Source organism: Plectropomus leopardus, chromosome 5 (assembly GCF_026936395.1).
Source record: "Plectropomus leopardus strain MGB_pleo_1.0 chromosome 5, ASM2693639v1, whole genome shotgun sequence".
Taxonomy (NCBI): domain Eukaryota; kingdom Metazoa; phylum Chordata; class Actinopteri; order Perciformes; family Serranidae; genus Plectropomus; species Plectropomus leopardus.
Window position 1 is genome coordinate 7810395 of NC_142180.1, and position 144179 is coordinate 7954573.

At 39.3% G+C, this 144179-nt stretch overlaps 2 protein-coding genes and 1 pseudogene across 2 annotated transcripts; all 3 read right to left on the minus strand.

Annotated features, from left to right (window-relative positions):
• Nucleotides 1–10001: 10001 nt before the first annotated feature.
• Nucleotides 10002–12785, minus strand: LOC148189518 (thiamine transporter 1-like). Its single transcript, XM_088077453.1, has 3 exons — nucleotides 12416–12785; nucleotides 11068–11209; nucleotides 10002–10769 (listed from the first exon to the last, which is right to left on the minus strand). Exons 1-3 carry the CDS (start codon nucleotides 12571–12573, stop codon nucleotides 10626–10628), a joined length of 444 nt encoding a protein of 147 aa, XP_087933579.1. The 5' UTR covers nucleotides 12574–12785; the 3' UTR covers nucleotides 10002–10625.
• A 7164-nt stretch (nucleotides 12786–19949) lies between these two features.
• On the minus strand, nucleotides 19950–40213 carry LOC148189519 (thiamine transporter 2-like). Its single transcript, XM_088077318.1, has 3 exons — nucleotides 40120–40213; nucleotides 24694–25052; nucleotides 19950–20711 (listed from the first exon to the last, which is right to left on the minus strand). The coding sequence occupies exons 1-3, from the start codon at nucleotides 40211–40213 to the stop codon at nucleotides 19950–19952; spliced, it is 1215 nt and encodes a 404-aa protein (XP_087933444.1).
• A 2061-nt stretch (nucleotides 40214–42274) lies between these two features.
• Nucleotides 42275–113938, minus strand: LOC148189520 (uncharacterized; annotated as a pseudogene).
• Nucleotides 113939–144179: the final 30241 nt, after the last annotated feature.

Below are 144179 nucleotides of genomic sequence, written 5' to 3' on the forward strand. Positions count from 1 at the left end.
AAAGGAAAAAAAGAAAAGAAAAAAGAAACATAACCAAAAAACTAATTTTAAAAAAAATATAGCTTAGCCAATATAGCTTAGCACTGTTGCCTCACAGCAACAGGGTCCCTGATTCGAATCCCAGTTGGAACGGGGTTCGGTCCGGGCGGGGGCCCTTCTGTGTGGAGTTTGCATGTTCTCCTCGTGTCTGTGTGGGTTCTCTCTGGGGTCTCCGGCTTCCTCCCACAGTCCAAAGACATGCAGCTCAGGTTGATTGGTGACTCTAAATCGCCCTTAGGTGTGACTGTGAGTGTGTATGGTTGTCTGTCTATATATGTCGGCCCTGCGATAGTCTGGCGACCTGTCCAGGGTGTACCCCGCCTTCCGCCCGATGACAGCTGGGATTGGCTCCAGTCCCCCCCCCCGAAAATGACTGACTGACTGACTGACCTTCCCCACTTTTTAAAGAAAATTTCAAGTCATTTTCTCATCTCAAATTTAATTTTTTTGCCAAATTGGTCACTATCTTCGGATAAATCAAACCAATTTTAAAACCAGGTTAATAAAGGATCTGGCAACTTGTGAAAGGCGTCTGCAGTACAGGGGAGTTTCAAAGGGTTAATAAAAAGTGTTATAAACTCTGTTTTACTTACAATAATTCATCTAAAGGGGACTGCACATATTCATTGCCATCAATATGATGTAATTGCTTCATATTTTCATCTGCAGTCTCTGAGGAGATATTATGTTTAAGAAACTGTCACACAGTTGGTCTGAATGCTGTTAACTGACAGATTACAAAACAAAGGTCAGTTTTTTTTATTCATCTTGGACAGCTGAGAATTGTTCTTACTGGAAGGTTATGTGTTTTTTGACTTCCAAAAATATATCCTGGCATCTTTTGACAACAACTTTCCAGCAGCCCAGGCTGTCTGGTAAATTGACTGGATACTAATTTTGGTGTCAAATCCCCTGCATCTATGTTCCAGCGCTTCCCATCATCTTCATTATAATGGCTTACACAAAAAGCCATTACCACTTACACAAGGAGGAGGCTTACAAAACTGCTCAGATGGGTTCAGGGATGTAATATTACCCCTGGTACACCTGGACATTCCAAAATTACTGTCCCCAGGTCTAAATATATTCACCCTGTTAGTCATTGTTGTTGCGTCTGGCTCCACGATGATCTCAGGCTATCAGATTTAATTTTAGGGCCTCTGTCTTAATCTCTCTTCCCATCACTCACATTGTGTTTCACACAGATGGCCTTCATTTAAACCCTTAGAATGTATACTTTAGAAGAGTTTATTCTTGCACTTAATGAGACTCACAATTCTCTAAATTGTGATTTAAAATGCTAATTATTAGTAATTCTGGTATAGAAGGGCAAACTTGCATGGCCTGGTAGATGTCTGCATTCAGATATCTGATTTACAGTTATCTGTTAAGAGAGGTAAACCGATTACGTCGTTGAGAGTATATTAGAGGTCATTTTTATGTTCAGTTCATTTCTCTTTAGTGCCCCATTATCAGGGATTTTTCCAAACGGTCTCATTAAGGTTCATAAGGACTCTTTAATGTCATTGTGTTCAGGAATACTCAACATGCTTTCCCCTTTTGCACTTTTGCTTAAGACAGTAAGCTAAGGGCCAGTTGCAGCAGCCCCACACATTTTCCTAGTATTTTAAGATTTTAGGATGTTTGTAAGATTTTAGCACAAGTCTCATTTCCAGGATGTTTCCTCGGATCATAGTTTTTTAATTTTAGGACGTTCCTAGGATTTAAGGACATTACTAGGAATTTGGTGTGTTTCTAGCTTTAAAGACATTTGCAGGATTTTAGGACATTTGTATGATTTTTGGATATTTCAAGGATTTTAGGGCATTCCTTGGATTCTAGGACATTTCCAGGACTTTACACTGTGTCCAGATTTAACTATGTTTTTAGAATTTTAGGAAAATTCTTGTTCCAGTTTTTAGGACCATGTAAATGGGAGGACCCAGGAGCGACACTCAGACAGGTTAAAGTGAACAAACAGTGGGGATTAATGAATGCCGGGGGTAGGAATTGGAATGGAGGGAAGGGGGGTTCCAGGAGTCGGTGAGGCTGGTGAGAATGGTGAAGCTGGTGGAGCTGAAGGCTGTGGAAGTCCGGAGTGGAGGAGGCGAGTGACTGGGCAATGAGGTGAGAAGCTGGGCAGGGAGGCGCTGGAGCTCGATGGAGGGAGGCACTGGAAAAACAGAAAAACCACAAGTTAGTACGCGAAACACTTTGAAAAAGAGCAAGGAATGCACACATGAAAAAACTCAGAAGAGTCAGCCGATCTACCATGTGTGAGGCAGAAAACAATCTGGCGCCAAAGAGGAGTGTAACCAGGGTATATATGCAGCAGAGGGATGATTGCAAATGATGAACAGATGAGGAAGTGTGCTGTGAGCTCAAGCACCCAGAAGCCATGGCCAGCCCCTGCAACAAAGTGGCACAGAGGGAGATGTACAAAAAAGCATGCAGGCAGAGACAGCCACAAAAGTCACATACAATCCAATTTCTTAGATTTTAGGATGTTTCTAGTAGTTTGAGATGTGTCTAGGATTTTCGTTTCTAACATTTAGGACGTTTATCGGATTTTACCAAATATCTATTTTGGAGCATGCAGGGCTTAGCTAGGACCTCTGTTGGGGTGTGCAGGAGATCCTCCACTGGTACTTTTTTTTTGAGAAACACGCTCTATTTTGATGCTGTTTTATTCACTTTAGCACCTTATGTATACCGTAAGTACAACAGCAATTCCCAGATTGTCCTCATGCTTAGTAAGTTGAGTATAACTGCTGAAAGCTTTCCAAACCCATTTCAGAGATCATGGAGTGCCAGGTGTCATGACAAACACTTGATACTGACCGTATCAGGCTATCCCAGTTGTAGTTGTAGTAGTATAACGTTAATGATGGCATGCACAGAAAGACTAATACATAACTAAAGGTTTGGGCAAATGTAGGCTACATTCAGTGTATGATGAAACAGATGGACAAACACCATCCATGACCTCCTGCAGAGAGCATAGGCAGAGATGATTTTAATGGTTATAGGATGAGAGAGGAAGAAAGCTAAATGCTCCAAGTCCTGCCATATTTGGGATTATTTTGTATGGAAGACTTAAACCCAGATGGATGTTATGTTTAGCAAAAACACCAGCGTCAAAGTTCCCTTCCTTCTGCTCTTCTCACGTACCAGTGAATCATTTGCATTAGCCCATGTGCCTGCACATGTGACACTGATGAATAACCCTTCCAATTAGTCTGGTTTCTCATGAAAGGTTCCAGCCAACAGCATTAAGGGCGTTGTGTATTAGTGTCATGCTGTGACATTATGTGGTGAGAAAAGGGAAGACCCATGTGTCCAAGTGATGCATGTAGCAGTACATGAGTAATGTAAGAAATGTGCTCACACAGTGTTAGGTTGCATTTTGATTCAAGGGTGGGAAGACTGGAAGGCTTCCCCCTGTAACACCAGCAGGTCAGCTCTGGTAACAGGTGTTTGCCGTGGGTGGGTAAGTTGATGAAGATCGAATCATTCAAACTGTGTCCAACATTAGAAATAGCAGGTGACACAGTGTGACATTTTCTTCCTGGACTCTGGTCAAAGCAGGCAAATTTCAGGCCACCGCTGAATAGATGGTAGAGTTTGCTACAAGGCTGTGTTCATAGAACTGGACTTTCAATATGAATCAGGCTATCCCTCACTGACGTGCACAGGTACTTGCTTAAGTTGCCCGAGCCACCGCCAATTTCTTGATCCATCAAAGACACATATGTTGGATCAAATCCAAGGGGAGGCCAGTTGAGTTGCTGATGTAACACTTTCTTATCACAGGGTGCTTAGTGGGAATGACATGCAACATGCTTCAACAATAAAATCATAGATAACAAGGAGCACACCTGCAGAGTTACCCAGAGTGACTCATGGCTCTAATTAGGGAAATACCCTGGCTGTCACTACTGGCCGTATGTGTAAATGCAGATACATAGTATGGGAAGTTGCCGGAACTTCTGGATTGTCCTGTTTGCTAAACAAAATTGAAGAAACTAGGGCAGATCTGCACAGCAGTTGTCGGAACTAACAGTTGGGAAATGAATAGAATTATTGTTTGTTCATCTGTTATCTCAAATTGTAAATACCTACATAAAATGAAATATTCCCAATAGCATCTGACAAGTGTGAGGAAGAGGCACCGTGGCAGCAGAAATGCTGGCTGTGTAACAGGTTTGTGTAGGAGGTACAACAGAAAATTATACAAACTGATATCTCCTGCAAGACTACAACCAAGAACCAGTGATCCCACGGTTACAGAACGGAAACAGTTCTTCCGAAGATAAAACATTTGGTGATATATTTTTAAGAAGTGAAGGCCAGAAGGAAAAAATCAACAAATGAGAGAAACTGTTTGATGCCAACTGTTATTCAATATAGTGTCATAATAGAGCCAAGTCAAGTGTTAGTTTACTAAAAGCTTAGTATTAATCATTGTAAAAAGTCTTTAATGTAAAGTTTTTTTCTAATTACTGTGAAGGACAGTATGTGCACCATTAGCTCATTTGTTTTTTCAGCCGTTATTAAAAATGACCCCATTGCAGCAGCAATTTTTCATGCATGCAAACATGTAAACCAGAGAAATGAAACCAATTCGATGTGATGTGATATTATAAATATACCAGCATCTTTCACCATCTTTAGAAGTGAAACACTGATTAAATGTGATTGTTTAACTCCCAGCTAACCTACTTTAAAGTTCTGATGACTCATTCTTAACTTAAAAATCTGAGTTGGCGTACTCATACTGTACACTATTTGCCTTGGTCCAGACCTTTGCATGTGCCAAAGTTTACTGATTCTGGTCTGAAATAATGGTTTCTTGGTTAAAATCAAGAAACAAGCAATGAACGTCTTGGGGGACCAATCAGCACCATGGCTGGGACCAATACTTTTGTCAAGCTGTGCACTGGAACCAGTGAGGAGTAATACCAACAATGGTGAGCGAGATCAGATAAACAGACGTTGAGGATGCTCAATGTCAATATGTCTTCTCAATTTTGCCTGATATTGTAGTTTTGCTTACTTTGCTCTGCTCCACTCTTAAATTCCTGACAAAACTTTGATGTTGTCATGTTGGCATGATGACACGTTAGTGGGTATGCTTGATATTAGTGCTGTTCTCACAAACTGTTCCTACATTTTGCTACAAAAACTGCTGCACCCAAATTCGTACATATTCCATGTACATGAACAATGCACTGACAGGAGTAAATAAGGAAGCATCCCGAGTGGTCTTTTAAGTTTGGGGTGGTGAATCCAGACTTTTCTCTGGAGACAAGTGAACCAGGACATGTGAACTTTGAGAGAACTTTTAGACATTTAACATTACAACTTCATTATATTTCTTTTCCTAAATCTAACCACAGTAACTTGTCAAAACCTAATTTTTAGGATGTCATATGAACTTTTGTGTGTGTATTTTCATAGGATATCATATGAACCATTCTATAATGATACCTTACTTTGCAATTTGACAAACCATTGCCTGCATGGACAACCAGTTCCAGCCTGTTCTTATTCCAAACATGTAAAATACTGCCACTTCAACAATGCTTTTGTTGCGAGATTGTGCTGCAAAAAGACATCGTTTGCGTGCCTGTGAAATGCTGTCTGTGGTTGCACAAAACCATTTCTGGTGTTATTAAATGCTGACACACAGCCGAATGGTTGAAAGGCTGCTGCCCTACTTCCCCTGAGGGACTCTGGATGGGTCCAACAAACCCCAGACTTTCATGCAGGAGTCCGGTGTTTGCTTCCCATTTAAATTTGATGTTTTCCTTCCACACCATATTAGTGCCTCCTTCACCTAAACTATTTTTGCCCTTATTTGCAGATCTTTACCATTCGTGCCAGCGTGTATGTTTGTTGACATTCCTTGTTGATTGCCATGTGATTCTGTTGTCTAAACATGACCAGATGCCGTGTCATCCCACCATGTGCTTTTGTTGACATCACAGTAGTGCTGTCCTGGCATGTAAACAGCAGACGTAAAAAGATACCGAAAATGTAATATGTGGACGCTGAAGCCAGCTGCGAAGTGGCAACATGAGACAACTTTGGATGAAAACATATTGGATGCAAACAGTATGATTTTGTGTAACCCTGCATTTGATTAATCACTTCTCTGTTTTATCAATCTCCATTGTTTGTGTTTGGCCCATGGTGACGTAAAGTGCTCTCACACTGAAATTTTGTGGCAGATCCGCTCTGCCATCTCCGGTAACTGTCAAATGGTGTTGAGGCCCCACGTACTGGGCGTGCCACAGGCGTATGCTGATGAGGTGACGGTGCAGAACCAAGTGGACCTAAAAAGACAATAGATACAGGCAGATATGTGGGTCTCTACTGACTGGTAAGAGAAAATAGAATGCCCCTCACCCACATAACACACACACACACACAATTATGTTTTCATTAATAAGAGTGCTTAGATGAAAAGCCATTATCACACTGCATAAAACCTGTGTGATGATCCACAAGGATTTTAACGAGGGTGTGCAGACTCAGGCGTCAGCCAAAGTATTATGATATGAAGGTTATTAATTATGTCTATCTTTAGTACTGGAAGTACAGGTTGGTTTCTTTTATTTCAGTGATGAGGGCAGTGGTGAGGTCAATGATGACTTTGAAACTTATTGCAAACTGCAATAAGCTGTATCATTGTTTTTTATTTACTTAACAGCTGATAGTGTGATACAAGGTGGATAATCGTATAATCCATTTCCTTGTTTTCTCTCACAGCACTGTGTATATAGACAGTGTCTTACTCTGACAGAAACCCAAATGACCACAACGGAATAAACTCCAGACAACCTTTGTGCAAGCACAAGTAGCAATCTATTCCTCGAAATGCTCCTCAAGTAAGCATCAGCTGTCGAGAGAATAATCGTCATACTCCTAAATCAAGACCTAACCAATGTCTTTGACTTTTTTTTTCCCTTCAAATTTCAGTTAGCTCGACATTAAATCCATTCCAGGAATTGATTCTAACAGTATCCCAGTAGGCCTTTTTCACAGAAAGCATTTTGACCTGTCACAGCAGGAAAAGCACAAGTCTAAATAATGATATCAATTGTGTCTGAACTGGAATTTCCGGGTCCAGCAGTTTCATAGCAGGTAAAGATCAAGATCATTAAAAAATCTTTAAAAATCCAGAGGAAGGAGATATTGTTTGGTTTAATGAGGGTACTTCTCTAGAGTGTAGGTCTGGCTAAGCTAAAATACTGCTGCCACCTTATGCTGTGATGTCATTTGGAGCCAGAGTCTGTGCAGTAGTGTTCTCTGAGGTATTAAGTTCAAATAAGTAATTACAGCCAAACTTACAAGAAAATGAACACTTGAACATATACCATTTTTTGGGAAAATGTATTTGACTTGTGTTTTGATCATTTAGTTTAGCCCATGTTGCATCCACTAACACTGAGGGGGCAGAGAGCAGGACTCAGAAGACAGATAAACAAAGCACACAGTTTTGTTTTGTCTTTTTTTTACTGATAAAAAGTACTAGGATACAAAAAGATTCAGGCAAGAAAAGTAACAAGGGGCTGGACTGAGGCTGAATCAAAATTAACAGAAATGTAGATCAGAGTCAAACAAGGCAGAAGTGAAACACTCAAGGCATGTGGCACAAAGACAAGGTTTCATGGAGCAAGCGAAAGTGGACCAGAAGAGATACTGGGGAGCTCAGGGGGAAATGAGTAACAGCAGACTGATGATTAGCAGGTGCAATGAATCGACTGACAAGAGAGCAGGCAGAGGGAGTGTCACAGAGTATTGAGATGCTTTTGGCTTCAGTTTTGGGGAGGTGCAATATCTTCTTATATTTTTATACCTTCCATGGTTGGGCCTATTCATGCATTTCAATACAGTGCTTAACACTGCCATTAAAATCTCTTATATTAACAATAGTGTGAACAAATTAAATACTGTACTCATTTTACCAATATTTATGTATTGGCAAACACAAGTGTACACACATGCATCAATCTTAACCCTTGTGTTTTCTTAAATGTATGTACTTTCTACTTGTTCTAGGGGTCAATTATGACCCAAATTGACTAAACGCCTAAAATAAAGCAGCTTGATTGAATTTCAAATCCCAAATCTATAGTGCATGAAGCAACAACCTCTAATTCATCACAAACTTTGGGAATATAAAGGTTTTTCCTGTTCACAGTGCAGAAAAAATGGATTTGGATTTAATCAGTGGAATTTATTTATTTATTTATTTTTTACAACACGTGTCATAATTATTATTATTAATATTGTTATTATTGCTTAAGGTACTGCATTGGTGTAAACAAAGTTTTAGCAAGATATATTACTTGTGTATAAGAAATTATGAGAAATGTGCAAAATGTAGTTCTGAATGCATTTTATTATAGGGAAACAATAGCAGTCTTTAGCTACATAGTATATTATACTGCACAATGAGGACAGTATGCAAATTAGCATGCATGGAATTAACAGATGTACTGGTGTGTATTGTGTGTGTGTGTGTGTGTGTGTGTGTGTGTGATTTTTTGTGGTATAAAAGAGAAGATGTTTTCCCTTTTGGTGTACTGCTTTCACGAAAACTTGAATAAAGACAATGTTTTTCTCATGTTGTGGTCATTTTTGGAAAAGTCATTGATATTCAAGTTGAAAAAAGATAGTTTTGGGTGTTTTCTTTGCCGTTGAACCTAAGTCAAGTCATTTTTGACAAATAAGACGACAAAAGAGTCAACACAATGTTATCTTCTCTAGAACTAACTGACCCTTCCTTCAACCCCACATTTGTCATCCTGATAATGTTGCAGTTAGATGATTTTAATTTTACAGCCCTAGTTTTGAGTGGCAAATAAGCTCTCCACTATACATTTAATGAGAGTCCTATTGACAATACTAGACAAAAGTAAGAGACATGTCATCCTGGAGATCGGATCAATTAGCATGTGCGACACATGCACTACGCCAGCTCATTTCAGCTAATAGCTTTCCCCGTTATCCATCTCGGAACCTTAATTATTTTACTGTTATAATTATGAATTATAGGTCAGACGTGACTGCACATATATCATCTGACCACAGGGTCATTTCCATTTGTTTCTGTCGTCCCGGCCGCTGTATGGGGTTTATGTCTGAGGACAGAAATTGCTTTTGGGCTAATATGAACATGTAGAGCAGGAGCATCAGTGTATGCACCACCTGCTGGGAATCACAGTACTGAACTGATTTGAGCAAAGTTGCTTTTCCAAAGACGACAGTGATTACAGTGCATGTTTATTTCCAGGAAGTAAAAGTAGGACTAAACATTTATGCAAACATGCCCCTACACAAATGGCTTAACACACATACAAACATCGGTAGCAAAAGCAAATTGAATTGAGGCTCTAAGCCCTAAAAAACAAGTGGGCCTGTTACCCGGCAACATGTTTGCTTAAAGATATGCTTGCCCATTGCATCTTAAAGTACCTACAACTCACCAAATATACTCCCAGCTTACTGCTGATTAAGAAAATAAAACATAAAGAGTGAGCTGAGAGGCATCTAAAGGGGTTTAGGGATACAGTGAAAAATACGGAATGGTGAACACAAATACTTACTTACAGTCCAAAAAAAAAAAAAAAAAGCAAACAATATGGCCATGCTGGATCAGGCATGTTCACACATTAGTGAACACTGCATAACAAAAACGTACATATAAACTGTGACAATTTAAATAGAAACACAACACTGGTTTTCTATCCCATTTTTCACAGGTTTAACTCTTTATTTCAAAAATATGGGAAGAGGGCAATGAGTAACATAACAAAAGTAAAGTAAAAGTAAACAAACAAACAAAAAACAACAATAACAAACAAACAAGATAATACTCAGAAAGAACAACCTTCGTTAATTGCATAATTTTAAATACATTATTTAGAGAATTATAAATACAGTTAGTTTCTGGACATTTTTCCCTCTTTTTATTTATTTATTTGTTTTTTAACGTATCTAATAATGTGTGATCAAACTGGATTTATTATCTTGGAAAAGGAGGCTCACCAACACAGATTTTAACAAATTTGTGACCAAGGTGTGACAGAAATACATCTATTGATTGCATGTAAATAAAAAAATATGTTACAAATGTTCAGTTTGTTAAGTATACATAGAAGTCTTTCCATGCTGACATTTTGAAATCTAAGACTCATAACTTAGATTGCACAAAACTGGCAATACATGGCTGACTTACTCACTGGCACACTGGTTAAACACTTCAAAAACGCACATACAGAATGATAGTCAAACATTTGTGTTCATATGAACCCACCAGCTGCTCTGTGGTAATATTTTTTTACACTGTGCAGGTAGTGCCCTCTTGTGGCCACAAACAGGTATTACACTTTCAACATGTAAGTCACAGCACATCTTTACAATCGATTGGTTATTACCTGGTGATAAATAACTCAACCGCAGTGACATTTTCAAGGATGAATATCCTGATGTATATGTATCTCCGAGCATTTTTTTCCCTGTTGCTCCAGCTATAATAATTGATGATAATAATCCTCATATTTTCTTGAGGGCGTTCACAGATGTGTGACCTCTGGCAGGCTGCTGGCTCTCTCTGTCTGGTTGTGTTCAGCAGGACATTTCGTGTAGAGCACAGTATACACACCTCTCACGATAAACAGCACAGAAATGGCAGCAAAGTACAAGGCGTAGACAAGGAACTGAAAAGAAATGAGAGGATTACTTGCACTGTTGATGTCAACATATAAATGACTTTTGTCACTGGTCGTCTGTTTTCCCCTGAATGTTTACTGAATGACCTTCAAATAGCATTAATTTTTTCTGACTCTAGTAGTTTCTCCAATTTCTAACTTATTGTAAAAGCTCTCGATATGCTACTCAATTGTCTTTTTACAATGCGTTTACAAATAAATAGCATACGCAACACGTTAAGTACATGGACATACAAGCATAAATCATCTCTTGAACTCAGTGTGCGATTTGTGAGTAGATCGGTACCTGCGAGGTGATGGTTAGCTGTATAGACTTGGTGTTGATGATGATGGCGGTGAGGACACTCTGGAGGGCGGTACCCACAAAGCTGTTAACGCCAAATACCAACCCATATCGCTCCCTCTTCAGCTTTGTGGCTATCTGAAAACTGGGATATACATATTATACATTAGATATACAAAGTAAAATTTGCTTCTTGCTTACACACTAGGATAAATTATTACTTGTATTACTATTAAGAATTTATGTTAAGGACGGGCAACAGAGGACAATCAGCTATGGAAAAAAATAAATAAGCGAAATATTCTCATCCCAACTCATCACATGATGCCGCTCTGTCAGTGGCCTTATGCATCTACTGGTTACTTGTTGTCCCAGTTATGTTCAAAATGAACCTGACTAGTGCTGATGTTCTGCCACATGCTGATGTCTAGCAGGTAGTATTAAACATAGTCACCATTTTTGTTCAGGGTGTTAGCATGCAAACACTTTCTGATTAGCATTAAACTACAACTACTACAACCATAATATCCTGGACTAAATTTCATGCCAATCCATCTATTAGATGTTACGATATTTCACTAGTACGAGGTAGTTTGTGTGGGAAAGACAATGGATCACCAAAGTCATTAGGATTCATGCTCTGGGGACATGGATATCAGTATTAAATTTCATGGAAATCCATCAAAGAGTTGTAGAGAAAATTCAATTTAAAGTAAAAATGTCAAGCTCATGGAGACACTTGAGGAAAAGCCAGGGGATCAAAAAAGTCAATGGGATTTATCCTATGGGGACCATGACAGCAATCTATTCAGTAAACTGAGTTTAACCAACCTCGTGTGGTGGCATTGCCATCCCTAAGTAAAAAAAATGTTTGTTTTTTAGTCTCAGACATGTGGACAAGGAAAACATGAGTGTCACAATATTAAAAATGTAGGGAAATAACCCACATTGGTGTAAGTGGTATTTGATATGCTCAGGGTGGAAATCTTTACACAATGTGAGTATTAAGCATGGATGGAGCCAAAATTACCCGTGATAACACAAATAAAAAGCTAGAACAATCTGCTCAAAGGGTAAGTCGAGCGATTCTGTCAACAATAGATATGGTGTATTTGAAGTTTTAGAATATTGTCCAATCAACACAGAACTACAAAAAAGCCCATTATAGCTCACGAGGCTAATTATTAAAACAAAGCATCTTTTGATGAAAGTGCAATTGTGGCATCATATATTCAAATTCTGCAGAGTAGATTCATACATGTGTTCATTCTGACACACGGTATTTGTGGATTACTCACCAGCCATCGGCATATACAGTTTTAGCCCTGACAGATCCAAAATGCATTCTTACGTGCAGATGGTGGCAAGCTGCATGTAAATTGTTTTGAAGAGGAAGAAGCACATGTAGCTGATCCAGATGTTGTCAGTCAAATCCATGAGGAATATCACCCCACTGATCACGAACGTAAAAACCCCCAGGACCAGTTCCCCCCATACGGACCACTCCATAGATACATGTCCCACAACAAAAGTGCCTGCAGCTCCTAATGGAGAACAAAATCACTCTGTGAGTCAGAACATCACTAAGGACTAGAATAACATGTATAATGAATAACACAATAACAATACATAAACTATTTAGCAAATATGCAACCCTGTCACCCAGGCATTACGTGTGCACGTTACTAAACTGGTTTCTTAATTATGGTCTTAATTAAGATTAGGAAAAGTTTGTAATTTGGGGTACATTTTAATAAATAAAGTAATGAAGAATGCTCTCGTCTTAGATTTAAGCATCAGAAGCAATTTGATTAATGTTCCGGAAAGATTGTGATTTACGTTAAACGTTCATTTGAAAAGGTTATAAAATTAATTGTGCTCTTGTCGCCATGAGTGATTAATGTCATTGTATTGTGAGAATGCCTATTTTGTCAGAAAATAACTGAAATACATTTTCAATAAACATTTTGCTGAATTCTGAATAAGTTCTTTGTGACTTTTTCTTTTTTAAATTTTTTCAATATTAACATTTTGAACATGCCACTTAAGTTATTAAACAAAAAAGCCTCACTAGTTTAGTCAAAAATATCATTTGACAGACATTACCTCTTTAAAGAAACCCCCAAACCACTTTTTTAGTTGACAAACAATATACAGTCATGGAAAAAATTATTAGACCACCCTTGTTTTCTTCAATTTCTTGTTAATTTTAATGCCTGGCTCAACTAAAGGTGCATTTGTTTGGACAATTATAATGATAACAACAAAAATAGCTCATGAGAGTTTAATTTAAGAACTAAGAACTATTCATTTTCCATGGTTTTCTTGATAATAACCAAAATTACTTAAATTCTTACATCAATAGCTATGGCATTGCACTGCCAAAAACACTACTTTCAAGCATTCCATGTTTTCTTTTCTGTTTGCTTTAAACACATGATACACACAAGAGTTAATACTTGATTGCATAACCATTGTTTTTGATGACTGCAGACATGCATCTTAGCATGCTCTCCACCAGCTTCTGACATTGTTCTGCTGTCACAGCAGCCCATTCCTGTTGGACAAATTCAAACAAATTTTCTTTGTTTTTGGGCTTGTGGTTCTCCATTTTGAGTTTGATGATTTTCCACAGGTTTTCAATTGGATTAAGATCTGGTGATTGAGCAGGCCAAGGCATGGTGCGAATGTTGTGGTTCTCCATCCAGGCTTTAACTGACCTTGCCGTGTGGCAAGGGGCATTGTCTTGTTGGAAAATCCAGTCATTCGAGGCAGGAAAGAGTTTTCCAGCTGATGGAAGAAGACTGTTTTCAAGGGTAGTCCTGTACATGACCTGGTTCATTCGGCCTTCACACAATTGCATTTGCCCTGTTCCACTCAGACTGAAACAACCCCAGATCATGACTGATCCACCCCCATGTTTTACTGTAGGGCAAGACAGTCTGGGTTGTAAGCTTCTCCAGGCTTCCTCCTAACCAGTAAGTTGGCTGGAGTGGGCATCAATTCAAAATTGGATTCATCACTGAAGAGAACCTTAGCCCAATCATCAACAGTCCAATCCTTGTGGTCTCGAGCAAAGAGTAACCGGGCCTTCCTCTGCCTTTCATTGATGAAGGGCTTCTTGCGTGCTCTGTGTGACTTCAAACCAGCTTCAACAAGTCGGTTTCGAACTGTCCTTGCGGAACAAGTCACATTTCTCGACAGTGCCCACTCATTTTTAAGGTCCCTGGAGGTCTGACGACGATTCCTGACACAGGAACGGATGAGTGCACGGTCATCTCGTGGGGTAGAAAGACGTTTCCTGCCACGGCCAGGTAGCAATTTGGTAGTGCCATGTTCAGCTTGTTTTTTTTTGTTGTAATGAACGGCTGTCTTGGAGATCTTCAGTTTTTTCGCTACCTGTCTCTCCAATTTGCCAATTTCCAGCAGTGCCAAGATGGCTGCCTTTGTGGCTTCACATAATTCTTTTGTTTTAGGCATTATGTGAGAGCTGACAACTTCTGAGTTGTGCTATGGCTTGAATGTAAGCAGGAAACCACTCTAGGCCTTTGCATGTGCAGTGCTGCTTGTGACATGAAATGGCCTCTTATATACCCTGGGAATCAATTAAGCTTAAGAATGTCAAATAGGACATAAAGTATTATGTGACCAGCTGCATTTTTTGTTGTGTTCATTGTATTATACGTTTAGTGGTACCAGATATTAGAATGAACAAGAAATTGAAGAAAACAAGGGTGGTCTAATAATTTTTTCCATGACTGTACATGGGTATTTTCTGGTGTTCTTGAATGATTCAGGTCCAACTCTTGACATTTGAGTGCAAAGTATTAAAGTTATACATATTGTGTATAAATATGCATAATGACTGCCCTCCAAAGGTTGAAACCTGGCTATGCAATTGAATTTTGCTGTCGGCTGATCCTGGTAGCAGGAGTCTATACTAAATCACCAACCAAGGCCAATGTCACCATCTGCCGCTGCCCTCTCACCAATCAACTAATTTGTGGGTAGGTTGGTGCCATGGATCAAGAGGTGGGCAGCACAACTGAGTGACTGGTTATGTCTTATCCCCCCTCCCAGTCTTGCCCATCTTTGATACTTATGTAACTTTCCAGGGAGGAAACATTCAAGTCAAAAGTGGGGGGTTTAGTTACTCTTGGGCACTTGGGAGAAAAATTAATATAGTCAGAGTAAAAACCAATCTCTCTCTGTTCTCTTTGTAAATCCTGAATTCAACACAATACTTCATAAGTTAGTTATAGAAATGGAAAAATAATACCAAAGAAACAAATATAATGAAAATAATAACATTACAAGAGAAAAAAATACATTAGTAATAGTGAATAATCACACACACACACACACACACACACACACACACACACACACAAAGAACATTTTGTGAGGTAGGCTATAAGATAATGGGGCAAATCTAACACTATAGATACAAAAAGATAAAGACTTTTTCAGAGGTACACTGACATGGTTCTGCTGCACACTTATTCAATTGATATACCCTTGCCCTGATGCTAAAAGTAAACAGACAACCTGGATGGATGGAAAATACAGAAAATGTACTAGCACTATGGATAAAAGGCTCTATCTGGCCTGGAGAAAACATCAACTATGAGAAAGAGCTGCAGCAATGGACACACTGATTTGATTTAAAAAGACAGATAATAGACAATTACCCGTCATCATTACATGTATCTTGATGAATGTTATTTTTTACAGGTTGTTTTTTACAACACACCATGTTTTGCTATTCACTGTCTACAAGAAAAAATAAAAGTAACACAGTTCTCAATTTAGCCACAGGGTGGCACAGTGCAGCTCTTACTCATCATAAAGCTCCTCTCACCACGTAAAAGAGTTATGTGGCCTTTATCTCTGTGAATGGTTGTAAAGCTTAATAGTCAAGATACTTCAGAAGACTGGTTATTTTAGTACACTCTCCGCTTGCTCTACATCTTGTCCTCTCACACCACTTCCTCTCACTAACATATTCATCACGTTCTACGTATAACCACAGCTGACCTGTCAAACCTTTCCTATAATTGCTGAAGGTTGAATAAAGACTCGACCTGGATTGTATTCAGTAATCTGAGTGTAAACAGGGTTAATCTCCAGGGACATGGATTTATTCACCCAGAGTTTTCTATCCACTAGAATAAAAAGATAGGCTTAGTATAATTGCTTTACTTATTTAAAATGTGTACATTTCCTTTGAGTCCTTCTCCATCTGTGGTCAATCAGGGCTAATAGTCCAACATGGACAGGACCCAGGCCTGTGTGTATTTAAGATGTACTTAATCAATCCCCCTGGCTCTGATTAGCAGAGGGGGGTCAAACGGAGGCTGAATAATTAGACCAGTTTCCACAGCAGAGTCAGATAGAAGCATAGAAGGGTCAGCAGAAGCCAGCTGTACTGCTTCATAGAGATGGATCAATAATGCAGCCGGGCTCTACAGTATGTTCAAAGAGCAGCAGTTCATGCTAAATACCAAATTGGTGCTTATATCTCAGTCTAATTGGATAAGTGTGCTTATTCTATCATTTAACTCATTTTATATCTGATGGCAAGAGATCCTTACGCCTGAGATAGATTTGCATTTTAAAAACCAGCTGCATTATGAATAGAATTGTTTACACACTTGCTTATGCATCACACATGTTTGGTGCACTGGTCCCATGATTGCCACCTTCCAAAATATGTGGGTTATGCACAGCTTACTGACTCATAATTACGTAGAATATTTACAAATTTGGAAGAATTACTTTTGGTAGAAAAATGTACAAACAGTACATGAGAACAGCCTTGCACTATACTGCCCCTACCATTCATGTGCATATTGCATCTTGCATGAAAGTATAACATTGATTTCTGAGGACATGCACAGCCAACGCTCAAAAGAGACACAGGATTCTTGAGGCAGGGGTTAATGAGCACAGGAATACAACACTGAAAGCATGTACATTTCCATATTTATAGAGCATCAACAGAGTTATCTGGTCCAGATATTTATATCTGGACCAGAACAGTGGACAGACCCAGTGAAATGGCCATCTATAGATCCATGTGGACACTGCATTCTATATTCCATGATGCAACGCTTTTTAGATGTGCCCCTAAATATTTACATCTTTTAAATGCCATGCCCCCAGTTTGTGAAAAAAGGCTTTCAGTTAAAACAGTGTAGTCTTCAAGTCCAAATTGAGTTAACCCCGTTGACATTATTAGCTTCACTGTGACCACATCAGTCTTGGTGTGAGCATAGTTTTCAAGGTTCAAAAACAGACTGCATGCAGGGCACAGTACTTATGAAGCCTTTTCTAATGTGTGTGGCATAGATGAGGAAAAATATGTGACCTCATGCTGTGTTTGGCTTTTCATGCTGATTAGATAACATCATACTCTCTGTGAGAGTGTGTGTGTGCGTGGGGAAGTAAAATTTGAATTTGCACACTTTGAGCTTCAGTGTGTGGCCTGAATCTAAAAGGAAATATATTCAGCTTGAAGCTTTGTGGCAAATTAAATGGAGAACCTTGGACATCCCTGACTGGGGGAAGGGAATGTCCTGACTGAAACTATGTTTTGAATACATTATCTATAAACTCAAATGTGTGTTTGAAGTGTAAATTATATGTAATTACTGCTTGAGACCAAAGACAAATCAATGGGTGAGGCGCCCTGAAAAACCATGCTGTATAAAACAATAAGACTGAACACAACTCTGTTTGTTCTGCACAAACATTTTGTTTTATCTTAATACTAATGAGCAACAAAAAAAACAGTTTTTTCGAAGCTCCAGGACATACAGTTATAAATAAGCTGAATATGAAAATAGTAAATTATGTTGTGCTTTTCTGCCATATTTTATCATGCTGGTAATCCATATTCATATTTTCCCTATCATTTTCCACCAGGTTTGTTCCTTAGGGATGTTTTCTAAGTGTGGAACAGTGGAGAATACAGCAACAATCTTTGGGGAAATATCAGACATAGGGCCCTACAGCTTGACTGCATGTTGGGCAGAACCATTTACAAGTGAAAGGCATACAGCTGGATGTGGTTTACACAGAGTAATTGCCTTTGGCTTCTGGGGAATACAGGAATGTATCAGTACTATAATCAATAAAAGTGTACTGGCTGGATGGCAGCAGCTGCTCTACCCATCTGGGGATGAGAGCAGGCAATTAAATAGTCTAATTAATGCTGCTCTTATTGTCTGCTGCACTTTGGGGGTTGTGAAATACTGATAATATAACGGGATTGTATTTTCTCTCTCTTTATTCAACTATTTTTTGTAGGCGAATGTGTATAACAACCAGAAGCTTTCATAACAATTTTGGATTTTGCACAGCAATTTGGAGTGACAGGGCAGAATCAAACTGTCAAGCATGTCAAATGTGGGAGGGGGCAAAGTTTCCCCTGTTAATTTTTCTTTACAAAAGAAAAACTAAATGACGAAGATAATCAGTGGTGTATTCAGATCCCAGTGTCCTTGATTTTTGGGTGCATTCCTTTTTGTAGGAAAATGTACAAACTAGTGCTGGGCATAGATTAATTTTTTTAATCTAGATTAATCTCACTGCAATCCTGTAGTTAATCTAGATTAATCTAGATTAAAATTATAGATTTGAATTTTGCCAAAGACATTCAAAATAATATCTATCTATCTAAATGATGAAAATGCATCACAAACTGCTTGAGAAAGATGTTCTACTATAATATTTGGTAAAGAAAAATAATGTTCCATAAGATTTACTTTGGTGTTTAACTTTTTTTTATTTTGTTAAACACAGACATTTAGGAACACAGGTTCTGTCTCCATATGGAAAAAGCTTTTTCCTGCTAACTGGAATGAACAGCAGAGAGCGCAGCCTCTGATAACATGACCCTAACTGAACTGTGGGCCTACATTAGAGGTCATGAAGAAGACCATTAACAGTCAGTAGCTTTGTGACACGGCTCAGGCAGACCAGCTTCCGCCTTGTTCACGCCCCCTCCGCGTAATTCGACCAGGTATACATCCGCGCTACAGTGAAATTGGTGCCTTGCTCACTGTATAGACCCAACTTAATGAATAGTTTATCGCGCGATAAGAATCCTGCGTTAACGCAGCACATTAACGCCGTTAACGGCCCAGCACTAGTACAAACAGTCAATGAGAAGAGCCTCAATCAAGAAGATTGACAAAACTTCTAGTCAACCAGTTCTCATTGCCAGGGCAGCATGGTCAGCAGCCTTCAGCTTCTCATAGTTCTGCACAAGGCTCCCTTCAGCATCTTTACGAGATGCATTAGGCTTTAACTAACTCCAAAGTAAACCTCCCTGCTGCAATAACGAAAACAAAGAGTGTGCAAGTCTGAGTGGGGTGTGAGGAAGGTTTGGTTAAACCCCAAGTTAACGAGTGCAAATTGACAGGTTCACTGACGTCATATACTGATGCTAGAGGGGTACCTAGAGCGTCATAGTTTGAAGCAAAAATCCACTCACCAAAGCTGTCATATTGGAGGAGCTGGGATTGAGATTGTGATGATCTGTTAAATATGTGGCTATAGTCAGTGGCCAGTTAGCTTAGTTTAACATTAAGACTGGAGACAGGAGAAAATAGCAAGTCTGGCTCTGTAAAAACATCACAAAATCCACCTGTGAGGCTCAATAATTAACAGATTGTGTCCCATTTGTTCAATACATACCAAACCTGGAGTGCAAAAATCAAATGTTGAGGCTTTATTGAGAGTTATGTGTCGGATAATTTCTTGGCCAGGCAACCACTATAGCCTGTTATTGTTAATTATTATGTGATTTAATAATTATTGATGCATTACTATGTATAATTAATGTTAAAGCAGTTTGAAGTTGCACTAATAATGATGCATTAGTTACCTGCCAATGTGCTGAAGCCGTCCACCACTCCATTGTAGGCTGTGAAGTTTTGGGGCTCCTGATCTGCCCAGAGGACCTGGACATACCCTGCAACTTGGTAAAAGCCACACTTCCCTGCAGCTGCCCATATACAGAAGAAGAATACAGCCACGGAAGAATAACATTTCTTACAGTCCAATAGGAACCCTCTGAACATCCTCTCAACACGCATGGCAACCGTCTTGATTTTCACCCACATGAAAAAGTCTTGGTTTTCTGAGTTGTGAGAGTCCTCACTGGAGCTAGGCTGTTGTTCAGAATATGTTCCCTTAAAATATAAACTAGTCTTAGGCATGGGCAGGAAAAAGGAGGTTATCAGTGCTATGGAGACAGAGGCGAGAGTCACAGCAGCTAAGCAATACAAGGACACCCCCAAAAACACCAGCAGTTGAGCCAGAAGGGCGCCCACAGCGTAGCCTATCAGTATGGCCCCTTTGACATAACTGGTCACTCTCTGATAGTAGCTGGGCTGCACCAAGCTGTAAATGTAGGAGAAGTAGCCCAAATCTGTCGCCATGGCAATGCTGTAGATGAAGAAGGCCAACTGAGCCGAGCAGACCCCCGAGCCAAGTAGTAGCAACAGCAACATTGTGACATAGCTGAGCCCCTGGAGGATGATTACAGGCTTGTACCTGAGGAAGTCTGTCACCAGGAGGACCGGGATGAGGAGAAACAGGTTGGAATAAGCCCACACAGGAAACACCTGTCGAGTCACCTGTACATGGAAGGCACAAAGAGACCTAATTTTTTTTGGGAGAAAATGATTCCTAACTGATGATTGCAGGACAATCTGTGAAATTACAGCAGCACACCAATTTCACCTTTATTGTTGATGAAAAAAAAATTCTGCTTTTACATGATGGAAGAGAAAGCAGCAGGATCGAGACTCATATGACAAGTTGATGCATTTCAATATTATGCAAATAAACACAATGGCTGCAGCTTGAAAGCCTGGTTCCTTAAAGTAAAAATGTGTCTCTTAAATTGCTGTTCCAATTAATTTTTTTTGTTGTTGTTTCATTTTGGCCTTGACTGAACTAATATTCAGAGATGGGTGTTTTTGGCAGGAGCAGGATTTCAAATCTGCAGTCTACATCTCAATCAGCTCCTGAATAACAAAACAATGTATTTGGATGGCAGCAGCCAGTTGGTGTTCCAAATGTGTGCTATTACTTATTGGGTTAGTGTTTAGGATTTAAGGGATATATGGTCAGAAACTGAATGTAGTTTATATGTTTTCTTTAGTGTATAATCACCTGAAAATAAGAATTGTTGTGTTTTTGTAACCTTATAATCAGCAGTTTATATCGTAGGCCCTGCATGTTTAGCTGAACAGCATAAGAAAAACAAAAGTTTTGCAAATGTGAAACTGCTTTATTCACTATTTTACCAATTCAAATCACCAGATCCATTTGTTTTGGAGAGGAAGATCCCTCAATGGATTACACTACTCCTAATAAAAAACCTCCTTGATGTCAGAGAAAAAAAAAAGTGAGCACACATTCGCAGGTGCTGGGCTAACTGCCTGTCTCTGAAATGCCAAACAGCGTCAGAAAATCACTGATTTGTAATGTAAAATTGCTTTATTCCGTGTTTTTACTGGTTTAACTCAACTGGTCTGTTGTTTTGGAGAGCAGGAGAACTATGTGTATACTTTGGGTCTAGGTGAAAAACCTTCTGAACAAAGAACACTGAAGGAATCCTAACCAGGTAAAGTTTCAGCTCTGCCATATTTTATTTACTGGATTGAATTTTAAATTATAATCATTAAGATCTTCATCCAACGGAACCCCATTATGATATGTTATGATTGGCATTTGTTCTTGAATAGCCAACATCTTTACATTTAGTAATTACTTTAATTTGATTTTAAATGGCAGGGTCTGCCATTCCTGCGCAATTTTAAATCTTAAGTGAATGTTAAAGATTGCAAATTGAAATAAAAATTTGAAGTCGATTCATTTGATCCTAATTACTTTGGAGCCCATCTATGATTTTCTTAGTTTTATTATGATTTCAAACCTTCCTCTTTACCTTTGGTGCACTGGCATTACTTTAGATAGTTAGTTTTGTCCTCATCAAAGCAATATAAGAAGACAGTTAATATAACTTTCTTAACAATGATTAAACACTGCCAAACCAGGTAAGTTTGGATATCAGACTTACCTGTAGAGCCACAGCTACAACTGAAGTCTGTATAGAAAAGACACTGCCTGTTTGTGATGAATAAACATAGACTGCAGAAACATTAGAGTAGCCATTCTGTGCAAAAATAAGGCACAAATTTGTTTTGATAAGTGTTTCGTCTAAATGTGCCCTTAAGTAAAAACAGAAATATATCAAGTAAGAAGTAGTCCTCCCTTAAAAACTAAAATATGTACTTAGAGCAAAAACTGTTGTTTTTATTGAGTCACTCTAGTGCCCTGTTTATTTTGTTGGAATGACTGGAACAGGAAATTGAATTTGTGGGCTCTATGCTTTGTTCACAAACTTTGTTAATCTCTACAACTTCGAATGAGATCTCAAAAGCCACTCAGGACCACAAGTTGAAAAGGTAATTTGCATCATACACGGTTGAGCATGAAATGAGTACACCTTGAGTGTACCTGCCATAATTTGTGTGAACAAAGTGGCTCCCATCCTGCCTTGTGCTATGCATCGCAAAGTGATTGTCATTGCAGAGGTGTGAAGGACCCCATTTAGTTTCTCTGTAATGCCACCATGTGAGGCGTGATACTGCAGAGCCTCTCCTGTTCTCCTCAGTCTGCACCGAAAGCTTTGAATGCACTCATGTAAACAGGACAGCTCGGCTGATGTTAGTCTAGTTGTTGGTTACATCAATTTCCTCCCGCTCTACATTATTCTTTCATGTACAGTATGGAGAGAAAATAACAGGTTGGTGAATAATGAAAAAGGCGTAATAAATATTACAACAAGAATCCCTCCTCAAAGATGAAATGTTAAATGATTAACTCAACATGTGATTGCTTTACTTCAAACTGGTGGTCTAACAACCAAGAGAATTTTACACATTTGCACCTTGGGACAAAAAGATGATGGTAGCGATGTCTGTTTGTCAGTTAGTCTTTCATTTTATTTGGTCCGTAGAGGGAAAGACCGGCTTTCTGGATTTCATTGGAATTTGACGCAGATATTCATGGTTGCAAAAGGATGGATCCTACTTACATAAGTGACCTCCTGCACCACTATCAGTTCATACATCCACCTTGACTGACATTTTTGTAAAAAAAATATCTTCTATATCTTGTAAATCAATTTAATGCTACTGTCAAAATCAAGTGCAATTTGCTATGAGTATTCATTGTCCCCAGGGGATGAATTATATACTTTATATAACTTGATCTTTCCTGTACTATTACCCTCAGTACAGAATTCACACTTTTTTTTTTATTATCTCATTAAGATTTAGGCCACAGGATTGCTGGCCCTGTGAATTTCTCTGAATATGCATGCAGATGCCTCTGTGAATTTACACAGAGAGGTGTGTTATGGGTAACTGTGAAGCTGATGAACATCAGTCTCAAATTGCTCATCCTTTTTTGATCATCATCACAAGATGCCTGATTGATCGCAGGCCCACTTCTACTAAAAATTGTTTCGTAAAAAATAATTACAATTTAACGAAAGAGCCAAGTGAACATCTTTGAAGAACCCCATACAAATTCACTCCCCTGTAGCCCAGAGAAGCATTAAGTCTATTCAGTTAGCCAAATCCCTAGAATACAGTTCATGTTGTGGCGTGCAATGAAGTAACAGATTCTGATCTCAGGTCATCAAATGCTTTCTCACAGCCTGTAGCATGTGACACTAACACAGAAGGCACCCTTTGGTGTGTCTATGAACCCTTTAGCATCTGTGTTGCACACACAACACACAGTTAACAGTGATGACACAGTTAGGTTTAGGCAACAAAACTTGATGAGGTTTAAAAAAAAATATTATTGTTTGTTTTAAAATAAGTACAAAATGACACAAGTACATGATGGGTGGACTTAAGTTACGTAACATTCCTTAAACTTTTATTTATATGCTGAGCATCATTAGTGGTCTCCTGGGTGAAAGTCTGTTTGTTTGACCCATCTACCACCCCTCTCTCTCTGCCCCTCTATATTGGTATATGATGACTTGTGAGTGATGCTTTAGACATTTGTCTCACTAATGTGCTTTTGTCCCCCCAAAGAAGGTCAACAGGACAAAAAGAAAGCTAAAAAAGCCATGACATATAGTAGGCTACATATCAAAACAAAATCTTATAAAGTTTAAATTGGTGAATTACACCACACAATGACTGACAGCTTAAAATATGCAAACACACAGCCATCTGGGTACCACTGAAGTGCTAAATTAGCAATATTATCATGCCATAGTGGCATGAATGATGGTGTTTAATTATACAGATTTTTATATTTACTTTCACATCAAATTTGCTACCAAAAATTTGTCATTTGAAACATGTTAAATAGAAGTAACTAGTTCTGAGTATACATGAACAAATGTACCATGAAACCGAGCATCCGTTATTGCAATTCATACTTTATATTCATAACTTTGTCTACATGCATTTACATTATTCATGTTTTGTATATTAAAACAAAAAACTGAGCAAATCTAATAACCCATGGCTTCCATCATTGTACGGCAGTCACATATCTCATTTCATAGCTCAGTGGCCTCACCTGCTCCGTGGTGAGATTCTTGTAAGTTCCCGTGAGGAACTCTGTCATGAAGGGTTCTATAGGCCTCATCATGGAGCAGAAACCATAGATGCAGAGCTGCACGGTGGGGCCCACCCAACCGGGCATATAATGGCCTGCCCAGCAAGGCCTGTTGCCACACTCCCCGCTCCAGCAAAAGCCCATCTTTCCTCTCTGGCTCCCCGGGGACATCTCACTGTGTCCAGCGAGAGCGCAGTCTAATTCAGGCAGTTTAATCTGTTGAGATATGGAAGCCCCAGATAAGGCCAAGGTGAGACTGACTGTGAACACCGAGTCACCTGCTTTGCCATTGTTGTTTCTCTCCTCTGAAGGTTTTCTGGCTATGGCGAGACAGCATGAAAAAAAAAAAAAGAAAAAAAAGTGAGGCTGCGAGTGAAGATACATTAAGATGAAATATGAGGTGGTGAGCCCTTGGGGCTCCAGCAGGTTATAATAAATACTGTCTCTGCCTCTGTCTTTATACAAAACACCCTCATTCCTGCAGATATTGAGGAAGGGGTTGAAGTCAAGCAGAGGAATATGTATGAGTGTGTGTCTCAGTGCAGGTGTACACACCACCTTGCTGCCCCACACACACACTGTGTACACACACCGTCTGCCTGTTTAGCATCTGCCACCATTAGCCACACGAGTCCAAAACAATATGAGTGATGCACACAATGTTTCAACTCTAAAATAATACATAACAAAAAACATCATTTTACAACATACTCAAAGCACTTTTCTCAAGGCTGCAAAAAATAAAGAATAAGAGTTATGTTCAGACTTGGACACATTCACAAATATCACTCAGCTCTAAATTAAATTTACCCAATTTCCCAGAGTAGCTCATCTGATGAGATAATGCTCAGCATATTGTCTCGTCATAAGTAACAAGTTCATAACTTTAAGGTCAGTTTTGGAGTTTGCGTGGCAGCTTGGCACTGAATTCTTAATACTTAGGGAAAGAAATAAGCAAGGCAATCATTCCCGAGATGAGAATTATTGTAGTCTGTAATTTAAAATATCCAACGGCGAATTATGACTCACCAGTGGGGTGTCAACAGAAAAGCTCTGCCTCAGCTCAAACTGTCAGCCTGTCTCCATTACTTAATTCTCAACATCAAGGTCACAGGCAAGGAAATATTATTCATATTCATATATTTGGCATTTCTAGCTTCATGTTGTCAGATTTACAGTATGCGATGTTCAGTGACTGTGGCTGGAGGAGGCAGATACAGAGACACACGATTTGACCTTTAAAGTCTCTGTCAAAGTGAAATTGTAATGTAGTTTTACTATCAGTTGGTTCACTTTTATTGTATTGAGCAATGTAAAGGCTGTTATTATTAGTACACACTGTAGAAACCGCAGAAAAGGTCACATAGATAGAAAGATAATCCCCATCATCTTCAGGCACTGGCATGCTCGTGTTCTCATTAATGTGATACTGAATCCATGATGTTGAGGTATTTAACATCATTAGACCAATTCGAAGCTCATAATAACTATGACAACGACTCACAGGATAAGTAACCATGTGTCAACATACATTGGAGTGATTAGTTGTATAACACATTATACATACACACAACAATATATCTGTTGTACATTGTAGCATCACCTGCACATTTATATGTATAACTTACATACTAGTTTTATAGGTACAGAAAGCACAATTTTAGATTTTACACGTTTTACACACTAAACACATTATTTATAATTTTATATATTCACGTAGTGCACATTGTTTATTTCTGTATTTCTTTTACATTTTAGATTTTTTAAAACTTTACATACTTAGCACATTATAGAGACTTTTTTTCAATAATTATATACTAGTGATAATTGTTTATGTAACTGTATTGCTATTTTTTAAACATTTTTTACATACTTTGTGCTGGTATTCATTTCTACTTGCTATAATTCTCTATGCTTGGCATCAGAGTGACTCTAATGAAACACAATTTACCCCCAGGGATCAATAAAGTATTTCTGATTCTGATATTATCATCAGTAGGTGTACTGACAGTGGTAGTGTAGGAGCAATATTCAGTTAATAGTGGTAATGGAGGACACTTTCTGATAAGTTCCCTTCTGCGTCATTTTTGACATTTGATTCAAATGTCTCAGCCCTTCATATGATACTTTTCTTAATAGCTTAAGAGCTCTACCATACAATAAAGAAGAAAAAATAATGCAACAATAAGGACAAGCTGGACATTAACCCAAAAACATTTTACCCAGCACTGGGTGGGTTTACCCATGATAAGATGCCACAGATAAGATTTTGGGCCTTACAAACAAACTTATTTCCTTAAAAAATTAAGTAAATATAGCAATTGATCTTGATTGGTGTTTAGTTTTTATCTTATTGTGTTTACTTAAAATTTGCATGAAGTTGTTGCAGCTTAAAAATGACAACTTTAATTAAAATAATCTGTCTAAATCTGAGCAATTTCAGTAAACCAAGTTTATTGTGCTTTACATCTGCATTGTGCTGGTTGCAAACTAGTCAGTCATATTTGTATTAGCTTCAACATGTTAACAAAACAGAACCCCAAATCCTTATTGTAATGATCAAGTTAAGTCAGACTTACTTGGCTTACTGCAGTTGCTAACACATAAGAAAAAAAAGATAATCTCACTTGTTTGTAAGTTGCACCAACTTCACAAATATGAGTAAATACAGCTAAATTTTAAGTATACATAACACTTACATATATAGTAAACAAAATTAGGTTTAGTTCTATTTATTTTTCTTTCTAAAGGTAATCCGTTTCCAAGATTATTTTAGGTCAAATCAACATGTGACACCCAGGTAGCCCTAACACACTTGGATAAACCCACTCGTGGGCAATTGGCATAGGGACCATATGTAACCTATGGACAATCCCATTTAGGGCCAATTTTCAGCCCATTTAATACCCACATGGGCCCTTTATAGATGTTATCTGTGTATTGACATATGTGTAACACAAGGCTATATTTTTTGTAATCACATACTTGCTTATGATGAGCTCAGTGTTGATTTTGTTTTTTAAGTAATGGAGGTATGTAGACTTTAAGATGAAAATGATTACATTTAACAGGCCCACTACTCTAAGCTTATACAATAAAGCTATATTCATTATGAAAAAAACTCTGGACATAAAAACTAAGATTAACACAACAGGACTGCAAGATGCTGCGCCAAGATCACAGGATCGCACACCCTCATCCTACTCGCCGGACTCATTACGCTCTTAATCATCTCTGACCTGCAGTCCTATTCCTATTAATTTACAGCGGACAGAGATGGACCTCATTCTCATTTTGAGGCGCCAGACTAACTCATTTTCTTCTCTCTTTGTAATCTTCACCAGTCTGTACTGGGACTGAAGTGATGATCAAAGGTATCTATCTTCCATTTCCTCTTCCTTCCTCTAAATTTGCGGGTAAAGATAGTGTTAGACAGCCTCATGATGACTCCAACAGAGCCCGGTCCGTAGGAGGCAATGGCAGGTAAATGTCTGAAATTGCCTGCTGTGCGCAGTAGGACCAAATGGAGCTCAGTGTGGTGAAGGACATCTAAAGGCTCATGGCACTATATTCCTGTGAGTCACCCCCAACACCCCAGAAAAAAAAGCCTCATAAGAAACTATTTGGAATTAGATTTTGGGGTTGAACATGGGCTGAGATAGACACTTTGTTGAGTAAGCTCTGAAATGCCCTGGTTGACCCTGCTGTGAACAAGGAGTTTATTCCGAGTTTAGCCCCGCAACCGACCTTTTCCGAAAAACCTCACAGTCACAGCGCAGCAAAGATAGAACATGAGAGCATGCTCGACAAGAAATACTTTTTGAAAATCTCACCTTTGTCAAAGGGGAATCTTTTGCTACATATTTTGTTCTATACAGCATTGCACTGGGGTTATTCGATTTCCTGTCTCTGCCCTCGCTTCATATTTCAATTAACCTATTTATCTTTTCTTCGTCATCGCATCTGAATTGCAGGATCTGACATAGTGAGCGTTCAAAGGCAGCCCGGATGCATTGATTCCTAACGCTTCACAGACCAAACCCATCTTTCCGCAACCTCCCTTTTTCTCTTCTTCCTCGCTGGCACATCATATGAGGCTGCTGCAGTCAGGAGCCTGACTTTGAAACAAACAGTGAGTGTGTGTTGGTGGGTGGGGTGGAGGAGGCAAGGGAGTGTTGGTGTATATTGAGGTGTTTGCGAGGCTCAGATAAGCATATGTATGCAGAGGTTTGGCTGCAAAACAGAACTCCCACTGCATCGAGCTGATAAGACGTGGAAGTTCGGTGTGTATGTGTGTTTTTCTTCTCCCTCTATTATGGTTGTTGTTGATTTCACTGGACAATGAGTTGGACTTATAACAAGGTGGCCGAAGCAAGTTTCTGGGGTACACAATGCAGACAAATACAATACCACATCACTAACACACTCTTTTTTCCCCCCTTAAAACAGGCTGACTACAACGTACATATGGTACTACTTAATTTGGACAGTGACATTTGGATATAGTTGTCAACAAAAATGAATTCTTACTAAAGTGTCATTTGCTGATTTATGGCTCAATTAATCAGTTAGGGAGTTCTGTTATAAAAATGTTCTGTCCCTACAAGGTTTCAACACTATAAAATATACATGTATTGACCAGGAAGAGATTCAAAATTTCCAAAAAGGGATGCTCAAAGGGAGGCTCAAATTAACTATAAAAAGGGGCAAAACAACCACAAAGAGAAAATGACCAAAAGGGAGACATAAAATGACTAACTAAAAGTTAGTTAAATTGACTCAAAGAGACCCAAAGACCAAAAAGAGACCCGGAATGACCAAAAAAGAGAAACAAAATGACTAACACTAACTGTATATATATTTTTGAATTACATACTGTACATTTTGTGTATATTCCCTATCTCTTCCTTTTGTAAATACAATTACATGTCTATGTCTGTCTTTTTTTCTATTTTTCTTATCCCTAACTTATTTCCCTCCCCTGTACTGTGAGCATTGCCAACCCGGAAAAAATCCCTTGTTCCTCATTTGTTGAACTTGGCCAATAAACATGATTCTGATTCTGATTCTGATTCTGATAATAAAGAAACTAAATTTCCTCTAAGTGAGACAAAATGACCAAAGAAGACACTAAATAACCTAAAAGAAATAAACCCAAAAGTACCAAAAGAAACCCCAATACAAAGAGATTCAAAACCACAATAAAAGATGGGAGGGGTTTATGTTTCGCTACCCAGGGCCTCATTGTCTGATAACCCAGCCCTGGGTAGAGCAGCCTTAGCTATGAAATAATTTAGTGTTTCACATTACCAGATAAATGTTCAGTTCAAGTTCAAGTCATGTCATACACTGTGAACCATAATGTTTTGGAGCCCAAATTGATGGGACCCTAAGACAGTTACCCATTTTCCCAGCTGGTATTTCAGCCTTTTTTCCTATAAACTGTATTTAATTCTAACCTTAACATGAACCTAAACCTAAACTGATTTTCACTACATGTCAAATACTGAAAAGCAGACCACATGTCACTGTATTATACAAAACAGAAACCTTTATAACCATGATTGTGTTTCAGTTCTGGTCTGCTTTAATGAAGTGAGTCCTTATTAAAGAGTGCATTTCCTTCCAATGCGCTGGATTGAATTGGTAAGCATCCAAATCTTTACTGCACCCACAGATTTGTGCAGTCTGGTGGTAAGATTGAGAACAGAGTGTTAAAACATCACACTGTAATCATCCAGCTAAAGTTTTTTTTTTTTTTTTTTAGGTATAAGCCTTTGGGCCAGAAGCACTAAAAGCTGCTCCTAATGAACAACACCCAACACACTAGATGGAGCTCTTGCTTCATCACATCTCCCGCAGCATCACTCCTCATCTCTGTAATGCAGGGGTGCTCATGACACATTCCTGACAATTTTGACAGTCTCAAACTTGTGAGAGCTCCGGGAAGAGCAGCACATGATTGACACACTGATGGACAGACAAACAGTGAAAACCTCAAAACCAGCTGTCCTTGCCACGCGGCCATCTGCCGCTCCCTGTCTAATTGGATGATGAGTGCTTCAATTGGAATGTGGGCTTGATTGCTGAATATTTGTCTCCATATGCTTTGAATTATCTTTAGGCTTATTGGTGTGTCTATACAGTGGCAAAATGTGTAGCAGAAATTACTAATAGCACTGGCAGTACAAGCTGGAGCAGTCAATAGATCATAGCTGTAGCTGACAGCTGCTATGATCTCTTGATGTGCTTGTACTGAAGATATAATTCAGACCATATAGAGAACTGTGATGTTGGCTTACAGCTAAGCTCCTTTGACATTTTGTTCACTCAACCATAGGGTAACATTTCCCGACACTGAGAAATATTGTAAAGATCCAGGATTTCACAGGATATGGTATTCACCTATAGTATGTGGAAAACAACCACATTATCCTCCCAACTCTGACGAGAATGTACAAAATGATGGACACCTCCAGGCTTCAGGACATTGCCGCTATGATCAATACCAGAAAAGATATGAATCGTACACTAGAACCAATTTGTCACAGGGGCAAGTTCCTGTTTTCCAGTCTACCCGTCAGGCGGATGAAAAATGAAAAATAACCTTTTTCATCATGCATTCTGGTATAGCTCTGTCTTTGGCAGCTCTGCTGAATAACTGAGATATTTTTCTTATGGCATGCATAAATGGGTGATCTCAGTTTTCACTGGAAACACTGCCATAGCAATGCTAATTACTCACTGTGGACAGCCAAACAAGTCAAGAAATATAGCAACATTATGTCCCAGTGCCTGTAGAAATCAACTCCAATGAATGAAAAAAACAGAAATCGAAAAACTTGAATTCAAATGTCACTGAATATCAATACGTCAAAAGCACTGTAACCCTCACAAGGAGCTGCTTCCGATCAACCCTTCACATTTGAGGCGAGTGGACCTATGGCTGTCAGCACTGAACCCAACCCTGTGACATTTAAAAGGGGAAACAAGGAAGGTTTTCACTGCCCCATCGCACAAAATGACAGTAATATCTCCAGGTGTGTGTGACAGAGACGATAGCTGGAATTTCTGGCATTCAGAACTCAAGTCTCTTGGCCATACTTGCTGTTCTGTTTTTCAACACAAGCTGTCTGTCCATGCAGTCATATTGTATACGAGGTGGTTTTCTTCATCATTACATATGGTGGCTAAAGCCTATGCTAGACTGCAGAAGAAGGGTGTTCCAAAGGCAAGGGAACACCTTGAAAAGCATGCAAGCCCAAACTATCAGCAGAGGTTAGCGAGTGTCCTGCGCCACAACACTGTTTTGTCTTTTTCTTAAATATATAATTGAGTCATTTTCTACATCATTGGTAGAGAGTAGGCTACAATAAAGCAGTGGTTCCAAACTAGTCCAGATTTATACTTTGTCAATAATTCAAGGTCCTAGCATTTTATAAATTATCACATACTCAATTTCATTTCACAAACTGTAAACAGCACTTTGGCTAAGAACAGAAAGACATAAAACATATTGCAAGAATAAACAGAATCGGCACATCAAAATAAAAGCTCCGTGCCAGAAATTCACTATACTTCAAAAGAAAGTGTGTTTTTTACAAACTTGACATGTTCACAAGTCCATTCTGAGTGGCCCCATGACCCACTTTTGGAATGGGACCTACTGCTTTAAAGACTACTAAAGCAATGCTTTAAAAATCAGATATGCAAAAACTTTCCATAGGATGCTAGGGACTACACTGGTATGCAAACAACACTAAGTGCCTGATCTTATACAAGGTTCAAAGTGGTACACAGCACAGCATAACTTTCATTGCTAGTTTCAGATTAGCGCCCATGTTTTTTAAACTGCAAATGTACTTTTGGCTGACGGGTGTGAACTTTGCCCACAAAAAGCTCACTGTTTATCAGTTTATGTTACATTGAATCCATGTTTCAAGAAACCAAAGACAGACATTTTTTGATGAACTGGAGTGAAAGGGTTTGCCATCAGCAAAACTATATCAATACATCAGTTTATGAACTCATCTTTGTGTGAGATGTTCAAGTGGAAGTGTTTTAAATGTCAGGTTTTAGTGAAAATGCATGTGTTTAGGAAGCACTGAGCATGTATAATTGAGACTTAAATGATACTGCACAACTTGTGTTAGAGTTTGTGCACGGGTCTTTTGTTCTAGTTTTTCCCCTCCACAGACTCCATTTACTGGAATTCATCAAGAATTTTTTTGGATTCTTTACTCACGGTGGAGGCAAACAAGAAAAATAGTTTTTTTTTCAGGAATTCATAGTAACATGCAGTGAGTATTTTCATGCTTTTCAAAGGGTACATTATTCACATAAGATGTGCCTTCATAGGTGGGTTCATAACAAGTGTATACTCTACTTGCTTACACATACACAGGGATGTGCTGATGTGTTGCAGGTGGGTCAAATAAAACATCATTAATGCGGAAAATATTAATGTCATTCTCTAAAATGTGAACATAACAGAGAGCAGAGCAGAGATGCAGTTCGACTCCACATTAGTAAATGGTTGTGCTGTTATTAAATGTAGACTGGACCCCATTAAGTGCAATTCATCGAGAATTCTTCAATTATTAGATTCTTCGTTCACCATCGAGGCATGTTAGAGAAACAGTTTCTTCATGTATTTGAGGTAAAAATGGGTGAGTAATTGATATACAAAATGATATTGTGGTAAACCTTTAAGCTGAAATTTGGCTGCAGGACATGTTGGAAAAAACAGAAAAGAGAAGCTCATAGAAAATAATGGCCTTGCTGTGCCGATTTCACAGCGTTGTTGAGCAAAGTTCCAGAGGAAGAGAGTGCTAAGACGGGTGGACACTGCGAAGGAAGTGACACATTCTGGAGCAATTTCTCCTGGTCCTTCAGAGGTCACAGATGACTTAATGTCACTTTAACACGTCCTAAACAGATAAATGAATTGGAAAAAAATGCCGCAATATAGCAATATTCACGCCAGTTAGAACATATCTATTAGAAGCTATGCATTAAACCTCATTAGAGCTTGTTTGGAAGGGATGGGAGGTCTTTGGCGCCAATCAATCAAGGTCACCACTAAGATGATGCCATGCCATAGCTGGAGGGCTCTTAGACTGATGAGTGTCAGCGGCTTCTAGTGAGCACTGGAGGGCTAATGTCCCCCTCACTGGGCTCCCCTCCTTCCCCTCCTCCCAGACGAATCCTGTTCTGACAGAGAGAGCTTCAGGAGGAGGAAGGAAATAAAAGCTGACATATCAGCACCCTCTCCACATCTTGTCAGAGTTGTCCTCTTTTGCCCCGATCCAATATCCAGAACCTCTTGTTCTCTTTTTCTGTCTTTCTGACTCTCATTCCTTATAGGCTGCTCAGGCTAGCTGTGGATAGAGTGACTTTTCATTAGCTCCCTGTGTGGGGGGTGTGTGGGAGTGCAAGCATGCGTAATGTGTGTGCATACAATATTTCACACTTTCCTTTTCCACTACTTCTTTCTTTTTAGCACCAGTCTTCCGGTTTCTGTCTCTCCACCCTTTATCATCTTAATTTCTCCCTTTTATTCTCTCCAATCTTGCTTAAAAGTAATAGAACCAGATTTGTAGGGGTAATTGTGGCAGCGGAGGAGGAGGGAGAGGAGTATAAGATGGAGGAGGAGGGGATTAACTTAACAGTTATTTGGTGTAGTGGGATTTTTTTTTTTCTGCTGCTGCTTTTTTTTTGGCTCCCTAGCACCACTCAGCTCTCCGTTTGACAGTTCTTATCCAGATCCTTCAGGGTGCTTCTTTCCGCAATCAACTAATCATATTCTGTACAGTGGTGTCTTTTGTGAGATTCTCTATTTTTGGCTCACATCCAAACAGGAAACAGAACTTTGTGTGTGTTATTTAGGGAGCGAAATCTGAGAGCCATAAAAGCTCAAGCAGGATTTGAATCCTGGTACTTAATGGCTGCAAAACAGACAAACAAACAAACTTACATGATGGGTTAAAAAAGCAACATTTAGGACAGACAGATAGATTTGACCTTTCCTTATACGTAAAGACAAAACAAATCTTAATAAAACTCGATATCTCTAGGAACACGGGTTGTTAATTTTAACCTCTAGGCAGTGTTCCCAGTAAATGTGCCGCTTTGTGTCTTTTCTATTAATCGGCAGTGCAATTTGCAGCCATTCCCATTAAGCCTTATATGTTAATGAGAGACATTAAAGAAGAAAGAGAAGAGGAAAAAGTCCAGGGGAAAATATTCAACAGTGCATTTTAGGTAGCTGACAAGAAGTTGCACTCCCTAGCTAGATTTAGGCATTAATTATTCTAATGAAAGCGGGGAATTCACTTTAAGGTCACACTGTCATGCTGTATGTTATTAATGCGTTCATCTGAGAGAGGTAGCGTGCCAAATCCTACCTCCTAATGACCTTGCCGATCAAGTTACCCTCATGTTGGTGCTCTCGCTTAATGACAGCACCTCATTATGAATAAGTGCTATATTATTGGCCATCTGAAACTAGCAAACAGTCAATTAATTCTCTGTGAACTGCAGTCGGTACTCAACACTTCACATAGATAAAGAAAATATATTGTTGAATCATAGCACCCATTTGCCATTTAAGACCAGACTAATAATTTCAGAAACATGATTTATTTTACATAAAAAACTGGTGAAACTACCAGTTTATATATCCAGTGTTTGGTTATTGAAATTTTCACTTTATACTCGTCAAAACAGTTTTCTGCAGTGATAGTGCTTCCGATATCAGTGTTCCCCTGGGGCTTGAATTTTTGGTACCCATTTACAAGGTCTGTACTCGTAATTTGATAGCTCAATATGTGTGCGTGAGCTAAAAACAGTTTGTAATATCACTTCATTACCATCACACAGACTGTTAACCAGCTTGGGGTCTGTATCTGTGATACATTTGAGCAGAGAGTTACCCCACAACTTTATCTGCAACTTTGTGTCATTATTTAACCCTTTAAAATTGAGAAACTAATTACTACAACATACAAAAAAATTACCTTAAAATTAGCTGAAAAAGAAAAAAGAAAGTTACAAGAACATCAAGGAAATGCCCCATAAAAAAGTGTTTAAAAATATAATTTTCTAAGATAATTTTAATTGATTATTAATATTATAATTATATTATTTTATTATATTATTGAATAATAACTCTTTTTTTTTTACCATAGACATTTTTCACTAGCTTGTTAAAAAATAACTCTAATGTACTCATTTCTTGCAATTTCTGGAGTATTTCTTTCCAAGTTTCTCATGGCTTTTATCCCACATAATATGTGAAAGAAAACACACCAATATGCTCATGGTTCAAAGGTTTAAATACTTGTGAAAGGCTTTTGAAAGCAGCATGAGAAAAAGTCCCTTCGGGTTTCAAAGGGTAAAAGAACAGTGTAAGCGTCATGTAATACGGAGCAGGTAGACCCAAATAGAGGAAATGGAAGGCAATAGGAACTCAAAAAGATCACTCTGTACTCCAAGGTCACAGTAACTGAACATCACACAAACACATCAAAGATGCAGCAAAGACTAAACTGAAAACCAGGACTTATATACACACTAGACTGATGAGGGAATGAAGTGCAGGTGGAGAAAAAAGGAGGAGACGCTCAGGTGAGGGGAATAAGATGATGAGGCTGAAGAACAGGCAGGGAGCTGATTGTCTGGGAGAAACTGAGGAGAAAGAAAGACTAACGAGGCTAAAACTGAACATGTGTGTAGCTGGCTAGGAAAAACTCAGGAGCAAGGAGGAACTAACGAGGCTAAAGTAAGACTGGTGTGACACAAAACAGGCAGGAAACAGAAAAAGGCATGAAGTAAATAAATCAGGGAACAGATTGACCACAATGAGTACATGAAACAAGGAAAAACACTAACAGAAAAACCTAAAACAAAATACAACAGAATATTAACAAAAATGCAGGATCATGACAATCAGTACAAAACACTGGAAAGCTAGGCCAGGATGGACCAATTGTGCTCTTGCAAAATAGTGTTGGGGGTAGCTTGTTTTGGTGTAATATTTCTGCATGGCGAGGCAAGCTCTGTCATCAAAATTCTAGGTCAAAGAAAACACAGCAAAAAACAAAAAAACAACAACAAAAACAAAAACAGTAAAGGATGTACACTATGTTGAATGTGTGACTCAACTTTTATTTAAAAAAATTACAAAAATCATTTAATAATAATATAATAAATAAAAAAATAAAATTGGTCCCCCGATAGGGGAAGCGTGACTATGCTGTAGCTCTGGAGCTCGCTGGACCCGTTAATACCACAAAAGATTTACTGGTTGTGTTTGCCTCTTGCAGAACATTTTTGCAACAATACCAAAGAAGTTCATCTGAAGTGGAACGGATTTGTACATTGTTGAAGTCATTGTCAATGGTGTATGCCACTGCCAAAGTAAAAAGATGTGGCAAATCAACTCTAACTGGCCATGTCAAAAAACAATCAACATCAGGCATGAGAGTCTTCCAAAACGGACTCTGGGCTTTCCAAAGTGTGTTCACAAGTCGTTTAACTCATTGTAGACCTTTCAAACAACTCACTGAAAGAATAAACAGATATGCCTTATTGCATGATCCAAATATTTAACAAAATTTGGCATTTTCAGATTGAAGGGCTGTTAGCTCTGAAGCTGCTGTTGTCTCCTGTATTGAACAGGATTTTAAAAAAGGTAACATGGTAGTGGAAGGGAAGGTGAATGCTGGCCAAAATAGACGGCCGATGGCAGGCTCATAGCCACAGTCTAAATCTGGTGAGTCCGTATAGGGACAGCTTAATCCATGAACAAAGCTATACAGGCTTTCTGAAAAAACGGAGAAAAAAAACACAAAAATTGAATATCAGTGTTCTTGGATATACGATTATGATGTACTCCAGTCACTAACACACCACAGAAGTTGACAGCGCATCCCCCAACTTCGCCTGCTTTCAGATGTCATCTCTACTCCAACTTTTCTCATAGCTCAGTTCCTTTCAAGAGAAGAGATACTAAGGCACAGTTTACTGTGTGTGTATGTGGCCTATACCTTCACTGCTCCATTAAAGCGACTCAACTCTCTTTCAAAATCCCCATTATGCCACGTCTGCGAGACTTCTTGACTTGTGAACACGAGCATCTGCGCTGCTGTCAACACTGAGGAGCTCCTCTGGCAAGGAGAGGAAGTAGCTATGAACTTTGTGAACTTGTAAAATGTTAGTTTGAACTTGTGCACCACTTACAGCTGCGCTAACAGCTCTGAACCAGAATACAGACCCATACCCCTGTGCACTTCCTCAGCCACCTTTTCCATCTTTTCTAATTAATTCTCTGTGGAGCTTTACACCTGCGGAGGCCGGACCAACTCTGCTCTCTTGTTTCTGGCTTCAGGAGACAGTAATAGATGTTCGCTTATACAAAAAGATCTGTCCCTGGTCACGGGGATGGAGGACAGTATAGGAAGTCTGGAGCTCACTGTAAGGCTATTTTCATTGTGGGTTTGTTTGTGTGAGTCCAGAGATCGATCGTCACCCCTACCTTTAACCCTGCTGGTCTGTTTTCTGACTTCTTTACTGTTGTTCCGCTCTGTTGGTGTCAGTAAAGGGCAGCTGTTTACCAGCATTGCCAGGAAATGAGAGTGGTGCCTCTTTTGGCAGGAGGAGCCACATGAGTAATATTGACAGGTGCACACCACCCTTGCATGGGGGATGGGGGTGGGGGGTGCACCTCTATCCAAACAGACTGCTTCAACCTGGGGAGCAGTGTCTGAGCAGATGAGTAAAGTTTTTGGATCTGCAGGGCTTCAGACTGCATCAGTGCATCTTGCAAATATTATCAATATATGAATCAGTCTAGTTTTAGTTTGTTTCCAGCTTACAATAAACGAATCCTCATGTTTAAAGGGTCCACAGTACTGATTTAACTTTTCACTACCTGCCAAAGACAACTGTTGACCAGAAACTGCAAGTTCACAGCAAAAACAATAACACTTTTGACTCGAGATGAGAGTGCTTCAAAATGAAGGAACCAGTAGTTCTGCTTTGATTCATTTAATTGTAACCAAATATAACAGTACTTATAACAGTACTTAATTTAACTTTATTATAACAGTATTTCATTAAACTTTATTCTTACAATATTTTTTTTCATTTTTATTAAAACAGTATTTTTTTTAACTTCATTAAAACAGTGCATTAGCTCAATTATATGACCGTACCTACTTTATTTAACAATATTGTAACTTCAGTTCATTGAATTAGTTTGTTTCTTTGGTAGTTTACAGGAGTTTAAAGGAGTTAGGAGTCAAAATCAAGATAAATATTGTGTATTGTAATATAGCCTAAAAACCTATTCTCTTTCCAAACTGGAGAAATACTGCTGCTTTGACGGTACTTTTGGTGCCAAAAGCCATCTTTCGCATCCATATGTAATGCCGCTGGATGGCATCAGGCAAGAATGTGGGTGTGGATGATACCTGCACATGCGCTTGTGTTGACATCATTGTAGCAGCATCCGAGAATATAAAGAGGAGATGCAGGAGGATACTTAGAGTGTAATGAGTAGACATGAAAGTCCACTGCAAAGCGGCAATATGTGACAACTTGGGATAAGAACATGTTAAAATATCGCAATGTTTTTTTCAGCCATATTGCCCAGCCCTACCATTAGCAACCAAAAGTGAATAACCAGCTTAAACTAAACATACTTTTTCCATGAAACAAACGTTTCTACAAACCTACAAAATTTAGTCCAACCATGTCTAGATGCTTGCACACACAAAAAACTTGCATAAGTAGTTAGCAGAGCATGAAAAAAAGAGAGCTTGAGACTTGTATTTTTCGGGTTGTTTGTTCCGGAAGGTGGCCAAAGATAAATTCTGACGTCCTAAAGATATGAGTTTTCAAAAAAACGTTGTCAAGTCCGTGAAGAATCAAAGAAGAACTGGGAACAAGATAGCAGTATTTGGGCACTTTGTTTTGCTTCTGAAATGCAGACATGATTTAAACTCCTGCAAAGTATAATTGGATTCTGACAGCACATGTAGCGTTCCGCACCTCGACTGGAACTAAACTTGTGCCTCCTTGTTCCAGAAAAAGCGTTTATTTTAACTAGTGTTTTAAGCAAGCCTCTCCCAGATTCAGATGAAGTTGCCAGCGTGAAAACACCCTAAATTTCATCCCCTTAAACTGTTGGATAAGGATGCCACCTTGGCTGCTCTCACTTGGCGCCCAGTTGTTTCTGATTGGAGGCCTTAAAACTGAGCCAACGAAGCGGAGCATCTCGTTTGATCTGCCAGGGCTCTGTTCCCTCTTCCAGACAGAACAGTGTGAAGCATAAAGGCAAAGCCAAAAAAGACATCTATAATTAGTTAGTCAGTTAGGCTTCACCTCTCTTCAGCGCCACTCTCAGCTCGCTGGGACCCCCCGCTATAAACACACAGTCACTCACACCCACTGTGCCCACCCCCGCTTTAAGATTCATCTCGACTCATGGCTCTGGTTTGTAATTGCCTCACAAGCCTGGTTACTGAGAGCCAGCTTATTAGGAGAGCACCAGAGTGGAACATAACATTTTCAGTTTCAATTAGGTCTGTGAGGGCATACATAATGCACGGGGGAGGCTTGGTCCCCTCTAAGTGGTGAACTGATGAACTCATGTGGGAAAATGACGCAGCAGTGGTCAAAAGAGCTGAGCTGAGCCGACTGTTTTGCGCTGCATATGGCTGTAAGATTTGTCAGCCTTAAGTGAATTAGTGTGTGCTCATTGGAATGTGGAGATAAGTTTGGAGTGAGCGTTTCTGAGTGTGTGCGTGAGAGAGCGAGGGAGAAGCAGTGAGCTATAAAAGAGAGGAAATTGCACCAGACCGAAGTAACTGAATTACACTCACACTCATGCAGCTACAATTACCTGGTGTGGATTTTAGGTAACTGAAGTGCAGGAAAGCCCACAGATTGGGACCTTTTGTCTCTCCCATTTTATAATCCATTGCTGTCTATTAAAGCATAATGATCACAAGTTAGATTATTTCATGTTATATTGTTGTATGTATTATGCCACTTGACTCCCTACGGATACATTTGTGTAGAATAATTCTGCATGAAGTACATCCAAGTTCTATCTGCTGAGTGTTGCATTCTTCATCTGTTTTCACTCCAAGGTTGTCAGTTAGTAACCTTATATTGGTACTGTCATGTAATGTGAAGCAGGTGGGACTGCAGACAACTAAAACAGATCTTTGTTCTAGGTCGGACCAGAGAAACAGAAAACAGAACATCACACAACCAAAGCAAGGATCCAACAAAGACTAAACTGAAAACCAGGACTTACGCTGCGCTGGAACGGCCACTGAAGTCGGAGCTCTGACTTGGAAAGTTGGAGAAAAAAATCTGGCCCGACTTCACCCAAAATTCGCTCATCTGACATCACACAACGATGGCAGCAATGGTACAGTAGCGTTCCTAAACTATATATATAGTAGTATATAGCTATATATAGTGCTAGTAGAAGGCAATTTGTTTGAGAATACAAATACAATGGAAAATTAAATATATAAAGGCGTTTTACCTGACACGTTGTTTCCTCTCATCTTCTTTATTTAAGTATGCCAGAAGGCTGACGTTATCACTGCACTGTAAACCCGAATAAGTTAGCAGAACTCAAAAAAAGTGAGGCAATCAGTTGCCACATTTTTTTTGAGTTCACAAACTCAAACATTTAAATATATATAAGAGCTTAAATATTTGGAGTTGATATTACATATACTTTTAAATTACTCATAAATTGTAATTACTGATTAGGCCAACTCAAAAATTGTCAGTAAATGGTACTCAAATAATTCATTCATCTTTCTCATTGCAATAACTCAAGATAACTTAATAATTTCAAGTATGAAAACTCAGGATTTCATGTTCAATGAACTTAACATTTATTAGTTTTTTCTTTCAATTTTCTGATTACACATGACTCAAAAACATTGACTTGCTTAAACTCGAAATCATTTACTTTCACACTTAAATTATTTGTGGCAACTGATTGCCTTAAACATATTAAGTACTATTAACTTAAAAGTAGTAGTGGAAAATATTCAAAATCAGGAAACTGTTAATACAAACATTACCCTTTGAGTTTAGAAGAATTATTTATCCACATCTGTGCCTTGTAGCATAAAATGAAACATAATATTTGAAAGACACAATTACAAAGGCACAATTTGGGCCATCTGGTTGTAAACTTGCAGTGCAGCAATGTTGACAGTTTACAAAACCATTCCCCAAACTACACCTTGTAAAAACAAAATTTCATATTGTAAACACTTAGCATATCGGTTCAACGACAATAAAATGTAAATTACATTAATAACTTGTGCCAGCCATTTGGCTGAAAACCAGTTGAACACTGTGGAGCAGCAACTTGAACATCAACAGTTGAAAAATAGTCACCGTGGACCATGAAATATTCTTGTTGTGGACTATGCTCCAACAGGGTGAGCCCTCAGAATCCACAACTCCTTTTCAGATCTAGAGTTACACATGTAACATGAGGTCATTTGAGAGTCTGTAGCTTTGGTGACAGTTTAGAGTTATCCAGACCAAGCAAGATTTTTCTGTGTGAACTCAAACGTGTTGGTCAGTCCCTTCGGATAGGCGAGATGTAGAGCATAAATCAGGCGAACATTACCAGAAAAGGCATCAGCGAGCCTGGGAGGTCGACCACCACATCACCCTCTAGGATGACGGAGATTTTCGCTGGGTGGTAGTGAACTGGGCTTGTGGCATCGTCACTCACGGTTGTGGAGGACCACTGACGCATCCCCAGGTCTAGCTCATCCATAGCATCCTGAAAAAATGAAAGGGACAATAAAAATATTAAAAACCAAAGAAAAAATATAATATTTAGTATTTTTGGAAAGAACAGAGGTTGACTGAAAGAGCTGTGAAAAAAAAAAATCTATCTCATACATTTTTAGAGCAGTTGTTTTGAGTGGACAAAATGTCCTCAAGGTTCTCAAAGGATGGATTTTGAAAGAGGGTTAAGGTTTCTAAACATCTTGCCAAATGTTTGCAGTTTGAACACTGGACCATTTACATAAATGTTAATGTGTGTTTTCCTTATATACATAAGTAAATGAAATGAAAATATGAGTAGGTTAATTTACAGTACAATAGGCTTGATATTTCTTAACGGGACTTACCACACATGTTCTGAAAATCCTGACACTTCCTCGCATGAATACACAGGAAGGGCATGGAGAATAGTGATACGCCTTGTGTGGACATCATGTACTTCCTAAGAAGATTAAAATAGTGTAAATACTGTGACAAGTTTACTAATCAAACCCAATACCAGTCAACGCATTTTATTAGCTACCACAATAATATCTTCCACTAATAACCTGCTGACTTATCTGATGCATTTGTCAAATTCAAACACTTATTTAAACCTTTAAATTCTCAACATTACACAAAGACTGCACCTGTGAATTGTATAATCACCTGTGTATCATGGACTTTAAAATGTCAATAGCCGCGTCTGCAGTTTTGCCCGTTCTGAAAGCTTTCTGCCCTAAACAAGGCCATTAAGCGAGGAGTGTGAAGATCAAGTTCGGCATAGAAAGTATTGGGAAGGTTCTGGTTAGTAATGCGTTGAAATACACCTGCATTGTGGAAAGGACAGGTACAGAAAGCAGAAAGAAAGAGGAAAAGACATTATTTAATCTAGGATGAATGCATGGATAACACTGCACACAATGTGATATACAGTACTGTCTGGTACAGATGAAAACAGATGAATGGTTAATCAACATTACCTCAGACTGCATACGAAGAGCAGGCCAGAGCTCCATGAGCTCTTTGACTGAGTGGGCTGGACGTCACAATAGTCTATCTGTACACTAACCACAAAGAAAAAAACAATTTTATTTAACCAGCTAATTGAACTTTTAGCTAAACACAACACGTAGTGCTACAGTTTTCTGCTGCAGAGAATAACTTTTAGCTAGACACAACACATGGTGAGCTAGCTTTCTGCTTTCACACACTGATGCAGCTTCAATACAGATTACCACACACGCACACAGCCTGGCAGTTGAACCAGAATTTGCCAACAGGTAAAAAAAAAACAAACAAAAAAAAAACGTATCACCTATCTGTGCAGTGAACCAAAACCACTCATTTGAACTGCAGAAAATGTGGCTGGTAACATTCATGAATTCTAATCTTAGTAAACACATAGAAAAAGACAATTTTATTTAACCAGCTAATTTAACTTTTTTAACTTTTAGCTAGACACAGCACATGGTGCTAGAGTTAGCTTTCTGCTTTCACACACTGGCGTAGCTTCAGCGAAGATGAAGAGTTTTAATTATGAGCAGTCACTGCATGTTTGGCATCACCAGTCTTTACAACTTCAGAACCTTCGCCATGCAACACAGCTAACGTTAACTGACCAGATGACTTTGCATGTTAGCTTGCTGCTAACCGGTTAACAATTTTACATGGCTAACGTGAGTCACTTAGTCCGTTTTAAAAACACGTTGAACCGTCTGAAACAAACATTAAAGCGAGTTTTATGTCGACTACTTACATTTAATCCAATGGCGCAGAGCTGAGTGCTAATGTTGCCGCCTGGTTGGCTGGTCTGTTGATCGCTCTCCTCCTGGAGTCCTCCGCCTCGCTGTCTGAAGAGGAAGTGCACGCAAATACTACAAAATAAAATCGTGTGAACACTTCCGGTGGAAGGTGCGCGTGTGTAACCTACACAGTACAAATCTATCTGATGCAACGGATTTATTCTTAATTGATTCTTGGTTTGATTTATTCATGTTTAATAGATACGCTTTTATTTTTTTGGAATTCTCTTTTTATTGGTTTTCTTATTACAAACAATATCACAACAGATACAAGCCCTACAATATGAGTGTAAATGTACAACCAAAAAAAAAAGGAGAAAAACGGAACTGAAACAGGTCCTACCAAGAACAAAAAAAAAATAAAAACAGATATGCTTATAAGTAACTATGAGTTAATTATTTTAAGTAGGTTACACAAATCTGCAAAAAGTTCATATTCATCAAAAATTACAAGTTTAATAAACTGAAAAGACGGACAATGCTACTGGCAATCAACATTTATAAGTAGAACTTTTGAGAAAATTTTAAGTTAACTATACTAATACCAATTAATTATTTTGAGCATTCGGATTTACAGTACAGTGTATTAAGTTGTATGTAAGCTATGTTTTTAAGTTACTCATCAAAACATATTAGTTAAAATTACTCAAAACGGAACAACATGTTAAATGAACTTGACATAATTAAGTTAATAGAACTTTTTTTTAAACTTTGAGTATGCATAACTTAATTTATTTAAGTACTTTGAACATTTGGGTTTACAGTGTGTTAAATTTTCTTGCCGCTTGCCACAAGAACATTCCCTAGTCATTGACAGCCATTTTTATGATACTTTTATGATACTTCTGACACAGTACGTCTGGAACTCTCTGAAGTCGGAGGTCGGAGTTTTCAACTCGGAAAGATCCGACTTCAGAGTTGATTGGAATGCAGCATTAAATACAAAGTAGACTGACAAGCAGATGAAGTGCAGATGGAGAAAAAGGGTGTAGAAGCTCAGGTGAGGGGAATGAAGTGATAAGGCAGAAGAACAGGCAGGGCGCTGATTGGCTGGAAGAAACTGAGGAGCAGAGAGGGAGTAACGAGGCTGATGTCAGACAGGTGTGACAGAAATAAGGCAAAGACAGGAAGTAAAAAGAGACATTACACATGAGGAGTGAATCTACAAAATAAAGCAGGAAACAGATAAAACATGAATGAAAATGAGGCAAAACAAACAGAAAACCAATGATAAGAAATTTACAGAAAATAACAGAATAGAGCAGGAAACATGATGCAACAAATAAACACTGCAAACCCAATACCTAGAGATCAAAAATCCTCATAATAAAACTTGTAATCAAAGACAGATTACTAATAAAACTTAAAGCTAAATGTCAGATTGTCTTCAACAAGTCTTAAATTCAAGTTCAGGTTTATAAACTGTCATCCCATCTGAAATAATATTTCTCAGGACCAGCTGCAAGATAAAAAACAAATAAAACAGAAAAACAGAAACAGTTAAAAGACACTGAGCAGCACTTAAAAACAGGCAAGTGCAATAGATAATAAAGCGCAATACTTGAGTGAATTAAGTGCCTGATTTAAAAAGTTAAAATGCTTCATAAATACTATTAAAAAGAGAGAAATAAAAAGTCTGAGGGCCTCTGGACACAGAGCAGGACTGTGACAGGTGCCTTGGATTAGCATTTTACTTGAAATGTTACCAGGTCTTAAGGTGGGAAATTGGCCATATAGATTTCCCTGAATATTGATCCCTGCTGCCATTGATCCCATAACTAATGTAGACCAATGATGTACTTAAAAGTGTACAATTTAATGACGATGACAAAATCCTTAGCTTTCTAATGCACAAAGGAACAATGACCTGGCTATTGTGATTTTCATTTTAGATGAATAAACAAGTTGCAGATATGATTTCTAATGATATTTATATTTTAACTATCATTTGTTTACTTGTAGATTGTTTTTTATTTCTTTGTTCATGCTCAGCATCATTGGGCTATCCCTCAATTGATTTGCCTATAGTCTTAAAAAAAGATCTGAATGAATGAAAAAAAAGGGTTACGCAAATAATGATCTCCCATGACCATGACAGGGAAATTCTAGCATAATTCCAGCAAAATACTAAGTTTGGGCTACACATAAGGTAACTTAAGGTATTGATGTGATGACCAGGAGGACAGAAGCCTTAGCTTTCTGCTGCAGAAAGAATGATCTAGCTATTATGGTTTTTATTTTAGATCTATATGAACAGAACTATTCAATGAAAGATCTCCTGCAGCGTGTGTCCATTTTTAAAGGGTTAATTCAATCAACATTACATAGTCAGCGCCCGTAAATCTTTGCACTGACCTGCATGAAATAACTTTACCTAACCTTAAGAATTTACAAGACCAAACTCTTCAGTAGTAGCATTAACAATATTAGCATTAACAACATCTTAGTTATCATGCATAAATATTGTATGATTAATTGATTAGGGGGAAAAAAAAAGTAACTGAAAGCTCAAAAGTAACTGTTGAATGTACTTGTTCAACATCAGTGCTGTGTGCTTCATGTTTCCATCAGTGTACATCTTTGCTTCCAGTTTTAATGAATGCATCCCTGAAATTAGAAGTGCTTGCATAAACTTTTATAGACTTGCAAGACAGATGCTCTGATTAAATCGGAGTGTCGAACGGCCCCTGGTGCTCAGTAGGTTTCTGCTTCCCCCCTTTGACATTGCGCACCCTCAGGCTTCCAACCTTCATATCCGTGCCATCTTCTCCGTCTGCCAGTTAACTAACTTTTCAGACTCTGAACTCCCTGGCTTTCCTTCACCTGTCAGTCCCTCGTAGCCAGCGGTCTTGTGGAGCATATCATGGTCTGTCTCCCTCACTCTCACATTTGTTCTCCCTTCTTACAAACATGATGGATCGACCTGCAGCGCTGTTGTGAACCAGTAGAACTTATCTGTAAAGTTGAAGTTGAGCCAGGGCCCATGGTGGTTCATCTGACACCTGTATGGTGTACATTTGGGACATTTCAGTATAACTCCTGGTATGGATTCAAGATGTTTCTAGATTAGTTAATATTATACTTAACATATAGCTTGATAGCAGTTGAGTAATTCACTCTATGAACAGTTACACTATATTTTCATATTTTTTGTTCCTTTTTGTTGAAAGGAAGAAATCTTTCTTTTAATTTTTAATATATATATTTGGTAGTTATTTTCTATGTTTAAATGATGACGAAATGGTTTCGTCTTTCCATTAAAATAAATGAAAATGACGTATATACAACCTGAATAAATTGGTTTTATTTTTTTCAAAAATACAGAAAAAAACATAATGAGCAACTTGGGAAGAAATTTCCCACAAACTGCAAAAATTAGCTGGAGGAGGGGTTATTAGACATTAAAACAAAACGTAATATTATATTAGTATTTTTTGGTCATCATTTTCTTTCTTTCATTTTTTTTCTGTTTCCCTTTTTCCCCTTCTAATTTTAAGGTAATTTTCTTGTAACTTTTTTATTACTTTCTTGCTATTTTTTGTTCCATTTCTGATTAAGCTGCTTGTCACCCTCTTCCCATATTTTTGACAGAAATCAAGTCAATTTGCTAAGGTATCAAAGGGTTAAGTATAAGCCTAAGGTGATTGGTTGATCATTGTGTGTTCATCTACCAATCTTACAAAATTCTTTTTCAAAATTTTACATTGTTAATTACAAATAAATCAAACATATAGGTAAACCCCAAATAAAGGTAGAAGAAAAGCATCTGTTAACACAGTATTCTCATTGTTTTAAATTGTAGTTTTTACGAAATATAGACATTTAAAGCCATTGTGTTGTCAATTGGTGCTGTAAAAACTATAAAATAAAATACATTTTCTAAGAAGTTAAAGTGTCTGTTCCTTGATGTCTTTGATCATTTGTAGTGTGTGCTAACATGTTTTTGAGGATAATATTAAGCTTTCTTTAGGTTGGTGTTTACCTCATCGCCTCCTGCAGGGCCTATCTCTCAAATGTGCACTGGGCTGTTTTTCTCTTTGTCTGTGACACATAAACAATCCCACACTTTAGGCTGCATCGTGAAGTGTGACCATCCACCGACAGCAATTGACTCTACCAGGGAATGACAACAGGCAGCAGGCCTACTCCCCGGCAACGGCGAGCTCTTTGTGTGTGTGTATTTATGTGATCGGTCAGGCCAGAGAGGCCAAGTGTGGCCGAGTGCCCGCCTCAGCCAGAGCAAACGAGACAGGACAGAACAAGCCATTTTCTCCAGCCCCCTCTGGTTAAACTCCCTATTTTCACACCAGTCGCCCTGGAATTGCTCTGTCTCTCTCTATGAGCGATATCCTGATGGCACAGTGGGCAGCAAACCCCGGCAAGCGAATAGGAGGCAGTCGGGGGTGAGGCGGCAGCGGGGAGGCGTGGGTCGACCAATTAAACGCGAGGGCCACAGAGAAGCAGCTGATAAAATCTCAAATGCTCTGTTTGGGTTTGTTTGGTTTAGTTTTGGTTGGCCCACGGACATGCCTCTCCTGGGCGGTCGGGTTCATGTTGACATCCATCTTGTTTATGTTCATCTGCTGTTGTTTACTTGAGTCAAACACGGACAGGGCCGGGTCGAACGTTGTTGTCTTGTCGGCTCTCTGAGGTGTACGTGACCTTCCCCCGACCCTCCTCTGAGCCCGGCTGGCCACAGGCTGCGCTTTAGCTCAGCAGGTCCAGCAGCTCTCGGATTCCCCCCTAGGTCCTGTTCAACAGCAGAGGATCACAGGGTCAGAGAACCTGGCTTTACTTGAAGTTCGGACTGGATGTCCCGAGGGCTAAATTGTTAAGAACACACTGTCTGGTGCATTACGCTGATTGCTGAGGAGGCTGGCCAGGTATTACAGCACAGCCAGCAGACCTTCCACTCTGTAATTTTCTAACTTATCCCTTAGAAAAATTCATATATTATTGCTGTGTGGGTTTTTGTGATGCACCAGTGGTATTTATCATGTGTTTGTTATTTGCATTATTATTTTGGTTGGCTATTTTTTGTGCCTACTCTGTAAAAAAAAATCTTCTCCTGTGGATTACACAATTGCTTAACCCTATGAAACCTGGATCAACATCACTTTTCTTGTGCTGCTTCTGAGAAAGCATCAAAACGGCAGTCCACAAATCAATGGGTGAAGTCATGGTAGCCATGGCCACTATCTGAACAGTGTATGATTACAACTGATGTTGACACTATCTGTATTTCTACAAAAACAACAACACAATTCTCTGCAGATGAACATCATGCAATATAATAGTACAGCTACTAAATGGACTGGTGTTAAAAGTGGTGTGCAAGGTCCATAAATTGTTTAGAAAAAAAGAAAATTGAACATTTCCCAGGACAACTCTGTCAGCTGAGAGAGATCACGCACTTAGATCAAAAGTTCAACGGTTGCTACTAAATTATAGCCTGACATCGCCAGAGCAATTTGCAAATACAAATGATTTTGAAACCTGCGAATCGTTTTCAATTTTCAAGGTATGTTATCAACAGCTGTAGATCGAAATGCCACTGGATGCAATTGTGTAGATCTTCAACCAATCACAGCAACAAATAATGTGTCGGACAAATGTCAACAGACAATCCTCCAGCGATGAGCAGTGATGGTGAAGCATTAGTATGTTTTTGAGCGACTGTTGCTGTATTTGCCAAAAGAATAAGATAACATTACTTCAACAGAAAGTTCCACATCAGCTGCAGCCAACTGGGTTGTTTTCAATTTGCCTAAACGGGGCTCCTCTTTACTGAGCTAGATTTGTAGCCTGATTTTTAAGAACTGCTCCCAGACCAGCACTGTAACCTGCCACCCACACATGAACAATTAGCACCGCCGACCCTTCAACACAAGAGCTACTGACCGCCCTGAAACCACATTTCCTACAATAACCATGCTCTGGTCAATTAATTCAGTTAGACAGCACATTTAAAGCGACTTAATACATGTGAAACTTGAATAGCATATTTTAAATTGAAGTTCATTCAGGAAATAAAAATTTAGACTATTGCTTGTTCTAATACTGCGCAGCCCATCTCCACTGTTAATGCACCTTTTAGTTACTCCCATGATTTAAAAGGTCCTAGCATTCCAGATTAAAACATTACATTCAATTATTATTTTCATTTTATTTTATATATACAACATCCGTGATTCAACCTGCATTTTCTTTGTTTTTACCCAGAACCAAACGCAGAAATAACACTCAGACAAAACAATGCCTGATTTCAGAATGAGAACAGGTGGGGTGCTTATTTGAATGATGAAGGATGTTGTTTGGGGATGGTGACCAGACACACCTGCCAGTGCAAATACAACACAAGCTCGAAGACTTGTCCGGTTTCCAGTCAATGGACCATGTGTGACTGTTTTCCCAAAACAAGCACACATGATTGTGTGTGTGTAGTTCTTCATTTAAGTGTGATGATTGCAAGGATTTTTAACTTAACTTAACTTTTAACCTTATGTGTTGACATCTATTTACTTTAAATGTGCACCATGACTGCCTTATCACCACAATTATGCAGTCACTATGAAACTACAAGTGAACACATCTGCTCAAGACAGGTATTAAAGATTTAGTAATTCACTGGACTACCAAGACTAAGAGGCTGCATCCAGTGAATTAAAGAATGCTGGAGCCCTCATAAATAATAGCTGTCCAACAGTCAATGGATCTTTATGCAGGCTGACTTGTGAGAGAGATAGTCTCTGCTTCTTATCCCTTTATCTCAACTGCACAGCTGAGAAAAACAGACCGTAGGAAACACTTTCAAGTCCATGGCCATTTTTTGGTACATAAATTAATTACTCTTAAGGGGGAACAAAGGCAGTTGTGTTACCGCAGGGCTGCAAACTGTTTAAGCGAGAGAGCGAGAGAGAGAGCGTGATCCCACTCTCTGTGGAATCAAACGGTTATTTGTTTGTGCTTACATGTTATAATAATTGATTCTGAGTGAGAAGGCATCTGCAATCCCCTGTAGTCCTTAACCAAAGCCGGATTTCTATCAACGCTGGCATCGATTTTTTTGTGTGTATTTGCATCAACACATGACCACGTGCAAAGTCAAGCATGCTGTAAAAAAAAAAGGCATGTAATCACACACTTAACTGTGTCCACATGCACATGATCAAATATCACAAAGTCCCATTCTGAATCTCCGTTGCAAAATCTCTGTTTTTGCTCCCACTCTCTCATTCTCCATGCATGTGCTTTCTCACACGTGCAGGGGGGGCAAATAAACATCAAATATAAATCATTAACATCACATTTGTATATACCATTTATAAATTATCCATGACTCTTCTAATAAGTTGTCAGAGCCACTTTAACTGCCTAATGAAGTGTTATTGATTAGTGTGATGTGTACATTTTTATTATTTGTATTGAATACCACGTCTGGTGAGATTAATTGCCAAGAAAGTCACAAAGAGTTCCCATGGAAATGCAGGTTTTACTCATGAACTATTTAGCCCTGCTTTCCGTGCTGTATATGCAAAGGGCAGACAGCAGTCAGATTATATGCAATAACACAATGTAATGAATAATTGATTCCTGGTTTTCTGGGTGAGAGAAGGAAGAGGTTGCCAGGACAACCAGTAAAGCACTCCTTAGTCTTTCTCAGGCACACACCTACACTTACACTTACACACACACGCACGCATGCACGCACACACACACAGACACACACAAAGTCTGTGATAAGGCTGTCTAATATGCCCCGACCTCTCTGTCTCTAGACACCGCCCCCACATGGGCCGCCTTTAATTGTTTAACTCTGAGGTTCCTCGTCTTTCTCACCTAAACACACACACACACTCACACACACACGCAGGCACACACACACAAACACACACACACGCACACACACACAGTGTTACCTCTGGTGAGGGTAATGCCATACAAGCCTGTGCATGTATATCACACATGTATATTCTCTGCTGGACATCATCACCTGTGTGAAATAATGGTAATGGTCTCATGTTCACATTTCCACCAGAGTATGATATGTTGGTAAGCATTTTAATCACAGATCCCATATTTTCATAATTACAGGGTAATTAGCTGGCAGCAGAATACAGTGTGTGAAATTATGGGCTGTTAAACTGCAGAGTGGATGGGAGCTGGGCACTGCTATCTGTAATTTTTGAGGGTCTATTTAAATCAAGATTGAACCAAATCCCTCAGTTTTAGTGGTGGATATTCACTCCAGATCAGTGACTATGTTTTGCACACTTATATTCCACCACTATTCTGAATAAGACAATATTATGAATTTAATATGGTTCATAAAGACAACATATTCCATTTAGATTTTCCATATTAACCCTGTTTGCAAAATAAAGCCATTTCTGACAGGGTTCCTACACATTTTTATGGACAAAATTTGTTAGGTGTTTTCAAACAAACTGGATTCAAACATACTGAATTCAAACTTCCTGGAAGAGAGAAAATTAAGAAACATACAAGAAGGTAAACAAAACACAACATATAAACAATAAATACATTTTAGGGTAAGCTTCAGAACATAGAATTTGCTGTCATGCTGTATTACAAGGAAGGTTATGAAAGATTACAGTAAAAATGTCATTACACAGCAAAATTCTATGACTTTTCCTAAACTTTTAAAGATTTTTACTTATTCCATGACTTTTCCAGGTTTTCCATGAACGTGGGAACCCTATGATTAAGACGTGGGATATGGGGATAGTTCTAGGGTTATAGGAGCTTTATTTTGGCATATATAAAGCGCATGTAGACTATGCATCTTAAATGGGGTTTTTATTGCAGTTTGCAACACATGGCTTCTTTCCTGTTTACGGTCATTTCTGTGCATTGTATGCAAACCAACAACCTAACAGTTTGCAGTTGGCTGGGGTAGAGATGCATGGCCAAAAGAACAAGTTTATAGTTTATAGATATGTGCAAATTGCAAGAGCAACCTTTTTAAGAAGATAGCTGAAGGTATAAAAAAGGTTTGCATGCTCAAACAAGTCCACATTTGATGGAAGAGTTTGCAAAAATCATATTTTAATGCAAAGAAGCAAAAGGACAAGCAGCTCTAGCTTTTCCACTTGTCAATATTTTGGCCCAGCAGCAATATCAGGGGCAGAAAATTACGCCAAAGTGGAATTGCTAAATACTACAGTTCATCAAAAGGCCACTTAGGGCTCGCTCCAAAATAGAGTAAATCCCCTTTGGCCTATGTTAAAATGCCCAACTCAACAGTAGAAATAAACAGTTTTACAGCCTGGAACAAAAAAAAAAAAGGTTCTGATCTCTTTACGTTTTACTAATGCCCAAAGTTACACATATTTAATTGCATTGGCACTTGAATGACAGGCTGTTTGTGAAGTGTCAGATCAATCTTTGAGTCTGATACCCCGGGCTCCACCCTCTTGTCCAAATACAGTCACTTCTGACTTCAAAAAACAAGATAGTGACAGCTAAAATGCCAAACTTGAGAACTTCACAACAGCCGTCCACAAATGGGTAATTCCACAGTAGCCACGTCCATTATTTATACAATGTACGATTTACCATGTTCAACAACATGTTAAGATATGTTAATCTGAGTATGCACGACTGCATGTAAACCGCATTATTCATTAGCTATGTGAAAAAAAGCTTATTAAGAATATAGTCGTTTTCAGAATAAGGGAAAAACCCAGAAAATTTCATGCATGTAAACACAGTGGGTGAAGTATATTGGTACTGTTAGAAAAAGTGTATTATAGTTGTGTCTGGGGGAAGTGGGTATAGGGGATTTACACTGCAGCATATAAAAAAAAGAAAAAAAATCTGATTAGGAAGTTTAGATTTATATAGCTTGCCGCCTTTGGGCCAGCACACACAAGCTGTGAAGACAGGGGCTGAAAAGTCACAGTCGCAGTTATTCTTAGAGTACAGTAATTCTCACATTCTCCTCAGAGCCTGCCAATGTTGGCGGTGGATAGTGTGTTATTAATTAGTGAGCTTAACGAAAACTTCTCGAGGAGTTGTCTCAGACTGGCTTTTGTCTCGCTTTGATCTGATGGGTATAAACGTATTGAATGGATACAGATGAGTGGCCCTATACAGAGCTCAGTTCACATTTTGCTCAGATTAAAAAGCCTTCCTCAAAGCCCAAGGTTCCTTTGATGCTGTTTAGAAAGAAAAAAAAACCCTTAGGTGTGGCTGAATGATGCAACAGTGAGCTGTTCCTGCTCCTGTCAGGAAAAGAAAAAAAACAGATGGGGGAAAAACAGGCTTTAATTCAGACAAAAGTAGACAGGGACCTTACACATTATCTATGTATATGCAGGGGGTTGAAATGGCTCAGGCTCTGGAGACTCTCTCTGTCTCTATCTTCCTATCTCCCTCCGTAGCTCCGTTCATTAATCAGCCCTTTATTAAACAAAAGCAGCTTCCAGCACTGCCTAAAAGGTGCATAGATAATCTTGACATGAAGACAGAGTATTTACCCTCCGTACCCTTTACTTCTGCACCGCATTCTGCATGGTAATGGAGGCAAAAAAAAAGCTCTTGCGGTGTATAAAGACTGATTGAAAATACCAACCTTTGTAAATATTACGTACAATTCCGTTTAATGGTCTTTGAGTTATTGTGCTTCAGAAAGCCAAACATCTGCTGCCAAGTACAGTCTGTGCCGATAGAGGTGACGTGCGTGGACAAAATGAATGGTGAGGTGAATTATCCGCTGTGGAGAGAGTCTGGAATTTAATTACTGCCGTTCGACACTGACGTTTTTAAGGACACGGGCAATTTCGAGGACCATTGTCTAAGCACTCGCAGGGAAAGCGATACAACAGAGTCGGGCAATCAAGCATCCCACAGCTCGGAAAACTGGGCCAGGATGTACTTTCTTTGAGCAACAGACAATTTAGAAGTTACAGTTTACTAGTCTATGGCAAAGGCACTCAAGAGAGGGGAAAAAAATCATAGAGTGTAAAGGTCCGATGTGTATAACAATGACAATGAGGCGTCGAACTGGAAAGGAGCCCTTAATAGGTACCTTCCTGCCCTGGGGACCACACTTGCCTCTTATTGGTCATCCATTCACAAGACAGCAGTGCATTCTCCTCGCTGCCAATCAGCCAATTACAGGCTCCATAACAGGAGGCCTGCTGGCAGAAAGGCAGCCTTTACAAGCCCTGCATCTCAGGCAGGGGAGACAACCCTGTCACAATCATAACTATGATGAATATGGCCGCGAGTTTACGGCAACACCGCTGTTTCGGGTAATGCGAGGTGGGCGTGAAACGGCCATTCATGGGGACCAGACAGTGTGACCTCCTTGGAGGCTTCGGAAAACGCTGTAAAATACTGTTAGATGATGAGAAGGGCAGGGAGAGAAGTGTTAATCCAGACGTAGTGAACATTTATTAGTGTTAGAGGGAAGGGGCAGCGCTAATGTTGCCTCTCACTCACTGGCTGCTAATGAAGCCCGTTATGAGGGAGTGTTGAGTTGAGCAGGAGGGCAGAGCAGAGGGATATTTTGTTACCTCTGCTTTAATATTCAGTTCTTTTATAGAGTAGTGCCAGTTCATTTTATCCTGCAATTATTAATCTGTCCATTTCAACGAGGTCTAAGCAGATTCTGATCAGCATTAGCTGCCTGCCTGTCTGGCTCGAGTCCACATCTCTTTGATTGCACTGGGCATCAATGACTCTACAGCACATTATCTACCCCACCAATGATGCTGATCATTCGGAGGCTCTATGCATTTTAATGTCTGAATTGCAGCCGATCCCGACCATTACAGCAGCAGTGAGCGAGAGCGGTGATAATGACATGATACAAAGGCGTGTGTTTATGTGCAAGCCTGCCTGATGCTCGGAGCTCTCGTGCTTGATCTGTACTTCGTGTTAGTGGGTGCATCAGCCAGAACTGACTGGGACTCACTTTTGCCTCCAGCACAACCCTAAACTCCTCAAGGCGTGCATTCTCAAAAATGCTGTCAATATTTCACGAGCATCACAGAGTTGACTGCAAAGCAACACTGATTCAATAGGGCTCAATCACTAGGTGCCTTATTAGCTGTAGATTTGTGGGAGTTTTGGAACACAGTCCAAAAATCAGTCAATCAGTATGGTTACATGATGTTAGAGAGTCAAGTTACTGTGTTAGTCTGACTAAGACTGTACTTTCAAAATACATGTTAGTCTTACTGAAATTGTCGAATTTCTCAAATTTGAACAAACAGACTTGGATAATTTGGTAAGGGCTCTATTTGTTCTTTCATACATACACCTTAACCTAACCCGAACTGGCCTAATCATTCTGTAGTTCCCACGTTGGGCTTTGACCTGGAAATCCAAAAGCATAAATCTGTAGATCAAAGCAAAAAAAAAAAAAAAAATTGAGAAGGAGAGAAAAAACAAAACACTTGCTAATATATTTAGTATGTGACGTAATGGGTAAACTGGAAGAAGGTTCAATAGCAACTAGCTGAGATGGGGCATATCACCAACCACCTTGGCAGAGTGGAACATACTTCTCAATAAATCGATTTTCCCTCGATGCTTGTATATTTGGACAAGGACAGTAGTCCAATTAAATGGCTATATCGGGCTATAACCGTAGCTTGACTTAACTGTGTATGTAAACGTACTGACTATTTACATGCACTTAAGTAGCCAGGTTACAGTCTGCTTTATGCATAAACCGGCTTTCTTGAACGTCATGTAAACAGCAAACATGATTTGGTTATTGCGACACAGGACTGGAGAAACCCAGCTGGATTGGTCCTGGAGGAAGCAGATTTCTTGGTCATGTATTGTATATGCATAACAGGATTTCTGTTTGGCTTTGTGCATGTATGCATGTGCCTGGCAAAGACTTCAGACTGGAAAGCTGTGACAGCAGTGCCACAGGATGAAAGGAGAGATCATTATACATACCCTTGTGCTGCATCCTTATATTCAAAATAATGCAATTCAGAGTCCAAAGAAAAGTGAAATATCAGGGGATTGGATCAAACTGTGTGTACCATCCATCTCTCTAACCAAATCACTGGAAAAAAATTAAGTCATTATTTGTCATTCTGAGCAACACAGACAGACTGATGCATGTTCTTATACATAGCAGGCTAGATTATTGTAATGCTGTTCTTTCTGGTCTACCCAGGAACACAATTCAAAATTCTGCTGCATGAGTACCAAGTAAGACCAAAAGGAAAGCACACTTTATATTTACTTAATAGTTCTTGCACTGGTTACATGTTTTACAGTTATTATATTGATTTTTAAATTATCTTATTAGTTTATATGCACTACATGTCTTTGCACCAGATTACCTATCAGAAATGCTATGCTATGCTTTTGTTGTGGTCTATGATAATGGGCAAGCCCCTTGGATCCTTTGGTTCTCCCCCTTTACCTTTTCCACAAGGCACAACAGTCTGAGCCATTACACTCCAAGCGACTGAAAAGCCTTTGAGATGATCTGAGAGGATCTTAAAATACTGATATAATCCCACTGGTTTTGTTAATCTTTTATGTCATTTTTTTTTAAATTAATTTTTTTGGTTATATTATGAAAACTTGTTACTTGTTTTTAATCAAAATTCTATTGCTGATTATGATATTTTTTCATTCAATTACATTTTATTATCATTTGACTATTTTTATTTTTTATTTTTTTGTCTTTTGCTTTGATGAACATTGATTTGTTTGAAAGGTGTTATATAAATTAAGTTTGATTAATTGATTGGTTAATGAATTTTTTATAACTACAGCACTCGAGGAGCTCTTATAGAAAACTTATTTTTAATCAACTAAACTACCAGGGATTTCTAAACTACAGCTGCTTGTGCTCAGAGATTTACAACAGAGATCTGATTTAAGTCCTTGTTTTAAGTTAAAAAAATCCAAAACGACCACTTTGTATGGCACTATCCCCGGTGGATAAAAAGCAACTAGTCACTACTAAACACGAATGTTTTGTGCTCAAAAAGCCAGCTCATATACTCAACACTTAAGCAGCACTGATAGGATAAATGTAAAATGTGCAAATATAACATGATTATGGTTGGCAGAAACTTAGAATGCCAACATTTTGTTTTTGTGACTGAACTGAGAATGATGAACTATGTACACATATCATTGTGGTCTAACATTAAAATTTTAATTTTAATTTTCTGCTGGGCTTATCCAGTCCATGGTAACTGCCTGGACCATATGGATGTGTTACTGTTCAACTGCCATGCTTTAAAGCCAAATCATGATTTTTCCTAACCATATCCAGATGTTTTTTGTGCCTAAACCTAAGTATGCGTTAACCACAATACTGAAGCATAAAGTTTTAATGTATTTACTACATAACAACGTACAAATGTAGCATATCCGTTGTTTGCAGAAACATATAAAGTCAATACTTTTCCTGGAAAATCATTTCACAGTCAGAAAACAAAGCTTAGAAGAACCACCAAGTATGACATAAACATGCACAGCAGCCAGTCTGGAAACATGGTCAATTATGAAGCAGCAGCCTACAATATAAGATGTCAAAAACAGACTAAAGACTATTCTACCAAGGAATTGCACTCGGTAGGATTTCATGTGGAAGCTTAAAATTGATTGACTGACTAGATGTTTACACTATCATCAATACAAAGTTCTAGTAGATTCCTTGCTTATTGTGCTCTTCTTATTCCCTGTGTTGTCACATGTTTGCTGGCACAGAACATAGTCAAGTAGGGAAGCACCCCACTGAGGAACATGAATGTTTCTAACTGTGCAGAAGTGAGCATCAGAAATGCACTATGTAATGTCTATACATTGGTATTCTAGGAAATAAACATTGGTAGTGAATGTAAGCTAAGATTAAAATTAGTCTTTGTACCTCCAGAAGACATTATTCAAAAGCTGAGCATGTGGATGCCTCCTTCATGAAGCCTTTGATTACAACCCATGTAAAGTAATCAGAGTCCGTAGAAAACGTGTCTTGTCCTTAGCTGTATGGTTTCATTAGTCCTTTGGAGTACACCACCCAAAGGGATCTCATTTCATTAAAGTGCTAGTTAGTTACCCAAGCTCATTTGAAAGTATTAGCCAGACGACACAGTCCTCGTAGTATCACTGTGCATGCATGTTATCAGCAATGGTACAGTCGTGCCTTTCTTCATACATAATTCAGAGCAACACGAAAGAGATATGGAACATTTTGATCTTTTTTTTCCTGTGGAATGCAAACTTTCCTGATATGTGAGTGATACATGCTGGTAAAAACACATGTCTCATATGCTTAAGGCAACTGACAACTGCATCCGTTCCTGATATTTTGCTTGAGCAGTTTTTAATACAGTTGGTGGATTGGCCAACGGAGTCGGAGAGAGATGAAGGGTGAAGATTGTTTCACTATCAGCAGAGAGCGGCTGTAGCCACTGGCTACTGTGAATAGAGCTGAGCACAGATATACTGGACCTCTGTTGACACAGGTATAGACTTCCTGTTCTTATCCTTATAGGTCGAATGGAGCAGAAGATAACAGGTATTATGCATATAACAAAAGGCTTCTGTGGACTCACTGTTCTTTACATGCATCACAATACTCACCCAGACAAAATGAACAAAAGTCTAGAGAGTATTATTTGCCATGCTATCGGCATGGATAGCAATGATGGTTGGTTGGTTGGTTTGTTTAATTTTTCCTAAAGGATAATCCTAACTGACAAATATTTGCCACACCCAAACAAATACTAATGGTATTTCTAGCAGCCACAGTTGTACTTTTGCACTTCTGTAGGTTTTGTTCTTAGATGCAAATTTTAGCATTGTAACATGCTCAACTAAGATGGCAAAGATGGGAAAACATCAGCATGTTGGCAATGTCACATGTTAGCATGCCCACCCTTGCATTTTACAAATACATCCTCACTGAACCACTGACATGGCGTTTGACTCTTGGTCTTGTTGTTATACAGATACCATTCATTTTCTCAAGACCATCTTGCAGTCAAGTGGCAACTCTGGGACTGAAATGAGTCATTTTGGAACTGCCAAAGACAGTTCAATAAATCAGCCAATTGAGGCTGGCTTCAGAAGCAAGTCAATCCCCATAGACACCCATGCTAAAATGCCCAACTTTCACATAGAAATAGGTTTACAACCTGGTGAAAAATTAATGAATAAATGAATGAATGAATAAATAAATAAATAAATAAATAAATAAATAAATAAATAAATAAATAAATAAATAAATAAATAAATAAATAAATAAATAAACTGTTTCTACTTATAACATTTTAGGTATCCTTCTGCGATACCTATTTTTCGCTGTGGGATGCCATTATCGTGATGTAACAAATACACATTGTGGGAGGATGCAACACATCGTTTTGTTAACACAGCAACCAATGCTGATCATCACAATGGGTAGGTTAGGCAAAAGAGACACATGGTAAGATGTAAAAAAAAACAAAACAAAAACAAACATCCACATGTGAAACAAAATCCAGACTCCTGTACAAAAGTCAGTTGTTTGCGGGACCCATCCACCCCCCCTTCAGCCCTATAAGCGCATTTAGACTCCTTATTGAGTGGTTACTGGCAGCATTATTACCTGACTCCACCCTTCAACGTTAAATGTACATGCAACCAGTTACATCCCACTGCATTCTCAAGTGACACTGCCCATGCACATAGCATGTGGACATGCCTAATGCCATCTTTACATCCGTCAGCAAATGATAATAGCGCTACCATTTCTGCCCAGACACGTTCTTATCTGATACTGTCCAGTCGCATTTTGGTTGAACACAGAGGGTGGCTTTTGGCATCATGCTCTTACACCAAAAGCTCTGACAGAGTGGATGTATTTTACGAGTTCGGAGTCAGAATGAGCTGTATGGACAGATAATCAGGCTCATTTATAATTTATAGCTCCAGTGGTAGCTGATAAAACATCTGACTTGGATTCCATCTGGTACCATTAATGTATTGTAATTTATGCTCTAAAATGGATGCTTTCCTCCCTTTCCACACCCTCTTGACAATTTTTCACATTTCTTCTATCATCTCTTGTCACCAGCTGACGGCGAGCAGTGCATCCTTTGCTCCATATTCATCTGGCTCTCCTTTTTCTGAGATGTGCTTCCCCTTTTGCCATCAGCCCCCCGCCCAGCTCAACCCAGCCCAAAAGCCCTTTGATGTGTCACTTCACATCACACCCTCAAAGCTGTGAAATCTCAATTTTCTGATAAGGGCAACCTCAATTTGTCAGGAGATACTATTTATAGATCTGACAGAGATAGAGCTGCTCGAGTTGCAGTAATTCTTAACAAGTACTTAGAGGCCATCGCCACTTTTGTGTGAAGTAAAAGCAGCGCTGCCCTAGTTGATCCACCTGATAAAGACGCGTCGAGGAAGTAGATTTCAGAGGACACTCGGCAGCGCTTATTTTGCCACTGTATTAGACATGGGTCCAGCGTGGCCCAGCTTCCCGTTTGAACTCGTACCTCCTAAGGGTTTGAGCTCTTTTAATATCTCAATTCAACCCACTTTGTGGATCTTAGATAGTACTGCCTCCATCCAAGCAGCAGTCAAAAGGAAAATGTAGTAGTTTTAGCAGCCTTCGGTGTCAGGTACACATGCAGTTACACATAGTGGTGTTGGGAATGCCACTGTAAAAAAGGCAGTCAGCTAACCTACTCATTACTAACAGGAAATGGTTTAAGCTACAGACAAACTAACTTTTGTCTGACAGAAAGTAAAAAATGCATCGTGCAAGTAAATTTAGTCTAAGAAGTCCTTATCCAAAAAATGTCCTGTTGGCACTAATTATAGGTACAATAAAGACTTTTGGTAAATCTGTAACTAATTGTTGTTTTTATTGTATGTTGCCTGAAACAGGTCTCTCTTGAGAATGATATGTCTCAATGAGATTACCTGTATAAATAAAGGTTAGTTAAATAAATGAAATAATTGGCTCCTTTGATTCGGATGTGTATGACCGGTTCACAATACATTCCACAAGCTGTCTTAGCTTTTTTAGCTTTAAGTGTAAAAATGAAACAACCATTTACATGCCACAATCATATCAACATAAGCAAAATAGCTGTCAAGAATGTACATTTTACAGTCTTGGTCTAATTTGGCTTGCGTTCTTAAAAGTTCATTGAAGCGCAGAGCAAAGTCCAGTTCTTCAGATCAGTACTGGATTAGCTCAGTAAACCAGTCTGTCGCTGAGTATTGGCTCTTACAGATTCTTTGTTCAGGGGGTGCTCATGAACGGCTCATTCGGCTGTATCCTCATGAATAACTCGTTCTTCAGCTCAGGGGGTGTCTGCTCCACAATACTTTATTTATCTGGTAACTTGATATTCTGCCCCAAAGACACTCAGGTCATCAATCTCTCAGTCCCTCAATCATACTAAAGGTGACCAAGTTTTTTTCTGTTGCTGCTCCCAGGCTCTGGAGTAGCCATTCCTCATTATGTCCTGTTCCAGCAGTGACCAGTTTCATTCATTAAAACCTTTTTTGCTTGCTGTAAATTCAGCCTCAAACACCCTTTGCACATGCCTAAAATTATCTAGAGATTATCTGGGAGAGCTGTGTCTAAGAACGCAAATGTTTTAATCAGGTGAATTGCACATTAAACCGGACATTATCCTGCCAGCTACGAAGAAAAATGTTTGTGTAATGTACGAGCCCATGCATGAATAGAGCAGGGGTCTCATTTACTGTGTCTGCACAACACAAGCTCTGAAAGGGGCACATGCCACTTCCCATGCTGAAGTTGCAATCTATAAAAACAAACTTGATGGAAGAATTTGCAGCCCATTTAGGAAATCTCTGACCCAAGTGCACAAACTTTTTGGAGACAAGGGAGCTTAGGGATGCAGATGGTGAGGTGATGAAATCAGATCGTAGAAATTAAATCATTTCAGGAATAATATCTCTTACACATTCAATTTTGCCTCAAGAGTTGCACTGAAAGATTTAGAGTTGGGGCTCTTGGACGTAAAGTTCTTATGCACTGTTGGGATTCTCTTTGAGAGTCTTAAAAAAAACCAAACAATTTATTACAAGTCTGACATCACTATTTTCAAATTAAATGCTTAGCTAGCGTTACCTATTGCATATTCAGTGTGCAGTAGGACAACTGTCTACCCAGAATGAACCCTTTGGAACCTGGATCCACCTGAGTTTTGTAACCTATGGAATCTGGTTTGATTTCTTCTGAAAACAGGAATAATATAATTAGCAACATGACAAGAAATGTCCAGAAAATTGAAGGGGAAAAAAGTGAAAGGTGACAAGTAAGTGATTTGAAAATAAGCAATGAGGAGGATATATGGAATTATCCCTAAAAAAGAAAAACTCCTCAGAAAACTATATTATTATATGGGCTATTTGAAATTGCCTTGCCAAAATTGTATTTGACGCATGGTTATTTTCTTTTCTGTTTTTCTGATAACTTATTATTACTTTTTTTTTTTTTGCCAATTTATTGACAATTTGTGAGGCAGCTTTTTGTTAAGTTGCCCATTGCTCTCTTCTAGTGTTAAAAGATTTCAAGCCAATTTGCTAAGGTTTTAAAGAGTTAAATGGAGTGATTCTTTCAAGATAAAATTTCTCAGAAAACCAACAACTGCTTTAAAAGTCAATGCATCAACTTGTCTGAAATAACAGAAATAACATTCTATGAACTTCATCTAGGTTTCCTAAAATTATCACCAAATCACATAGTTCTCTGCTGGCAATTATTGGGAAATAACAGACTTCTAACATAAATAAAGATACATTTAATTCAAGAACGCAATGCAGCATTGCATTATTTATGTTCCCATGAAACCAAACCACAAAGCAGTTATGGACACAATTATGTGAAGAAAAGTAATTTATACATATACAGCATATATGTGTATATATATATATATATATATATATATATATATATATATATATATATATATATATATATATATATACAGAGATAGAAAGAAAATATTGGTTGTATCTTGCATTGGAAAGGTTATAGTTTTAGGTCTCTCAAGGAGTTTTTCCTACTTTTCTAGACCCTGCAGGGGATCCGTAATGAAAGGCACAAGATGGAGACCTAACAGGTACTGCAGTGTCTTTTTGGCATCATGTTAGTGAAAGGAAGTGTATGCTGACTGAAACCACCCATAGTTTCTTTGTCTGGTCCATTCACTCAGCGTACCACACACAGAGAAGCCTGAGAATACTTTCAGAAAGCAGCAGAGTTTTCTTTAACTCGAATCACACAGATGCACACGTACCGCAGATACTTTCTTTTGACTTCAGCAATTTAATTTCATATTGGTTTTGTGATGTGAGACGGAAGTGGAAATAAATTAAACTTAAAAAAAAAGTATTTTGAAGAAATTCAGAAAAGTGGCTCTTGTGAGGGGACAAAAAAAAGAATACTTCTGCGCAATAATAGACACTCATCTGAAGTAAGATGCGCATATGAATAAGCAAGTTTGCCCGATTCATAATCACTAAAATTGAGTTTCTTTCATGAAGTTAATATTCTGATGATTTTAAATTCCAGACTTTCAAAAGCCATCAAATTAGCATGCTGATTATTCACACTCCAACACGGTTTCATTTTGGGCGAGATGTGCTCATGTAAATTAAAGTGATTTACACATATTAATGTTTTAATACAAAAATCTGTCTATTGCTGCCTCACGTTGTCCAGATGAATAGTAGCCAGATGGTGTGAAAATGAATAAAATTGTAAATGGACTGATCGTGCCAGAGATGTTTATCACCCATTAAGTCATTATTAAGTGGAGTAGTCCTCAAAATTTGATTAGCATTGAAATCCCTCAGAGTGTACACATTAGGCTTGAAAATGCTGGCTATTTGGGTTATTCAAAATATTCAATTCGAATAAAGAACATTCAGTCATTACCTGTTGTAGTGCAAAAACACTTAAACTGCCTAACTTTGGTTGCTTTCTGTCTAAGCAAATGATTGCATGCAAGCATTCCCAATGGGGAGAGTTGTTGAGATTCAAATTGCTTTGGGAAAAAAAAAAAAAAAACTAATTAATTTTAAAGTTTTAGCAGTTCAACAAGCTTTGGAAATTTGGATGTGTATCATGAAATTAACAAACCACCTGGCCTTAACTCTGCTTTGCTTTAAAAGTAAACATTGTTCAGCATGTGGGAGCAGGTTAGGGATGTTTTAGCATTTTGTAGCCTTCAAAACCAAATTGCATTATAAACCTGGTGAGTTTTATGTGATAAAACAGGCGTGTTTGTCTCAGGACGACACACTAGTTGTCAAAGTAAAACAATGTACTGGTGGCTTGTTTGTCTTGATGATGGTTATGTTTGTCTTTTTCTGTCACTAGCAGGGGAAGAGAGGAAAAGAGAGTGGCTGATTGTAGCTGACTGTCACCTGCTTAAGTAGTGTAGCAGATGATCAGGTGAAACCAATGTGGTTAAAAACCTGACTCCACCCTTCAGGCTCATGCATATAGATACCATGGAGGGAAAATTCAGCTTTACTTAACCACTTCTGTTAACATCCAGCTTGATGTATCACCCTTTTCAACATCAATAATATATATAGATCCAAACAAAGAGTGATGTTAACCCTCTGAAACCTGACAAAATTGGTTTGATTTCTCTCAAAAACATGGGAAGAGGGCAATGAGCGCTTAATAATACATGGCCATTAAATAGCATTAAATAAAGAAAAGGTTACAAGAAAATTATCCAAGAAGGAAAGGAAGGGGAAAAAAATTCAACAAAAGGAAAGAAAAATATAAAAATAAACAAGCAAACAAAAAATAATGCGGAAAAAGTGCAGAAAAAAAATATGTGTCATTTCTTTCTGTAACACAATTTGAAATGTCTAATTAGAATGATTGTATGTATAGATATAGTTTTCTGGAAAGTTTTCCCTAGTTTTTGATGATTTTCTAATAATTCTCCCTCCTTTTTAAAAACTAATTTTCATTATATTTTCAGATCATTTTGTTCTTCACCTTTTGTGCATTCACAAATTATGACGACTGGTCATGTTCCAGCTGGACGTGGAAGGAGACTTTTGGCTTCACACTTGTACATTGACAGCACTGACAGAGTGGACTTATTTAATGAGTTCAGAGTGAGAGCGGTCTGGGACTACCTGTAACAAGTATGTTTTCATGAGAGTGATACATTATCTGCACCTATAAGGGCATTTAAAGAGCACAGACCTTTGCCAAGGTCAATAGTCCAGTCTTCTACGATATGCAGATCTGCAAGAGCAACCACTATATACTGTATTCCTGGACATATTACCAAAACTATTACAACTAGGGGATAGAAGATCAGAATGACTTGTGATTTAATTCAACAAGTGCAAAGTCCATGGTCAGTAATATTGCTTATACTTGTGAAGCAAAAAGTTTGATTTTTTTTGTTTTATATATTGTAGGGAAGAGGTTATGTTGACAGCTACAGTGAATCAAGAGACATGATTTCAAGCAAGCCCAAAAAATCCTGCACACAAAAATAGTGAAATATGGACTTTAAACCAGGAGGCTGCTCTTCATGACCTGTGTGGTGCAAAAAGTCAAGGTGCTTTCGTGATTTTATGGACTTTAGGTAACTATGCAAAGTACTTTATGTAGGTAGTAGCCTATGCAAGTTATGTCACTTATGTATTATAAAAAGTTATTTTAACAAAAAAAAACACTATCTTTCACTAAATTTAACACATTTTTGGTTCTCTAAATCTAACCAAGTCTTAAGTCTGTTATAAGCATTTCTTTATGTTGCCTGCGTGTAATTTTGATGCATGTTGTGAAAACCAGCACATCATGCGTTGATGAATTTGTGTCCACAATTTCTGTCAGGCTGTGATGCATATTTCTACTATTGGCCATGTTTTTTAATCATCTACTGGATTTTAAGATGCGTGACATTTATCCTGCCAAGGCCAATCTTAACGAATGGAAAAATAATTTGTTTATCTGCCTTGTGAACCGAATCTGTTCCAAAATGTAATCTGCTCTTCCCTGGCCCATGCTGCACCCTTCCACCAAGTTTCATAAAAATCTGGCAAGCAGTTTTTCTGTAATCCTGCTGACAAACGGACAAACAAACTGAACTGAGAACATAACTTCCTTGGCAGAGGTAATAAACTTCCAAGGCCAAGATGTGGTGGCACTTCATTTTCCTGCTGTGTGGTATGTTTATAGCAATTTCATAGCAATATGATGGCTTTTGTTTACAGAGTCTGCTATTTTATAGCTATTCAGACATTCTTTCGTGCAATCTTTCAAAAGCTTTTATTGTGAAACAGCTGCTAGTCAAGGATAAACCTTGTTTTCTACCATTGTCAGCACTTTGTGTTTATAAATCAAAACAGGATAGTGTTAAAGTAATATGAATGATGACGAGACATTATAAGACATTAATGTTTAGATTTTTATTGGCAAACCAGGAGTGGTGCATTTCTGCCTAAATCAAATGTTGGACTTACTTTCTGTAAGATGTCATCCTTCTATAGGGCAAAATGCTTCCAAAATGCTTCCAATATATCACAAACAGAGGAGTCAAACAGGTGGCCAGAGTGGCATCTATAAACTTTGGCATTTGGTCCCATTTCAGTTCTGTCATAGACTTTAATGAGCTTTTTCTTTCATGACTACACTCTGTCTTAATGTGATGCCCAAGCAATGCTCACATTTTCTCAAACATGCCCCTTCAGAGGTTTACCAAAAAATTATCTCTCTCTAGAAAGAGATTTGGCTCTCTTTGGATGCTCTGAGGACTCTTTAATTATCACTTTAGGCATTCAAATAACCCTGATGATGGGCATGGTACTCAAAGAAAAACTCAAAAGACTGGGAGACACCAATTCTACCTTTAGAAAATGATTGCATGGATTTACTGCAGTTATGCACATGGAGAAGCTGCCATTCAACATTTGAAAATGTGAAGGTAAACAGGTGGGAAACCTGGGATCCCTGTTTGCAACACTTTGACTCAATCTGATTCCATCTTTAGGTATGTATGGATCAAACTTTTCTTTCTGTATTTCGATCCCGTATTTCTGTTTTTATTTTGTTTACACCAACCCTGGGTAAAGTGGACAATGTGTACTGTTATGAGCTCGTTTTGAATACATGGTTATAATGAATTTTGTTTGGTTAACTGTAACCCTCCTCCTGGATGTATCTGTATGTCTGGGTCTGTGTGTGAGTACGTGTGACTGAACTTTAAAATTTTTTTATCTTGATTCATGTGTGGTATATGTCCTCACAATTTGCCAATAAAATAATCATAAAAAACAAAAAACATGTCCATTCACTTGCTCTGTTAATTTCGGGATGGTCATGGGACACGGAAGATGGCACCACAGAATCATTACACATGAACGTTTAATACGTTTCATATTAACATTACTTAAATAAACTAGTTTGGATTAGATGCATACGAACAGTTTCAACAGTTTCTCATCAGGAGGGGGAGAGGATGGTGGATGTGTGAGACCTAGGTGACGTGCTGCTCGACACCAATCGCATTTAAAAGAAAATTCAAAATTTAAACATGAAGAAATGTAAAGTTTCAACGGATCTGCCACATATAAAACTTACAAATATAATATCCATAGTTTACAGCAGGCCATTATTTAGCTCTGTTCAGGAATTTTACTATGAAAAGTAATGCACCAAGTCCCACATATCCTATATAATTATGAGATAGTAATTTGAGTATAACCCACATATTTAGGGAGGCTACACTCATACATGGGGGCAGGTGGAGGATTGGTCCAAAAACAAAAGACTTTCCCCAGGTATGTCTTCACCATTTTTTTTTCTCTAAACCTAACCTCTGTAATTTTACGTTAAGTTCGTAATGTCATGTGTGGGGAAAAAATTCATAGCTTATCATATGAATGGTTGTATAAGGATACATTGTTTGCAGACACGTACAATTCCAACATTTATTCTGGCTATTGGGTTGGTACAGAACATAAAAATATCCTCTTTCTAGTAATCATGCAATGTGCATCAGCAATGTTTGGTCTTTGGTTCAAGTTAATTTCATTAAGATTCTATAAGATCACACTTTTACATTTGTCTTTATGTTAGGCTAATTGCGTACTTGTCTGCATTTAACGTGTTTACAACACTGATAGAATTCAACGCCTTAGTCAGTGGATCTTCAACAGCCAAGGCTTTTCCTAGCCAATCATGGGAATTACAATGACAGTCTTGTGGTCACTGGCACACTTTGTCCAACCTTTGGGCTGCTGCTGGCCTAGTTTGTCTGAAATGGTAATGTTCTGCTTTGAAGTATCCTCTTTTGAGGAAAAGTAAAAGTCCAGTCTTACAAGACCCCATACTACATAGCCATCTCACACAACTCTTTTATATTACATACATAGCACCTCGCTGAGTAAAGGTCTCAGTGTTAAACCTTTTCTGACCCTCAGAAAAAGGCTTTTAGTGTACTTGTTTCCATCCTTCCAATGAAATATCTCAATGGCAATTTGATTATTTGCCGCTGTGGAGACAGAAAGAGCAATTTGAAGACAGACTGACCTTTCCTCTTCTCTCTCTACAATCGCTTGCTCTGCCTTTCCCATCTAACGTATCTCATCTTTTCACTCTGCACCCAAAGTTGCCTGCAAATACCTGTGATACTGAGAGAATTTCTACATTAAACCCATATAATCCCCACATAACAAGAAGGAAATATCTCTGTATGTTTGTGTGGCTCTTTCTGTTGTGTCCCTGAATGGGATTTGCAATAGATACATTTGACTGCTAGGCTTGGAGATGAAGTCTTGTCTGCATTTTTAATAAAGCAAGGCTGATACAGGCTTCACTGTTGTGTTTGTTTTGTCTCTGTGTATTTTGGAAGAAGTGAAAAGAATGAGACAAAGACAGTGAGACAAAGACAGAGAGGCAGAGAGGTGACACCACCCTGGGGGCACTGCCATATATTACCTCCACAATGTGATGCTGAATTCAAAACGCCACTCTTTCATTCCAGCAGGGGAACCATGGCGCTATTATGTTGCGAATAGAAAACATGGTGTCTTCATGTATCAATTTACCACTGAACCCTAAAAAATGCCTCAGCAGCATGACGTGACCCAGAAATGTCTAATGACTCCGCCGGAGTGTCCTAAGATGGGAGGAAATTATGCAGAGAACAAACCTGCTGGCAGAAGTGATCAACCACAAATTATTCTATTCAGATTCACAAAGCACCGGCTAATTTGAAGGAGTGACACCAATTTCCCACAGGCCGACCCGCATTCCCTTTTTTCTCTATTTACTATTAAATACCAAAAGACACGCGTCTAGTGAGCCAGCACAGGAGAGACATTAATGAAAGATGGATTCCAGTCAGTCCCCAACCTCTCACACCACCCCCCTCCCCTCCCATAATAGTTAGACAGGCATTACTCTTTCAGCACACATCTCCTAGCAACCACAGCTAGTGCCATCTACTTCAGAGTAGCCCTGTAGAAATAATGCAGTCTATTACAAGACTAAAGACAAGAGTTAAGATTGACAAAAGCATGCCAACTCATGATGACAATGCAGACATGGTGACGTTTTGCAGGTACAATGTTCAAAATTTGACAAGTAGCACTAATAACAAAGAATGGTGACATTTGATGGAAAAGGCAGACTGAGCACCACTGATACTGAAGCCTATACCAAATTTCATGAATCCATCCAATGGCTTTGTCAAAACATTGGAAACACTGCAATCAATACAACACATCTTGAAATATTCCAGTGTGGACTAAAATGTTTGACCAAGTGACTTACCCAATGCCAGTGACTCTAGCTGGACCGTTCATTGGGACTGCTGTTGAAAAAAATATGTACCATGTTGCAACACACTCTTGGAGTGCAACGTGTACTCTGGGCACAGGTGTGAGCAGAAGACACAGGTACATTAAAAGTGAAACTTGATGGATCAATCTACTGGGTCTGAAGTTTGCATTCACTAGCAGCAGCTGCTCCTCTTCTACTGTTTATATACTGTATTAATATAGTTTTATTTTGATGTCATAGCCTCATGCCAGTGACTGCCTATGACACAGCTGATGTAGCTTAACCTAACATTAAGATTGGAAGCAGATGGCATCAGTTAGACTTGTTCTGTACAAAGGTAAAAAAGTACCTCTAAAGCTCATTCATTATCTCATTTGTTTAATTTGTGAAAGTGACAAGATGGGTTTTTAACAGACTCCCATCACCAAATCAAAGAGTTCTTACTACAAATTTAATCAGATTTTCAGTTCAAAATATCACAGGAGAATAAATTTCAGTTTAGTGCTGATAGCTATGGGACCTCCAATGTGGTTGCCAGAGTGTCATTTGAGAGTCTTTTTGCTGTTTTTTTTTTTTTTTTAACTTCTGTGTTTTGTTTTTGCACATATTCATACACAAATAGCTGAAAATCTGCCACGGTCTGATGTGAAGTTTGGGAAAATGAGAGGTTTAGCTGTTTTAGCTGTCATTTCAAACTGGTATCTCAATCTGTCCTGCATATTGCCTCTTGTGGCTTGATTGTTTGCTGTGTGCAGCACATATCCTTGACATTTTCTTTCTCTCCCTCTGTCTTGCATTCAGTGTGTCTCTCATTTGTCCGGACTATATTCCTGAAAGTGTGACAGCACTCTAGGGATCATTTTACAGCAATTTACCTTCATGTCAGATGTGAGGATATTTAGAAGAGGGCAGCTGATGCATATTTTCCTATATTAACCATCCAGTGGTGATGGTAAAAGTACTTAGATCCGTTGCCTGGGTAAAAGTACCATTATATAACATTAAATCACATAAATTTTGCCAAATGGTTTTGTCCAAAGCGACTTACTATTGTTCTCTTTACACATCAGGAGCAATTTTAGTGCCTTGCCCAAGTCACTTTGACATGCAGCAGGAAGGAATTGGGAGTAAAATCAGTTTTACCCTTAATGCTTCACCGCAAAACCACAATATTAAACCTGAGGTACAAAGTTTATTCCTAAACTTGGGAGAAGCCAATATGCTCTCATTCCCAACTTGTCAAATATTACAGCTTGGTCAGTGGTCCTAGTGTCAGTTTTGGATGCTTAGAGATGGTGCGTCCATTTCCACTTACTTGTTACTTGCAGAATGTCATTTTGAAATACATTTTTGGACAACCACTTGCTTAGGTTTAGAGAAAAGGTGATAGTTTGAGTTGAAATCATAGTCTATAAATAATTTATGTAGCAACCATGACATCACCTTTTGGTTTGTATACTGCCACTTTGAAGCCTCAAGTTTGGCATTTGGTCCATCATCATTTTGGTTTTTTGGATCTGGAAGTGACTATATTTGAACGTGAGTCTGGCACTGTGGAGATTTGAGGGGTGGATCTGGCTGGAAGTTGAGGAAACTATTGGCTGACAGCCTGTCACTCAGGTGGCCCCACCCTTAATTTTGCATGAATTTTCTTTATAAAATTTAGACAGGTGAGTTACAAGTTATATAGTTATTGGGGTGAAATTTTCTTAAATAATGCAAAGGAACTCAGTAACAAGAAATAGTCCTCAGAGTATTACTTGCAAAAAATATCAGTATTTACAATGCAAAATGGCTTTGTCAAAATGTTTTCATACATATTATATAACTGATTGACTATTACTACAGTTAATATTCAGCTCTAGTTTATTCTGCTGTGAAATGGTTACTCACTGACTGCAATCCATTGTTGTCATTTGTAATATTTTGTGCATGAGGTCAAGAATGTATTGTAGCATCATATATAATAAAACGAGCTGTGGTAGATGCATGTTTTAAAGCAGTTTTTTAGCAAATGATTTTGTGAGACAGGAAAAGTATAACAGGAGCTGGGGAAACTAGATGACATTGTGTTTTGAGTTCACCAATTGAAATGGTGAAATAGCGAAACACAACTATGTGTAGAAGTAAGGATTTGTGGGACGGGCCGGCTTAGCAGGTTATGGCGGGCAAGTTGGAGAGGAGCCGACTTAAAAGGCCTGCTAAATGAGTCCAGGCACCGCAGTGCCAACTGTGGTCTCCTGCAATGTTGTGATTTGATTGTGGTGTGCTATTAGGGCTCTCTTTGCTCATAATGGCACTTCTTTATCCACTGTAATATTATTCAAATGAGAGTCCAATGACACACTCCTCCAGGGTAGAAAAATCCACCCGGGCTTCAGATTAGTTCAAGGGCCCCATGAGAAATGGGACAGCTAAATGGAGAGCCGTTAAGTTTTTAATTTCTATACTTTGTGGAAGTGTGAGAAGAGCAGAGAGAGCCGTTGCAGAAGAGGAGAATCTTAATATAGAAATATAATGACATTTCAGCGAGTTGTGAGCAATGGTGTCTGTCGGTTTTGCTAGTAAACAAAAAGATCAATTTGGAGAGAAATGATTTGTTATGCTAATTTGCATTTTGTGTGGTCTCAGCTGAGTAAGGTCTCTTGAATTAGAAACAGCAACAGAGAATAGCCTCAAACGAATTTGTTTTAGTCTACTTAACTGTGTGCACACATACAGCACACACGGCAGTACCCAGCCTTAAGGTGAGCTCAAGTTTTTTGAGGAAGGAGGTTTTTTTGGAAAGATGTCACCTTTACATTCACAGTTTGGCCACCAATGACTACTTATTACCAATAGGTGGCAATCTGTCCTTGTCACTCAATGTGTAGAGTGTTCAAGCTTGTCTGCAGAAGTTTAATGCAGGCTAAATTAGATTTTTACATCTACATGTGAGGGAGATGAAGAAATGCAGAGGAGATAGACAGGAAAAGGCTCCGAACGAGAGAAGAGAGGTTGAAAGGGATGAAGGGAGGACGACAGGGGTGCTGACTGGTCAAAAGGTTTGCTTTCTCCACCTGCTATCCCTTCTGTCCATGTGAGACCAAACCCTTTTGGCGTTTTAACACTCCTCATGAGGGAGTACACATCCCCAGAACGCCTCGCGTCTCCGTGTCCCCCAGTCGCACTCTATGTCAGGAGTTCGTCTATTCTGCATAAAGGTTAGCGGCAAGGACGCGGAGGGTGTAAGTCGTTTGGCTTGTTCCTCATTAAAAGGCTACCATCAAATGAGGGCTCGGGGGGGCAGAGATATGGCTGATGATTGCATATTTTACTGAGGCGCTGGTCGTGGCTGCACAGCTGGCTGGCACAACACACCAGGGTCTCAGTCAAAGCCAAGTGGAAAACAAACAACGCCAATCAACCTGGTGCCTCTGGATGCCTCACTATGTGAAGTCACTCAAGCAGGGGCGAGTCTCAAAAGTCTTCTGCTGCTTCTTGGTTTTGCCGCCTCCCGTGTTACAGCATTGACCTGAAAAACAGACAGAGGGCAAAGCAATATAGCTTCTACTTGAAATCACTCGAGTAACTCTGCTTTCGAGCAATTATGCAAAAAGCGTCTCTCTGGTTCCGAGTTTTAAAATGGAGAGAGAGCCGGCAATTGATGCACATCATCACAGCATTAACATCATACGCAGAATTGCCATTCCCACATGGGATGTTAATAAGACTACTCTGCCATCAACTATAAAAAATGAGTCCCAAGTATTTGAAGACAACTATAGGCAAGGGCATTGGAAGTAATTGCTTCCTCACCCTTTTTTTCCAAGAAAGAAGCAGTGCACTCCATTAAGACTCTTACATTAATTCTTTTGTTTCCAGCTGTATCTTATGCATAACATACTGTATCTCTGTGCAAAAGAATATATCGCAATATCTTGGTAGCACTATTTACCCAAAAAGGGTATTGAAATGTAACAACATAATGCCTCTGTGGAAACATGTTTCCCATTATTGCCTAGTAAAGAGGCAATGCATTTCTTTGTATCAGATTGCAGGTGCAAAAGGTCCAAGGCTCTCTGTACAGAATAAAACGAGTGAGACAAGCTCTGCAGGAAGGAATATGTTATCAGTAAAGGGGGGGAAAAACAACCCTCTATCTCTTCATCTTGTCCTTGATAGGAATCAACAAATGAGCACATAAAAGGAAGGGAGAGAAAGGGGCACGAACAGTGGACAAAAGAGGAGCTCTCAGAGGCTCTGAATAAAGTCAGAATGGCCTTGGAAAGATGCAAGGATACCCTCACTCTGTCGTTATCTGCAGGGGTGGGGGTGGGGGGTCGAACCTTTCTTTAGATCAGGCTTTACGCTCGTGCAAGAAAGGCTTTAAGCTCTTGATGAATAACTATACATGCTGGAATATAGCTGTAGGTCAACATAAATATTTGACGAGATGGCGTTGTTAGCAGGATTGTGGTTGTGGAGTGACGCAGTGTTCTCAACTGTATGAAAATGAATGAATCATGACAGACACAATGCTTAATTGCAGTGCTTTTCCTACAAACAACCATAAGTATCAAAGACGTGTATGACATGATAGGACAATGTACAAACATAGAACAAAAGATTTTATACTGATCAGATACATCGTAAACAAATTAGTGCAGAATTCTTTTCTAACAGACCCTTAAAGTACAGCAAAAGAGGTTTGAAATTATTGTCAGTACATGAAGTTATTTCCAGTCAGACGTTATCTTATTACATAAAATAAGTTTTATTTTTAATATTAACATTCACCATTGCAAAAAATATGCCTATGACAGATACAGCGGTAATATGCTATGCTGATCAAGCCATCCATTATCTTCATCTAAGCACGTATTTTGCATATTTGACTTCCTCTCAATCGTGTTTTGAACACAAGTGAATTGGATTAAGATCGGGCAGATTAGAGCTGTTCCATACTGTATGATATATTGAGCTGATAAGCCTGATCTAGAACATCTGTTCATGACAAAATACAATGTCACACTATCACCGTGCGACAAAGATCAGGAACAACTGTCCAATTGTTCCCTGATGATATGATTATCAAGGGAAAGATAAGCGATTAAGACACATTCTAAATAAAGCTCAACCGGTACAGAAGTTATGAGGGTGACACTGTATCAATATTTTCTGGAAAATTTTTCCCCAAAAAACAAAGTCATATACTACATTTTTGGCATTGACCCCTCAGATTTGGCTGTTGAGGAATATTGACAAAGATATGCACTACGGTGATTTATCATTTGATCAATAAATATACTGTATATACAACAGTAATCATTATGAATAACAAAACAAAACACTGAAATTGAATAAAAAGGAATTAGGTTATAAATAAAGCACACTGTTAGTTTGAAGCGTGAAGTTGTGTCTGCATTAGCTGATTGGTATCAACTGCTTAGTTCATGCTTCACTATCACTAGCACATAATCAGCTGTGTTGCTTTCAGCTATTTAGCAACATGCAATCATATTCATGCAGCCCAGCTACATAACCTGGCTATATAACCCGTTACTACTGGTGTTCATTTAAGTCAGATTTAATGTTCAGGTATGTTAAGGGTGTAACATTGTTCACCAAATCTAACTCGACAACCATTTGCCATATGTTGATGCAAGGTTCTCTGACTGAAATACATGCAAACACAGCAGCTGAAACCAAATGTCCAAACTTTCACTGCATTAGCAGACTTTCACACCCTGCGAGCATGTTGCGGGGAATCTGCAAGTACTGAGGGCTGTCCAAAGACACAATCTATCCAGTCCATAAGGGGCCTCAAGCAGACTTTCTGCAGACTTTCAGATCATCTGCTTGGGGGTGCAGGGTGAAGATTTCTCGAGCAACTCCACCTACTTTCGAGGTTCATGGAGAAGGGTGATGAATCGAAGGAGAAACTCCAGCAAATCTTGGGTATTTAGAACAACTCTATTAAAAGACTAATGCATTTCAGCTTGTGGCCTTCATCAGGGTCATCTGACTTCAGTGATTTATTGCCCACATTTCATTGCAATATGTACATGAAGTATTTATTTATTTATTTTTTCCGAAATGACAACTAAAAAAACAAATCAAACTCATAAATGTGAAAGGCGATTACTTGAATAAAAACTTGAATCATGTTGGGCATAAATGATATGCAACCACATCATGATCAGAAATATAATAATGATAATAATAATAATAATAATAATAATAATAATAATAATAATAATAATAACTTTATTGCATTGAAAAACTGTGTTTACAAAGTGCTTTGACAAACAAGGCAAGGCAGAAAAAGGATACATAGACAACCTTATAACAAGGGAAAACCAAACTGTCCTATTGAACACAAGCGAGATGAAACCGGGGTAGATTTAGAATAAAATTAAAACCAGAGGACAAATAATGCAACATGCAAGATGTAAAATTTTAATTAAAAATATTACAAAGAAATAGACCAAAAACAACAACCACATAAGCAATCAAAGCACAAATGGAAAATAAAGGAAATAAAAATGATTTTTAAAAAAGACAAAAAAAAAATAAAAAAAATAGATAACATCACATAAAAGCAAGTCTTAAAAAAGTCAGCCTTATTTCCTCGGGTAGGTCATTCCAAAGCCGAGGGGCCCTGATGGCAAAGGCAAATTACTAGAAGTAGGTGATATAGCAGCAGTGAAAATGTATTTTATTATTGCATCCAAACCTGAGAAAAGCTATGCAGTCTCATGCCAAATACATAGGCTAAGAAAACTCTCTGAATGATTGGGTCAGGTAACACATCCCTCGACCTCTGCTCTCATGCAAGTCATACAACATAAACATGGGCAAGTGCTGCAGCAATCAACACCTAGTTGTTGCTCGAATGTTTCCACAGCAACAAGGGAAAAAGACTCGAGGCTTGTCCATCAGCTGCTTTTATATCTTTTCAGTTTCATGCCTTTGTACGCTTGATGTGATGATTGTGAAAATGTTACAGGGTAATTCCAAATATTGACCCCTTCAAACTCATACGTACTAGGTTTGTTACTTGCCTCCAATATAATTATAAATGCCTTAATTATGCTGTAACTGCCATAGGGCAAATAACCTAGGACAAACAAATGATCTGACAATCTGGCAACCGTTAATACGCCGGTACAAAACACAATCTGCCCGACATCGTGTCTGTCAAAAGGTGTTAGCACGATGAAATGTAATAATGTGAAAAAGAAACTGATATCAACCTTTGATATTGACCTGCCTCCATTTTAGTCAGGCTCTAGTTTTTACACTCCACTTAAGAATAAAGAGTCATGCTTCATGAGTTGTAATTCTAACTGGGGACATAGGTAGCAGTCTTTATCATTTTCACATTAGTCAGTCATTTTTATGAATGTAAACTAAGACTTTCTAGTCAGCCAACCTTTATTTATGGCTCTTATATGAAAGCAGCAATGCACTTGAGGATGTTCTTTACTGTGATTATGGGCACTTCACTGCTGCTGACACTGCTCGGCTGTACCTCAGCATCACAGGCATGCCCATCATCTTGCAGTGAACTGCCTCTTGGGTGTTATTGCTATATTATATCATTTGCTAAAAGCTGGATTTCATCCTAGGATGTCAGCGCAGGAGCTTAAAACTTAGTGAAAACAATAATTCAGCACTCTAACCCTTCAGACTTTGTTTTCAAGCCTTTCATTACTACAGTTTTTTGAGAGGTGACACTGTCTGTGTCAGTTTGCCTTTACATGCTTTGCTTGATGGAGCAATTAAGTGAAGAAATGCCTGTCGCTCGCAAGCCAACTGGTCAATAAGGGTGTGACGGATCTAAGCGGACAGTGTGTTGACACTGATGACTGCAGTGGAGTTATTGCTCCTAGGACAGCAATGCCACCTAATTCACAGTCATGACCTGAGTTCACACAGACCAAGGGGGCTAGAGGACTGTCATGGCCACCCAAGCACACGGTAGTCTCCACATAATGAGCACTGGTGGGTTGCTTGTCTCCAGACTGGCGAATGTTTCTGGCCCACACTCAGAAGTCAGTCACAGTGGTGGCAGGGCTTCAGGGTACTGGATGAATGCCTGTGCAGCTGTCATGACCACGCATATTTGACAGTTTTTTAAGCTGAGGGAAAAAGACGACGCAAAGCTGGACATATGAGTTCTTGTTTTGAGTCAGTTTGATTTTTATTGGCATTACTAAGCACAGCAAAGAACTTAAACCCTTTGAAACCTGAGCAAATTGGCGTGATTTCTTCATAAATTACAAGAGGAAGGCAATGACCAACAGCAATAAGCAATGACCAACAAGAAATGGCCCAAAAATGAACAGGAAATTAGTAAATAACCTGAAAATAAGACAACAATAACAACAACTATAGTAATAATAAAAATAATAATAATAATAATAATAGTAATGATAGTACAAAAAGAAACAAGAAAATTATCTTAAAATGTGATATTTTTTCTGTTGAATAAGTTTGAATGTATTATTGTACAAATTCTGAATATAGTCTTTGGACATTTACCCTATTTTTCCATCAATTATAATAATCTCCCTGCAGTCATTTTTAAAGTCAATATCTTGTCACCTTTTACTTTTTCTTTTTGTAATTTGTTGGCTATTTCTTGTCAAGTTGCTCATTGCCTCCTTACCATGTTTTCAAAAGAAACCAAACAAATTTCCTTGAGTCCCAGAAGTTGAAATGTTTATGAAAGGTGTCAAAGAAACTGATTTTGATACTGGTTGGAAGGGTTTAAAAAAAATAAAAAGTACAGCATACAAGTAAAATCATATTTTTTTTCATGAATTTATGTTTTTTTATTCTGAAAAATAAAGATTACATCACTTGTTTGTGTGTGACAGACTTTACTCAGTGTGCAAACTAAATAGCAAATGCATCCAATAGTGTCAAAAAATGACAGAAACAGAGGGGGATAGAAAAGACTGCATGACATTGCGGCATGCAACACAGATCATCTAGCAAAGGGCGATGCTGTGGTGGTTGGAGCTAATGAAGGATTGTAGGGCAGGTGTTTGGACAGGAGGAGAGTCAGATAATGAGCTGATCACACTGAGAGACTGGCGGACAGGTGAGGAATGGTAGCTCTGCAGAGAATTGCAAAGCAAAACAAATGAGAGGGACATAAGAAATAAAACAATGGCTATAAAGTTCAAGTGTTCATTCTGATTAACCTCTAGACTTTTAATTAAAGACCCCCAAAACTTGGTCTCACACTGCAAATTTTTCTCAATAACATCACATATTCATGACTCAAGAGGCAACAATTAAAGTTCAGAAAAATAAAAATCCTTAAATATTTTTCATCAAGAATTTAACACTCATGAATTCAGCTAATTTGCTTCATTGTGACTGTGCGTAGGTGGTTTGAAAACATTTGATTGACAGTAGACAGTGGCAACATAAACAAACAACCAGCACGACAGTCATAAGATTTTGATTGAAATACTGCAAAATTTTGACTGATGCACAGAAATATGTGACCCTCTCACCCTTTCCAACTGAGCATCAACCACTTCAAACCAGTGAGAAAAACAAAGCCAAACACAGACATATCTCATTAAATGACCCAAACACTTTTCACTGTTTTCATGTAAGAGACACTGATGGAGAAAATACATTTTCAGGGCCTTTAAAGCTTTAAATTATATGCTTAGAATATATACACCACATTGGCTATTTACCATTGTGGAATTAATATATGAAAGAGGTATATTTTAAGTCTAATATCAGTATCAGAAATGTTGCATTATCTGCCCATACTTGCTGAGTAATAATGAAATACTATTAATACTAGTGCCACACAAGAATATTGATATTATCAAGCACAAAGTGGCCATGAATCCACAAAGCAGACCCTGTAAGCAGTCACATAGGCAAAAGTATTCTCATCAAACTGGTGAAACATACACAGAGGAAACACTAGAAAATGCTGGAACTCTCACTCAAAGGTCAAGATGATCTGGCAACAAAGGAGGGGAAGACAAGGACTTAAATACTCTGAGAGACACAGGTGAATCACATTAGCAAGTAATCACAAAAGAGGGAAGCTTGACAGGACATTGGATCTGAAACAAGGTGAGACAATGGTTACTAAAATAAAACAATGCATAAAATAAATCAATAAATAAAATGACAAATAAACATGAACTCAGAAAGCATGGCAGGTCTTGACATCGAGACAGTTTTGTAAAACTTTTGTATGTTTGACTTTTTTTTTAATGCTCAAGACCTAAGTTTTTTTTTTTGTTTTTTTTAAAATGAGTCCTTTCTACAACATGTAATTACGTGGCACTTATGTGACACTTACAAGGTACTTTTGTGGAAAGATGAAAAGTAGGTTAAAAAACTGACAACGCAACACAGCTGGCTCAGTGCTCCTCCAAAGGAAGGAAGACCCAAAAAAAGTCCCCATTTACTCCAATACAAACTGAGATGAGAAATTTCTGGAAATTTACTGCCGCAAGCTTTTTCTTACGCAAGGATTTGGGATATGTAGCAGATATTTTTTCAGGCTAATTTGGTATTTCTGCGTTTGTTACAACCTCCTTTTGCTTCCTGTTGTAATATTTGACTATTTGGTGAAAGGTATGGCTGCAAATGGAGGAGTTTGACAAGGACATTTCCATCAAATTCAATTGCCTCCTTTGAGCTGACCTGAGAGGAAAGGAGAGGGGTGCACCTGGGCCATTAATTACCATGACAACGGGCAATTACACACACACACACACACACACACACACACACACACACACACAGAGTACCATCCTGGTGTGACTTTTCCAATACAAAGATGCCAGTTCGTGACGCCTGGTCCACTTGTCCACTAGTCATTAATGGTTAATTGACCCTTTATATTACCATCATTGGCCTTCGTAGCCCAGATGCAGTGGCCCCTCTTTTGGCCCTTGTGGCCAATTAAAGTTGCAAGTTAGTAATTAATGGTCCACTTGTGGCCCCTCTGGAGGTGGGGCCACAAGTGGACCATTGGTTGGCCCTTGTGGCCCCTCAGGTGGAGGGGGGCCTTAATTGGTCTTTGCAGCCAATGAAAGTTTCCAGTTAGAAATTAATGGTCCATTTGGGGGCCCTCAGGAGGAGGGGCCACAAATGGGCCATTGATTGGCCCTTGTGGCCCCTCAGGTGGAGTGGGCCCTTAATTGGCCCTTGTGGCCTTTTAGGTGTCTATGTCTTTGTCTTTGTCTGTTTCTCTGTCTGCCTCATGTACTGCTCCTTGTAGTGATAGAAGTACTGCTACCTTCTCTGCTTCCAGAACTACAACTGCTACTACTACGGCTAACACTCATGCTACTAATACTACTAGTAGTATTTCTCCTGTACTTTCTGGTTGACTGCTACCTCTGCATAATTTAAGCTACAGAAACCATTTTAATGTCAAAATATTATGCTCTTCAAGGACATTTATGCCTCTGATTTTATTTTCTACATTTTATGCCTAAAATATTGAACACTTTTTTTTTTCTTTTTCACTTGACATCAGCTTCTTCCTATGACACTCTTGAAGTTCAGTGTGCAGCTTCTTCACTTTAAAGCAGTTCAGCTTTCATTTCTGCCAGTTTTTCAGATATTTATGTCAATTTGTAATAAATGTCTCTGCATTTTCAGCATTAAATTTATGTATTTTCAGCAATGAATTTATGCATTTTCACACATGCTCTAAAACTGATTTCAGCTATTAGCATCCACACGCATGTTCCACAGAAAATGCATTTTCTAGTTTCTCACTAATTTACGTGTACGGTTGTAAGTGTATGGTTGTAAGTGTATGGCTGTAAAGATTTTTTTCTTTTGTTGGTGATATTTCAGGATAGAAAGTTGTGATGTGAAGTTGTGTGTGAAATGCTGATCAATCAAAGCAGGTTCGGCTTTTTCAGGAGGGGGGGCTTAAAGAGACAGGTGTGACGGAGCATCTCAGACAGCAGAAGATGTTCGAGCGCAGACAGTTTGATAAAAATAAAGAAACTAAAGTTTTTTGGTTTTTTTTCTCCTTACTCATTAGCTCAAGGTCGATAGATTATCAATTACCACACATTCAATTTTATTTAACAAAATGGAAAAATAGAAATAAAGCATATTGCAAGAATTAGCAGAAACAGTACTATAAAAACAAAACATATGGACTGCAAATTTACAGCACATCAAAATAATGTGTTTGGTTTTTTTTTAACAAACTTGACATGCTCATGAGTCACTTTTGCTCCATTCAGAATGGACCTGTGACCCATTTTTGGACCAGGACCCACCAACTGGAAAGCACTGCTCTAGTAGAAACCCAAACTACACACATGAATTTTAAAATGAGCAAAATAGGTCCTACTGTAGTGTTGTGGAATGGCCCAGAAGTATATAACAGAAGTAGTAGGGGCAGTATAACTGTAATATAAATATCAGTAATACAAGTAAGTAAAAGTGGAATTAATGCATAAGAGTAAAATATAAAGAACATAATGCAAAACAGAGTAAAAGCGAGAGAAAATTTGCCCTTACACAAGAGAACAAGAAAAGGCGAACAGCAGTTAGTCACTAATTCGTGGAAAAGGACATTTTCCAAATTTGATCACAAAAATAATGAAATAATGACTCTGCATGTAAAAATCCAATTTGTGTTGACTGTAATCCCCAAGGTAATTTACATAGTATTTCCATCCATGTGGTAAATGTTATTTCTTGTTGTGCTCTATTTAATACAGACTGTTGTATGGTTGAGACGACATTATGTAATATTTTGTAGTCATTGAAATGGTGTCATTTCAAACTGTGGTCTGCAGAAGCATTAAACCTGTTTGGGGAATATCCTTTTTGATGTTTTAACCTTTCAAGGAGAGCCACTTTAGCTCGGAAATTGGCACCACATCCTCAGTAAGCCCTTCACCACCTGTAAGTCAAACCCTCTGTGGAGTATGCAAAAAAAAAAAAAAAACGGTAAGTGAGATGGGGTTGAGTAGAGGAATTAAGGGTTTTGGGCGATGAAAATAGGAATGCTAATGTCTAATTGCTAGTTGCTTAAATTGGCTGACATGAGCACCCATCTGCTGAAGGTGAGCAATGTTGCAAAGTGCTTGCTTAATTAAAATACTTGAAAAGATAATTTGGGAAATTGGAAAATTATTTAATACTCATTCATGTCATTCCAGCGCATGGGGAAAAACAGGCCGAGAACATGCTTTGGGTTATTAATGGATGCTATTGTGCACATAGGAGAGAAGGTAACAGAGGAAGTCGCGGGTGATGGGAGGGTAGGTGGAAAATGCACAATATTTATGAAGCACTGTCAGGTTAATGTCATGCAACATTTATTGATGCAGTAATGTTTAATTTAGCATACGCTCCTGTGATAAGCCATTAGGTGTTGTGCTATGATTCAGAGTTTGATGGTGCTGTAATGACAATCAGATGCCCTTGGATATCTCACTAACACTGCGTCTGCAGCATTTAGAAGCAGAAGATAAATATAAATCAAAGTAAGAATATATTTATGGCAGCTGAAGATGCTGCAGAGTTGTGCTGGCTATTGATAAAACCAGGATCTGTCTTTCAATGACTGGCTGTAAAATATTCAAAATTTCAGACAGGGACATGATTGGATTAGCTTTGATAATGGATGTCATAAAAGCAGGCAGTGCCATTTTAATAAATCTGTCACATTACAAAAGGGCAGAGATTATAGAGGTATCTTGGAGAACGACAACAGAATTTGTTCCAGCACAAACAACACAGTGAGGTTGCAACACTCTTTAGTTAGATTTGTGGAGAACCTGAGTTTACCACCGCACAGAAACAACAAAATGACCAGCTGAAGGAGGGATGACCTTGGAGATAAACCAGCAGACTCTCCAGTGTTGTCCATGATTGGGTGACACTGGGTAAATGACCAGGTGTCCTTTTGTCCTCTGTGATTAATGCCCTTAATTTGCTTGTAGCCTACCTGATAGATTGTGTGTGTGTGTGTGTGTGTGTGTGTGTGTGTGTGTGTGTGTGTGTGTGTTTCAGGTATCTCTGGTGAGGTGCTCCAAAGCATTTCTTGTGACTCTCAGAACGGGTGACAGTGATTTACATAAGGATTAAAGAATAGATTATCATACCAGACGCGGAGACGGATCACTGAAATAACTCAGGAAAACAAAGCGATCAGCTGGATATCATACCATGTTATGCATATGGATGAAGATACAGAAATGTCTACCTTTTTTTTTCTGCTATCCCGGAGCAGCAAGTTGACCCAATGCTATTTCTAGAAGGGCTTTAAAGTTTGTTTCGATCATTATTTCTAACGGCTGTCATCACGACAGCTCAATCACGGCATGAGGAGAGGACTTCACAGGGTCACATTGTTATCATCGATTTCTTCACCAATGACATGGCATTAAATGGCTGGTGACAAAGACACTAAGATCACATTTCTGTGAGGCCACCATTGTTTGTGGGAGTTATTCTTTTCCTTTATCCTGCAGTCCAACCACAAAAGCTCATTGTTTTTGTATCTCTGAAACCCCCAGTCCTGCAGACACTGCTGTGCCGATGGTGTCTCCCTGTAATGAAAACACAGAATTTATCTTTATAATGGATCATTATACATCTGCCACAATGTAATGGCAGCAAGATAAAAATAATGTTGCTTGATTTACCTCGCTGGCATACTCCATTACATTTTAGGCTGGTAAATTAGCACAGAGGAGGAATCAGGATTGCAGAGCGGGCGAGCTGTGAGATCGAGAACATACGCACTGTAAAATTGCCCCATTATGAAAGTTGCATCAGAGGGACATTATAAACAACCCCTGCCAGGGGATTTATTAGTACCGAGCAAAACCATAGAGAGTAGTGGCAGGGACAATGTCCCTTTTCACTCTTCCAAAAAGCCATTAGTGCAGTGCTCTGAGTAGCTGTGAGACAGGATGGGAACCACGCAGGAATGGAAGGAAGCAAAAAAGAAAAAGAGGCTGACACATAAATGATTGCAAGGGGAGTTGAATAAAAGAAAATTATGTTCTGAACTTTCAAAATGAACTTTAAAAAAAGGTTCGCTTTCAATTTTATGTATCATTTTGCGGTTTCTGATTGGATGGTCCGGCTCAGAGCTGGTTTAATGCAGATTTCTCTGGCAGAACTCAGTCTCTTGTCAATTATGATTTTTTTTTTTTTTTTGGCTCCTCATCATGACATTTCTCGACACTGCAATTCTGCTGCTTGACAGATGAGTAAAGACATTGCAGTGGAACTACGCAAGCGCACTGAAGAAATACACTTGACATAATTTTGTCCTGTTGTCGTCACCTATGTGAGCTGTGTCTTCTTCCTCATCCTCTCAGAAAATGTTTAAAATATATCAGAGTTTTTGTGAGTTTTTCCAGCTGACTCTTGATAAAGTTGTCTCTTCCTCTCACCATGTGCTGCTGCTGCTGCCATTTTATTTACGTTGCATTGCTGATACAGTTAAATTCAAATCACTTTATTTTCATCCCCTACAATGGACAAACTGAAACATGGGCACTGTACATATACTACCACACACATTTATTATGCATTGGGTGTTTACCTCTTGAGAAAAGCCTGCGAAAGATTTCCAGTAGTTGGTCCGAAAGTTTGAATTTAAAAAAGTTTTTATACCAGAAATAAACCACGTTTGGATCCAGGACCCAGACCACATCTTTTCGTCATACCAGTTTTCAGCTGGTTGATCCAGGCTGGGGTCTTGGGGAGGTTTCACACTAAGTTAAAGCAGTCTTCCTCACACTGTTTAAGCTGAATTGTCTTAAAGACTAACTTTGAACAAACATAATAAAAGTTGGTAGCTTCCAACACTAAAGCTACAAACAACCTATTAAGCCACAGCACCCTTTTAATGTAGCAAGGCCACATAGTTTCACAGGGATAGGTACTTGCTTTTCAAAGACATCTTGTGAAGAGGTCTACATAATGTTTTGTTCAAATATAACATAAAACATAAAAGCCTATTCCCTTTAACATTCTATGTAAAGCTCTACTCCAACTGAAGAGATGTCTAAAGTACAGTCACCTTTTGATGTTCAGACATTATTCAATCTTCAGTGTGAATGCTGACTTAAATACCAATACCACTTGTTTTTAGTCCCAAAAAATATAGATCCATTAATCCCCCTTCATGTTATTCTTTCATTAAATAGTAATGGAATGTAATTTTTAATCGCAGAAATACCTAGAAATTTGGCAAAAAAGTACAGCTCCACTTCCAAGCATCACAGGGAGAACTTTCGGACACACTAGGGTGGTTCTTGTTAGCAATCTAAAACAAGACTAAGTCATTTTTGAAAGAAGAAATGACTCGTTCTTACTTCTTAAGCAATGAAAAGTAGATTCCTAGGAAATAAAATGCATCTACGCTCAATTCTGCACACTCAGTGGTGTTGCTGCTACAGTTGTAGTTGCATGGTAAAACCAGTAGCTTATTTGTGGCTAGTGTTAGTAAATGTTAGCTAATGTTGGTGTGGGAATCTAGGTGGTTGCGGGGCCCAAAAAGTATTTTTCCTCCCATATACCACCATTGTAAAAGACAGGTTTGTAAAACTGTTGACTTGAACTGTCAACAAGGTTAATAATGATAAAAAGGGTTTCTGAAGCCCTGCCGAAGGCTGGTGTTTGGTCGAAACATGTTGACTTTTTTAACGATCTAGCCCCTATGATACAGGCTTTTTAATGTTAATTCCCCTTGTTTTTCACGTCCGCATACTTTTGGAGTGCCTGGATTTCCCTCTCGCTTTGTCCTGTTGTTTTCCGTCTTCCATGAGCACCCGATACAATTTCGTGACCTACATTTGATTGTGATCCACAGAGCAAACCAGTCATCTCTCTTTTCTTCAAGGTTAATAATGAATCTTTGAATTCAGGTTTTATATTTGTAGAACCTTCTGTGGAAATTTTTGGGGGCATATGCGCTAGGCAAACAACTTAGTTGTAATGAATAGGCACCATCGTGGTATGTGATATCTAGTTATTATATCTATGCCCAGTAGCCAGCATTGTGACTTTCGCTGCATGCATCTTGTTGGACACACTCTACCGTAAATGCAGGGTGACAGCCAGCTGTGAGTTTTTCGTTCTTGACAAAGGAAACTGGAGCAGACTGACATTTACGACTGACATGACCACCAACAGGCTGCTGTGGTGACACCAGATACTACATTGGGATTCCCCTCCCTCCTCTTACATTATTGTGCTACTTTAGTTTCTGTATTTCTTTTTTTTTTTTTGCAAAGCACCAGGCCAGCCACTGTGCACTGTGGTTATTTTACCTTTTTCTTTGATGTTTGATTTCCCATCCCTCCCCACCAGCTGTCTGCTGTCTGGGTCTTACCCCCCACTAGATTGGCATTTGAGGTTTATGTGAAGTTAGTGGGCTAGGCTAAGCTTTAGGAGCTTTCCACCTACTGTGTGTTATATTCCCAACGGTACTTTCAATTCATGCAGGTTGCTTTTCTCTCGTCTATATCAACAGCGTGACTCTGTACAAGGCTGGGTTGGTGCTGACACACTGCATCCTCTTTGTGGAGGGACTGCACTGTGTGGCACTTTGTACCGGCGTGTAAACTTAACTCCGACACTGCGTGGCATTTTTGTAGTGGATATTCTATATGATAATTTTGTAATGCATGCTTTGTTGGTGTTGGGCCTGCCGTCTCTCTCTTCTCTCCCCCACAGTTTCTTGGAAGAGCGTTTTGTACAAGCCCTGACCCGACCTTCCTACCTTGAGGAAAGTAAACAATGTTTTTCAGCATAGAGTCTATTTATTTGCTTTGCTTATTTACTTCTTGCCTCTGGTATTTTGGAATATCCAAATGTATTTTTGCACATTATGCCTCCTGCTAATAGCCTTGTTTGGGGAAACAACAGAGTTGGACACACAACACACTGATGAAAGTACTATGGGTTTATAAGGGTTCCTCCTGCCCTTGCCAGGGAGGATGTCATTAGTTATTAAAGGGTACAGAACTCTTTGGGTAATACTCCTCTGATTGGGAGTATGCATTTGCACAATGAGAAAAGCATCAATGTAGCCGCCCAATCAGGATGAGTCTTACCAGTTATTTGTGAGGAAATAGCGTGGCCATGTCAATGTTGTGTCACGAGATGGCGTCGATTTATTGGAGTTCCACCCACTGTACTTGAAGAGTCCAGTAGAGGGCAGAGCCTGTGTGAGATCGAGCGAAGGTTACAATATTGTATCTCTAGTTCTATTGGCACAAGCAAAACCCTCTACCTGGGGCCCTTGTCGCTCCTGCATCCTTCACTAAAAAGGTGTAACATATTTAGGTCGGCAAGTCATAGTATATTTGGGAAGGGATGTCCTGATTGTGTCAAGAGTTCAGATGAAGACCCATATGCAGACCAAAAGGGCCAGACAGGTGTACAAATGAAAAGGGAGCTTTAATGCCAATGAAAATGTAAAAAAAAAAACAAAAAAACAAAAACCAATCAGATAACCAAAACACAAACTGCAAATGAAACACTAATCAAAAACTAAACTGAAACCAACTTAGATCACAAGAGAGCTCAGGGTGAAGACAGCAGCAAACACAGTGGAGAAAACAGGGAGGATCACAGACGAACTGACAAAGAAGAAAGGGAGACACAGAGGTATATATATATATATATATATATATATATATATATATATATATATATATATATATATATATATATATATATATATATGTATACAGGGAGCCAATCACAAGAACACAGATGGGGTAGGTGGACACAGGCAAAGGGAGGGAAACACAGGGATTGGCTAACGATCAAAGGTGTGGCAGGGAACACAAGGGTGGAGCAAACAAGACTAAAACAGAGCAGGTGCGCAGGGAAGACTGAAAACAGGGAAGGACTAATGAGACCGATAAAAGACAGGTGTGATAGAAAACAGGAGGGAAAATGACAAAGGCAGGAGGAGCCAAGAATAAAGGAAAAGAACAAAGGAAAGTGAGAACAGGTAAGGACTATACAACTAGTGAGGGCCAGGTGAAACTAATCAGGGAAACACTAATGCAGGGAAACACACAAAGACAGGAGGTAAAACCAGACATAACACATGACGAGTGAATCTACAAAATAAAACAGGAAATAGAACATGATTAACACAAAACAAGGAAAACCTTTCCTTTTTTCTGGCCTGTAGCCCTGTTCTGCTCGCTCAGAGTCAGATAGCTAATAACAACATATTCGAGGCAACAGGCTCAAAAGAATCTTGGTAAATCTAGAGAGATTCTTTGAGTCAAACCCCGGTAATATAATATACATTTCCTCATTTCTTTTTTAAATTATTGTTCACTGGACCAGATCTGAAGACTGGCAAACGTTGCAACCCATATGGGTGAATCAAAATCTCCTAGTACTTTTCACCATAGAAAGTGAATGAAATACAACCTATTTTAGAACTTTAGGTAAGGTAAGGTATATTTATTGGTCTTTTTTTTTTTGCTTGTTTAAAAAAGGAAATTTTATTGATTCTTGATCCTGCTACATCTTTGAGTTGAAAGTTGAGTTTAGAATTTAGAGTTTAGAGTTTAGTTGTATAGAATCAGCAGCAAGTATAAAGATACCATCCGGTTGCCAGTAATGTCTTTGTGTTTTTTTCTTTATTCATGTTTCCATACTGGACTCTCACAAGAGACATTGCTATTAAAGCAATTCAGATCAGTTTTATGGAAAAAAAAGTCTCAACCAGAAATAAGAATCAGAAATACAACCCACCAGAACTTTCAGCACAATTATTAAAGAAGTTTTACATAATTGGAAAGATGGGTTTTTCATAGAATTAGGGTGTGTATGCAGTAGGAAAAGGCAAACACTTTTGATATTGGTGCTACATGAACAGAAAAAAACCTATAACAACCAGAAGGCACTGCGCTGCAACAGATCAATAAACACTCTTGCAGGTGGTTGACATAATGTGAACTTGTACGTGTGAAATGGCGGCTGGCTGTCAAGAAATGATCTTGTATGGTTAAATGGTAAGCTAAAGTGTACTTTTGAGTCAAGTAATCAACAGAATCTTGGTTTATATTTGATTTGATTTTATTATTTCATCTTGGTTTTTCTGTGTCTGTCTATATAATAGATAGTGCAGTCACAAAATCTTGATTTATATTTGATTAGCACTGCCTAGTTTTAGCATTTAATTTGATTTCGGCCCAAGTTTGAGAGAGAGACAGAGAGAGAGAGAGAGAGAGAGGTTTTTCTCTTGATCCATCTCTACACTTTTTGTGTCTGTGGTGACAGCATAGGTGTCTGGCAACTCGAAAATGCGTAAGTAAAGTCCATAGTTCAGGCAATAGCCCAGGAGAGCCAGCAAAACTCTGCCAGATGATGTGTTTTGCATCAATTTGGAGGTATATCTCAGCACTGGTTAGGTGGAGGGAAGTTACCACTGTTCATCTACACACAATACCCACATTTGTTGATACAAAATTAGTTAAAATCCGTGAAGTATGCCTTTAAATGTAAATGTAAACAGCCATCACGTAATCTTTTGCTAAGAAAGACAAGTGAATCTTAATGAGAAAACTAACACAGTTGCCTGGCTCATTGTATCTTAATCTATGATTCATAATGACCTAAAGAGACTTGGAACCTCGATCTTCAGTGACAGCTAAGAAAGCAGTTATGGCGTATCCCAGGGAAAGACAATGACCTCGGTAACTTCAGCACAGATTGGCAGACACTCTTCCCAAGGTTGCCGGAGCACTAGCGCCACAGCAAAAGGTCATTTCATTGCATTTAGCCACTGACTGCATTGTACCTCACACAAGCCCTAGGCTGCTTTCAACAAGGCCGTCCTAGCAGATTCTGGTGAAGCGTTTTCCAAGCACAGTCTGACATTTGTTATTTTCTCTGCGAATTTAATGCCATTGCCTCTCTCAGTATACCCCAAGTGTCTCATGTAGATTAGAAAGAGCACAGGCTAACAAAACCTAAAAGCCACTCAAGTCCAAAATGTAAGGGCAAATTCCCCATCACTTCAAACCATTGCGCTGTCACTTTGACAGGCTATAATACTTATTAAGCTGACAATGCCATGATGACTTGAGCCTCAAAGAGAAAAAAAAAACAAAACGCTTTATAAGGATAAGGGGCCAGAGTTGTGGTATTGGTCAAAACAGTCATGGAGATAGCAAGACTGAGCCTTTTCTGACCTTGTGGTAGGGTTTTATGAGTGGAAGAGGTGATAGTTTTTGTCAGCATAAAGTTATTGTGCTTGCTGCTGTAACAGGATGATATCCTGACTCTGCACTGTCTGGAATATACACCCTCCCCCGATAAATTTCATCTCTTTATCCCTCGGAGTGGGAGTGCAGCAGCCCAGAACGCACTCCCTGTGGGTGAAAGAGAGGAGGATTAGGAGCTCCCCATGCGCACAGCTGTACGCTTGGAAGTTGTTTTCTTATGTTGATAGAGTGAGACAATTTGTCTAGAAGTATGACCTTATCCTTTTTGGCACTAGCGTTCCATCAGAGTGGATAGCACTGATGGAGCGATGGATTCCAAAATGTGCTTTGTGAGGATGCCACCGGCTGACACTGAGCAGAAAAACAAGAACATTGCATCATCTCTTCTATCACTCAAAAGCATTTGAAGCTCTTAAATCATGTGGCAGTGCACCAAATTGGACTGACAACCACAAGAAATTTGCCACAGAGTTGAAAATGGATTAACAAGTGTAAGAATTGCTCTTTTCCTACAAGTTTGGCAAAGACTTCACAAATCAGAGGTCTGTTAGAACAAACACTATTTACAATTTGCAACTTACGGTAACTTTTTTGTTGTTAGAATCTTGTTTGTGTGTTTACAGTAAAACTAAACTGTTTTAACTTAAAAAAAGTTAGTGCCTGGGCTACCTTAATTTCAGGTTAACTGAATTTGAGAAGATAAGATGGATAATAATGATAATTATTATTTTTTTATTTTTTTATCATTGTTATATTTTGTGCACACAATTAAAAAAAGCATTAATTGAATAAAATTTAAAAATTTCTCAGGAAACATCAAGAAGCCATAGGCTTGTATAAATGGACCTCCCCTCAACTTGAGAATAACAAACAACAACAATAAAATAAGAAAAACAAAAGCAAAATATGAACAACAAAACGAGTTATCTTCTCTAGTTTAGTCAACTTTAAATTTAACATCTGCTCTAACACTTTTTTTTAAATTTCAAGTTGAAAGAAATGTTATTTTTCAAAGTGTAATAGCTGCACTCTTGATGGTTTAACACTCAGTCACTCTACATTTTGTATTCACTGACCCTCACCAACCAGTTAAGCCCTGATGACTGTAGCAGCGATGTGGTCCTTACAGTGAAGCCATAGGCCTCGCACGCGCTCCCGTCTCTGAACAAAACCCTGGGGATTCCTCAGGCTTACCAGTGGCTAACACAGACCTGCCAGCTAAGAACACACAATATGTAAATAAGACAATTTCAGAGTTTCTGGAGGGCACATTCTTGTTCTTGTGGCAGAAGCTAACCTCCTCCCCCAACCTCCAACCCCTGTGTCAGGCTAATATGTGAGTGCACCAAAACAAAACTGATATACATATACATATATATATATATATATATATATATATATATATATATATATATATATAATTCAAAATAGCAAATAGAAATCTTAAAATTTCAGTGAGACAGCAAATCAGGTCTCCAAAATGTCAACCAACAGAGCATTACTGGGTATGGAAAGTGTAATGTAAAGGCTTACTTTCATCATGTTTCCCCTTACAATACTTATTACAATAATGTGATTACCTGTTTCAGTTTCAAGCTACTTAGTTACTTGTAAGTAAGTAGTTACTTTTTTTCTTGTTTCATTTAAATGAAAGCTGATTGCAACAAAACAATTCCACACTGAACACTGAATGATGAATGATGCCACAATGCTCATTTTAAGACCACAAGAGGCTGAAGGTATACACACACACACACACACACACACACACACACCGACACACACACAAACACACATACAAAGAAAACATAATAATTATACTATATGATGCTCTAGGTGGCCCTCTATGGTCAGTTTTAAACCTTTCAGTTTCCACTCCTTCCATGTGTCATTACTTTGTTACATTACACCACTGGCTTTTGGCCCTTTAAGCACAACAAGACATTTGAAAAACTCAACAGAAATGTCTCCGTCCAGAAATCATGACCTGGTTACTGCATGCTTCCTTCTGCACAGTGATACGGTTGGCGGGTGTATTTTGGCAGACAGAAAATAGTTCTTGCATGAAGGAAAGACTGTGGATTATATTTAGTTTCATTATAAGGGAGAGTAGGCAGACATCTCTATGTCTGATATCTCCAACACAGCACACCAAAACAATCAAGATTCGTAAACAGCGCTACAGGTGAGAGGAAATATGTGCATTTTTGTTTTGGGGGGTGAACCTTTAAAAAAAGGCTGGTGATGAATCATATTACATTTATACAGCAAGCCAGTGGTCAAAACACTTAATTCAGTGTTTCCACGTTATCTGATTCCTCTCCCCAGGTTATAAAATCTGCCTTGTAAAGAATCTGCAGGTTCCTGATACGATGAGTAAATCCACTGTCATCTCTCTTGTGGTGAGCGATAATATGTCAGCCCCGCTGCCTGCTCTGTGACCCCCTGCGGATGGGTTTAAAGGTCGTGTACTCCTGGTCGCATTCAGCTACGCTGTTCAAGTTCAGCGTTCCAGTAGACTGGACCTCTCATGGCAGCTGCCACAGCCCCACAGCACTGCATGACTCCTAAACATACAGTGTATTCCTTCCCCCCTTTTTTTTCCACCCCCACTCCACTACAGTATAGGGTCCAAAATGAGATGCATGCTTCAAAACATAACTGCCACCACTGCCATCCTGTGTGGAAGAAATGAGCATATTTATCTCATGAGCCGAGTTTATCTCATGCGTGTGCCACACTCAATTTCGAAGTGTCTCTTCTCCCTCACAGTGACAAATGAGATGGAAAATTCTCACATCAAAAACATGCCGGCTGAAAGTTCTCACACTGCTATCCTCCGCTGCAATGTCAGAACTGAAAGGAACAGCATGAAAAGACACTATATCAAAAAGCGGGAGGTTCAGGTTGTCACAGAATGGTGACATTTTGTGCGGAGCGTCATTATGATAATGAACATGCGTTCTCTATCAGCGGCACCTCGTGGGTAGCCTTCCCTTTAATGTACTCTTCTGAAGGTAACGGTCGCTGACAGTCTTATTTATTGCATAGTATAGCAGGGTTATTTCCAGAAGTCAGAAATGAAAAAAAAAATCTGCTGAAGGGAATATCTGTGAAAATCTATATCAAAGCATCTTCCCACAATGTATTATTTGGTGTTATGGGAAATAAACTCTGCGCTGAAAGTAATAACTTCTGCCGATGTCCCCCCTGCTTAGGCCTGTTTGTTAGCTCTGAATATGCACGATTGCTTTTTGATTGACTGAGCAACGATGAATCTTGAAAATTAAACAGAAATCAAAGCACAAAAAAAAGAGATGCAACTGTGCGCGACTTTTTAGAATGAGGCGAACAGCCTGCTTAAATCTAGCATGAAATAAAGTATTCATTTTCTGATTGCATATCTCCTCATACATAGAGTGATTGGGGCACCACTGCACCTTAACAACCCTGTAATGATCCAAAACCAGTGCAATCTTATGGCACTGATGCATGACAATATTATCATTTAAAAAGCCTGTTGAGCCCCCGTGCGCTCGTCTTAGCCAAGAACAAATGATATCGACTCTCATCTCGGGAGGTATAAGAATTCATGGAATTCACACACTGAGGTTTTTAACAAAAGCTGCTATGCTATAGCTGAGCCCGATGCAATTACAAATTCTTTCAGGGGAAATGATTAAATGACTTTCATTTACCGTGGTTTTAAAACTTAAGTGTATGTGCAAATCTGCCCTCCGCTGAGACCTGCACGATAAAAGCTTTTCTCTGTTGCTCCGCTTTTGCAAGCTGATCCAAAAAACACATTCACACCTGCAGACACACACGTGCCCGCACTGACTGCATGCAGTCTGTGTACTTACTACCTGTCAGTCACCTGCCTACTCCTGGGCCCCAGTTTGACATGGTTGTCATAGAAACACATGCAAAAAGACACAACAGACATTACTGTGTGTTACTTCCCTTTATCTGGCTATTGATGCTGCCAGGGCCAACAGATTTCTTTTTTATTTTTATTTTTTTGTATCTTAACAACACTTTATACAGACTTAAAATAAGTTAATGGTGTTGTTTTCATTTCATTTCATTTATTTATTTGCACCATTAAAACTGTAAAACAGGTCAAAAATAATTTAGAAAAACAGGAACTGGAGAGGTTAGAAACCCAAATGGGCTGATAGAAATACCTCACTTGAGGTAAAACAGTACATTACAGTACTTTGATGAAAGCAATTAACAATAGGGTCTGAAATAAATGACAAAAAAGATCAAGACAAGTTGAGTATTGAGTGTGTGTGCATGTGATTGTGTAAGTGTGTGTGTGTGCATGTGATTGTGTAAGTGTGTATGCATACATGTGAGTGTGCATGTTTGCAATAATGAAATTGTGGGTTGTAATTATAATATACTTAAAAATGATATAAGCATAATTTTTCCCAGTTTCTGAGATGTTTTCAAAATACTGTAATGGTAATTATCTGGAATGCATATGTGGAAATTATACTAATACTGGTGATACTAATAATTCTGTGGTTAAAAAAATATATATATAATTTTGAAAAATATGTATGTTTTCCTATTAACATATTACAAGCATTATAACAGTACATGGTTTGTAATTTTTATTGTTTTTTTTCTGGGTTACTATTACCAAGAAGGGGCATCTTGGGCATTTGATAGAGGCCTACATAAAAAAAACAGAGAGACCTGTTTAAAAAAAAACGAAAACACTGATTTGCAAAGACGAAAAAAAATCTTCTTTTGCTTCCTTAATTACCTACCCAGCTCATTTTCTTGGTTGCTCAGTTTTAGCTGCTATGTTTCTACAGCTGTGTTGCAAAAAATGTCCCTCCCATGCTGGCAGAGAGGAGATTGTGTGAAAGAAAAATAAAGGTAAGAAAAAAGAAAATGCTGTGCACTACACTGAATAGCCAGGTTTTGATTTCTTCAAGTTAAGAGCATCAGTGTTGCTTAAAGTGCAGCTGGAGCTGAAAAATGAGAGTCCTGAGAGATGGTGTCAGAGGCTGCACCTGCCCACTGAGCCTGAATAATGCACTCAGACCGCAAGGACACCTGCTACACACACACACACACACACACACACACACACACACACACACACACACACACACAGGCATGCATACACAAAACATGCACATACAGATTTAAAACCACACAGATGTGCATGCAAACATGCGCTGCTGAGCCAAAATAAATGCTCTTAATTAGAGCCTGGAGGCAAAAATCATCTGTCAGAGAGAGAAACAGATCCCGTATCTCTTCATCGCTTTCCTCCAGCTCAGTTTCCATAGATGCCGATGAGGAAGATCCTTCATTCAGTATTCATACAGAACCCACACTACTCAAAAACCGCCTGCCATCCTCATGAGAGGGAGCCGGCGCAGGGAGCAGGCAGAGTTTATTTGATCAGAACAGACCCTGGATACTTTGCAGGTCTCCGAGATGATGTATGTGGTAATACAAGCTGTTCTTAGTGTAATGATGTCGGATGAAAGTGGGACAATAAACAAGTTTATTTTACTCATTTTGACTTGTGAAGAAGAAAGAAAAAAAAATCATGTCATCCTGACTGCAAAAAAACAACATCCCCAAAGTGATCACAGCTTCAATTATTGATAGCTTCCACTGTTGAGCGCTCATCAGATGGTTGTCAGGCCTAAAGCAAAGGTTCGGGGAGTGGAAAAAGGGAGGATTTTTCATGCTTTCTGTGCTGACAATTTGAAAGCAATTACACGAGGGGGGAGCTTTGGTGAAGGGGAATATGAAAAAGCTGCTTCCTTCCTGCTATCTGTTTCTTGGGCTGATATTTAGGATATTTCAAGGTTATAAACAAATCCAGGAGGAGATAGAGAGAGCAAGGGAGAAACTGATTGTGGAGAAAGAGAAGAAAGCAGACACAGGATAGAAACATGCTGTGTCCCACTTTTGCATATTTCTTCACTTCAAGATTCCTTGGTCCTGCACTGGAGCGGTGCAGAATGCGGCTCATCAATACTGGATGAGTTACATCTCTCTACAGTGTGGAAGCTGTCAGTCTTCCTTCGAAACATGCTTCTACTGCCAACAGACAAGGGACACCCACAAACCTTACTGTATCACCTGTTTCGCTGCCCTGCCATTAAGTCAATATCCCTCAGCTGAATTGATTGTGACAGTCGTGTTATTGTGAAGGAAGCAAGAACTTGGGCCTTATAGAGTGGAAGGTATTGAGTTTTGTGTAGTCTTCACCACAGCTTTCATAACATTTTGATTTCACACTTTTTTTTTGAGTGTTGAAACTGGTTGGCAAATACAGCAACAAATATAAAAAATGAAAATTAAATTAAAATGTTTATATAGAGGAATATTTTTCTGGGAAACTATATTTGGGAAGTTACATTTTTTGATAAAAATTTGGCGAGAAGATTGAAACCACTGTCACATGTCACATCAAACAAACAAACAAACAAACAAACAAACAAAAAAACCCACACAAAAAACAACCATATCTGTCCTGTAATTCTGTTTTTTGGTCATATAAATTTCAGTGGGTTTTTTGTTTCTTTTTCTTCAATTAATTAATTAAAAAATTTAAAATTATATGACATCACAGGTCACTCTAAGCCAACCAGGGAGGGGAGGGTTAGAAAAAAATTCCTTTTACAGTATCAATGTCCGCAAAAGTTGGAAAACATTTGGACACATATGGATGTGATAGAGCTATGTGTGTATGATTTGTTGTTATACTCAGCAAAAAAACTAACTAAAAATTTGATCACAAAAAAAGAAATTTAATAATTAAAATTTTGATTTAGAGGATTTTTTTAAAGAAACTATATTTGGGAAATTGCATTTTTTTTAATGAAAATTTGATGAGAAGATTGATACCACTGCCACATCTGTCCAGAAAGCATGCAAAAAAACAAACAAAAAAAACAAACAGCCAAACTACCCTTATTTATGCCATAAGACAAAAAAAGTCATGTTTTATGTTGCAGTAAATGTATTTCTAACCTGATATATTTTAATATCAGTTCATGTTTTTCTCTTCATTTTTGGTTATTGTAAAATTGGTATAAAATTGAATGCTGAGTGGCACTAAAACAATCTCAAAGTTTTAAATCTGACTTTCCTAAAGCTGTAGGAACCTTGATTAAATCGTTTTGTATTCACAACCATTCTGAGAAAAGCTCCTAACTCAGAGCAAGGATGGAAGAGAAACTTTTATCGTACTGAGGAGGTGTAGTTGATTATGTTGCTAGGTATGGTGCAATCTTTTAAAAGGTGTGATTGGTTATCACAGACAGACCTTTTTGCAAGCCTACAAGATGTGGACATCCTTTGTAAATGAAATGAAACGTTACACAATATTACGGTGCGTACCCACCAAACGCGATTAAAAATGATCGCGCCTCAAGATTACATACAAAGTCAATGCAAAGACGCGATTTGACGCCTCATTTTGCCGGGCGACGCGATGGACGTGATTGCGCGGCGCGTTGGACGCGAAATTCGCCTCGTGTCCAACGCTCGAGTTGAAATAATTGAACTTTTGCGGCATCGTCGCGTGAAGACGCGCCGCGACAGCCTATCAGCGTTGAGATCGTTATCGACGTGCTGACGTATGGACGTCCTGGTGTTCCCTCGCAAAATCTAATCAAACCGCCAGAAACAATGGAGGAGCAGCTTATCGTCGCCGTCACCTCTAACCCAGAGCTGTACAACAGTTCCTGTCCCTTGTTGCAGGAGACGGTGGAACTCGCCGAGCTCACGCCGCCTCCGTAAGGTAGCATGCACCCAGAACCGGCGTCGGCGCTAGCCATGAGCGGCGCTGGGAACTTCTCCAGAGCAGGTGCAGTGCAGCGATCGTCAACGAGAGAATGAAATGGCGGAAGAAATGTTGTTGTTTGGGCGGTCGCGCGTCGAGTCCCATTTTGGGGTTTTTGTACCAGCGTCAAAACTGGAGCGTCCGGCGCGACGCGATTTCATTTGATTTCATTTTTATCGCGTTTGGTGGGTACGCCCCGTTAGACTGTGAAAGCGCAGTTTGCATGATCACACTGCTGCACTGTTGCATTTTTCCAGTCATCAAATATCTAAGTGCTGTCATCACTGTATGTCTGGCATTGTATTGTTAATGACGTGGCTGAGAGATCTGAGTGCATATTATATGAGATCAACCACAAATATTTTCCCTGCACCATCTAATGAGTGGCATTATATGAACTCATGGTCATTATGCATTTGTAGAATATTTCTCTTACCTCTTTATTTTTGCCAATTTCTCTTCTGCATAAAAAACTCTTAAGTCTCTTAAAGTCCTCCTCCCTGCTCCTAACAGGTTTTTACCTCAGAAGCACCCCTAAAGGTTAAGATGCTTAGAGAACAACTTTTATCTTTATCAGGACCTGGTCTTAACTTTAAGGGTAAATTTTTATCATCATTCTGGTAATATTTTTAGAATATTACAACTCTTTGTACAAGGGAGCTTTGTGAATAAGAGCCATAAACAAAATCCCAATTATAAAAGCAACTTGTCATTTTGTTTTTGCTCAGCTGTGGTGGGTAGTACTCTGAATTTTCTTAAGAAAAAGTACAGTCACTCAAAAATGATTTAAGGCCCAGTTTGTAGGATTTAGGGGGCTATATTGGCAGAAGTTGAATATAATATTCATAACTATGTTTTAAGGTACAAGATTCAAGATAAAATTTAGATTTAGTTTAAACATAGTTTAAAAAAAATAATTAAAATTTGTCCTTGATCCTGTTACATCTCTTGGAGTTGAAGGATGAGTTCAGGAGTCTCACATTCCCAGGAATGAAGCTGCTCTGTAGTCTGGTAGCTCCTTAAATCCTTATTTTAATTAGTGTGTAATCACCTGAAACTAATTATTGTATTTTCATTCCCTTAGAATGAGCTTTGTATATCTACATATGGATCTGCTGTTTCTACAGTAGCCTAGAACGGAGAAAGCAAACACTGGTTCAAGATAGGGCTGTGCATGTTTTTGCATTTTTGCAACAGCCACTGTAGTTCTCTGACATGCTTGGCACACAGGTGAAGTTTCACTTTTTTGCAATCTGCAGCCTCACCACCCATTGACACTAAATCCTACAAACCGGACCACTTCATGAATAGGTTTGGACCCAAGAGTAGAATGAATAGAAGAGGCAGCAGGATGATAGGTGATTACAGCAAGGAGTACAAAAACTAAGGTAAATCAAAAAGAAAACCAGAAGCACCGAAACACTAAGAAACAACCTCTCAAAACAAGACTTCATGGCACAAGGACTGACAACAGATTGACGAAAGACAAGAGGAGCACAAGGAGAGAGGGGTGATTGGACACAGGTGGAGGTTATAACTCATGGAACACAGATGTGGTAGAAAACAGGCGGGAAAACATGAAAAGGCAGGAAGTTAAGCAAGACATTACACATAGGGTAAGTATAACAAAATAAAATAGGAGGTGGAAACACTAAACATAAGTGAGTGCCACAAGGAAAAACCAAATACCATAGAAAACAAACTCCTCATGAAAACTGATGAGAAAATAAATACTAACATAACCAACAAAGATTTTTTGCCTAAAAGGAAAAGAATCCTCAATGGAATTAAAAAAGAAAAAAAAACATACTCAAAAAACAGCCAGTAATTATCTGCATTACATAAGAGGCCAGACTTAAAGGAAGAGAATACACAATGAAATAAAAAAAAAATAGCCAGTCCTTGCATTCTTTGCATCACATTACTACAAGGTAAGACTACAAGGTAACCAACTGAATAAATGAATAAAGCCAATCCACCAAAAATCCCACCATGCACCGCTGTCCTGAGAGGACGCCATTTCTGGTTGGCTGAGCTGATGACTTTCAATCCGACACCTTGTTCTCCTTGCAGGCCAGCTGCTTTGGGAAAGCAGGTGTCTCTCTTTCAGGTGGGGGCAACACTGTGTGAGTGTGTGACAGAGAAAGCAAGTGTGTACATACATGTGTGGGCCTGTGCATGTGTGTGTGCATGCTTTCACCCCCAGGAAAGCATTGGGAACACAACCCGGGATTCCGTGCGACACCTGGAGCCAGGCTTCCTTGACCTCATTTGTGGTGCGACTTCTCTGATTGGTCAGTCTCCCTTGCATTGTCAAAGTGTTTTTTACAGAGAAAGCTGTATGGAGACCTTTGGCTATGACTTTCTGCTTTCTTTATTTTTTGTAATAATCTTTTACACAATTTTCTTGTTTTTTTAAGAGCAAATCTTGTCGTCAAGACAAAGGTTTGAGGGTGTAGTGTGACAGTTGTAGGTCTGCAAATTCGGGATAGAGATGTCTTTGGAGAAAAATGGAGGAGAGCCAAAGTGGAGAGACAGAAGAATCCCTTCGGCACCATCTTTCAGTTTCAGCACGCCACGGGACGGGCTGATGTTTGAGTGAGCACGAGCCAAAGCCAACATGGCAACACACAATTAAGGCCCTAATAAATTAGGACACAGTTAACAGCACCAGCATGTCAACATGGCCCAGGGTGGGGGCTGCGAGCGACATATCGAGGATACCGTGACTACGTGTTGGAAACAGACTAATGGGAAGCGATTTGGGGTTGGCCCAAGATATAATTACCGTCCCCACCTCTCCTGTTCAATGAGGCCTGGGGCCTCCTGGGAGAGGCCTATTTCTGTCAGGTAATGGAGAGCCCATGCCCAGGAGCGGATGATCAAATTGTCTGCAGCAATCTGCTTTTTTGCTCTTCTGATTGTCCCCAAAGACATAAAGAGCTGACCCAAGGATTTTTTCCCCCTCCTTTTCTATTATAGCCAACCCAGCTTTAGAAGCAAAGCTGTCCCCCACCGTCACAGTTGTCGTATGGTGGCGGCGGCTGTGTGTGTCTTTGTTTTGGTGAACGGGTGTTTGTGTTAGGGACGGTAGCCAAACTTCACCGTGATTTATGTGTTGTCAGGAGTAACAGGAGCTTAATGAAGATCTCTCAAACACACGTTTCGGCTCTAAGGGGCCAACTGTACTGCGGGGACAGAGAACACATGCATGTTCAAGGAGGACCAGGAGAGAGAAAGACAGAGAGAGAGAGATGTAGAGATAATGGAGCACATATGACAATATTAGTTCAAATTGCAAATTGTAAACAGGGTTTGTTTTAACAGACCTCTAATTTGTGAAGTCTTTGCCAAACTAGTGGGAAAAGAGCAATTCTAACACTTGTTAATCCATTTTTTTCTATTTTCAGCTCAGTGTCGAGTTTCTTGTGGTTGTCAGTCCAATTTGCTGAACTGCCACATGATTCTTTGATTTTTATTTGTATGTATATAGAAAGATCGATAGATAGAGAGATATAAACATAGAAAGATAGATAAAGATGCATAGAGGGAGACAGATGGACCTGTAAATTTAATGTAAATGTAATGAATGAAAATATATAATTTGTGTAAAACAATTTCTTGTTTGTTTGTTTTTTTGTTTTGTGAACTGCTCTGGCAATTATATGGTTATGTTCATGTTGATAAAGCTATTTGAATTAGAAATAATAGAATTTAAGATAATAATTTGAGAGAGGGAGAAAGAGAGAGAGAGAGAGAGCACAAGTCTGTATGATAATCATCAACTGAATGCGGCTGTTTGTTATGGAGGACATCTGCTTAAGTCTTGAACTCAATGATGAGACGCTTCTTTATTTACTGAGAAAACTCTCAGCCTTCATCAGTGCTGAAAAAAACCAGTACAGATGCCACTTATACGAGCAAATAGGTGCATCCATTCAAGATAACAATTATTGTACATATGAGACAAGCAGTGACATAGCAACCAACAAAAACACTTGAGCCCCGAAGAAGATAGTAGAGACGGTGTACAATACACACAAATATCTAATATATATAAGTGGTGTATTTACAAATATCTAATATATATAAGTGGTGTATTTACAGAGTAAATAAATGACCTCTTTCACCCCTCTCTCTCCTTCTCTTTCTTTTCTTTTCACTATCAAGGCTTTAACCATCAGCTCCCTTTCTCTCTCTCTTTGGCTGTCCGTGCCTTATCCCAGACGTCTTCTGTCTGGATCTTCATCCTGCAGGAGACTCGGTCTCACCTCCTGGCTCTTCTCTCTCTGTGTAAATAATTTCCTCGGGTTGCTCTTGCCAGGCCTTTGGAGGGAGAGGGTTGTTTTTTTTTTTTTGTTTTTTTTTTTTCTTTTAGCACATGAGAGTTGCCAACACATTCTCATTCCAAACTTGTAAAATATCAACGCTTGGTCAGTGATCAATACCTTTCCTGCATCAGTTTGGGATGTTCTGGAACTACATGTCAATTCATGCTTCTGACATGCGTTGTCCCTTTTCAAAATAAAACTCAATTTTTACAAGATATGCACAGTTTCTGCTGGTTAAATGCATACACTATTTGGCAAAATGAATTTAGAACATATGTAAAACTTAGGTTTTTTTTAGATTGATCTCTTTAGGTTCAGGCAACAAAAGAATGTGATTAGGGTTATTAAAAAAAAAAAATCTTAGTTAGGCTAAAGAGGAGAATGTTTAGGAGATGTATGTTTAAATGTGCAAATGGGGCAGTGTTTAAATAAATTTCCACAACAAAAGTCTACATAACAAAAGCATACATAGGATAAAGCTAGGTTCAAAACTATTGCTTGTTTTTATTGACACATTAGAATCAGAAGTTTTTACATAGGGAATTTTGGATATCTCTTTTTATCACTCCATTCATTACAAAATATTGTAAGCCATAAAAATTGTATTTTTCCCATGTTTTTAGAAATAAAATGTTATATTAATCAGGCTATGAATTATATATGAAAAAAAGATCCCTCTCTGAAAACCTAGAAGTAAAACCGGAAAGTTTGGTGTGCTTTAATGCTACTGAAGTGAAGATTTCTAGCTCAGAGGAAAAAATTATTTTGAGAAAATGGCCTTTAATGATATGTATGTCAAATTGCAAATCATTTTTGATAAAAAAAAAAAAAAAATCTTTCAGAAAAGTTTTCAGAAATGTTGTGTTCAGTATATGCATTTTCTGAACACATTTCCAGAACAGAAATCTGACCTTGCAAAAAAACAAAAAACAAAAAACAAACAAACAAACCAAAAACAAAACACTTAATGTGTATTTTGGATGTTTTCTTTCACTAGTCTGATATTAGACATGTTATGGAAGCAAAAAAATAAAAAAATAAAATGCAAAAAAAAAAGAAAAAACAACTTTAAATAACTACTTTTGTTACACAAACGTCATGATATACCATCTGGTGACATATATGATTTGCATAGTATGCTACACATACTGGCACACTGTGTCATCATTAAAATAACTCAGTTGACTTTTGGTTTCACACAGGACAGAAACAGTGAGTTCCTGGGAGAAAGTGTGGACTTTTGTTTGACGCAACCACCTCGACTCCTATGTGGACTTTCCCGTTCTTTTTATTATGATAGTTGCCTGGAGCGTCAACAAATGCTGCCGCCTGGGGCATCCCATATTGCCGCTTGAGGGTGTCTGCGTTTGACGGGCCACTGACCAAGTGTCTACATTTGACAAGTTTGAAGTCAGATTGGTTGGTGTTGCTTAACCTCTTTTTGGATCCTATTCTGTGTTCTCCATGATGCTTTCTTACTTTTTTTCCTCAGTTTTTGTTATCCTCCAAACTAATATGGGTGGATATTCTGATTGATGGCTATATGAATAAATAATCTCAACCCACCCAGCTGGCTTTATCATCAAAACACTTGAGAATTTATTATGAAATGATTTACAATCCTACTCCCAGTTTGTATTACAGTCTTTCTGTTATGATGTGTGGTGTCCAAACCAACGCAAGATAACCCCCTGATGGCATCATCAAGGGCTATTTGTTTCTTAGAATTCAGAGAGCTCTCAGTGGAGCCACAGAGGATATCACACCAGAAGAGAAGTACTCGCCAGGACTATTAAACTGACCATTGTGTGTAAAATATACCCTTAAATCTTGAAGAACTAACCAAAATTATGGTAGACATAGTGAACCATGTTTTGAAAAAAAAGATGCTGAGGGAAAAAATTGTAGTTTTAGTCAACATATTGTGTGCATCCAACCATTAACTATTATCCATTGAACCTAACTGCGAGCTCAATGCACTATTACACCCCCAGCTGTTTTATCTGACTTGGGAATGAAATCCTTTTACATCAGAAACCAAGGTTTACAGTAAAAGTGATTTTTATTTTGACAAACATGCGCTGCTACATTTTTTTTTATCCTTTAGGGTTTTCCAGGGATTAATAATAATTGACAATACAGTATATCGTTACACACTGATTAGGAGGAGAGAATGAAAACAAGAATGACTCTCTTGCCCTCCCACTGCGCTACATGTTCTTTTTAAACCAGAAAAAAAAAGGACAGAGCTGTGTAGATAAATCCATGCCACACAACTATCACATTGTTTGCTATAATTAAACTCTGCCATCCCTTGTGGATGGTGAAAGAGACTTCAGTTAGCGAAAACATGTCACAAGCTCCCAGCGGGTTGTTTGTATTGTCAGTGATGGTTTATCAATACCGTGGATCTTAATCTTTCTTTGTCTGGCACCGAGGGGCCCCGAGCCTTTTTACATCGACCTTTACCAACTGGTATTACAACATGAGTGAATGACTCGTAGTGCGGGGAGAGATTGTCTTTAAATCCCCATGGAAATTAACCTCAATGCCAATGTTTTGCTTCCTATATCCGCTTAAATGGGTTTTTAATGAAACCGTAGAAGGGACCCTTTAAATTTAGCAATTACCCGTAAAACTTTAATGTTCAGACAATAAGTCATTCCAGACGTCTTTTGGCATTGTGGTCTAGTGGGAGACCTTTCAGAACGTGAGGTCACCACTGATGTAAAGCTATGTCTAATCTAGTATAAAATGAGGATGTGGATGATTCAGAGTCTTTTATTTTGATGGGAAAAGTCCACTAAAGGTTTGTCAATTCTGGCAAATCTAAAACTACGCTTTCCTCAAAACTTAATAACAGCAGCCATATTGAAAAAAAAAAAAGAAAAACAGCAGCCGTTTGGAGGCATTTCATCAAAATCATAAACTCTTTCCCTCGGGGTGAGCCCCCACTTCTTCATTGGGCCTTGACACCAGAGGTTAGCAGGAGGTGAGTGTCTCTCTATCTTGAGCCAATAGAAGAATGGTCTTCCACATGTCCCCGCTGGCCCTGAAGGCTATCAGGTTCAGGCATCTATACCTTGAAAATGCTCCCTGTCCACTGTCCTCTGTCATTCATCATCGCCCTTATAATGTCTGGAAGAAATATGCCGCTGTAAGTATCATCCTTCATGGGTGTCACAGGTTGAGTCTCCCATTTGTTCTGGAGCCATAAAGTTCCTGTAATTCTTTCGGGTAGCCCCTGCAGGCCAAGGAGTCTGGCAGTTAAGTCTGTTTAAACAAAAAGACAACAGGGCATTGGCAGTTTGGGAAATACAGTGGGATTACCACTGTGGGGCATTTGGGATTTTTGGACCCTTTTTAGTTTTGGATTCAGTAAAGGATTTTATTGGCTTTTTTCAGCTGTCATTTTCAGGTATTTCTCTTAGCATGAGAGTTGCCAAAACATTCTCAATCCAGACTCCTCAAACACCAACTCTTGCATGTATGCACTCTTTTATTAGAATAAACTTTATTTTCTGTGGGGGGTTCTCAGGTTTTGTATTCAGTATCAGGATTTTATTTGAATTTTTCAGGTGTTACATGCAGATATCCAAAAAATGAGAGTTGACATTGTATCAAAGCAACATTCCGCCACTGTTAGTTGATTGTTGAGTCTCAGTCTCAAGTTGTCAAATGCCAACGCATTTAGTTGATGGTCAAACTGGAGCACCAACCCAAAAAGTCTGCATTTGAGAACTTGGGAATGATACTCATCAATCCACCAAAAGTTGCATAATGTTGCTTGGAATGCACAAACTTTTATGCTGTTCTTCTCCATCACATTTTTTTTCTTTTTTGTTTGAAGTAAAGTTGATTTACCAATCGAGGTTTTCCTGATCAATTTTCTGACTAAACTCTATCTCTTGTTTTCATACGACATTAGAGATGAAAAAAAGGGGACCAAACAATTTCATTTTATCCCTCGAATAGGTAAGATGTTGTCTATATGAGCCAATTTTGCCTTGAAAACACTTAACTTAAAGCTAGAATTACAGCCTCATGCTTTGTCCTCGGAGGATGAAAGGTATGCTTCAAACACCTATTTAAGGAGGACTTCAAAGATTAGTGTAACTGATTTAATATCAGACCAAAAGTCTCCCCTTCATGCCCTGAGTTATGGCCTTGAGTAATGGCCGGAAAAGTGTTTTTGTATCATTGTAGCATATGATGTCGCAGTGAAGTGGACCTTAGACCTTCTGGATATAAAATATCATCACTTCCTTTTATCCTTTTAAGCATTTGCATGACATTTTGGCAGTGTTAGCGAATTAATTCTTGAGTTATATGATGCCACAGTAACCTTGACCTTTGGCCACCAAATTCTAATGAATTCATCTATGAGTCCAAGTAGATGTTTGTGCCAAATTTAAAGAAATTACCTCAAGGTGTTACTGAAATATTACATTCATAAGAATAGGACGTAGGTACAAGTGTACAAACCGACAGTCCGAAAATATAATGCCTCTGGCCGTGGCTTTCACCAGGGTGGAGGCATAAAAATGGACAATTGTGTGATAGAAACATGATAGAAAACAGCATGAATAAGCACTACAAATATATTGATTTTTTTTTCTGCTGTTTGTACAGCACATTATACCATTTTTTATTGGTTTGATGGTCTAGATTTATGCCTCCACCTGCAAATATTTTTTACAGTAGCACCTTCCTTTCTTCTGCATGAGAGATTTTACCTTTGATTTACAGCCTTAATACATTCAGCTACATCTTCACTCAAGCTTCCCCTCTACCTGCCTAGCCAAACAACTCAACCCAGGTCTACAAGGGATACTGACAGCAGATATTTATTTATGTTCTGGTGTTGGAAAGCAGCCAGGGACCTGGCAAACCGACTAAGATTAGGGATGTGCTCCCTATCCAACTGCTTCAATCACATTCACCCTACACTACGAACAAACACCAGCAAACCCCAAAATGGAAACACTGCTACACCTACAGGGTAGACTGCTTAGCAATTGAATTTTGCAAACGTGATCAAAACTCTGCCTCCTTGATCCCACGACTAGTTTTTAATCCAGGAATAAAGCTGCAAAGACACAAAGGAATTTCTTCATCCAACAGAAATACTCCACAAGAAAGAAAACTCAACCGCAACATGTGCCACCCACAAGAAGGGAATCCCCAGTCACTACCATCCACACATGCAACCAACTGACTCTATGTCAATGGATATCTACCCAAGTCACCAAAGTAGAGCAAGATGCTACCCAGCTCCATGATAACATTATCAAAAAGTCACCAATTTGTGTTATGACCCAACTCAAGACCAAAAGACATGCAAGGGTTAAAAATGAAAGGCATTTTTATTGCCACAAACTGACTTAAACCAACAAATGCCTGTTTCAACAGCTGAACTGGAAAGCAAACCAAGCCTACTGAGACAGTGATAAACTTTCCGGAGGACAAAAATGTCAAAGGAAACCAAGGTAATGCCAGTGAAGAAAACGCCTCCAAACTGAAAAATGGGGCACATCTTAAACAGCCTGAAAAAAGTGGCCCACCATTTCTGGTTCACCGATGGCACTCCAGCTCCACCCAACCAGAAACCTGCAGTAGCACAACACACCCATGAGCCACATCAGAGACTCCAGAGGTGGCACAGGTGGATGAACTTGCCGCCTCCTAAACTGTGAGACATCAATCAATCAGTCCCTTATTTGTCACATGTAATTTTACAAGGTACAGCTCCAGGGAAATGTGATCCCGCCAGTTTCCTTAACTTGTAGACTATAATAACGTCCATTTTTTTGTAATTGTTTTTGGATGGGTCTGATAATCTATAGTGTCTGTTTGCAGAAAGATTAAACTGTCCACACATCTGACCTCCATGAACATATGGATGCTTCACCTGATCACAGGCTGCTGATGCTTCTGCACAGCAAATAGCAGTGATCCACAGCAGGAACAGGACAGCACTTCACATTTCCACCATCACACCAGTCCCAGTCAGCGTAAAAGCATGCACCTACTCTCCCTCTTTCACCAGAGCCCTTTGTTCTGTCAGATCAACCTACAGAAAGAGTAGGGTTGAATGGCACTGTGCAGGATTTTGCTAAGGTTCGGTGAATCTAGTGACATATATTGGTATATGTCACCGATGTGTAACATCATTATGTTAGTATGCTTCTAATGAAAGTTAATGAAATGAAGTTCTGTTACAACAGTGCCTTCTCTTAAAAGTGGACTTAAAACAAACTGGCCAGTTTGGAGGCTCAAAGATGGGGCTAACGTGGAAATGCCAAAATCTGCATTTCAAGGCTTCAAAATGAGTCCACAAATCAATAGGTGATCTAACAGTAGCTATGTCCTTTTCTTACACAGTCTTTGCTAAAAACAATCTTTTTGCAAGCTCAATTATTATTATTGTTCCATTTTTTAATTAATACCTTCTTATCTTAATTATGTTTCACTGTATTACCTTCTTATGATATGCAGTCTTTCCCTATGTTTTTGTAGTGTATGATTCTTGTCTGTTGTTTTTTGCTTGTTATTGTGATGCACATTAAGTCTGTCATATCAAATGTGCCACATAAATAAACTTGACATCAGCCGTCATTAGGATTATAATTTGATTCTCAGCTTTTCCTGCAACAAACAACAATGCAAACCAAGTGTCGAGGATAGAAAATTAAATAATGATTTTGCAGGATTTGGTGGCTACCTTTGAAGGGATTTGTTATTTCCAGAGCTGTTTATTTTTTTTCCATGGCCCAGAGAACGGTGCATTTGTCCAATTAGTAAAGGATCATGCTGACAACTCAGTGAAGGCCAAAACTGTTTAACATTCTACCTGAAATTATATGTTTCTCTTGTTAATTTATCCATGACCATAGGACACCACACTGAAAATCGCAGTTAATTAAAACTCCCTACAGGAAATATTGTTACATGCGCGTGATCCCCGTATGCTCCTAAACTTTATGCTCAATGCACCATACACATATCTTATCAGCTGCTGTCTGCGCACTGATGAATCCTTGAATTGGCTAATCATGTTGAAGACTGAACCTGTGAAGTGTAATGGTGATGCATACATCATACATAGAAGTTGTGCTGTTAGCTTCATCACCACCAGATGATGTGTCTCAATTAATGAGCACTACGTTGGTAGAAGTTGGCAAATGTGATAATTAACTCAACACATCTTCAAACTGCACTCTTCATCCAGTCGACTGGCCAAAAAGTTCTCCAAGAATAGGACCAAATATCAACTCTGATACTTCAGATAATAAATTAGTGACAGCCACCCAACCCCCTTCCTGTAAATCTGTTAACATGACAACAGTTTCAGTGAGTTGCTCACCTCCTTGATTTGTCTTTTCTTTGCAGTCATTTGGTGTTCACATCTTGCTTTTAATCATCATTTGTGTGACTCAGATAAAGGAGACATAATCTTAACAAACCCATTGTGAGCAGCTGGCATAATCAAATACATTTTCTTTGAATTTTTTTTTTGTTTCTTTCTTTATATTTCAGAAGAAAAGCAGTGTCTTTTAAAATCCTTTAGGTACATCAAGGCACCTTGGTCCCCCTAACATATGTCTTTTTTGTTGTTTATCTTCATTTAGTCTCTTGTCCTTTTCAATCGGTTGAAAAGTATCTTCATTTTCTGAATTTAGGGAGAGTAGGATAAATTTTCAGGAGAGCAGCTTTAAATCTGGTGTAAAAACCTGAATATTGAAAATAATTATACACTCAAAATAATAAATCTTTTTCCCTAAATCCAGACAGATTGTGCGTATCTGTTCTCCAACAGGTGGCTGGGCGTGAGGCGAAGTAGCTAAAAGACATAATGAGAACTGCAGGAAGATTAATTTGGACATGCATTTTAATTAAAAATGCAGGCCTGAAAAAAAGTTTTCATTTCGAAACAAGTTAGGAAATAATCACATTTTTTCCAGTCTGTTCTCACTGCTGACATGTCATATACTGGCAATTTATGATCTCTATGTAAGACACAAAAGGCAAAGACACACCAATCTGATATCAGCTGCAAAAAAAAGGCCCCCTGCCGTATCGCCTCATGTCGCCATATCTTGTCCAAAAGGGTTGTTGGAAGTGGAGGTGGATGGGTCCAATGAACCCTGGACTGTCACCCAAGAGTCGATTATTCACATTCTGTGTGTATGTCAAGATAAACCATGATGTTTATTTGTTTGTTTTTTTCGAAACTTAACCATGTGCTTTTGTTGCACAAGGAATTACACATGTAAAGAAGTGTTTTTATGATGTTGTATGCTTATTTTAAAAAAGACTGTATGCATGAAACTACAGAAACTGTGAGAACGGAAGTGTATTTTGAAAACATATAATCCATACAACAAATGTAAGTTTGCACACCATTCTAGAACATCAACAACGGATGCAGGATACCTATTGCATCATATTGAGATGTAAAGGTCCACTGACAAAGCAGCAATATTTGACGATTTGGAAAGACAATGTGTTATTTCTCTTGCAATATAATTATTCACATTAGAATTATAAGGTTCTATATGTCAGTTTTGTCAAAACTGAGTTCATACATTCCTTCATATATTCTTATGTTGTGACAACTTATTAACAAGTGAGGGTTTTTTTTGTCAATGCATTTGTTTTTTTTAATTTAGAAAACAAACAGGGTCATATAATTTTTGAAATTTGGAACACAAAACTCTGAAGCTTAATGACCACTCAGAATACATATAGAACCTTATAATACTAAGGTGGCCTGTGATACGGCATAATAAAATAGAAATATTTTTCTCACCTGTTGCTTCTGCTACAACACATCAGATGGATTTTTAAACATGTCACACTGAAAAAGATAAAGGGTGCTGAGAGGTTGGGCAGGGTTACATATTGTTGCTTATGTTAGCCTGTGATGTTGCCTACACAAATAAACGTGACATGACTTAACTTGACTTTTATTTCTTTATATAGTCCCACTCCTGATGTTCATTGCATATGAAATGCACCAAACAAATTTAGGTTGACTTGATGTCATTCCCAGACTCTGTTGTGGACTTGCCTTTCCTGAATCTTGTAACGGGTGTGGTGAGGACCCAGATGCAGTACAACCGTAACCAGGATTAGTTGGTAATAACTTTTATTCAGAACAACACAATTCAGACACGAAGCAGGATGAGGTAAGTCAGCATACAGTTCGTTCTTCGGGTCGGAACCCACAACACAGTCTCTGGAGGGAGATCGAAGCAACGAGCCGAAGCTGACGCTTACTCGGGCGTGGATGTGGAGGAAACCTCAGAGCCCAACAGCTCGACAGCACGTGTGGAGTTACCACGAGGAGAAGGCGGAAGCATGGTCGGGACAGGCGGAGGTTCAAGCCGAGTAAGCAGTCCGATGATGCAGCGGTACCGATGGGGATGGACCAGGAGGATCGTCGGGGCCAGGCGGAGAGGTCTTTACCAGCGAAGCAGATCAGAGACGCCAAAACAGAGCTCGTGGTCGAGGACAGAAGGCAGGTAGGTTTACCGGGGATCAGGCGAAGAGAGCAGGTCGGGGACAGGCAGGGTCGGCTTTCGGAGATCTGGCAGGAGAATGCTGGAGAGTCTTGCATAATGCGTAGAACAATCTGGCAATGAGAGTGTGTGTGTGGCAGGCTTATATACTGGGTTGATTACTGATGAGATGCAGCTGGAGGTGAGTAGAGCAGGCAGAGTGGGCGTGGCCCGCAGGTAGAGTGAGCAGAGGAAGAGTGAATGGAAAAGTACTGAGGAGGGGGAGAGGAGCAGAATCGCGGTGACAGAACCCCTCTCAAGGGACGGCCCACGACGCCCCACCACGTAACCACCGGGCAGGGCGGGCGGGCGGGGCCCGGAGGAGGGTCAGAACCTCCCGAGACCCCAGACACACTCCCCCTGGCCGACATCACCGGAGTCCGAGGCAGAACCCACGCATCCCCCGGGCGGTGCGGACACAGGAGCAGGATCGGAAGCAGAACTGACCCCACGCAAGCCGAGGCGGATCCGGAGGGCTGGTCGGGATGTTGCCGATGGAACCTCCACCAGGTCGTCATCCAGGATCTGGCGCGCGGAACCCACGATCGCTTCCTTCCGGACTGTACCCATTCTCCCAATCGACGTAGTACTGAAGGCCCCTACCACGACGGGCAGAGCGCAGCAGGCGCGCATCAGATAGGCAGGGGTCCCATCTATGATGCGGGGAGGAGGAGGAGGTCGGGACGGAGGTTGCAGAGGGCTCTCCGGAACGGCTTGATTCGGGAGACATGAAAGGTGGCATGGACCCTCATGGACCGGGTAATCTCAATCGACCGCCACTGCTGATCACCTTGTCGATGGGGAACGGACCGATGAACTTGGGAGCCAACTCTCTTGAATCCTCCTTCAGGGGGAGATCCCGTGTCGACAGCCAAACCTTCTGCCCCACTTGGTAGGCTGGAGCCCGAACGGCGCCGATTAGCGGCCGTATGTGAACGCTCTCATGGACCCAGTAGAGCAGAGATCGGGCCCGGGTCCAACCTGGCGGCAGCGACGGATGAAGGCCTCCACAGAAGGAAGGCGGTCTCCCTCTCTTGGTCGGGAAACAAGGAGGTTGGAACCCATACGCACATTGAATGGGGACATGCCGGTTGTAGAGCTGGTGAGGGTGTTATGAGCGTGATTCTACCCACATTAGATGCGAAGACCAGGAAGCGGGATGTGGATGCCATACAGCGGAGTGCTGTTTCCATCTGCTGATTCTTACGCTCAGTCTGGCCGTTAGACTGAGGGTGGTAACCGGAGGACAGGCTGACCGAGGCACCCAGGAGGCGGCAGAATTCTCTCCAGAATGAGGAGGTGAACTGGGGACCCGGTCCCAAAACCACATCAGTAGGGGAGACCATGGAGACGAAAACACGTGTTCCAGGAACAACTCAGCAGTCTCTTTAGCAGATGGAAGTTTAGGCAGAGGCACAGTGAGCTATCTTACTAAAACCGGTCTACCACTGTCAGGATAGTGGTGTTGCCTCCCGACAGCGGGGCAGACCGTTACAAAGTCCACGGAGATGTGGGACCAGGGACGATGAGGCACAGGCAGGGGCTGAAGGTGACCAGCAGGAGCCCTCCGGGAGCCTTATTCTGGCTGCAGACTGGGCAGGCGCTGACGAAGCCCGAGATGTCCTCGCTCCATGGTGGCCCACCAGAACCGCTGCTGCACCACCTCCTTGGTACGGGCAATGCCTGGGTGACAGGTGAGCCGGGAACTGTGTGCCCACTGCAGAACCTCGACCTCAGGTCTTGTGGAACGGCGAGCCGACTGGCGGACAGGAACTGGGCCTTCAAGCTGGTCCTCCACTGCCGCTTGACCCGCCTCCTCGATGGCCCAGGTGAGGGCGGCCAGAGACAGGAAGCAGGAATAATACTGTCCGAAGTTGGAGGAGTCCTCTCAACCAGAAACTGACGGACAGGGCGCCAGGCTTGATGTTTCGGGAACCAGGTCGGGTATGACAGGGTAAAGGTGAATCTGGCAAAAACAGAGCCCACCGGGCTTGACGGGAGTTCAGTCTTTTTGCAGAGCGGATGTACTGAGGTTCTTGTGATCAGTCCAGACGAGGAAGGGAACCTTGGTTCCTCCAGCCAGTGTCTCCACTCCTCTAAGGCCAACTTAACTGCCAGCAGCTCACGGTTACCAATGTCAGTAGTTCTTCTCAGCAGGGGACAAACGACGAGAGAAGAAAGCACAGGATGAAGCTTCTGGTCCTTGGCAGATCGTTGAGAGAGAACGCCCCCACACCCACATCGGGAAGCGCCCACCTCCACCACGTAATTGACGGTCAGGGTCCGGAATCAGGAGGATGGGAGCGAGCTGAAGCTGCCTTGAGTGTACGGAACGCCTCCTCCGCTGCCGGAGACCAACGGAAGGGGATGTTGCAGGAGGTGAGGGCCGTGAGAGGAGCCGCCACAGCACTGTAGCCCCGGATGAACCGCCTGTAGAAGTTGGGCGTAAACCCAGGAAACGCTGAAGCTGCTTATGGAATCAGGAACAGGCCAAGAGGTGACTGCAGAGACCTTAGCCGGGTCCATCTCCATATGGTTATGGCTTATGATGTAGCCCAGGAAGGAGACTGTCGCGGGCGTGAAACTCGCACTTCTCGGCCTTCACAAAGAGGGAGTTGCTCAGCAGGCGCTTGCAGGACGGTTCTGGACGTAGAACGCGGTGCTCTTGCTTCGTGCAAGGGAGAAGATCAGGATGTCGCCCAAGCACACGGTAACACGAATTTGTTGAGCAGGTCCCTGAGCATGTCATTGATCAGAGCCTGGAAAACGGCCGGGCATTGGTTAACCCAAACGGCATCACCAGGTATTCATAATGTCCTGTTGGTGTGTTGAAGGTCCGCTCTTCCACTCGCCCCTCACGGATCCGAACCAGGTGGTAGGCGTTTCAGAGATCCAACTTGGTGTAGATAGAGGACCTTGTAGGAGCTCGAACGCCGAGGCGATGAGAGGGAGAGGGTAACGGTTCTTTACGGTGATGTCGCTGAGACCCCGGTAATCAATACAGGGTCAGGAGCCATCTTTCTTGCCTTCACGAAGAAGAACCCTGCGCGCCGGGAGAGGAGGAGGGATGGATGATGCCAGATGCCAAGGCCTCTTAATGGGTGTCCATGGCCTCTCTTTCCGGTGCCGATAGGGAATACAGACGCCCCTTGGGGGAACAGAGCCAGGAAGGAGGTCAATGGCACAGTCGAGGGACGATGTGGAGGCAGTGACGTGGCCTCATCTTGCTGAAGACCTCTCGGAAGTCATGATACTCTGGGGGTACCATAGAGAGAGATCTGGCGAGGAGCAGGAACTGGAACAGGAGCTGGTAACTGGCGTGACTGCCTGTTGAAGGCAGACCTGATGGCACGAAGGACTCCACCCCAAAATGGACCCCTGTAGACCAGTCGATGTGGGGGTTATGGCCGACGCAGCCAGGGGTAACCAAGGATCAGGGGAAGATCAGGAGACCTCAGCACATGAAAACGGATGGTCTCCAGGTGTGTGCCTAGCAGGAGCATGGAGATGGGCGTGGTCTGGTGGGTGACCTTCCCAGGAGGTGGCCGCCTAGTGCGCTGGCCGGAACAGGACGGGGCAGAGGGTCCAGCTCGATCTCCAGCTGCCGAGCGAGTTCCTCATCGATGAGGTTAACATCAGCTCCAGAGTCTATGAAGGAGGCGAGAGTGTGGGACCCCTCACCCAACAGAAGCTGGACATGGAACAGGGGTCGCTGATAGGGGCAGAGTTCAATGATCGGCTCAGCAGGATGCCCCATCTACCGGGCTGAGCCCTCCTTTACTGGACACCGTGGAAACAAAATGGCCGGCCTGGCCACAGTAGAGGCAGAGGTTCCCATGACGCTGCCTCTCCCTGCCTCTGGTGACAAACCGTGCGCCCACCTGCATGGGTTCGGCCCTGAGGTGGGTTCAGAATGGAGACCGGGTTAGCAGGTGGCCCATGATGATGAACGGAGAACGGTGTTCAGCCCCCTCCAAACGCTGTTTCTCTCCTTCTGGCTTGAATCGCTTGTCTAGCCTCGTGGTCAGTTCGATCAAGCCATCCAATGAGTTGGGAGGTCGAATCTAAACCAGCTCGCCTTTAATGTATGGAGCTAGCCTGCTGAGGAAGGCGCCGCATTGAGCCGCCATGTTCCACTCACTCAGTCGAGCCCGGGTTCTGGAAGTCGATGGCAAATCAGCACCGCTCGTTCCCTGTCTCTGGCTCCAGAAGACCCCCAGTGGCGCCAGGTCCTGCTGGTACTGGTCCGAAAACCTTCGTAGTTCCTCCGCCGGCGACTGGAAGGAGGAATAAGCTGGCGTGCCTCTCTCCCATTCCGCCGCTCTCACAAGCCAGCTCTGCCGGTGAGGTGGTTAATGGTGAAAGCGACTCTGGCTCCCTCCGTGGGCGAAGGTGTGGCTGCAGGGCAAACTGAATCGAATAGTTCGTCAGGAACGGGTTACAACCTCTGGATCCCCGGCGATTGCTCAGGAGCCCCCACCCGAGGTTCGGATGCCGGGCTGAATGTCTGTGGTAAAACGGGTGAAGCTGGGGCTGGTGTTGGCGGAGCGTGCTGAGTCAGCGAGGAAGCCATCTGCTGCACTTTGGGTGGCTAACTGCGTTAGCGAAGACGCTTCCAACGCCAAGCCGATTGGACAGCTTCGGGTTGCATTCGGAGGTGAGCTGTGTCAGGTTGTTGCAGCATTCCCTCGACGCGGGCAAGACGGGACAGGAGAGCGGTGTTGTCTGCTGGGTCCATGTTTGGCCAGATTGTACTGTAACGGGTGTGGTGAGGACCCAGATGCAGTACAACCGTAACCAGGATTAGTTGGTAATAACTTTTATTCAGAACAACACAATTCAGACACGAAGCAGGATGAGGTAAGTCAGCATACAGTTCGTTCTTCGGGTCGGAACCCACAACACAGTCTCTGGAGGGAGATCGAAGCAACGAGCCGAAGCTGACGTCACTCGGCGTGGATGTGGAGGAAACCCCGTAGCCCAACAGCTCGACAGCACGTGTGGAGTTACCACGAGGAGAAGGCGGAAGCGGTCGGGGACAGGCGGAGGTTCCGGCCGAGTAAGCAGTCCGATGATGCAGCGGTACCGATGGGGATGGACCAGGAGGATCGTCGGGGCCAGGCGGAGAGGTCTTTACCAGCGAAGCAGATCAGAGACGCCAAAACAGAGCTCGTGGTCGAGGACAGAAGGCAGGTAGGTTTACCGGGGATCAGGCGAAGAGAGCAGGTCGGGGACAGGCAGGGTCGGCTTTCGGAGATCTGGCAGGAGAATGCTGGAGAGTCTTGCATAATGCGTAGAACAATCTGGCAATGAGAGTGTGTGTGTGGCAGGCTTATATACTGGGTTGATTACTGATGAGATGCAGCTGGAGGTGAGTAGAGCAGGCAGAGTGGGCGTGGCCCGCAGGTAGAGTGAGCAGAGGAAGAGTGAATGGAAAAGTACTGAGGAGGGGGAGAGGAGCAGGAATCGTGACAAATCTTTGGAAATTGCATCAGCAAAGCTGTAGCCAAAGTCTGTTTATAACTCAATCATACCAAGGAGGCATAGTGGCTCTGTCACCTCACTTGAAGGACCTGTTCCGTCTCTTAGAAATATAAGCATGTTGTACCCTTCTACAGCAGGCTGCAAAATACATGCAGGACTGGAGACTCTAAATCACCTCAAAGTGTAAACCCAGTGATCGCACGGCAGCCTTTACAGTGTGTTCCCATGCCCTGCCTTCTTTACGTATATGCTGTTTAGTCAACCTGTCATGACCTGTGAGTGAAAAAAGGTGAAGCCGATAAATTCATGAATTACTGAATGTTAAGATCTGAAAAAAGTGACATAATGCTACAACAGATTTGCCACCAGTAATGCCTATAATGGCGAGAATTCATCATTTGTCAGTGGGTTTGTGGTAATGTGATTACTTGCAAATATGTTTGGGTGTATATAATATAACATGAAACTCAAAGGTTAGCATGTGCATTATTATGATGTCGGGAGCCTGCCTTGTAAAAGGACACGTTGTTAAGTTAAGATTGTATTTACATGGTTTCATGCTCTACCCAAATACATTAGTGTTAAATCAAATTACCACTGAGCAATTTAAGCACAGGAAACCTGGGGGCAGTAATATTCTAATAGAGTGCTGGTTGGTTTCTGGGGCTATAGGGCAAACATAATGAAGCTTCTGTGTGTAGTGTATGGTGTGAATTGTACTTGATGATTGCCCGAAGGTGACACAGTATACACACAATGCACAGAAAATAGAAGGAATGAGGTTCAGTAAGGGCTCAAAGCTAATTTCTACCCTCGGGACACAAGTAGGTTAATTCAGACATGCTTGGCAGAAAGTATTATACTCCCTGGACAGGTCTATCATAACAACACAAATCTACAAACTCACTCACATTCATGCCTAAAGGGCAATTTAAAATATGCAATTTGGGAAACTGGATCACCTGGAGTAGACTCTCAAAGACATGGGGAGAACATGCCTTCCAGTATGATCTTCGGAAGTGTATTGGAAGTGTAATGAAGTGTATCAGTTTACTTTAAGAGTTTTTTGGCCACTTGGGGGCAGCAAAAACAAAACACAGCAAACACAGTACTGACATATTGTCACATTTCAAAAGAAATATCTATTTAAGCTGCATTGTAATGGACTTTATTCAACAGTATCTTCCTACGTGTTTTTTTACTAAAATCTGCTCTTGAGAAAGGTCCAAACTTAAAATTTGTGCTGTTTTCTTAAACCACAATTGTTCTCGCCAGCGTGCTTATACCTTATAATGAATAACCTTGTCCTCCCATGTCGAAAATGCTTGCTACTTGAGCCTGTTTAGCAAAGGTAAGAGCCCTGCAAATCCCCATAGCAGACTATGAGACTGCAGTGTTGTGTGCACACAGAAACTGAAGAGAGAAGTTAAGAGTATTAAGTCAAGAGCACCCACAAAAAAGTCTAAAGAGGTTGGAGCACTAGACTCCAAGTGTAAAAACAACTTCAAAAATTCTGAAGGGGAGGGACTTCTGCAGTGAGTAAACACCAAATAAGCTGCCATATTAAGTAGCATCAGTCAATAGTGGATATAAAATAGCAACAAAAAAAAGAAGATGCATACGTAAGCTGTTATTAATTGTTCAGTGAATGCTTTATCCAGAGAAGGGTGCATAACTTATGAAATAAATAAATTAAAAAAAACCTTAAATGAGATGCAAAAAAATAATCATTAACAAAAACAGAAGAGAGATGCTGATCACTGGAGGACTGGAGGGAACCAGCCTTGTCCTTGTCATGAACATGGTCTTGGAAGATGCCTTCCTTCAGGTCACAATCTGTAGCATCTCACAACAGCAATAAACATGTCTTTGTAGAGCTAGGGTGCAGAAATAGGCCTACTTTGGGCCTATAAATATCTTGATCACTTATCATTTATTAAATTAAAGTGTAAATGTAATATTTATTTTCAGAGCAGAGATCATAATGCTTTGTAAAATATTAAACATATTTTTATAAAATATTATAAATTATAAACGTTTTATGGTAATTTAAATCATCATATTACACAAGGGTAGCATTTAAAAAAAGAGAATAACAAATTATGATGCACAAACATGTCAGCACTTAAATATGTGTATGTGTGCCCTTGAGTGCGGGTAGATTCTGAAAATAAAAAAAATCCTACTGGTGTTTGTCAGAATCTTAATGAGTGGCTTTTAAAAAAGAAATTCTTCTTAAGAATGGTTGGTGAATGAGCCCCAGTGTTACTACCATTCTGGGTAACTTTACGCTAATCAGGTGAGATGCTACTAAGAAATATTTTACTTAAATGTTAGCCTTGTAAAGTTATCAGCTACAGGCATTTTATTACTTAACTTGTCCTTGCATTGGTCAATGTACCAATGTTAATAACCAACACCATATCATTTTACTTGGAATTAACTTTTTGATAGCTGCAAAAACATCACATCATCAAAAAAAATAAATAAATAAAACAATGCTCCGTACTCACAAAACTGATTTCCAGGCTCCAAATGATTTTTTTTAAAGTATGTACTAATTGTGGTGTTTTATTGTCCATCTCTCTCTTTTAAACTGCCTGAAAGCATTCTTAATTGATTGATTTTTATGTCTCTCCATTCCAAGGAGGCATTCTTCTATCTCGCTACCAGATACAGAAATACTATGTGCACATAAATTCCAAGTACTGCTGAGATGTGAAATGGTGCATTTGGCCACCATAAGTGCTATTTTCAAAATAGGTCTCCAGGAAGGAAGCTAAAATTACAGGTCAATACAGCAAGACATATTGTCACTAATGGAGTGTATGATTTGTAGGGGGACAATTTGTTTGCTTGAGCCTTGTTTATATTTACAAAAGAGAAAAAAAAATCTGTGTTGACATAATTTGATGAACAACCACTTAAGAACGCCAGTCACTGGTGAGATATCTTTGGCACTGAAACCATCTGCTAACATTCCATTTTTACAATACATCACACTGTCAAGTAAATCTTTGCTGCAAGCATTAACAATTATACACTCACGCTTGCTGAAGAGCTTGAGTCTTATTATTTTACACATGGGTGGGTCTACTTACAATATTCATTAGTGATATTATAAAGATTAATTTTATCTGCAGTAAATCATTTTTTATCATCACCGCTAATGTTATCATCAATTATGCTGAAGTCTAGAGTACAGATGCTGGAGTTGTTTTGTTACTCACCTGCATCTGACTTGTTTTTACCTGATGTAAGCCGTATTGAGAATGAGTGAAACTGCTCTAATTATAAGATGACGCAGCTTCACAGCCAGCATAAATGTGGTGATGTTTTGATGTTGACTTTTCAGTCTTGTCAACTCATTTGCATGTGCCTAAATAAACCTGGATGTCAGTCAGCTGTCTGTCAAATTAAAAGATCCCTGATGTGAAAATTATGCTAATCTGTTGACTCTGGTGTCTTTTACGTAATCATTGCAAAGCCAGGGTGTATGCAGTGCTCATAATTTTGTTATGCAATTTATTGAAACATCAATTTTCATTGCAAAACATCCAGACAGTGCTAAATGTTTCATGGAAAACAGCATTATCTGCAATTTATGTGAATCGTGTCAATAGTCCAAGGTAAGTATCAACACCAGAGGCAAAACATTTCCTCATTATTCTTGCATGGTAGAACTGTGTGTCCACTCAGCGGATCAATATTATTAGAATCTTTAAATCTCTTCACATAATGTATTAGAATCATATAACAGTATTCAACTGTATAAAATATCCAAATCAACATTTGTTTGGCAGGCCTATGTGAGTAGTAAAGGGCTGAAAAACGGGCCCTATAGGAGATTATTCACAGGTTTTACAACTGTCCCATGCCAATTGCCCACATGGGTGGGTTTACCAAAGAGTTCCCTGATAAGCTCATCCCAATTTATCGAATGGTGACACTTTGTCAGTGTTCTTCCACGCCTACTGATGACATTTTAGGTATCCATCTGCATCAGCTGTTTATGTTATGGGATGCTGCTACTGTAATGCCAACAAATGCACATGTCGGCATGACACAGGACGTTGTTATGTTTACATAACATGAGCGCATGAAAACTAATGTGGATCACCTCATGCTCAGGATTAGGCAACAGAGTCATGGATGGTTCGGCTTTGGCAAAAGAGGCACATGAACCTTACATCCACACGGGAGGTGAACAACAAACTTCTAGGCACACTCGCGCTCCTTATCACCGGCAGCATTACAACTTGACGCCATCCTTCTGCATTTCATGTGCACGTGACTGCTTCTGTCTGGCCAATAATGCCCCCGCATATAATCGCAACATGATCAGATCTATCCGGCTGTGTTCTCAGCTGACACTGCCAGCCCTGTTCCATTTCATCGCCAAAGGTGGCATTTGGCATCATGCCCATGCAGCAGACACACTGACAGAGCAGATGTATATGACGAGTTTGGTGGCCAATCGGCATGGGGCAGTTATGGAACCTGTGGTCATTCCCATATTCTGCCCAATTTTTAACCAATTAAGTATCCACACGGGCTACACCTATACATATTAGCTCGGATGTATTTATGTTAATATTTTATGTTTACTGATGTATACACTGTCATTTCAGGATTTAAATACAGTAAATAGATGCTCAGTATTTCGGGAGAAAAGAAAATTCTCAAAATGAACCACTATGTCAGTAGCCTTATTAGGCACCCATCTACAACATCCAGTTGCCTTATATCACACCACACTTCATACAACCCACAAAATGTGTCATAATAGATGAATTCTATCCATTCTATAGTGGAAATGCATTAATTCCATGAAGAAATTGCTGTTTCTTTACAATTAAATCTAAATTACAAGATGTGACTGTGACCACTTCCTACACATATCCTGTGATGCTCCGACCTTTCACTTAACGACTCAGAAATGGTTGGTAATTACTGTGGCTGACTGGTGAATGAAATATACACAATTCCATCATTCGTTCAGTCGTGCCACCAGCCCATTCCCTGAAGTCTGCAATCCATCACGCTGACATCATCTGACATGTGCTTGTTACACGGAGCTGACAGCTCAGTGACCATACATGTAAAAGCAGAAAACCTTTTCAAAGCTCTTGAAAAGGTCACAGGCTGAAAAACCTATTAGATGTTGAAAGGTATAATTTGTGAATTCTGACATTTGGTAATTTATTGTTCTCATTTACAGGTCTCAGTTAAAGACCTAAAGTCTAGGTATCCTGGTTCCTGATGTTTGATATGTCATCCTTCAGCATATATATTTCTATTGCAAGCTGTTAGTGGCCCATGACCTGAACTTTTAGGAACTTCCAAGACATTGGCGTGAGGTTCCTCTATACAATTTCTATTTGAGTTTTTGAACTACACTTTGGTTGCATGGTGAACCTCTGCCATTCAGGCCATGTGCATGGCATAGCAACCACTTCAGTGTATTAAGCTTTTCTCCTCTGGATTAAGGTTTTTGGATTTTCAAACATTTATATCAATGTCTTTATCTTTATCCTTTGCTGCAACAGTCTCTGCTGCACCCTGAAGCCAATGTGCAGCTGAATCCAACAGCTTGAAAAGGACATCCATGCCATAGTTGACACATAGGAAAACTCTTGATCATTGATTGACCTTTACAATCAACAGCACTGCCTTGCCTAATGCTTATGCAATGATGTTATATCATAATTACTGTCACTGACCACTTCTTGAAAAAAACATTCATGTCACCCCATGTCAAAATTAAAAGTGGGGAATTTAGATTTTTCTTAAACCACATATATATCCGACTTTGTGCTTAGTAATACAGAAATAATTGAAAATCAACAGTGATGCCTCACATCCAAGTGTGAGGCATCCAAGTGTCGCTTACTGTAATATGTAACGAATACCTCTGCCACAAAATGATCCCTTGTAAATCAATAAATCATGATGTTTTTGTTGAGTGCCTCCGCAGAAAACGGCCTACAGTGATTTATTTGTTGATTGGGCACCATGTTGAAATCTATATTACAAACTCTCACACAACTTATGCAGTGTGATCCAAATCTTATTTATACAGCCATAAGCACAGTACTTCTCAAAGCAATGTATCCTCACACACTGGTTTGTATAACATCCTACAAATTGGGTGCATCACTTTTGGTGGTAAAACATACATATAATGCATGAGAACAGCCTCCTGAAACATGCATTTTTGCTAAAATAATTTTGAGTTTGAGTGTTTTGCTGTTGTTAAATGTGGTCCCTCCAAAGCAATCAATTAAGCAATATGTCTTTTTTTCCAAACAAAGTTATTTTTTCATTAATTATGGGTAACACAACATGCTTGACTAACAATATATATACAGTGTTTTATTGTTAATGCACATTATTTTTTACTCTCACTGGACCAACACTTTAATAAATCCTATTGAGCTGTCTGATGATGTGCATTCTCACAACTCATAAATATAGGAAAATTTCCCATCTCTACCATCCATCCCATACGTCATATGGGATGGATGGTAGTATGGCATAAAAGTTCCTGACACTTGGCCAGTGTTTTGTTCCCTAAAAACCTTCTCCCCAGAATGTCTGGAGAACAATGGAAAAGCAAAAACTGTGACAAGGGGTACACAACATTTTAAGATCATTTAGTGTAAAAGATGTATTTGCCCTGTTTTCTATCTAATACATCTTTTTCATAGCAGACATTTTGACTGTAAAAAGAAAAACAGGGGTGTAATGACGGCTCTGTTCCATTTAAGTGTCCCAGTAAGCCAGTGCACAAGCATACAATATATACACCCTGAAACTGAACCACCCAAATGTGATCAGTTACACTTGTACTTTCTTGCTATGAAATGTCAAAAACATTGAGGAAATTCTCTTTTAAAAAAAGCCACATTTTGACAATCGACTTTCAGCTTTCGCAAGAGAAAGACCTCAATTATCAAATTCAAGCATACATTTTTAGCTCCACGTTTGTTTGAAATAGTCGTGAGTGAAACACACTCAATCCTGATAATGGCCTTGTGATAGCCCACTGTGTATCATTAGTGCTGATTTGCATCAAGAGTGCTCAAACGTAGAGGAACACGCTGCATATTAGTGTCATGCTTACTTTTTATCATAAAAAAAAAACTCCAGTGGGCTCGAAGATGAGCCTGCTCAAATACTCAAGTGGAGGAAAGAACACAGAATGAATGTCTGCTCTCACTCATAAATCCCTGTGCTTTTTAATACACAGCACAAGACAGGAAGCAAACACATTTCAGCGCTTCACCTTTGTCAGCGTTTTCTTTTGTTCGTAATGCGTTCAGCCATTCTCTCATAAAAAAAAAAAGTTTTAGAGGAAGGGTGGCTTTTGCTTTCTTCTTGCTCACATGCTGACAGGGTTTTTGCATGTGTATCCTCTGGAGACGGATCCTTCTAGCTGGGAGGTGTTTTACAGGCTTTACAACAGTATGGCTCAACCCTCCTGGGACTCTCAAACAGACACAAATCACTTTGACATGTCTTTCTTCTTCGTTTTTTTTTTTTTTCTCATACAGGATATAGGCACATGAAGAGATAACTGGTGGTTCATATAACATCCCGGATTCCAAAAACAAGCAATGACTTTGAGAATGAATGCTCACACGAAAACATTATGCCGGCAGGCAAAATAGGATTAAATGCACAGATTTTACTGTGACAGGGAATTCATATTTGGTTTCAATTACACCAATTTGATATTGCTTGAACATGAAATGCTGCATTTGTGCAGTTTTAGGTTCCCTTGGGTCCGCATTAGTTTAGTTTCAGTGTCATAAAAAGACTTCCAATTCCAGTACTGCAAATCCAGCGCAAAATACGTCTTGATCACATCAGTGCAGGCGGAGCAGTAATATGGAAATCATTGTCATGGTTTGAAGCAATGGTGAAGAGAGGGATTAATGGAAAGAAACGAAGCTGTGAGCGGTGCCAAACATACCGTTGAGTGCTCTTTATGTGCTAAAGGGTTGCTTAGACCAATGGGGTTTTTATGTTACCATTCTTTTCACGACTGGGTTTTAAGTTAGAGGTGTGCTGAAATGTCAAAACAACCTTTCAGAAAGTATTGCATTTGCTCATAATTCAAGGAGTCCTCTTGTGTTCTCTCTCAATCTCTTTTAGTTCTGTCTCTATCCGGTGCTTTAGGCTGCTGTTTGGCTGCCACTGTATGAAGTCAGCATGTGATCTGTAGCACGCGTTGGATGCTTAAGAGAAAATCTAATAATCACAAACACCCTAAATGGCAACGGCTTCAGTAAGTTTCCATTTGAAACCATGACCAGATAAGGTAACTGACATATTGTCATATATATGTCAATATTTTACAGAGTGCAATAGCATTCCATTGTTGTCCAAAAACTATTAACAACACTTTAGTGAATATCACCTGTTGCACTATGTGTTCCTTTTTTACCATGAACACACACACACACACACACACAAACTGTAGTTATAAAGGCTATATATAGACTCAGTCCCACACAGACTGTCCTGCTGTCCCAAATACTCACGAGAGCACCAAATGTGGATTAATCCACCACTGAAAATAGTCCCCAGCAAATAAACTATTTACTTAAACATTTTAACTTTGGTTCCTGCTGGCCATTTTTTTTTCTTACGACCTGTTTTTTGTAATATTTGTGTCTTTGTGTAGAAATAAATAGGGTAAATAAGAGATTGACCAGGGTTTTAACAGAGAAGTCAGCCTGTGCTGGGGGGGGGGACTAAATCTGGTGGAGGACTCTACGGGTCCCACCAACATTTGACCATGTATTTCCTACATTATATTGTATTGTTTTACATCATGAATTATGATAAGCAAGAACAGCTATAAAGTATATTACATAAATATGCAGAAAAATGAAAGCTACTGCTGTCTATACAAAGTACATTTGTGGTGCAATGTAAATGATAAACACTTTACTCAACTTCAAATGGGCTACCTGACAAACATACATAAAAAAGACAGTAAAATAGCTTGAATATGCCCATGAGCAACATTATTGATCACTTGGTGAATAAGTTGCTAATTAACTTTAGGCAATTTTGCAAATTATCCAGTTTAGCCAAAAAAAGGTTTGTTTTCCTTGTGTACAATTACTAGAACAAAGTATTTATTTCCACAATTAAAGGTCTCATCCCAAATTATGTATTGGCATATACTTTACCAGTTTAATTCAAGTCCTGATTGAAGCAAAGTGTTGATAATGCTGTGATGTTTCAAAAAAAAAGCTTCCCATCAACAACTGATGGGGACATTATTGAGTTCTACCTTAACACAAAGCTAGTGAAAGCTAGTGAGTTGAAAATGTTCAGATTGTATGGGCTCTTTACTTGCAAATAGACAGGAATTTTACATAACATTGCATGAAGATAACCATTTCTAAAAAATATTTTTCATTTTCTGTCTAGTTTCCCACTTTTTAATATATTTGACAGTAATGTAATAGAGTTAGTGCAGTGCTTGACATTGATTCTACCTACCCACAGCCGACAACCAACGGTCTCTACTGTAGTACGGCAAAACCACTTGGACAAACCACACAGATAACTGCAACACACTAATCTAGACAAAAGTGTTTTTTTTAATCAATATATTGATTTTTTTTTTTTTTGCTCTTTTAATGCAATTTATTGACATTAATATAAATGTAGAATATCACCACTGCTACCTATCCTTTATTTAGCTTTAGATAGCCCTGTTAAAAGTATTATAAGACATGAATGAATGCCACTTTAATCTGGTTACAATGAAAGTAATTATTTGAGCACATTAAGGCGCCAAATTAACAGCCTCTGAATTCAGTGACTGTGGAGGGCAATCAGAGCAGAGAAACTAAATACTGTAGCCATGGGCATGTGCAGCTACTTTGAACTGAGAAGGTCACCTATGCTGCTGAGCTACCTTAGCGGACTTGTAGAGATACACTAGTAGCTGCCTTTTTTTAAATTAAGGGGCTGGAGAGCAAGCCTTAATTAGCATCCTCCTTTTGCTAGTTAGCAAGGGAAAGCAAGTGTTTATCGCTGCAACTAAAGTGGTTAGGAGATTTAGGCCTCTGGGAAATGTTTTATAGACTGACAAAAACTCGAACACTTCCATTGGCCCTATTGTTTCCCAATTCCCTGGGATGCAGCAGGTAAGTGATCTGTGAGAGGACTCTTTTATTCTGCTTGATCTTTCACAACTTCCACACCGCTTACTAATTATGCAAAGCTGACCCATTTGCTACGAGGATGTCTCTGAAGTATTTGATAGTGGTAAAAAAGCAAAATTCTAAGCTGAAAACCTTACAAGTATAAACATTACTAACAAATATGTTTGAGCAATGAAGATATCTTTTTTTTTTTTATTGTAATGCAGCAGCTGACATTCTCTGCCGCAGCTTCCTGATAGACTCGAATTACCATCTAACTGCTGTCTACCATTTGCATACGCTATTAGTTTGATTTTGAGTGACTTGTCTCTTGTCAGGAGCTAAAATGTTATTGTCTTCAGATCAATTTCATCAGCCGTGAAGTGGGTGACCTTGATGAAGTATGATGCTTCATCAACTAAAAAAGCAAAATGAATTACTTTGCTTCAATTTAGGCCCTTTCCAAGATCTTTTTTTTCTTTTTTTTACATAAGATGCACAACAACACAGCAAATAAGCTCAGACACACTGTCAGAGCTTTCATTTTCTTGTCATCTCCGATCCCCTGCAGGAAGCTCAGGAGGAGACGCAGCAACAAATGACTTTTTTTTTGGTCATTTAGATTAGAAAGCCATTGAATTTAGGTTGCTCAGTGAGTTGACAAACATGTCTCCACGTGGATTAGATGCCTTAGCCTATTAATTGTGATATGAGAAAATGGAGAGTAATACAACAGTGACGGCGAAGCCCAGCATAAAATGTCACACTTAGTTTAAATTTGGCTGCAGGGTGCGAAGCTGCTTGGAGAGAGTACTGATACAGTTTTGATCCAGGTTGTGGCTGCAGTACTGAACATTAACTCTACTAGTAATAAAGTGCAGTTTGAACATACTTGTACTTTTATTGAGTCTTTCCATTTTGGGCCAGATTGTATTTTTATCATAATTTGAGAGTTTTTGGTATACCATGTTTTTACTGTGCCGCACATATTTGACAGCTATACCTACTATTCAGTTTACAGATTAAAGGAATGTCATCATCAAACACTCAACCCCTGTAGACTTAAAGCGTGTCTTTGAAAAATATACAGCTTTATAGTTGGGATTCATTGCAGGTTTAATGGATTTCAATGGCGACCCAGTTTCACAGTAAAAAGAGTATCAAAATGTCCAAAGGAACTTCTCAAAGCACTTCTTGTCTGCCTGCCTGTCTGTATTCTTGTTCCAGACACACGCAGCTTCCATTTGTCCGAATCGTGATTTGCTTTTTCTTTGTCGAACACAACTACTTTAGTTGCAGACACTCATGAAGTAGCCTTTCTGCATTATGAGTCCTGTAACTTCCAACACCTAAAGCAGTAATTATTGATTTTTTTTTGGTAACTTGGCGGTAGAAGAAAAAGTTGCTCTTATGACATCGACGTGTTATGATCTTAAGAAGTTGGCAAACTTGTTGGCAAAGAGTTGCTTATTATCATATCCAGCAGACATAGGGCAACGTGGGCATTTTGAGTCATTTGTCTGGTCACCTGATAAACATGGCCTCACTCATCTTCTGAGAGAATTATCTGGCTCTGAAAAATAGTGAAGCTGCAGACCATGAAGTTGAAAGAGATGAAAAATGCTCAGGTGAACTCAATAAAACAGACAATTGGGTGATAATTCTCTTTGGGTTGGACACTACAAGCAACAACTTTAACCTTACATGCAGTCATTTGAGCCAGTGTTTAGTTACTTTAAGAGTTGAATTGTGAATGAAGTGATTAAACATGTGGCAAAGAGGCAAAAATCACTTGTATTGTATTATCATGCCAACAATGCCAAATGTGGCAAGGCGAGCGACTGTACTGATTACTGTCAATTATTTAATAATCTTATTGTATTTTTTAGGATTTAATATTGTCAGCAAATCCATCCAGAGGATTTTAACCTCCAAGGAAGTTATTATGAATCTTTTGTCACTTTAAGACTCAACAAAGTCACAGATTCAAAATCCCTTCTACAGATCCATGGTTCCCAATAACGCAATAGGACTGCAGAGCAAAGGGTGTAACTTTTTGGAGAAACCCAAAACTTGCAAAAGTAAAAACAAGTGGAGGTATCAAGACGAATAGAGACAAAACTTCACAGAGATACAACTTCGGAGAGACAAAGCCTCTCAAAACCAAAGCAGCAGTTTCACAAGGGAGTGAAGGCCAATGATGCCCGCCACCATGATGCACAGGCTAGCATAAACATGCCGGAAAACAAAGGCCTAGACACAGGTTCCCAGACTGTGGGAGGATGAGGGCAGCAGCTCACCCACTCAGCAGCAAATTTGTATAAACCAAGAGCTTAAAGTGGACAAAACCACCACGGATGTCCCGCCCAAAGACAAGCCAGCTATGTTTATTGCTAGGAGCCCAAACCCCAAGAGGCACAATGTCTAAACCAGCCATGCCAGCTACAGACCAAACTAAACATTAAACCACCCCATGGGCACAAAGTCATTCAAAAGTGTTCTGCTATAGAAACTCAGTGGATCTTATTGTAGACTAAAAAGCACACCCAGCTAGCAGGGAACTTTCCCACAACATTGGCTCAAATTACCCACAAGTTGCAATAATGTTTTAAAGAAAACATTTTCATCTAATGTTTTAAGAACGTTTAAAGGATGCTTATCATTTCAAATAATGTCCCGAATAAGGTTTAATTCTGACAAAGATGTAACATTATAAATGCTACATTCCAAGGATGTTTTGGTGATGTTAAGAGGTGTAAGATCATTGAATGTTCTTTTATAAAACATTCTCCTAATGTTACAGGAGAAAAAGTACAGCGGATAAGCTCCCAAAATTGTGAAAATTGTGCACTTTCTTAGAAAAGTGTGACATTTCTAACAAAGTTAGGCCATACCATAATATTTATTGGAGGGAAGTCAGATTTGACCTCTGGGGACGTGAGAGGTCAAATCCAAGATGGTCGCCAGTCCTCGCCATCTGATGTTCAAACATGTTTAATTTTAGAACAAAACAATGTAGAAACGCAATTGAGGTGTCATTTCAAACTAAACTGGGGGTGAAAAAGCATTTAGGTCAGGGTCAAGGTCAAAATATGCAAAAAAAACAAACAAAAAAAAAACATGTTTTGGACATTCTTTTGCTAATACATGATTTTAGTTTGGACACTGGATTGGACAAAATTATTTTGAAACTTACATTTTGACACTATAGGGATAATAATACAAAACAGACCCCTGGTACTAGTCTATTTTAGTACTATATTAATAATGATGATGAATAATAATGATTTTTAATGGACTTTTTAGCCATCTGTCCACTTAAAGAGCCTTTACACTATATGCCATATTCATATACATACAGAAGTCACATGTGCTGCTGATGTAAAGATGTGAGGCGAACTTCAGCATGACTAGCTCAGTCAACATGCGTCACAAAAAATCAGGGGCCCCAAAAGAAAGACCAGGGTACAGAAAAAATAAGAACATGAATGAAACAGAAACAAAGGCTAAATGTTTGGTCAAAAAAGAAGCAGTACGTGTCACAAGGGGGCTGGGGGTTCGGGTGAGATGCTAGGCAAACTAACGTCGGCAAATAAAACCTGCTGTAGTAGGTTCAGTTTTAAAGCTAGCCAGAAGATCCATATTAAATATCATATCATATTAAATTAGATGACAGCATGCATTGGTACCAACCATGTCATGGTATCTTGTCAGGTAGGAAGCTTAATGATGCCGCAAATTTCACTAAATTTTGGCAAGGGGGGAGGGTGGTGCAAAACTGCCCAAATTTGTGGTTATCCACTGCACTAAAAAAAGGAGGTACATTTTCAACACAACATTAAGAACGTATTATTGAGGCCTGTGATTACAAATCTTTTTTCTTTCTTTAGATGAAAATGTAATGAAATGTTAACAAAAATAAATAAAACTTGTTGCTGAAAACGTTACCTAAACATTTCAATGTTTGCACCATTCTCAGGATGTTTGGCACTTTGGTGAACATGAACACTTATCATATGTAACAGTCAGATCTCTTCTATTTATCCATGTTGAATCTTGTCACAGTTCTAGCTGAGTTTAGGATATGTGATTTGCACTTGCTCACAGGTATGTGCCCACCATCAGGTGTGCTTTCTTCAGATAACAAGGATGCTGTGAGAGCAAGCCATTATAAATGCTGTAAAGCTAACATTGCATTGCGACTGAAACAAGACAGTGAGTACAATTACAAAGGCTGCAAGTGCGTCAATCCATTTCTGCTTTCAGCTAAGCTCTGTATGCATCATCTGCAGCACAGAAAAGTAAGAAAGCCAATGGAGGAAACAGCAGGTTTTTTTTTTTTTTTTTTTTTGGTCAATGTTAGCTTTGTCTGATGATCTGTACTTTCAGCCTTGGCAGGATTCACGCTGATGTCTTGTAATGTATGGCAGCCATAACACTTTGCTCATTGATTGTAAGCTGCTGCGGCTGAACAAAAGAATACTCTCCGTAAATGAATCCAGTGATAAAAAAAAAAATAAATGTAATTTCAGATAATGCTTTGGCTTCAAAATATGACGCAGCATTTCACCCTTTTCGCTGCTGTCAAATAGGAGACAGACAAGTATTTTACTGTGTGATTTTCTATTCTTTTTTTTGCTTGCTTGCTTGCATTTATCAAGGCACCTCCTCATCTGTCTTCTAAATAACAGTCCTCTCAGTTTTTTCCCCAGTCTGAAATGAGAAATTGACTTATTGTTGGCAAACACTCTCTAAAAAGCAATTAAGATTTTTTTTTTTTGAGCCCACTCTCCTTCTTCCCTAATCAATGTTAAACACATAAAACGCTTGCTTTAAAGCAGAAGATAAAACACAGTGGTGTTAAAAGTGGTCTCCTCTGCCCCAGTTAAATGTAACAGATCTATTACTCCTGCTCATAAATAAAGGAAACAATCAGATGGGGATTCATATAGATTCTGTAAATAATGCAAGAGCAAGAACAGCAAATTAGGAAATAAAAGGAAATGTTAATTGTCCGCAGAACATTCCCTAAACAGACGCTCACAAAGGGAAGTAAAAAAGTGTGTTTCAAAACAGTGCATTCTGTACAATAATTAGACCCCACAGGACCAATTCGGAGATGAGTGAGAGGGCTTCTTAATCTTCTCATGTTAGGTAAATCATGATGAAAACAGTAAACAGTCTTAAGAGCCTGCCTTTAAGAGTGATTAAACATGTTATTCACTTTGTCTACCAGTCTTAAGTTTCTTTTCATACCTCTGCTTTATTCTTACAAGAGAACAGCGTGGTTGAAAAGCAATGGTAAAAGTTATTCAAGGAGTTTGCACAAGTGACATTAATTTTGAGAAACTTTTTACTTCTCCACTGCATTCTATGGAAGCTAAAGGACGGAACGGATACAACTCATTCTTTTCTAGCTCAAAATGCTGCATACAGAATATGCACAGTTTATTAAACGAGATCAACTGTTTTAGATTAAGCTGAAAAACTGTATACTAAAAAGTGTGTGTGTGTGTGTGTGTGTGTGTGTGTGTGTGAGTGTATTTACGACAGTATTTTTTTAAAAAAGCAACATATCTTTGGGATTTTTTAAATACCCTGATATATCATAATACCATGACTGTCCAAGCCTACCAGATACTGCACTCCACAATGGCCCAAGGACATAAACCAAGTTGCTTTGCTTTTTGGGGGCCTCATCTCTGAGTACATCCATGAAAATAGATGATTCTTTAGAAGCTCAGTGATCCAATATGTTCATCAGCAAGTTGTTAATTGTGCTTTGGCGGTGGGCAAGTAGCACGCAATGACTTTATCAGAAAACAGATGTTTCTTGCTGCTTATGAGAGCAGTGAGACTGAACCAAAAGTCTGTAGAGTGACGGGGAACTGCAGAGTTAGTTGATTTTCCCGTGGGTTCATCAAGTATATTCATTTAATCTATTGCCAATATCAAAAATATTTATTAGTGTAGCTTTTAGTATATTCTAAGAGCAGGACTGTTAAAGGGTATTTTGCCTAGTCAGTTTCCACCCCTGCCTCCAAACTTGCCCTCATTTCTGAATAATTATAAAATCTCAACAGCAGACACCAACAGTAAACACAATGTGAAGAAAATCGAAGGAAATTAACTGCACGAAAAATGGAACATACATTCTTCGCACAGAGTGTCAAAAACACAAATTGGAACATAGCGAGACCAAAGGAGAGTGAGGATCTGAGCAGAATATCTGTGAAATACATTAAGGGAGAAATACACTCAAATAGTGTATTCCTGAGGCAGAGGTACCAGAGCACTGTACTGAACTGTGGCCCTGCATGAATGTGTTATGAAATAGTAAGTAAGTATGTTTTATTCATATGGTGTAGCACATTTCCTCAATGTAATGCTGCAGAAAGTACATTCTGTGGACAAAATAACTTCATACCCTCAAGCCTGCTGATGCCAGTAATGTTAATTTACTGGCAAAAGATCTGAACTGAGGAGAGATGTTGAATTATTTTGGGGTTTTTTTTTTAAATTATTCTAGAAAAAAAAGTGTTTACCTCAGTGGATGGCCATTGCCCAAAAGCATCACTCTGGGAATGAACACTCAATTACCAAACAAATTAACAACTTTACTTTTGTCAGCACCCTCCAACACAATTACCAATGTCATGAATTTTTGATGATGGTTTTCTTTTGTTTAGGCAACTGAGATTATTTGGTTTAGGTTAGGCAAAGATGTGTCATGCTGAAAACAAAATGTAGTTAGGATATGTAATGCAATCAGTGTCGTTTAGGGTCGCATTCCAAGTCTTCTTTCTTCATCCCATCCTCCTCCCTGAAGGTACATTCAGAAATATGAGGCAAATTGTAGCTGTGCGCAATTGCATACAAAGTAAATGGAAAGTTGCCAGTGGGAGCAAACAAATGCAAATTGGCTCTCAGTGGCACAGATTGAGGTAAAGATGTGTCCATGCAATTTGAAAATGTTTCAGCTTGAGCAAAAAATTTACGCTGATTCTGAAGCTTTATGAACCCACTTTATAAACATCCAGGGGTAAAAAAATAGGAGGGTGGCTGAAGGAAAATAGGAAAAAGAACAGAAGGTGCTGGTAAGGTCTGAGATCAGCTTGGTCTGAATGAACCTTTACAAGTCATTTTTAACCTGAGCAAATGAGCATACTGCCAGAACAGGACAGAATCTTTTGGTTGAATATTGAAGAAGGCCAGTCTGCAAGCCAATACTTCAGTCTTTCCCCAACCTGCTTCAACATAATCATAAAAACTTAAAGGCGACCTCATGCTCCAGGCGCATAACTGCAAGTGTTTACATTACATAGCCAACACTGCTACATGTATAGCTACTAGGGGTATAACAATCCATCAGTGAACACTGATGAAGTGATTCAGTAATTCAGCTATAGGGACCTATCATTGTTTCAAAGTGAAAACATTGATCCATATATAATAATCTGTAGGGATACATCTTTATTTTGAAATTCTGTCACCACCAAAGAGTGCCAGGCAGATAATGGCAATCAACAAAAAAAAGATGATGAGGATAACATGTCTTACTCAGGAATAAATCAGCAGTGTGAAATATTTTGGATTCTGAAGAAAATGCAGGTCAACAGACAAAGCACATGCTGTATATAAACAATGCTGTTAGAAAATGAAATACCAATTGAACATGCAAGGCCTGGAATCTCACTCTGCTAACTTGTTTTTGTTTTGTCTATGAACCTCAACAGTTATAATTGAGCCAAATTTTATACCTCTGTTAATAGTCTTTGTGTTAAATCTTGTTGTATTGCTGTTGAAATAAGTTTGCCTTCAGGGCTTTGAGCCAGGTAGTATTAAAATTTGAGAGAAAAAAAAAAGACCATGGCTTGAGTTTAAATGAAAGGATTTCTCCTATTAAGGGCTTTTTGGCAGAAAGCCCTGAAGGTTAACTTATCCTGTGTGCTATTAAATGTGTGTTTCTCTTTTTCAACCTTTATGGCTCAAAGTAAAAAAAAGAGGGGTGGCAATTTCTTCTGTAATCCCTTTGTATAAAATGGATATGTATCATCTCATATTGATTGCAGACCCCTTAATGTAATCAAAATAAAATCATATCGTAGCAGACTTGTCATTGGCTATATATCGCATTGTTTTCTGAACAATCAATTTCATATCTTATTGTGATGAAACTATACACCTCTTGTAGCTAATCCAGAAAACCAGTGATCTTGGTTGCGGATGTTCTTAATTTGGTAATTTTTCACATTAAAAAAGTGTCACTATACTTTGTTTTAGTAATCCCCAGGTTGCAAATGCTTTGCTACATGTAGCTACATGCTTACATTAGGGAAAACATGTCGTTTTGGTCACAGATAGTAGTTTCTCGCCGATTTTGGTTAAGAAGCTTTAGTGATTTCACAATAAAAAATGTCGCTGTACTTTGCTGCAGTATTTCCTTGGCTGCAAGTGCATTGCTACATGTAGCTATATGCTTGCATTAGGAAATCATGTACTCTTCGTTGCATATCGTAATTTCTTGCTGTTTTAAAGACTTGCTTGGAATGCTTTTATTGGTTGGACTGGAATTTTTATTTGGTTATTTTTTATTTATATGGTATGAACCTCAAAAAAATGCACTATTAAGTCTCCATTAAACCTAGCTTTAGTTGCCAGTCGTAGATACTATAGAAAAACACTATGTTTAAAGTGAAGGCAGGTATTCTCAATGTCTCCTCATAGTAACAATAATACTATATGAAATAAAAATAAACTGGAAAGTTTCATAGATCCATATAAAAAGATCCATAATTGTAAATAAATTGTACATAAATGCAATTTTCGTAGACGGCGGGGTTGAAATTACATACTGTTCTTGATAGATATTCTTAGACAAGAGCAGACAATGTCAGGAACTTGAATTATACTTGAACTCTCCTCCCTCTCCCTCTGTATGCATGTCTTTCTGCATCCCAGTCTAGTTTCTCTACCATGCTGCAGGCTGTAATGCGGACTGTCAATGAAAAATATAAAATTGTTGGAGGCCATTACTTCCAAGTCATTAGTTAAAGGTGGGTGGACTGTGCGGTCTCATGAAATCATCTGCACTGCTCTTCAAGTCATTCTCCTTGCCGGAGAATGGGTCACTGCAGCACAGCTGTGAGTGATTGCCTTGCTCTGTGCTCTAATATGAATTAGTATGAACAGGTAAGAGAGGCAGAGTTTGTACCAGAAGCAGCAGGAGGAGGAGGGGGGAAGCTGTGAAATAGGTTACTTGGAGGGAACAATATTATTCTAAATTTTCATTTGGTACAAGAAATAAAAAGGCATTTAAGTGCCCATTACTCAAGTTAAACTAAGGGTGTTTGAACCTGTTCCTCATTCGTAACAAAACGATCATCTGTGCTACTGCAGTCCGAACAAATTTATGTATTAATTAAGGCTGAGACTTGGTTTAGGCCTGATTTCATTAATTAAATGAAATCCATGACATATTTTGATGTCTCACAATAATATTTCAATATGAAACACTGCTTGTGTGAATTGATAACCTTTATATTATCTCATTGGTAACTTTGTTGATGCTCACATCTTTTTGAGCCATGTTTTCCCTAACATGGTGGTTCCTTTCTGTTGCAAAGAGGATAGTGTGTGTGTAGTAAAAGTAGTGCTGGTAAATAACTGCTATGATGTTTTGTTCTAAGGTCAAACAGTAGAGAAAATTATTTTCTTATGCTAGTATTGGTAATTCATGAGCTCAAGTGGCTACTGATGTGATGGAGCATGTGTCTACGTTTTAACCCCATCCTTATACTGATGTGAAGCTCATCAATGAGTTCATTGTTTCTTCCTTTTTCACTCTGGCATCACTAATAATGCTGTTAAAGGACAAGGGAATGTTTTATTAACCTAAAGCCTATTCATTTTATTTGAAAAAGTCTCTGTGTTTCTCTGTGATGCTTTCATTTTCTCTGATGTTTGAGACATGAGATCTGCCAGAACATGCTCTGTGAGGCTGCACTTATAGTACGCACAGAGGTGCTTTGAGCTGCATGCTAATCCGCTCATACTGATAATGCTAAAATGCAGATGCTTTGGAGGTATAATGTTTAGTATTTTTACCATTATAGTTAAATATATACAGTATATTAATTGGCATTGAACACAACATACAACTGAGGTTCATGGGGATACCACAAATTTTGCAGGTACTTGAGCACCATCAAAGTATTGGAAAAATTTAAATTTTGACCTGATGATAGTGCTAGCAGAAATGTCACCATATCTGATCCAGATTTCATAGTAATCCATTCAAAGCTGTTTTTCTCATAAATGTGCACCTCATGGTGGTGTTACAGAAAAAGGGGATCACCAATGTCATTGGGCTATATTGTATAGGAATGTCTATTATCTATGTCTGTTAAACTATCATGCCAATCATGAAGATGTTGAGATTTATTTTTAGTAAATAAAAGTAAACTTTAACCAACTGGTGGCAAAAACTGGATTTCATATTCAAAGATTGGATCAAATTTTTCTCAAAAGAAAAAAAAGGACTTTGTAATCAGATTGGATAATGTGATAACGTTTTGGATCAAACTTTCTATATGTTTTGTTCCAAAGTTTTTCGAAGAACAGAGAAATCCCAACAACTGGGACTATGCTAATCCCAATAGAAAGTTAGTTTCAGGTTGAGATACTTGAAACATATAAACATTTATTTAGATTTTGCACTCGGATTAACTGTTACAGTAAAAAAAAATAAAATAAAAACTGTATTTTGTCCCCATAAAATAATCTCCAAAATACTTCTTATTTACAGTCCTAATAGCTTGATTTTCTATATGTAGTCCCATTTAGAGCACTGTCTAGTAGTCTTGAAAAAAATGAATCTTCAGGTTGATCCAGTCCAAAGTTTTTTTGAAAAAAAAAAAAAAATGGCACACAGAAAGGTAGATTAGCTTGGAAAGCAAAATGTGGGATCTGGATCAGAGTCAACAACTGGGCCCTGGATATCTGCACCAAATGGCACAGCAATCTCACTGCTGTTGAGACATTTCACCCAGAGCCAAAACTCCCAGTCTCATGGTGGCACAAAAGGAAAAACTGGGGCAATCTTCAAAGTCAGTGGGAAACATCCTCCAGGGAATGTTTTGCTCAGTTTCTTTTGGGCAATCCATCTAGCAATTGTTTGAATTTCCCTCTGGACCAAAGTGTTGGATTGACCTTGTCATCCCTGGAACCATGGCCCTTGCATTAGTAAAAAAAAATGCAATTTTTCCCTAGTGAATCTTTTATTTTTTATTTTTAAGTTTGCAGAAATCAAAAATGAAATTGTCATTTTTCCTTAAACATAATTTTGATCAATTTTAATTTGCTTTTTGGACTACCATTTGAATTTACATAGCAGTCGCAAAGACGAAGAGATTCGTGATTGACTAAAAAGATAATGGCAAGCACAGGTCCAGGTATAGTTTACAAGCTACACAATACAGGTGTCAGGTTTGGCAGACTTGAAAGCAATGGTGCAAGGCTGGTTATATACTGCTGGGGTAATGAGGGAAGTGGGAACAGGTTGTCAGGTGGGTGGAACAGTCAGGTGATAGTGAGTGCAAGAAACAGGGGTTATTTCAGGTCAGGAGGAGGTGGGTGAATGTGAGCGTTTTATTTTCACTCTGAGATTCTATCACTCAAGTGGAACTGTACTAACCAAAGTCAATGCTTGGATCTGGGTCCAATTGGGCCACAAAGTGTGTTCAAACAGACTGTACAATTACTTTAGTGAGTGCGTTTTTATCATAGTGGATAGAGCAAATGACCCAATGCATGAAATCCAAGTTCTAAGATAATAGACTTTCACTTTAAGTTACATGTGTGATTGAATCATTCTGCCTCTACATTTTGAGTTATTTCACCTCAAGGACAAAACATTTGTGTGCGAGCTGGTATTGAACTGCTGCATAACTTACTGCAGATACAATTTTCATGTTTCTGAGATGTTTGCTCTCATGACAACTTGGTGCGTCATTGTTCACAAGGCCACAGATATCAGCTTGAAGTTCAGAGGTCTGATAACCGCCAAATGAGTGGCACCTGAATCCTATTAACCCTGTCTTGTATGTTGTCCTTGGTGTTGAGTTGTGCTGCTGCAGATCCACAGTAGAACACTTGAGTTGCTCATGTAAGATGACAGTGACCTGAAAGGGTAGATAATGTAAGGTTTTTCTTTTGATTGCATACCCTTTTCACTCAAGCCGAAGGACCCTGAGAACACATGATTGGGACATTGTATGGCACCATTGTCCTGAGGGTCAGTTAACCCATCAAACTTTGTTGACACCTGTAATATACCAAAGGGAGTCAAAGCAGCTTGAGGACATTTTATTCACAAGCTAACAAAAAAACTTAGACGACACATTAATGATTAAATAAAGTAATTGGCAGGAAATTTGTTAGATGACATGATTAAAAGAAAAGCAAGGAAAACAAGCACTGCTTCGATTAAAAAAATTACTTGTTGAGACAAGTGTCAGATCTTCTGTACATTTTGTACAAATCTGTGCGGCATTCTAGCAAAACTCAACTTCACCATAACTGGCCTTTAATTTTGGGAAGAACAAGCAAGCAGTGCTGACTGACCCGCTTTCGGTGCCTTTTAGTCATGAATTATTAAGTGGCTGAATTTCAAGAATCTATTTTCTGATGGACTGGAGGCCGCTGGAGAGATATTAGAACTTAAGAGATGTGCTCAACCGCCTCGAGGGGAGGTCAGGAGACATGGTGTCAGCTAAAAAGTGGACCTGTAGCCAGGGAGTGTCCAGACACCACAATTTGTTGTGTCATCCTGTGAAGCGTATTATTTTTGAAAGGTTACCAGCACTGTGTTAAAGACACTTTCTCTCGCAAAGTTTGACAACAACTATAAAATGATCCATGATGCTCTTGACAACATGGTCGTTTTAATCTAGCAGGTTTTATTTTGGTCCCATGGCTCAATGTCTTTTGCATGTCATGCACATTATTTTTTCTTTCATTTGTCTACAATATCAGTACATGCAGGGCCGGCTCATGGCATAGGCGATATCGGAGGTTGCCTAGGGCGCCATCTGCTGGAGGGGTGCTGCCACGCCGCCAGTCCCCTTGGCCTCGAAGGAAAATAATAATAAAATAATAATTTTCTATGCCCATTGGCTCCCTCACTTAGTGTTTTCTGTCTAGAAAAAAAAATATATATATATTAACATTACAAATAAATAAACAGTGACATGTTCCTAAATTATGTGTGAGCACGCGGTGTGTCGTTATTGCGTGCGGAGGTGCGGGTTAGGGTTAGGGCACCTAGGGCACCAAATTGGGTAGAGCCGGCCCTGAGTACATGGCAACTACGATATGATTAAGGTGTGGAAAGATCAACAAATCATCGATGGTAAAAGTCCCACTCCAGACACGTGGATCAACATCAGTATTTTTGTGCTGCTTTCAGATACCTTTCACTGGTATATAGGCTAAACCTTTGAAACCTCAGGAAAACTATATTTATTTTTGTCTTAGTCATGTTTTTATAATCATCTTACATAAAAAAGAGTAAACAAAAAAAATAGCACTTTCTTGGGGTAATTTTATTCTTTTTTTATTCTGCTTATTTATCCAGTGATTTTCTTATAACTTTTAAATAATTTCCTTACCAATTTTTGGGCTGCTTCTTGCTATGTTGCTGGTCAACCTTTTCTGAAATAAATAGCCACTTTGCTGAATTCTTAAAGTGTTACACAAACAGCAGTTCCCAGACCTTTTTAAAAGAAAAAAACAACTTTGAGTGGAGGGAGACTTAAGGTGTGGATAAGGTTGGGCATCTAAACATCTGGTTAAAGTTATAAAAACTTTGCAATTACATAAATAAAAGGCCAACTTTCATTCCACGTCTGTAGAAGGACACGAGCACTGCCTTCTTGAATAGGTTTGATGTGCCTTATGCCCAAGTCCACCTTCACACTTTTACTTTCCGTCTCACTACATCAAAGAGCACACTACTTCCTGCAAAGTCAATGAACATTGCTATTTAAACTGTGGCATGCTAACCTGTCTAGATGTAGTTCTTAGGAAGTGGTTGAAAAAGACGCCAAACACATTTGGTCAGGGGTTAAATATGTAGTCTTACTTGTCTCAGCCAAATCATAGCAGAACTATTAAACCTATCTGACAAAGAAACCATCTTGAAGGACAAAAAATGTTGCTAGTGTTCATCTTTGTTGCGTCTTGTGCTGAAGTGTTCTCTGAATAATGCAGCCGATAGAAAACATTTTTTGTTTCTTAGAAAAAGCTGAAAGAAAAGCAAAAACTACCGTCCATCACTACAAACTAAGTCTATGGACATGCTTTCAGCAAGGACAGATAAGTGTTTG

Excerpts from the sequence above, each read along its gene's own strand:
- LOC148189518 (XM_088077453.1), bottom strand. The coding sequence starts at position 12,573 with ATGGAGTGGTCCGTATGGGGGGAACTGGTCCTGGGGGTTTTTACGTTC. Across the intron at positions 11,210-12,415 it reads CAGCTTGCCACCATCTGCAC|TTTTCAGATAGCCACAAAGC; the intron begins GTAAGAATGCAT and ends TGTATATCCCAG. Across the intron at positions 10,770-11,067 it reads AGCTAACCATCACCTCGCAG|TTCCTTGTCTACGCCTTGTA; the intron begins GTACCGATCTAC and ends ATTTCTTTTCAG.
- LOC148189519 (XM_088077318.1), bottom strand. The coding sequence starts at position 40,213 with ATGAATCTTAAAGCGGGGGTGGGCACAGTGGGTGTGAGTGACTGTGTG. Across the intron at positions 25,053-40,119 it reads GAGAGTGGCGCTGAAGAGAG|CCAGAAAACCTTCAGAGGAG; the intron begins GTGAAGCCTAAC and ends GTCTCGCCATAG. Across the intron at positions 20,712-24,693 it reads AGAATCTCACCACGGAGCAG|GTGACTCGACAGGTGTTTCC; the intron begins GTGAGGCCACTG and ends TTCCATGTACAG.